The sequence below is a fragment of the Erythrolamprus reginae genome, chromosome 1, assembly GCF_031021105.1.
Source record: "Erythrolamprus reginae isolate rEryReg1 chromosome 1, rEryReg1.hap1, whole genome shotgun sequence".
In the NCBI taxonomy this organism is placed as follows: domain Eukaryota; kingdom Metazoa; phylum Chordata; class Lepidosauria; order Squamata; family Dipsadidae; genus Erythrolamprus; species Erythrolamprus reginae.
Window position 1 is genome coordinate 312,052,622 of NC_091950.1, and position 144,179 is coordinate 312,196,800.

Consider the following 144,179-nt stretch of genomic DNA (forward strand, 5'->3'; position numbering starts at 1 on the left):
TTCATTTATTGTTCTTCCTGCTTCTAGTACAAGCCTCCGAAGAAAAGGAAATTGGCTCAAAACAGACACACACACTCAGTAGAAGTCCAGTAAATGTTTTTTATCTCAACAAAAGAGAAGTAAAACTCCCTTTTAGAATTCAAAGGGATTTCTTGTATAAAAAAGGCAGTAATGGATTACAGTCCAATAACAAGGCAAGCAATAAATTAGCAATAAACCAGTACTGTGCAGTTTGGCACAAATACTGTTTGTTCCAGACGTGGCAAAAACTTACAAGGATTTCTTTTCTCAAACTCCGTGACTCCCAACAACTACGATCAGATAATCTCCACACTGCTCAGCCTGCACGCTGCCAATTTAACAGCTGCTATAATTACGTGAACCCCACCCAACTACAGGTGGATTCTCTATCACCTGTAATATTTCTTCAATTGTTCTCTTCTATGCATAACTCTGCGCATGCCTGGGTCTAGCAATTCCTCATCCGTATCTACCGAAGATAATGGAGATTGGCTTCCTGGGCTATCTGCCAAGCCCCCCTCTTCCAAATCACCCCCACCATCTTCTTCTTCCGATGAAACTTCACTACCTGACTCTGTCGGCAATAAAACAGGGATATGACATGTTGATGTTTCCCCTGCATCTACCTCCACATTCCTTGGGGCAGAAGCTGGGCCAGAGCCAACCACAACATTTATTATGGGGAAAAGTGATTAACTGAAAAACATAAGAACATGAGAAGAGCCATGCTGAATCGGGCCAAAGCCCATTGAGTCCAGCATTCTGTGTCACACAGTGGCTCACCAATTGTCCATGGGGATCTTGAACAGAAAGGGAGGGCAAAACCCTCTTTTTCCCTTGTCCCCCAACAAATGGTAGCCAAGGGAATCCTGCCTGCCTCAACCAACATAGAGCTGGCATTTGGACATCTGACGTGTGAAAACTATTTAAGAACTGATGTTGGTTTAAGAATTGGCCCACTATGCAATAATGATTTACCCATAGCAAGTAAAATATTGATATCTTCCTGGGATGGTTGATGCTATGAATGGAGTCAAAGAGGAGAGTCACAGCATAGGACCAATGTCTGGGATGCTGAATTGTTTAAAGCAGAAGAACAGATTTTGACAATGGCAATCTTGGGATCAGTTGTTAGGGTGTCATATATTGTTAGACATCCTTGAGCCTAACAACCCAAGCTCACAGGTGCTTCAGTTCATTGGCTCCTAAGCACTTGAGGGAGGTTTATTTATTTATTGTATTTATTTGTTTTGTCCAATACACAATAATACACAATGAAGGTTACATATATATATATTCGAGTAGAATGTATTAAAGAAAGAATAGAAGATAAAATATAGGAGTAAAATATAACTAGAGAGAATAGCAGAAAAGATAGAAGAGATATACGGGATAGAAAAGATAGAAGAGAAGATATAGGAGAGACTATAGGACAGGGGTCAGAAGGCACTCTGGTGCACTTATGTACGCCCCTTACTGACCTCTTAGGGACCCGGTGAGGTCAACTGTAGATAGTCTAAAGGTAAAGTGTTGGGGGTTAGGGGATGATACTTTGGAGTCTGGTAGTGAGTTTCACGCTTCAACAATTTGATTGCTAAAGTCATATTATTTACAGTCAAGTTTGGAGCGGTTAATATTAAGCTTGAATCTGTTGCGTGCTCTTGTGTTGTTGTGGTTGAAGCTGAAGTAGTCTTTGACAGGCAGGGCGTTGTAGCATATAATCTTGTGGGCAATACTTAGATCGTGTTTGAGGAGTCGTAGTTCTAAGGTTTCAAGATCCAGGATTGTAAGTCTTGATTCATAGGGTATTCTGTTTCGAGGAATGAAGGGCTTTTTGGACATTTTCGATGGTCTTAATGTCCGAGATGGGGTATGGGTTCCAAACAGATGAGCTGCGTTCAAATGGGTCTAGCAAAAGTTTTGTAGGCTCTGGTAAGTAGTGTGAGATTGTCGGAGCAAAAGCTGCGTAGGATTAAGTTGACTACACTTTAAGCCTTTTTGGCGATGTTGTTGCAGTGGGCTTTGGAACTTAGGTCATTTGATATTAGTATTCCAAGGTCTTTTACTGAGGTGGGGTTTTCTGCAAGATTTTGTTTGTTCAGTTTATATTTGAAGTTCTAATTCTTTTTGTCGATGTGGAGGACAGATCATTTGCTGGTTGAGATTTGGAGCTGCCAGGTGTTAGACTTGGGAATAAGTACCAGAAAGTATTTAAATATACCTGTGAGTGGCATTTACATATAAAAGCCACAAGATTTCTCAACATATAAATTTACCAGGTAGCTTAAAAATGAAATATAATCACTTTCAATGAGAGGTCTAATCAGCATTCAACTATTTGTACTAGATGCCTAAAGGAGGCAATGTGTTAAATGTAAGTTCAACTCACACAAATCCAATGCCAAACTATTTGATGCAATGGTTAAGATCCTGGACTAGAAACCAGAAGACAATGACTTTTAACCCCACCTTGGGTATAAAGCCAGCTAGGTGAAATTGGGTCAACTGCCCCAGAAAGAGGGCAAAAACAAGCTACTTATGAAATTTTAACAAGGGGAGAAACAAGAAAGAAAGAGAAAAAGGAAGAGGAAAAAAACGGTTATTTATTTATTTATTTATTAGATTTGTATGCCGCCCCTTTCCGTAGACTCGGGGTTATATGACACACCATTATATTCTTATTTAAATCTCTGGGGAATCAAAAAGCAAACCCTATGTATCTCATTATTATATTTATCTAGTTCGTATATCAATTATTTACAATTTTACATCTCACTGGGAACTTTTTTTTTCCTTCTGAGAATGCTCGGAAGCCAACTGTATTAGCAGTTCTGTGTTCAGTTCAGAAGAAAAGGATTTAGGGATAGTGATTTCTGACAGTCTCAAAATGGGTGAACAGGGCAGTCAGGTGGTAGGGAAAGCAAGTAGGATGCTTGGCTGCATAGCTAGAGGTATAACAAGCAGGAAGAGGGAGATTATGATCCCGCTATATAGAGTGCTGGTGAGACCACATTTGGAATACTGCGTTCAGTTCTGGAGACCTCACCTACAAAAAGATATTGACAAAATTGAACGGGTCCAAAGATGGTCTACAGGAATGGTGGAAGGTCTTAAGCATAAAATGTATCAGGAAAGATTTCATGAACTCAATCTGTATAGTCTGGAGGACAGAAGGAAAATGGGGGACATGATCGAAACATTTAAATATGTTAAAGGGTTAAATAAGGTCCAGGAAGGAAATGTTTTTAATAGGAAAGTGAACACAAGAACAAGGGGACACAATCTGAAGTTAGTTGGGGGAAAGATCAAAAGCAACATGAGAAAATATTATTTTACTGAAAGAGTAGTAGATCCTTGGAACAAACTTCCAGCAGACGTGGTAGATAAATCCACAGTAACTGAATTTAAACATGCCTGGGATAAACGTATATCCATCCTAAGATAAAATACAGAAAATAGTATAAGGGCAGACTAGATGGACCATGAGGTCTTTTTCTGCCATCAGACTTCTACCCTGTTTCCCCGATAGTAAGACACCCCCGATTGTAAGACATATCGGGGGTTTCAGGGGGGTCGGCTAATATAAGCCGTACCCCAAAAGTAAGACATATGTCTTACTTTCGGGGAAACACGGGGGGTATTGCCGCCTCCCTCTCATCTAGCTGCGCGCCACCTCCTGCCCACGTCCGCACCGTCCCCCTCTCCATACGTCACTGCGCCGTCCCCTGCACTTGTCACTGCCGCCTCTGCAAATTTACTCGGGCACGTCCCTACTCCAAAGAAACCTCCCCCCCGCCCGTCACAGAAGGTAAAATGCATATACACTAAAAAAAAAACATTTTACACAGTTTTTTTAGCTGTCAGTGCCCCTTTAACAATATAAGACATACCCCAAAAGTAAGACATAGTGGGGCTTTTGGGGATAAAAAGAAAGTAAGACACTGTCTTACTTTCGGGGAAACATGGTATGTTTCTAAGTACTGGCATTGTGCTTATGGTTTCCATCTGTTTTTCAGCCTTGTTTTTTTGCCACACGCTGCAGGAGGAAGCAAACTGGAAATCAGGTAAGTTAAAACCCACCCCTGAACGAAGGCTTCCTAGGCCCATTGAAGGGCTACCAAAATTTTTACTACCACACTGTGGCTTATGTAGGATGCCCTGCATTTTCTTTCAACATCTTTCAATGCAAATTGGGTACTCTGGGGTGGAGTTCCATTTTCGCTACCCCACTGCGTTCACCCCCGTCGAGCAGTAGCCCAACCCTCCCCGGTTAGGCCCCAAATGGTGTGTGTGTGGGGGAGTGCCCCCCTCACCTCCTTGGGCTCCCAGGGGTTGTAGGAGGGTTTGCTAGGGCATGGGGGGTTGCGGAGTCCCCCCATACTCCCCTTTTGGGTCTTTAGAAAGGCTTGCTAGGCCCAAAATGGGGCCTGTGGAGATGTAGCAACCCTCACACACCCCTTTTGGCTCCCAAGGTCTGTAGAAAGGCTTGCTAGGCCCAAAATGGGGCCTGTGGAGATGTAGCACCCCTCACACATCCCTTTTGGCTCCCAAGGTCTGTAGAAAGGGTTGCTAGGCTGAAAATGGGGCCTGTGGAGATGTAGCACCCCTCACACACCCCTTTTGGCTCCCAGGGTCTGTAGAAAGGATTGCTAGGCCCAAAACAGGATGTGGAAAGTGCTGCGTCTTTTGGTTTCCAGGGAGCTGTAGGAAAGGTTGCTAGGCCCAAAAGGGAGAAAGAAACACTCACAGGTGCAGGAAACTATCATTTTAAGCTAATCAACAGTGCAGCTCTAAGAATGCCTGATGACCAACGGCCAGATTCTCAGTTTCAAAACATCTGTGTGTTTTTTCTTGCTACCGAAGACCTCCAGGGGTTCTTCACAGAAAGGGAGAAAAGAAGGGAGAGAGGGAGACAGAGAGACAGAGAGAGACAGAGGGGGGGGGAGGAAGGAAGGAAGAGAAAGAAGATAAGAAAGAAAAAGAGAGAATGAAAGAGAGAGAAAGAAAGAAAGAAAGAGAGAGAGAGAGAGAGAACAATAGAAAGAAAGACAGAAAGAAAGACAGAAAGAAAGAAAGGAAGAAAGAAAAAGAACAATAGAAAGAAAGACAAAGAAAGAAAAAGAGAGAAAGAAAAAGAAAGAAAAAGAAAGAAAAAAGAGAAAGAAAAGGAAGGAAGGAAGGAAGGAAGGAAGGAAGGAAGGAAGGAAGGAAGGAAGGAAGGAAGGAAGGAATCTTGCCAGTAGGCATGGCTTCAGAAAACCCTTTGAAACAGCACAGCAATTCGGGGCTGGAAGATATCTCAGAAGTCAACTAGTCCAACCCTGTGCAGCAGGAGAAAACCTTACATTGTCTGGATTATTTTGGTGCCTCTAACAGGGAGGAAAATTGCCACAAAGGAAAAGGAGTTTACTAGGACAAGACTGCTGTGCAGAGGAAGGCAGAGATAGTCTTTGATTTATGACTACAATTGAGATCAAAATTTTGGTTGCTAAGCAAGAGTGTTGTTAAGTCAATTTCACCATATTTTACTCAATCATGACATTTCCTGGCTCTAATAGTCATGTGCAAGCTAGGGAAGAACGTCTGAAGGCATGTGTAATGTTTTAATGTACAGAGGTTATTGTTAAATGTGTGGCAGAAAGTGGACTCTGAGTGTATTTTTCCAAATGTAGTAAGTTAGATTGAATGCGTAGTTTTAGAGGTGTGTGTGTGTGCGTGTGCATTCATAGATATAAAATATATATAGTGGATAATTATCTTTTTGTGTGCCTGTGAGTAATATGTACAGTATGTACACATATGGCATATATACATTGGATTAAATAGTATATTTGGGATGTTCAGTAGTAGTAAATAGACAGGGAAATTGTATCTCATTGAGGCCTTTGAGGTGAGAAGAGGCCAGGTACCCTAGCTCTTTACATGGGTGATGTCAAATTGGCCATGCCCACCCAGGCACATGACCACCTAGTCACATGATCCCCAAGCCACCGGACCCAGTCACATGACTGCAAAGCCACTCCCACTCACTTCTGCTCAGTCACATGGCCATCAAGCCAGGCCCACAGAATGGTAGTAAAAAAACATTGGAACCCACCCCTGCCAAAAGGGCTAACTTTTGCACATTAAAATAAATGGTTTTGGTTTAAAGGAAAAACATGATTTCCTAAATTTAAAAAGGAGTGCAAGAAACAGACTCACCAGTCAAAAACTTTCAGAGTCATGAAGTGAACCAGCAAACAGTTTATTATAAAATGTGTTTTTGCAAGAACATGGAACTGGCTATGTAGATTACACCCAGGAATAAATTTCATCAGCTTTCCTCAATACCAAACTATTTAGCTACCACAACTATTTAAAAAAATAGACATAATTTCTATGCCAGGGCTAATATTTCCAAAGCACAGAATATTGTCCACATGAAAGGAAAGGAAATCATGAAGGCCTGGTTCATGGTGCAGTGGAGGTAGTATGGGGAGAGTCTTTTTCATACCATCTTCCAAAAAGAGCTGCCACTAAAAGTGGTTTTGACAGGCCTTTTTCACTTATCATCTGTCCATCGGGCAAAACCTGGAGGCAAAAAAAAGTATACATTGAAAAATTACATACGAAAACTTTTATTGTGGAAGGAATGTGCTTGAGAATACAGATAGCTTAATCACTAAAAATTAAGCCCAGCAGCTTCCAATCATGATTATTTATTTATTTGTTGCCTTATGCAGCTTGCTATCTGAGTTGCAAAACCATCCAATTTCATCAATCTATACTGTTGCCTGTTCGAAATAAAGATAACATCTGGTTAGTATCTTGCAGGGGAAATGGACTGGAAATGGTTACTTTGTAATAGGTACTGTATCTTGCATGCCTTTTTCTTCAGACTTTGCTTTTATTTTATTATTTTATTTTATTTTATTTTATTTTATTTTATTTTATTTTATTTTATTTTATTTTATTTTATTTTATTTTATTTTATTTTATTTTATTTTATTTTATTTTATTTTATTTATTTTATTATTTTATTTTATTTTATTTTATTTTATTTTATTTTATTTTATTTTATTTTATTTTATTTTATTTATTTTATTTTATTTTATTTTATTTTATTTTATTTATTTATTTTATTATTTTATTATTTTATTTTATTTATTTTATTTTATATTTTATATTTTATTTTATTTTATTTTAAATTTATTTATTTATTTGTTTGTTTGTTTGTTTGTTTATTTATTTATTTATTTATTTATTTATTTATTTATTTAATTTGTATGCCATCCCTCTCCACAGACTCGGGGCAGCTCACAACAGTAACAGAAAACAATATATAATACAAATTCAATAATTAGAAAGCTAAAAACCCATAGTTTTAAAAAAACATGCACACAACACACCATACATAAACAGTATAGGCCTGGGGAAGATATTTCAGTTCCCCCATGCCTGACGGCAGAGGTGGGTTTTAAGGAGTTTGCGGAAGGCAAAGAGGGTGGGGGCAGTTCTAATCTCAGGGGGAAGCTGGTTCCAGAGGGTCGGGGCCGCCACAGAGAAGGCTCTTCCCCTGGGACCCGCCAAATGACATTGTTTAGTTCTTTCATTGCATTCACTTCTGATTTAGTAAAAGTGCTCTTTGAAGTTCAAAATGGACTCTGAGTTTTACTTTCCTAAATTCTGAGCGAAGCAGATCCTGACAGCAGATATGTTTTGTCACAAATTACAATATAAGCCCATTGTGGACAAAGGTTAGAACTCAGTTCAAATATGAAGCCAGACTTGAGAGGTTTATTGTTTGATTCTCTGTATAGGCTTAAACTACACTGCTCACAAAAAAAAGGGGGGGGACACAATATAACTCCAAGAAAATCAAACTTCTGTGAAATCAAACTGTCCACTTAGGAAGCAACACTGATTGACAATCAATTCCACATGCTGTTGTGCACATTCAGCGTTGTACAGAACAAACTATTCAATGAGAACATTTCATTCATTCAGATCTAGGATGTGTTCTTTGAGTGTTCCATTTGTTTATTTTTTTTTAGCAGTATATAATATGAACCCTAGATGGCAACAAAAGTGTCCTCTAGCAGGACACAGCCAAACACTCTCTTTATTATAAGCTTAGAAATTAAGAACATAGGGACTCAATTTGTCTTTCGTGGCTGAATAATTTAGTATACAACCATAGAGAAGAGGCAAGGGAGGTCAGTGTTCTAGTCCAGTCTAATGTATGCTACTTAACATGAAACCCTCACTCCTTCTAGCAAAAGTTGCTCCTCACTTACCACTGTCATGTCCCCATTGGATCCCAATTCAGAGGAGAAAGAGGAGTTGGAACCAGGACCATCCCGTAAGGATGACACATATCCTCTGGAATGTTTGAAGAGGCGATGCTGTCCCAGACCCTTCAAGTATTAGGGGAGGTGGGTTGACTAGACAAGAGCTGCCTGCCCCCACTGGCATGGGAGAGGATCAACTGCAGATAGGCAGTGGTGATGAAAGGCAGCGGATCCCTCCGATGAAGAACAGCTACCTCCCCCACTTGATCCAAGGACATGGAGACTAGAGCAGAGACAAACTCAAAGGAGGTTTGCAGGCTGCCCTGCCTCTTCTCACATGTAATACCTGGCTTGGATTGACTTAAGCAGAGACCTGAGGGATATTGCCTTTGTCAGGTTTCTGAAGTTTGAAACTTACCTTAAATTCTCCAGGAGCCAGTTGGGTCCCACTGAGCAGCACTTCAGGAAACACATGATTAGTGCTAAATGAACCGCTGAGGGAAAAGAAATTGAACCTGGTAGCAGCAGTATCAACTCGCTGGCCACATGATTTCGGTTCTGTGCCATTACACTTCAGGAGTGTGCAGATCTACAATCAGAGGAGACAAAAAAAAGGCTTATATGGAAAATCAGGTCATCCAGAATTATAGGAAAAACAGACTATGTTGTCCCCAGCAGTTGGAACCACCTACACTACCACTAAATACTAATGCATTGACATTATTTTTACTTCCATTTCTTCAGTTGGGAAGATTCCCAGAGATATTCATATAACCTCAAGCAATATAGGACAGTCTATGTTCAAGTGGTTGTAAAAATTAAAAGGAAAAGAGTAAAAGAGCAAAGAGGAAAAGACACCATTTGACACCAATATAATAAGTATATATTGAGATATAATGAAGCTATTAGGAATAATTCATTTTAAAAAAAATTCAGCCCTTTCCCTAGAAAAGGATTGTTCTATGAGAACTGTCATACATCACTCTTTTATAATCATCTCATAGAATGGCTATAACTAAAATATGTGTATTTCCAGAACAACACATGTTACAGCCAGTGAAGGGCTGCCAAAATTTTAGTACATATGGCTTATTTTGTGGGTGTGACTTACCAGCCATGGGACCAGGTGGGAGTGGCTTGACAATCATGTGACCAGGGGTGGCTCAAAGGTCATGTGACTGGCTTAAAGGTGGATGACTTGACGTCACTCATGTCAAGGGTTTGGGTTAGGGTTAGGGTGCCTGACCTCTCCTCACCTCAAAGAGATACAATTTCTCTATCTATTTACTATTACTGAACATCCAAAATATACTATTTAATTCTATGTATATATGCCATATGTGTACATACATATTACACACAGGTACACAAAAATATACATTATCTACCATATAAACTGTATGTGTAAACTCTTCTAAAATTATACACATTCAACCTCATTTACTGCAATAGGAAAAACATACCCAGACCCTAGAAATGGAAGAAAATGTCAATTTTTTTCTACCTGTTCTGCGTATCTACCAAAATTTTTCTACCGGTTCTATGTACCTGACCGTACCCATAGGAGCCCATCCCTGGTTACACCTCATGTCTGTGAGCTGCATTGGTAGCCAGTTTATTTCCAGGTGCATTTCAAGGTGTTGGTCTTAATCTTTAAAGCCCACCTTGGCCTGGGACCTGGTCATCAGAGGGACCACCTCTTCCCAATTATATCAGCCCAGTGCATCATTTCAGAAAGTCCTCAAGACCTAATGAATGTCATCAGCCCTGAGGCTCCCAGGGAACCAGAGATTTGCTTAAATGGTTCCATTGTTCCAGTATAAGTTTTTCCAGTATACTGGGCAAAAAAAATGGTTCCATTGTTGAGGTAATCATTTTTATCCTTGGTTTGCATTGAGGATTTTTATATTTGTTTTTATACTATTCATTTCTTAATGCGTGTGTGTGTTTGTGTGTGACACACACACACTATTTCTTAATGTATGTATGGTTTTCATCTGATTGTTATATGCCAAAAAAGGTCAGTTTTGGCAGCTATACAAATTTGGTAAATAAATAAATATGAAGAAAAGATGGAAGAATAGTCCTTTTGGGGAGAATGTTATTTGTGCGTATATAGCCCTGATCACGCAGAAAGTTGTTTCCCCCTTCAATTTATAGAAAGTACTTTATCATAGAAAGTTTTTTCACCTTCCATTCAGTAGAAAGTATTTTACTGAGGTCAGCCATACCCTGAGGCAATGAAGCAGATGTTTCAGGCATCTGATACTGAATGTCAAAGCTATTTACGTATATGCCATGTGGCTTTTGCTAACTTTCTAAATAGCCTGATGCCTTTGACTATGGTAAAAGATTCTAGTAAGAATAAAGTGACCAGATTATTACCTCAGCAAAGCGGGACACCATTCCAGGGGGAGGGGGGACACAGACGGATGGACGGCAGCGTGAACCCAAACTCACACAGGCTTCAACCGGGGCATGAAACCAGCTTGCTTAGGCAAAACAATCGCTGGGAGATAGGGGGGGGGGGGGAAACCTCGGCGGTCGGATCAGTTGTTCCTGAGATTGGTGCCGGTGGAGGAGGCAGGAACCGAACGAGGGGGAGCCAGAGCCACCAGTCCACGCCACTCCATCTGTGGTGCTGGGAAGAGCTGTTTGGCATCAGTCTCGCTCGGGGGCATGCCTGGAGCTGCCTCCTCGCAGCCAGACTTCCGGCTGCCACAGATTGGCCCGAACCTTCTCCTTCACTTAAGGTGACCAGACGTCCCATTTTAAAAAAATTGGGACTTTTTGAAAACACCGTGGGACGCGGGACAAATTGCCTAAAAATGGGACTGTCCCATCAAAAGCAGGACGTCTGATCACCTTAGGTAAGAAGGACAGCTTAACTGGAAATCTAATTGTTGATGATATGCCTTAGTCAGAACAATGTTCTGGTCCAGTTCAGATATGGATCTCTGCTCTTCTCCCTTCCATACATGAAACTCCCACAACCCATCATGCGTCAGTGAATGCTTTACCTGCAAATAGTATTCTCCTTCAATCACATGAAGGCCATCAAAAACACCCAGAGCATAAAATTCATCCTCTTGCTTCTCGGCCATACTGTAATTCAAATAACAGCAGAGGTTTTTCTGACAGACGGTATAGTTTCCTGCCTCATGCAATAATCCTGTAAAGGTGAAATTATCAAAATAGATGTCGCTGTGAAATACTGGGCTCTCTGGTGAGAAATGTTGAAGCCCCAATGCATACAAGCTCCAGTTGAAAGGTGGAGGGTAGGTGGGAGAAAGACGGGGACGTGCCTCAATTTCTGCAAGCAAGAGTTTGCCATTCTGGCTTTCCATATCAAAGTTATAGGCCTTCGGGCCATTGGGTGTAAAAATGCCGCTCCCTGTGAAGACAAAGGAGATGGACAGATCTGTTCATTGTTCTACCAGTAGATCACAACGGTAAAGAAGTTATTTGGAATGCAGCTTGTCAAGTTCTTGCTAGAACTGGCCTATGAAAATTTTGCTGAGCCAGAAACAAACCCAGATTCAACCTTTGGGGGATAAATACAAGAGGCCTGGATTTTGAACATGGATGAATTCATAATGTGAGTGAATGCTAAGTCATGAATAAAAGTGTGCAATAGGGTTGATATTCCTGGAGGGGTCTGTAATATGGTAAATGATTTAGTTTTACTAGATAAATGGTCAAAGCAATGGAAACTGCAGTTTAATGTTTCCAAATGTAAAATAATGCACTTGGGGAAAAGGAATCCTCAATCTGAGTATTGCATTGGCAGTTCTGTGTTAGCAAAAACTTCAGAAGAGAAGGATTTAGGGGTAGTGATTTCTGACAGTCTCAAAATGGGTGAGCAGTGTGGTCGGGCGGTAGGAAAAGCAAGTAGGATGCTTGGATGCATAGTTAGAGGTATAGCAAGCAGGAAGAGGGAGATTGTGATCCCCTTATATAGAGCGCTGGTGAGACCACATTTGGAATACTGTGTTCAGTTCTGGAGACCTCACCTACAAAAAGATATTGACAAAATTGAACGGGTCCAAAGACGGGCTACAAGAATGGTGGAAGGTCTTAAGCATAAAATGTATCAGGAAAGACTTAATGAACTCAATCTGGAGGACAGAAGGAAAAGGGGGGACATGATCGAAACATTTAAATATGTTAAAGTGTTAAATAAGGTTCAGGAGGGAAGTGTTTTTAATAGGAAAGTGAACACAAGAACAAGGGGACACAATCTGAAGTTAGTTGGGGGAAAGATCAAAAGCAACATGAGAAAATATTATTTCACTGAAAGAGTAGTAGATCCTTGGAACAAACTTCCAGCAGACGTGGTAGATAAATCCACAGTAACTGAATTTAAACATGCCTGGGATAAACATATATCCATCCTAAGATAAAATACAGAAAATAGTATAAGGGCAGACTAGATGGACCATGAGGTCTTTTTCTGCCGTCAGACTTCTATGTTTCTGTTTCTATGCTTCCAAAGCATTACAACCCAATGCACACAACATGTAAAGTAAGGCAAAGAAACCACCTTATGATTTTCTGCGAAGTGTAAAGCCAGTTGTTAGTACGTATTCATTTATATGTATTACGCATATTAAGATCTAATTTTAAACCAAGCATATAAAGATCATAATTACCAGTAATGTCCAAGCGGGGTTTGTGTATATTAGCCGCAAGGACATTCACACGCATCCCCATTGCCCAGGCTGAGTAATATTGAACAGCAGACAAAAGGGGTAGAGTATTTAACCAAGCGGTTGGAAAAAGGATGGTGTCCACCTTGAATTTTTCCACCAATGAGATGGCAGGTTCACGAAAGTTAAGCATATCAGCACAAGTGAAGACGCCAAACTTCCCAAAGGAGGTGTTGAAATTGACAAACTGTGGCTCCTTCGCAAAATCGAAGTGAATTTCTGAAGCAAAAAGGTTGTACTGTTCATAAAAAGGGAAAGGGGTGGGGAGACAGAAAGACAATTTATATCATTAGAAGAAAAATATTCCTATTAAAACATTGACGAACACATGTGATGCTGCTTTTCTAGTAGATATTTGTTCTTTACCGCTTTCCTTTACAATGTTTATAAAAGGAACGATCAGTGAAAACTAAGGTCTTGATAATAACTTGATTTTATATTTTCAAAACAAAGATGTTAACCACTGAGTGTTTCATCACCAGACCAATCCTTGAATATAGCTCATCTGTATGGAACCCACATTGCATATCGGACATAAATATATTAGAAAGTATCCAGAGATACTTAGGAGAAGAGCCCTCCACTTCTCTACTCAAAACAGAATACCTTATGCAATCAGACTCAAAATCCTGGGCTTAGAAAGCTTAGAACTACATCGCCTTCAGCATGACCTAAGCATAACATAAAATTATCTGCCACAACGTCCTTCCTGTCAACAACTTTTTCAGCTTCAACCACAACAATACACGAGCACACAACAGATACAAACTCAAAGTAAACGGCCCCAAACTTGACTGTAGAAAATACGACTTTAGCAACAGAGTGGTTAATGCCTGGAACTCACTATCTGACTCTATGGCAGTGATGGTGAACCTTTTTTTCCTCGGATGCCTAAAGAGCATGTGTGCACGCTATCGTGCATGTGCAAGTGCCCACACCCATAATTCAATGCCTGAGGAGGGTGAAAACAGCTTCCCTCCCCAACTCCCGGAGGCCCCCTGGAGGCCAGAAATGGCCTGTTTCCCAATTTCTGGTGGGTCAGTAGGCTCGTGTTTTGCCCTCCCCAGGCTCCAAAGGCTTCCCTGGAGCCAGGAGATGGTAAAAACGCCCTCCCCCATCCCTCTGGTCACCGCACCTCAAGAAGAATATAATGGAACTGGAAAAGGTGGAAAAAAGAGCAACAAGAATGATAAAGGAAATGGAGCACCTCCCATTTGCATACCAGGTTGCAACGCCTTGGTCTCTTCAGCCTTGAAAGATGGCATTTAAGGGGTGAGTTGATTGAAGTGTATAAAATCATACATGGGGTAGAAAAGGTGGATAGAGAAAAAATATTTTCTTTATCACACAATACTAGGACAAGGGGGCACTCCCTAAAGCTCATAGGTAAGAAAGTGAGGACAAATCAAGAGAAATATTTCTTCACCCAGAGGGTCGTTGGTTTATGGAATCCACTTCCAGAAGAGGTCATGACAGCTGTCAGCCTTGATAGCTTCAAGGCAGGATTAGACAGATTCATGGATGCCAAGTGTATCGGTGGTTATTGAAACAGATGTCCATGTGCCGCCTCTATGTTGGTTGAAGCAGGCAGGATTCCCTTGAGTACCATTTGTTGGGGGTCAGGAGAAAAGGAGAATCTTGCCTTCTCTTTCTGCTCAAGATCCCCAAGGATCTTGTGTGACACAGTGTGTGACACAGAATGCTGGACTCGATGGGTTTGGCCTGATTCAGCATGGCTCTTCTTATGTTCTTATGTTCTCTGGAGGCTCTCTGGAAGCCAAAAATCAGCTAGCTGGCACACATATGCATGTTGGACCTGAGCTAGGGCAATGGTTCATGTGCCAGCAGATATGGCTCCACGTGCCACCTGTGGCACCTGTGCCATAGTTTCGCCATCACTGCTCTATGGTTTCATCACCTAATCCCCCAAACTTTATCCTTAGACTGTCCACTATTGACCCCACCTGATTCCTAAGAGGCCAGTAAGGGGCGTGGATAAGTGCACCAGAGTGCTTACCATCCCTGTCTTAATGTTCCCTCTTATCAGTACTCATCTTATGTATGTAAACTATGTTATATCTATGTATATTATATCTATGTATATTACTTGGCAAATAAATAAAAATAAAAAAATAAATAAATAAAAATAAAAATAAAAATAAAAATAAATAAATAAAGTAGCCCCTGGATCAATCCTTGCTCCTTGAAGCTTTTATGGAAAGGTCAGGTGAGAGTATGTTTCTTTTAATTCAAATACATCGGCATTACTTTATATCTTGTACCATGTTTACACAGATGACTGTCTGCCTGATAGGGCTACCATGTTTAGACGGCAACTAATGGACATTACAACATTTGAAGCCTGTATTAGTCACTCTAATAATAGTTACCTTGTGATAACGGGCTAGAAACTTTCCTTCTGAATCATAAACAACATTGGTATTGTACTGATAGCGACCATCCCTGGGACACTTAGGATCACTGGAGTTGCACAGTTTCTTGTCACCCATGTTGGCAACAACATAGATGCCATAATCCTTTGCCATGCAACTGAGCCTTTTCTGCACTGGGTTAAATCCAAACCTAAAATGGAAAGGAAGAATTGAATGAGAAAGGTAGTATGGATCTAGAAATCTGGTAGATCGAGCCACAGTGCACAAATAGGTAAATGCATTCTTGCCTAGCTGGGATAAGGAAGGGAGGGAGGGAGGAAGGAATTTAAATGCTGGTTGATTCAGAAGCAGCAGATGGGAGAAGTCAGCAATAGCAAGATGCAAAAGGGCAAAATGTGCACCATGATTGTTCTGCCGGACTCTCTGGTAGGAGCCTCCCGATAATTCAAGGGTACAAATCTCAGACACACACACTTTTGAAAATTCAAAACAATGTTATCACAAAATTCAAAATAAACTAAGTGTCAGGCCAGCCTTTGAATTTACATATTAACCTTGGGCCTGACACTAAGCACTCTTTTTGTATTGCAAAGAGCACTTGTCCCAAAACAACCGGGTAGTCTGTACAATTTCCCTTAAGCAGTCATTAAGTACTTAGCTAGCAGCTGTGAAGAAACTTCACACCCCTTCTTCTTCCAAGGAAGTGACACACACACACACGTTGCTCTGCTTTAGTTTCAAAGGTGTGAAAAATCAACAAAGTCCAGAAAACAGCAACACAGGATTCCTGAAGAACTGCGATCAGATACTCTTCCACAACGGCCAAACCCACACGCTGCTATTTATAGCAGCAGCCCTAATTACTGGAGCCCCACCCAAACACAAGTGGCCATAATTCTGCGCTTGAGTGGCTCCAAGACATCTTCATCCGAATCAATGGAAGTTAAGGGAGATTGACTGCCTGGGCTGTGTGCCAAGCCCTCTTCCAAGTCACTCCCACCTTCTTTTTCGTCCAAGGAAATTAAACTCTGATCTGACTCTGTCGGCAATAACACAGGCCTATGACATGTTGAAGTTTCCCCTGCATCCACCTCCACATTCCCTGGGGCAGGAGCTGGGCCAGAGCCAACCACAACACATGATGATACAATGCTGTTTTCATAATTTATCATAAATTATGAAAACAGCATTGTATTATCATGGTGCACATTTTGCCCTTTTGCATCTTAATATTGCATGCCTAGATCACATGATTGGAGCTTGTGTCATGCAATTGCTGGTCTTCATTTGGAGGAAAACCTCTCATTCTGCATATCCCATTGTTCAGAAGTATTAACAACCTTAAAGAGATCTTTTCTTTTTTTGCATAAGAACAAATGAATATCATATTTTCCAGGAAATCTTAAGCAAAATGATATATAGACATCTTACTATCAATAAAATAGAACAGAATATATTTTTTTTATTGGCCAAGTGTGATTGGACACACAATGAATTTTTCTTGGTGAATTTGTCTCAATATATCAATGGTGGCTAGAAAAGTGACCCCAAAATAAGAGGCACATTTATTACTTGTGGTTGATTCATATTTTGCATAACTGTTTGTGTCTTCATAACATATATCAAGATTGGGGTTTGTATATTCTTTTGCGGTGTATACATTATTCTACATACTACTAAAACTCTCATCATGATCTTTAAATGGGCAGAATATTGCATTAATTTGCTGGTAGTTTTAGCTTGGCAATTCTGAGAATTTCTATTCAGGCTGTCCTGATGGAGGAATTCTGAGAATTACAAGACCCATTCTTCTGGGTGAGACTTGACCTCTGGTTAGGTCACAGCTGACCAGAATTCTAGAGTTAACTATATAACCTTCCTGACAGCCCTAAGACAGCCCTGGCTGTGGCCTTGCTTCATTCATCCAAACATAGAAACATAGAAGACTGACGGCAGAAAAAGACCTCATGGTCCATCTAGTCTGCCCTTATACTAGTTCCTGTGTTTTACCTTAGGATGGATATACAGTATGTTTATCCTAGGCATGTTTAAATTCAGTTACTGTGGATTTACCAACCACGTCTGCTGGAAGTTTGTTCCAAGGATCTACTACTCTTTCAGTGAAATAATATTTTCTCACGTTGCTTTTGATCTTTCCCCCAACTAACTTCAGATTGTGTCCCCTTGTTCTTGTGTTCACTTTCCTATTAAAAACACTTCCCTCCTGAACCTTATTTAACCCTTTAACATATTTAAATGTTTCGATCATGTCCCCCCTTTTCCTTCTGTCCTCCAGACTATACAGATTGAGTTCAAACTGTTGAGATTCAGTTACTCATATCAATTGAGGGCAACATTTTACTTAATATTATCAATTAAACATTTCCCTGTAAATGACAAAATGGTGACAAGCTGGGGGGTGGGGTTGTCTTTGTTTTTTTATTTTTTATTTTTTTATTTTTTTATTTATTAGATTCGTTTATTTTATTTACTATCTATCTATCTATCTATCTATCTATCTATCTATCTATCTATCTATCTATCTATTTATATTAGATTTGTATGCCTCCCCTCTCCGGAGATTCGGAGCGGCTCACTGGGTTTGTTTTTTCTTTTGAAGATGTTTCACTTCTCATCTAAGAAGTTTTGGTTTGGAAGATTTAGTTTTACTGATGCCATATAGCTTGGATTGTAACAGTGGTGTGCTGAAGCTTATTTGTATCTGGAATTTTTCTTTTGAGACAAGTGATAACACCACGCCTAGTGTGCCAATCAGCTGTTTCACGGTTAGGGGTTTAGCAATGGCAATGAAGCCAGCAGAACTGGTTCTTAAATATTCAGCAGCACATCACTGCCTGTAAGTGACTGGCCGTGCGAAACAGGGAGTGTCTGCTGTTGGGTCACTGTGGCCTTTTATTAATAAAGTGACTCAGATTCACGGAATTCTTGAACTGCGTAGGGATTTGTTTTGCCCTGTGAACTCTGATGAGGCAGGTAGAGTGTTCTCTTGTGAGCTCTGGTACCTCTGGCTTGGAGACAGAGGCATCGATAGCTCGTTAGGAGAGGGGATCATATACTTATCACCTTGAAGTTGGCAGTGGGTTGGCCCGGTGGTGGGTTGCTGCCGGTTCAGACCAATTGTCTTGAACCGGTGGCAGAAATTTGCCCCCACTCACTGAACTGGCAGCGATGGCTGGCTGGCCATGCCCCCGAACCAATCCTTGAAAATGGCTTGCAAATTACCCTCTGCACATGCGCAGGGGCTTCTGCATATGTGTAGAGGGTCATTTATGCAATGTGGTGTATGTGATGTCTCGTACTTCCGATGCGATGCAAACCGGTAGGGAAGGTAAGTATACTGCTCAAAAAAATAAAGGGAACACACAAATAACACATCCTAGATCTGAATGAATGAAATCTTTTCATTGAATATTTTGTTCTGTACAAAGTTGAATGTGCACAACAGCATGTGAAATTGATTGTCAATCAGTATTGCTTCCTAAGTGGACAGTTTGATTTTACAGAAGTTTGATTTACTTGGAGTTATATTGTGTTGTTTAATTGTTCCCTTTATTTTTTTTGAGCAGTGTAGAATCAACTCCTGCATTGACCGTTGCTGCAGAGTTCAGCTATTCTGGACAATTACCATCCTACCTCCACCCTACTTTTTTCTAGGAAAGGCTGTTGGGAAGGTGGTAGCGCTTGAAGTACAGGAGGCCCTAAAGGGAATAAATTTCCAGACTCTTTATATATCACAATACAGATCAGGGCATCAGATGGAAAAAGGTTCACTTGTTTTAGTGGATGACATCTCTGGTAGATGACATTTTCCAAGACCTGAGCTGGAGAAATGTCCTTTCTAAATCAACTCCTGGTTTGTTTCTACTGAACCTTGGATCCTTTTGAATTGTTTGCAAGAGTTAGGACGAAAGAGTATTTTTCTATAATGATTCTGATCCATTCTAAGTAAGTAACAGCAGCTGGTGCTTGGGAGAGAACAGAAATCCTCTCAGTGAACCCAGCACTGCAGGGATGATCCCTATCCCCCATACTTTCTAACTTTTGCATAAAATTGTTGGAAGAGGCTACCTATTGGTTTGGATTGAATCAGTGGTATAAAAAGTAATGAAGATAATCTTGATGAAGCTAGGCAGAAGCTGTTACTTAGGCAAAAGGGGATGAAATATATTTTCATCAGAATGTCCTGATGATATTTGGAAATTATACAGACAGATACCCCACACTTCATCAGAGTGTAAGAAGTGGTGCAGGCTGATTAGATTTGCAAGATTCTATTGCTATAGCCAATCTCAAAGTATCCTAAGCTTTCCTGTGGAGTTGATTTTATGCTCTGATATACCTAATGGGGCTGACATCTCTGCTGATAATATCCACATGTTTCAACCCAAAGCCAGTCCAGAAGTTGAGTGGACTCTTGATCTGGTGTCTACAGGCTGGGTCAGATACATATTCAGACAGGGAAGTACTTCCCCAAAGGAAATTAGTTTGATTTTTATAGACAATTATGCTCTCAGATATACAAAAGTCCAGAAAACTAAGGAATTTAAAATATGAGCATAGAAATAGCATTTAGATTTATATACCGCCTCACAATGCTTTACAGCCCTCTCTAAGTGGTTTACAGAGAGAAAGCATATTGCCCCCAAGAATCTGGGTCCTCATTTTACCGACCTTGGAAGAATGGAAGGCTGAGTCAATCTTGAGCCTACTGACATTCAGTCTGCCAAACTGCTGGCAGCTGTAGTAGCTTGCAGTACTGCACTCTAAGTACTGCACCTAGTGCCATCTAGTGACAGACATCGGGGCAGACAAGTTTGCAACTGGTTTTCAATTCAGCCTGATACAGTAGAACCCCGACTTACGAGACTAATTGGTTCCGGAAGGAGGCTCGTAAGTCGGAACGCTCGTATGACGAAACATTGTTTCCCATAGGAAACAATGTAAAGTCAATTAATCCGTGCAACAACAAAAAAACCCGCTGCCGCCGAACGTGGAAGTTAGCGTTCAGCTTCAGGAGACAGCTGCGAAGCGGCGCGCGTGTTTTAAAATGTCGCAGCCGGCCTGGGGGGCTCGGGGGGGTGCTGGCAAGCCCCCCAGGCTGGCTGCGATGTTTTAAAACACCCGCGCCGCTTCGCAGCTGTCTCCTGAAGCCGAACGCGGAAGTTAGCATTCGGCTTCAGGAGACAGCTGCGAAGCGGGGCGGGTGTTTTAAAACGTCGCAGCTGGCCTGGGGGGCTCGGGGGGGTGCTGGCAAGCCCCCCAGGCCGGCTGCGACGTTTTAAAACACGCGCGCCGCTTCGCAGCTGTCTCCTGAAGCCGAACGCGGAAGTTAGCATTCGGCTTCAGGAGACAGCTGCGAAGCGGGGCGGGTGTTTTAAAACGTCGCAGCTGGCCTGGGGGGCTCGGGGGGTGCTGGCAAGCCCCCCAGGCCGGCTGCGACGTTTTAAAACATGCGCGCCGCTTCGCAGCTGTCTCCTGAAGCCGAACGCGGAAGTTAGCATTCGGCTTCAGGAGACAGCTGCGAAGCGGGGCGGGTGTTTTAAAACGTCGCAGCTGGCCTGGGGGGCTCGGGGGTGCTGGCAAGCCCCCCAGGCTGGCTGCGACGTTTTAAAACACGCGCGCCGCTTCGCAGCTGTCTCCTGAAGCCGAACGCGGAAGTTAGCATTCGGCTTCAGGAGACAGCTGCGAAGCGGGGCGGGTGTTTTAAAACGTCGCAGCCGGCCTGGGGGGCTCGGGGGGGTGCTGGCAAGCCCCCCAGGCCGGCTGCGACGTTTTAAAACACGCGCGCCGCTTCGCAGCTGTCTCCTGAAGCCGAACGCTAACTTCCGTGTTCGGCTTCAGGAGACAGCTGCGAAGCGGCTTGCCAGCACCCCCCCGAGCCCCCAAGGCCGGCTGCAACCTTTTAAAACACGCGCACCGCTTCGCAGCTGTCTCCTGAAGCCGAACGCGGAAGTTAGCGTTCGGCTTCAGGAGACAGCTCCTTGGCGCTCGTATCCCGAATGTGAGCTCGGGAGGCGAACAAAAATGTCGCTCCCCTCCCAGTTCTTATCTCGAGTAGCTCGTAAGTAGAGCTGCTCGTATGTCGAGGTTCCACTGTACAATATTTTTAGAACTCTGTAATACTAAACATAAGCTAATAAAAGAAATACGCAAAAATGTGTATGCACATTTTCTGTGAGAGACTTGTTTAATTATGGCAGCATACTGCTCAAAGAACCAAGCTTTAATAAATTTAAATACAGAAAGTATTTTTTTTAAATGAGAAATCAAATTTTAGTGAGAATCACTTGCAAAACTCACATTGTAACAGCATTTCCTAATTGCATGTGCAATCTTACTCAAACAAAATCCAAGAAGAGCATAATAAAATATTTTATATATGAGGTAAATAAAGTTGTGTAGCTATTCTTAATTATCCAGCAACATATAATTCTGCCTCTGCTGTTCTTAATTATCCAGCAACATATAATTCTGCCTCTGCTGTACAAATGCCAATTGGAATTACTGTTGTGTACAGACAGTATTAGAAAAACCCACTGTTAGTTCATTATAACAGTGTTTCCCAACCTTGGCCACTTGAAGATATCTGGACTTCAACTCCCAGAATTCCCCAGCCAGCATTGGAGAAGTATGCTTGTAAGTAACTGAGATTCATTATATTACTTTGTGTATCAAACTTATTTATATATAAATTTATATGCAACCCATCACACTTGCCAAAATGACTCTTCACCCTCAAGGAGATTCTATTTACATTTGATGAGATTACCTTTCTGGATCATTGCACGGAATCCAGTTTACTTCAGGATCTGGTATATCTTCAAGATAAGGATAAATTGTTTCCCGAGTAAAGACCCACCCATAAATGCCATCTTCAGGAGTCACAATGATACGGGCTCCCTACAAAAAGAAAATAATAATTCAATCAAGAGATTACATTGCTTCCAAGAACAAAGAAGATGGTACTTACTATGCCTATATGTGTTGTACCTGTTCAGCAGCTGTTTTAATGGCTTCTTCTAAGATGTCTAGGTTTCTATTCATCAAATTCAGGGCTTCTTCTGAAGAGACAAGTTTTGGGGTGGGTCCTGTAAGTATAACGGCATGTTCATAGATGGCAGCAAGGAATGTTTCCACAGCAGAGGCCCCAAGAATAACCCCAGTCAGGAAGAAAACCCAAAAGTGAGGCTGGAAGGCAATCATGCCTACAGAGCCTAATTCTAGCTTAAACTGAAACCAAATGGGAGGTCTGTTTAGCTTAATAAGAAGGGAGGGATGGAGTTATTTGGTGAGTGACTATTTCCCTATTACATCACCAGCTACTCTATTAGAAAAGTATCTTACTAAACATAGTGATTACCACATTACATCCTTTGTACCCAAACTTCCTGAAAGTATAATTATCTTTATTACGAAACATATTATAAGAGACAGAGACAGCATTCAGTTCCTGAAATGAAGTTAATTTGACCTACCTGACATAGCAACTTGGAAATTCCCCATTCAGATTTCAAAGACACTTGGTAGGAACATTCACCCAATTATAGTATTTTGTATTCCACAACCAGATCAGAAACATAACTTTTTCTAAAAAATTACCAGAGATAATAGGAAAATACAACTCCGTCGTCTCCGTTCCGACTTAACAATAGTTCATAAAATCATATACCAAAACGTCCTTCCAGTTAGTTACTACTTCACCTTCAACCGCAACAACACACAAGCACATAATAGATTAATTACGTAACTAAATGTCGACTGCTCTAAAATAGACTGCAGAAAATACGACTTCAGCAATAGAGTAATCAACGCCTGGAATGCTTTACCCGACTCTGTGGTTTCTACTCCTAACCCCAAAACCTTTAACCATAGATTATCTACAATTGACCTCTCCCCCTTTCTAAGAGGTCTGTAAAGGGCGTGCATAAGTGCACCATTATGCCTACCGTCCCTGTCCTCCTATTCTATTATCTTCTATCATTACTTTTCATCATTACTTTTCTAATGTTTTATTTCTACAAATTATCATACCATAATTTTTTGACAATAATTAATTAACTAATTATAGGGGGCTCTGTTAAGCTACACACTAGATTTCAGTAAATGGAGGGGGCACTTAAACTTCCTTTCATATTTAAATATGAATGTAACTTTTCCCTTTTGGATAAATGAAAATTATTGTTGCTTAAACTTAAATGGGACTTAACCTCTCCCAGCCTTCCCAAAAAAGTGACTCTGGAGAGAGCTTTGTTTTTGAAAAATGAGACAACTTACTGAAGAAAATCCGGAGAGGCCATCTTGCCACAGGACAACTTGTTGCAGCCAACACACCATGGGACAACTTGCCATGGGACAATCCATGCAGGTAACTCAATGCAATAAATATTACTCACCACCAGTGATGGGTTGCCAAAGTTTTTACTGCCACACTGTGGGTGTGGCTTATTTTGTAGGTGTGGCTTGAGGGTCATGTGACCGGGTTGGAGTAGCTTGTCGGCCATGTGACCAGGTGGGAATGGCTTGATAATCATGTGACCAGGAATGGCTTAAATGTCATGGGACTGGGTGGCAGTGGCTTACTAACCAAGATAAGTTTTCAAATAGGTGCTTGGACTCTTTTTCAGTTGATTAAGTCACATTATTTGAATAGCCATAAAAAGGACAAATGATAGACAGGATTATTTGTTGAGGAGCACAGTAACATTTTAAGGTTTTGTATTGAACCCACAAGTAGCTCAATTTTCTTTAATTGTTATAAAAGTTCAGTTCTAGATAGTGATAAAAATGATTTAAAGCATTTATGGATAAAAACATACTATTTAATTATTTCCTATTTTAAATGTAATTAAGGATCATACTGAGGTATTGGAGAAGGAAGGACAATAAAAAAAACTATTACTGCCCACCACCATTTCTTCTCATTATTTCCGTTGACAAAAACATATTTTCCTTTTTTCCTTCTGTGCTCGTCTGGCCAGCATGTCACCAGGGCAAACAGAACGTTATCACCTTCCCACCAAAGTGGTACCCATTGTGTTGTCTGTGACCGGCCTGGCCGCCCTTGGGCTCCGCAGGCAGCACCTTCCCAGCACCGCCCCCATGCTGGTTTCCCGTTGAAGAGCGGCCGTTATTCTGCTCTTCAACGAGGCTCTGCTCGCTGCTGCTGCTGCTCAGCCCGCTCCTTCACACACACACACACCCCGCACACAGGAACAGCATCGGCGCCATGTGGGGGAAAAGGGGTGGTCAGCCTCCCCCCACATCCCAGAGGCACATGGCGGGGTGCAAAGTTCACCCTGAGGCAGCGCTGAGGGAGGAGGTGGGGATTGTGCCCGGAGGAGGCGGTGAGTCTCTGTGCCTGCTCACTGAGGCATCTCCAAGGCCAAGGTAACGGAAGGCCTGCCAAAAGCCAAGCTGGGCACAACTTACACACACACCTCCTCCTCCTCTCTTGAGTTGTCAGCTCCTGTTTGCAGAATGGGGATTGAATGGGAGTCCGGGGTCGGAGGGTGGAGGCTTGTTGGGTGAGTCCTCTGTGAGGAGAGAAGAGGGAGGATGAAAGAGGGAAGAGAGAGAGAGAAGTGGAGAGAAAGAAATAAAAGGGAAAGAGAAGGGAAAGAGAGGGAGGAAAATAGAAGTGGAGAGGAAGGAAGGAGGGAGGGAGGGGAGGAAGGAAGAGAGAGAGAGAGAAAGAGGATCCCTGGCCTTGGATCCCTTTCCAAGCCAGCATCAGGCTGCCGGGGGGGGGGGGCTCAGCAGCTTCTTCCCCACCCCCAAAACGTGAAGGCGAAACCCCGAGGACCCAGGAGAGGAGTCGATCGTCCTCAGATGGCTCAGATGGCTGTAAAACCAGGACGTTCTGTGTGAAACCAGAGGATAAGCTCTGAAGAAGTGGGGTAGGCTGCTGGCTGGTTCCCATAGACAGGGATGGAGGCAAAGAGACAAGAGGGAAAAAGAAATGGGGGACTGAGAAAATGATGGAAAGAATGAGGGAAGGGAACAACAAACAAATGAGAGAGAGAAGGGGAGAGAAGGAAAATGAGAGGGAAGAGAAAAACAGAAATGAAAGGGAGAGAGGGAGAGAGAAATAAGAGCAAAAAGGGGGAGAAAAAAAGAGAAATGAGAAAATGATTGAGGCAAAGAAACAAAAGAGAGAAAGAAGTGACTCTTGATTAAAAGTATGTGGTAAAAAGCACCCAAAGAATAAGAAAGAAAAAAAGACCCAGCCCTCACCTGTTTTTGGAAATAGTTCAAGAGTGTACACACACACACACACACACACACACACAAGGGGAGGAGAAGACAGGGATGGAAAAAGAGAGGGGAAGTGAGAGGGGGAAGGAATGAAGGAATAAGGGAGGAAGAGGGAGAAATGAGAAACAAACGAGAGAGAAAAGGGAGAGAGGGTGGGCTACCTAGAAATGAGAGAGTGGTAGAAATTTGAGGGATGATTATTAAATATGGATTGACTATGGAATGATGGTAAAATATATATTTAGGTGTTGTTTAAGATTAGGATGTATTCATTCGTAAAATTGGATTAGAATTTTAGAACTATATAGAATTACGTGGGTAAAATTAATGGATGATACATAGGATAAACAAGGGGTTTATGATATGTACTGTATGATTTTATGACTTTGCATTATGAATATATATAGATCTATCCTAGTCTCCCTTAATTTTCAAATTCAGCAAAAAAACATGTCACACACACACTCACACACACATATATATATATGTGTGTGTGTGTGTGTGTGTGTTTATGTCGTATCACCCTGGTGATGGGACCATCCTAGTCTCCCCTAATTTTAAAAGTCCAGCTAAAAAAAAAACATGACACACACACACACATATATATATATATACATATGTCACATGTTTAAGCTGAATTTGAAAATTAAGGGAGACTAGGATAGATATATAATGTCGGATCACCCTGGTATATTGAAGGAACGTCACAGTTCCTTTTTGCCTCTAGGCCCAACCCAGGACCATTTCAAGGCAGTTAATTTATTCATAGCCGACAACTATATTTTGTACGTATCAAATGTTTTTAGCTGAAATTTTAAAATTAAGGGAGACTAGGATGGTACCATTTCGGCCTTGTTCTGGCCTCATCAGCTAGCTGCACATTAAAAAAAAAATGTAGCCCCTCCCTGGTACAGAGCTGGAGGGATCAAGGTCTGGTGGCTCAACTGCTAACTCTCTGCCTTACAAGGCAGAGGCTGCCAGATCGAATCCCAGTAAGGAAGGGTGTGGCTAGCTGATGAGGCCAGAACAAGGCCGAAATGGTACCATCCTAGTCTCCCTTAATTTTAAAATTTCAGCTAAAAACATTTGATACATACATACATACATACATACATACATACATACATACATACATACATACATACAATATACAGTATATATATGTATGTCTGTTGTATCTCTGTATATGTATATATGTGTGTGTGTGTATACACACACACACATGAACTGAGTTAATGATATTAGTCTGGCCCTCTAAAACCATCCCAATTTCTCATGCGGCCCCATGCCAAAATTAATTGTCCATCCCTGCTTTAGAATGAATATCATGTTTCTTTCCCCTGAACTGATTCTTGCTTGTTCACTTGGTGAATTAATTTTCCAGTTAAGTGGTGCATGAGTACCAACCACCAGGATGTCTAGTAGACCCACCACACACACACCTATCATTTTAAAACAAAGCTTGCTTATCTTCTCAAATATCCTTTAGTTAAGAGATACTGGAGTAGACTAGTTCGTCATATTTCATTATATGATGAGCATTATAATGCTCTTCCCAATTAATGACTGTGAAAGGACATAATGATGGAGGAAGGGGCGTTAAACACCTACAGTACTGCACACACCTCTGATTAACAGGGCTATTTGCATCCTTCTTCAAATCAACAAAATGTGCTCAATGTCACTGACACACAAAATTTTGCACACCCAAGGCTGTGATTTAAATATGTGCTTCATGTCAAACATTTGCTGCCCTTTTGGAAGTCTAGGCTTTAAATGTACATTGAATGCTTTGACTTTATGAGCTTTGGTATGTACGCGTTCTGTTTCTTCTGTCTTGATATTGACTTTCAGAAAGTGTCTTTAAAAAGGAGAAGGTACAAATGCATGTACAGAATGCAGTTCCATATCAACGTCCAGTAAACTGACCAAACCAAAGAAGGATCATTTATAATAATACTTTATTAGTCTGCATTCTTTGTGTATATCCCTGTATCAAAGTATAAAAATCACCTTTTGTGCAAAACGCTTCCACCCTGTAAATCTCTTTGACAGTCTTTTCCAGTGCAACATTTTCAGAAGGCCACTATAGACATGAAAAAAGGCTAAAATTGGAATGGCTCTTCTAATAACAACATAGCACGTTATTGTCTAATTAGAGACTAACGCTTTTATAATCCCAAAATTGCGAAGGGGCATTTTGAAAGAACTACATTTCATGACATTTGCTTGGTTCTTTGCACATTATGCTCTTCAATCTGCAAAATGAAGTTGGATTTAAACTGACAATGAGAGAAACATCTCATTCAGCTTCATTAAGTAGAAGAGTCCTCTCTTGCTCTGAAGCACCACGAATTCCAGGATGGGACCTATGCAAAGGGAAAAGGGGGAAAAAATGTTCTCAGCATATTGGACACTACAAAGACAAAAAGGCAATACATGCACATTTTCCCTCATAATTAGGCATATTTATTTTGGGTAAAATTCCAGGGACCGGTTCCTCTTACCGGCCTGTCGGTGCACTGCTTTCCCTAGTGCGATTGTGCTCCCACACATGTTCAGGGAGCCAAAAATAAGGGGAAATAATAATAATAATAATAATAATAATAATAATAATAATAATAATAATAATAATAATAATTTATTGGATTTGTATGCCGCCCCTCTCCGCAGACTCGGGGCGGCTAGCAACAATAATAAACACCACATGTACAATCCAATCATAAAAAACAACTAAAAACCCCTATTATAAAACCAAACATACACACAAACATACCATGCATAACTTGTAATGGCCTAGGGGGAAGAGCTATCTCAACTTCCCCATGCCTGGTGGTATAAATGAGTCTTGAGTAGTTTACGAAAGACAGGGAAGGTGGGGGAAGTTCTAATCTCCGGGGGGAGTTGGTTCCAGAGGGCCGTGGCTGTCACAGAGAAGGCTCTTCCCCTGGGGCCCGCCAAACAACATTGTTTAGTCGATGGGACCTGGAGAAGGCCAACTCTGTGGGACCTTATCGGTCGCTGGGAATCGTGCGGTAGCAGGCGGTTCCGGAGGTAATCTGGTCCATTGCCATGTAGGGCTTTAAAGGTCATGACCAACACTTTGAATTGTGACCAGAAACTGATCGGCAGCCAATGCAAGCCACGGAGTGTTGAAGAAACGTGGGTGAATCTTGGAAGCCCCACGATGGCTCTCGCGGCCGCATTCTGCATGATCTGAAGTTTCCAAACACTTTTCAGAGGTAGCCCCATGTAGAGAGCGTTGCAGTAATTGAACCTCGAGGGGATGAGGGCATGAGTGCACGCACAGACCAGAAAAGACAGCAATGGAGCCACTGTGCCCAAATTGTGCAATCGGTGGGCTACTACCGAAGCGGTGCCATGGACTGCACTGGTAGGACCACCCCTGGCGTAAACCAATAAATAAATTGTACTACACTGTGGAAACTGGCTGCAAAAAACAATGCTATTGCTTCACAGAGTCCACTCACAGATAGCTACAATTTTATTTTATTTTTGTCTGATTCCAGAAAAGAGCATTGCTGTAGAGAAGGCGGTTATGTGATAGGTTCAGAGGACTCTGGGAGAAGTGGATTATCTGGACTCCTTTCAGTCAGGACTCAGGCCTGGGTATGGGACTCAAATAGCGTTGATCGCATTGCTGGGTAACCTCTGGAGGGAGGAAGATGGGGTAGGTGTGTCCATGATTGCATGACCTCTGGCAGGAGTGGGATAGGCTGGTGCATGCGACCTTGCTCTTCTTTAACTTTCAGAGGCTTTTGATACCAACTAATGGTATCCTTCTGGACTGGCTCCAGGAGTTGAAGGTGGAAGACATGATGGACTGGTTCTCTTCCTTCCTCTGGGATTGGTTTCAATTACTGTTGATAGGGGAGAAGAAGTCCAGCCCACAGACCCTACTTCATGGGGTGCCACAGAACATAGTACAGTGTTCCCTCAATTTTCGCGAATAGCCTATACCACGTTTTTTCAAAAAATATTAATTAAAAAATACTTTGCGGTTTTTTCCCTATACCACAGTTTTTCCCGCCCAATGATGTCATACGTCATCGCCAAACTTTTGTCTGCCATTGCTGATTGGCCAAAATTGGCCAATAATAATGGTGAGTAAATGGTTGTTAAGGGAATGGGAAATGGTAATTTAGGGGTTTAAAGTGTTAAGGGATGGCTTGTGATGCTGTTCATAGCCAAAAATGGTGTATTTACTTCCGCATCTCTACTTCACGGAAATTCGACTTTTCTGGGCGGTCTTGAAACGCATCCCCCACGAAAATCGAGGGAACACTATACACTCCTTTTTAATATCTATTTGAAGCCTCTGGATGAGGTCATTCAACAGATTACGTGAGATATCATGAACATGCTGATGCTATTACTCAGCTTCATATTAGAAACATAGAAACATAGAAAATTGACGGCAGGAAAAGACCTCATGGTCCATCTAGTCTGCCCTTATACTACGTATTTCCTGTATTTTATCTTAGGGTGGATATATGTTTATCCCAGGCATGTTTAAATTCAGTTACTGTGGATTTACCAACCCGGTCTGCTAGAAGTTTGTTCCAAGCATCTACTACTCTTTCAGCAAAATAATATTTTCTCACCTTACTTCTAATCTTTCCCCCAACTAACATCAGATTGTGCCCCCTTGTTCTTGTGTTCACTTTCCTATTAAAAACACTTCTCTCCTGAACCTTATTTAACCCTTTAACATATTTAAATGTTTCGATTATATCCCCCCTTTCCCTTCTGTCCTCCAGACTATACAGACTGAGTTCATTAAGTCTTTCCTCATAAGTTTTATGCTTAAGACTTTCCACCATGTTAATAGCCTGTCTTTGGATATGTTCAATTTTATCAATTTCTTTTTGTAGAAGAGGTCTCCAGAACTGAACACAGTATTCCAAATGTGGTCTCACCAGCGCTTCATATTCTGGGCCATCTGAGTGATGCTGTAGAGCAGCGGTCCCCAAACTACGGCCCGCGGGCCGGATGCGGCCCGCTGAGGTCATTTACCCGGCCCGTGGCAGCGTACGAGATTTTACCATCTATAATATACTAAGTTCCGAATGTCATCTCCACTCTGCTGCCGAGCGTCTGGCGGCGGCAAGGAAGAGGAAAGCCAGGAGGGCGGGGAGGAAAGCACCCTATGGCAGAGCAGCAACAGTTCCTCTGAGAAAGAAATTGGCCAATTGCTTTCCTCCCCGCCCCCTGGCTTTCCGCCTCCTCCTCCTCCAGACGCTCAGCTGCAGACCGTCTTTGTCCCTCCAGTGCCGCTTTTTTGCTTTTTTTTTTTTTTGCACCGGTGAGGTTTGCGCGCGCTTGGGCACTTTTGGCGTGTGGGGGGTCTGCTGCGGAGAGGGAGAGAGAGAGAGAGAGAGAAAGAGGGAGACATAGAAAGGGAGTGTGAGAGAGAAATAACGCAAGAAAGAGAGGGAGAGAGAGAGCGGGAGAGTGCTGCTTTTTTGCTTCTTCGCTGCCCGCGGGGAGCCTGGAAGCCCTGCAAGAGCGTCTGGAGGGGGCAGTAAACAAGACCGGCTCTTCCCGCGGGCAGCGAAGAAGCAAAAAAGCAGCACTCTCCCGCTCTCTCTCTCCCTCACCGGTGCAAAAAAAACGCAAAAAAACCGAACGGAGGCGGCGGCGGCGAGCTCAAGGAACCAAGAGCCGGTCTTTCTCCGCGCTGAATTGTTGCAGCTTCTGAGGCCGCATCCGCCTCCAGGCGAAGGGATCTCCTCGGTGGGCAGCCTCGGTCCGAAAAGGACCGGCTGTTGGCCCCTTGGCGGAGGCAGAGGCGGCCTCGGCCGCCTCTGCCTCCGCCAAGGGGCCAACAGCCGGTCCTTTTCGGACCGAGGCTGCCCACCGAGGAGATCCCTTCGCCTGGAGGCGGATGCGGCCTCAGAAGCTGCAACAATTCAGCGCGGAGAAAGACCGGCTCTTGGTTCCTTGAGCTCGCCGCCGCCGCCTCTGTTCGGGCGAAGGGATCTCCTTGGTGGGCGGCGGCGGCTGCAGCTTCAAGAGACCAACAGCCGGTCCTCGTTGAGCTGAGCTTCCTTTGGCTTCCTTCGAGGCGGCAGGTGAGCTTTGCAGTTTTGCCTCGAAGAAAGCCAAAGGAAGCTCAGTTTGGGGGCGGGCCTGAAGCCACCGCCGCCGCCTACTCTGCCCCGCACTTAGTCTGCACCGGGCAGCTCTGGCGGGCGCGGGGCAGCAGGGCAAGCCGCGAAGGTGGCGCAGCCAAACGTGGGTCGAGCGGGAGGGCACTGAGCAGTTGCGTGGGGTGGCGGTGGGGCGGTTGGCTGCAAGGCACTGGCGCCGGCGGCAGCTTGATGTGTTGCAGGACGCCGCACATTGCTGGCGCTGCGCTGGACATGGGGCTGGCACCTCTGTCCCGGCCCAGCCAGTGGGCCAGTGCCAGTCCGTGCCCATGCCCAGCGCAGCGCCAGCAATGTAATGCGACCCGACGTTGGTGCCACTGTCTTGGAGCTTCTGCTTGCAGCCGACTGGCTCGCGGCGCGTTGCAGGGCAGAAAAAAAAAAGAAGAGAGGAAGGAAGAGAGAAGAAAAGGAGAGAGAGAGAAGGAAAGCATGAGAGAGAGGGAGAGAAAACAAGTGAGAGGGGGAGGGAATGTGAGAGAGAGAAAGAGAAAAATGAGAAAATGATGGAGGGAAAGAACGAGGGAGAGGGAAACAAAACAAATGAGACAGAAGGAAAAAAGGGGAGAGGGAAGAGAAGTGGGAAGGAGGGAGGGAGGGAAAGAAGAAGAAATGGAGGGAACAAGGAAGGAAGGAAGAATGAAATGAATTGAGGGGTGGAGGAAGGAAGGACTTTTTTGGGGGGGCGGTGTAAATTTTTTAAAAAATTTCTCTCAACATACATTCAAACAATACAATGTACCATCTAATTTTCCCTGAATAAAATGCAGTATTTTGTCAGTAACTAATATCAATCATCAAAAAAGTTGCAAAAGTTTTTTTTTCTAATGTTGTGATCCAGGTACATACTTTTCTTTTAATTAAATTCCCTCCTTAATGTTCCTTCTAAAAGTACAACACCAATTATATTTCTAACTTAACCATTATGCCAAAGTGCTTTCTTCTTTCTTTATATATTTTTCTATAAATATTTTTCTATATTTTTCTATAAACCTAGAAAACCTTGTATAACCAATCAGATGTTAACAAAAGAAAATTAAAAACAAAACATAAACATATATGAATCTCAGACTTCTTCCCCCCCCCCCCAAATAGTACGTTCCCATTTTGTTTTTTACATTAAAATAAGGTATGTGCAGTGTGCATAGGGATTTGTTCATAGTTTTTTTTATAGTCCGGCCCTCCAACAGTCTGAGGGACAGTGAACTGGCCCCCTGTGTAAAAAGTTTGGGGACCCCTGCTGTAGAGGTTCTCTCTATATCTGGAAGTTATGGGGCCTAGATGGGGCACAGTCACCTTCAGCAAAACCCAAACCAGACTCAGTGAGTTTTTGGACCTCCTCATTAGGACCCTTTCATATTTGGCTTTGGTACCTCAAACAGACCGTGTGCAAAATCTGGAGGTCTTCCCGGATTTGCAGCTCTGCTCCAAGATCAGGTAGCACCTTTGCACAATTTTGGGTTGAGCGTCAATTGCACCCATTCATGGACTGAGGGCCCCCTATTCATAGCCACTCATGCATTTATGACCTCCAGATTGACTACTGCAAATTGCTTTATATGGGACTGTCCTTGAAGAATATTTAGAAACTTCAACTGGTGCAGAGAGGTGGCATGGGCAGTTACTGGTACTAGTTAGTTAGCACGTCTAACACCATTGCTTCAGGAGCTACAATGGCTTCTGATGTGCATTTGGGTGCAATTCAAGGTGCTGTCTGTCACTTTTAAAGCCTTTCATGGCATGGGACTGGTCTACGAATCCAAGCGACTGGTTCGGTCCCACAGAGTTGGCCTTCTCCGAGTCCCATTGACTAAACAATGTCGTCTGGCGGGACCCAGGGGAAGAGCGTTCTCTGTGGCGGCTCCGACCCTCTGGAACCAGCTCCCCCCTGAGATTAGGATTGCCCCCACCCTCTTTGCCTTTCGCAAACTCCTTAAAACCCACCTCTGCCGTCAGGCATGGGGGAACTGAAACATCTCCCCCTTGCCCATGTTGTTTTGGTGTTAGATTGATTGTGTGCTTGTTTTTTAATATTCTGGGGTTGTTTTTAATGAATTTTTTAGCTTAGATTGTAATTGGATTGGTGGGTATTGGATTTGTTATTATGTATTGTTTTTACTTTGTTGTGAGCTACCCCGAGTTTGCGGAGAGGGGCGGCATATAAATCCAATAAATCTAATCTAATCTAATCTACTTATATCTCTCCCCAGTGATATCTAATCATCTTATTAGATCTGGTAGGAGAGGCAAGCTCCGAGTACCATATTCTAAACAATGTTAACTAGCATGGACCAGAAGGACAGTCTTTTTTTTTTTTTACCATAATACCCACTCTTTGGAATATCACCACCCCTGAAATTAGATTGGCTCCATCCCTGGTGGCTTTTTGTAAATCCCAAGTCTAGGCTTCTGAGCACGGAATGGGACACTTTGTGCAGCCCACTTGCCATAACCAAATTGCCACTCCTCATTCCTTCTGGCTAAATCACTGTGGGAAATTTACCACGGGACAAGTTATCAAGGCCAACTGAACATAAGACAACTCACTGTACAGTAGACAATTCAACAATACAAGTATTTAAAGTAATTTTAAAAATATTTTTTGTCATTCATTTTCATTTTGTTCCCCCTTTCTTTAATGATTCTATTTCACCATTTCTTCACACAACAACAAGTTGGCTGTGGCAAGTTGACCATGCCAAATTGTCCTAGACCCATCTGATCGTTGGTGGGATGATGCCTTTCTGCTAGCTGTTTTATTTTTATTTTTTTATTTCATGTTATTTGTGCATTTTATTATTAAGTTGCCTAGAATCAAGTAAAAGTGACAGTTATGTAAATCAAATGAAAATAGATGCTTCATATTTGACCATTTAAATCCAAATGTGGATTTAAACCTTTCTGGAATGAGAAAAACGTAACCTATTACAGTGATCCCTCGATCTTCGCAATCTCGATCTTCGCGAAACGCTATATCGCGATCTTTCAAAAAATATTAATTAAAAATATTTTCCCACCCGATGACGTCACTCTCTTCCTTTCTCATCTTTCTTTCTCTCTCTCTTTCTCTATCTTGCTTCTTCCTCTCTCACACTCTCTTCCTCCCTCTCTCATCTCTTTCTTTCCTTCTCTCTCTTTCTCTATCTCTCCCCCTCTTGCTCTCGAGCGGCGGGCGGCGGGGCGAGCGGCGGGCGGGCAGCAGCGAGGAGCTGAAGATCGGGGTTTCCCCTTTGCGTGGGCGGCGGGGAAGGCCCAGGGAAGGTTCCTTCGGCCGCCCAGCAGCTGATCTGCTCGGCAGCGCCGCAGCAGCGAGGAGCCGGAGATGGGGTTTCCCCTTTGCGTGGGCGGCGGGGAAGACCCAGGGAAGGTTCCTTCGGCCGCCCAGCAGCTGATCTGCTCGGCAGCGCCGCAGCAGCGAGGAGCCAGAGATCGGGGTTTCCCCGCCGCCCACGCAAAGGGAAAACCCCGATCTTCGGCTCCTCGCTGCTGCGGCGCTGCCGAGCAGATCAGCTGCTGGGCGGCCAAAGGAACCTTCCTTGGGTCTTCCCCGCCGCCCACGCAAACTCCACCATCTGCGCGTGCGCGGCCATGGAAAAAAGGGCACGCATGCGCAGATGGTGTTTTTACTTCCGCACCGCTATATCGTGAAAAATCGATTATCGCGAGGGGTCTTGGAACGGAACCCTCGCGATAATCGAGAGATCACTGTAATTCCGGAAAAACATAAACAAAACTTAGCATTTTTTTTGGTTGTCTAAATGAGAATCAATAATGAAGTAGTCTCCTCTTTTCCTCAAATTTTAAGAGAAAGAATAAAATTTCACTGTACCTTCTCCTTTGTATGCCTTCATAGATATAATAAATTGCAGCTGCTAGTCCCTTCAGAGAAAGCAAATATTAGTATATTTGTGACACTTCATATTTAAATATAATAATAGAATGAATAAATCATGTTAGGGTACATACACTTAACAATGTGAATCCTCCTTGTATGACTGTAGACCATTCAAACCCCAGTTTCTCATTTAAGAAACCACCTAAAGTTGGACCTACAAAAGACCTGCAAACAAAAAAACAAACAAAACCATACATACCAAATTTATCATAGGTGTGAAAATATATAAAATCTGGAAATAGTTATGTAGTAGGGAGGAATAGATTGAGGTCATCAACATCCACACAAACTGCCTTTTGGGAATTCCACTCTCACAATCAGGGGGATTCCACAGTTAACACTAATCCTGTTAAAACTAAACAATGTCGCTTGGCGGGACCCAGGGGAAGAGCCTTCTCTGTGGCAGCCCCGGCCCTCTGGAACCAACTGTCCCCAGAGATTAGAATTGCCCCCACCCTCCTTGCCTTTCGTAAGCTGCTTAAAACCCACCTCTGCCGCCAGACATGGGGGAATTGAAATACTCTTTCCCCCTAGGCCTCTACAATTTTATGCACGGTATGTCTGTATGTATGTTTGGTTTTTATAATAATGGGTTTTTAACTGTTTTTAGTATTGGATTATTATTATATACTGTTTTATTACTGTTGTTTGCCGCCCCGAGTCTGTGGAGAGAGGCGGCATACAAATCCAATAAAGAAATAAAGAAATAAATAATCCATTTTGGCAGGTAGCTATCCTGCCATATCTGTTTTGCTACCCTCTTCTGAACCTTCCCCAGAAATAAGCTTTTAAATAAATGGCTCCAGTTTTTCCCTTTGAACCAAGGATATCTGAGTAGTTTCAGACCACAGGTTACTAAGGATGAATTTCATCCAAATTCCATTAGAATGCAGTATTGCAGGCTAAATCGGGTCACTGCCAGGAGTTCATCCCTGACTGGCTCACGGTTGACTCAGCCTTCCAAACGTCCGAGATCATTAGTCTACGGAGAGGGGCGGCATACAAATTTAATAAATAATAAATAATTAAAATGAGGACCCAGATTGTTGGGGGCAACATATATTTGTCAGCATAGTGTTTCTGATTTGATAAACCATGATTCTGTACCACGTGCTAGCTTTATAAACATTTACATTTCCAAATGTACCTTTAACATCCTATCTCTAGTTCTCTAATGGCACCCATTTTCTTTCCTTCTTTCTAATCTTTGGATCTTTCTCAGTAACCATTGCAGGACAAAGATTCTTTAATTACATTGTTTAGAAATGAATGGGGGATAAAGTACAATATTTACCAGAACTCTCTGAACTTCAGCAATAATTAAACATAATGGGAAATCCTATTATGTATATAACATGTCAGAATTCTATCAGAATTCTCTATTGTCTAACGGTAAAAAATTAGGTATATATCAAGCGATTAACTTGCTGCATGCTTTAAAAATGGTTTGGATGAATTCCTTTGAACCTGTCTATGTAGAGTATTTCTTTTATTCATTATAGCACATATTGGTTGAGGCTTCCTGAAAGAGAGATTGCTGCTGTTTTAATGAATCAAATAATTACATGCAACTTTTAAGGCTGCTAAATCTTTTCTCAGCATCATATAAACCGCTTTCTGTGACCGGTGAGGGCCCACAGAATTGGTCTCCTCAGGGTCCCATCAACCAGACAATGCTGGCTGGTGGGGCCTAGGGGAAGAGCCTTTTCTGTGGGGGGCCCAGCCCTCTGGAATCAACTCCCCCAGAGATTCGCACTGCCCTCACCCTCCTTGCCTTCCATAAGAATGTGAAAACACATTTATGTCACCAGGCTTGGGGTCATTAGACCCCAGCCTCTGCCCAATGAATGTATCTGGTGTGAGAGTAGGTGTGTGACTTTTTGATTTTAAATGTTTGGTTTTAAGAAATTTTTTAAAGTTATTATCCTATTAATTGGCCTAGAATATTTTATCTATTGTATTTTTAATTAAAATGTTGTAAGCTACCCCGAGTCCATGGAGAGGGGCGGGATATAAGTCCAACCAACCAACCAATCCAACCCACCTAAACCAACCAACCAACCAACCAACCAACCAACCAACCAACCAACCAACCAACCAACCAACCAACCAACCAGGAAAAAGATATACGTGCTTTAAGAGGGCCTGGATTTGTGAACACAGCCTTAAGAGCAATTATGTATAGCTAGCTTTTCTATATATGCCATTTTGGCACAGGAGTTTAAAGTGCTGTCCTAAAAAACAGGAGACCATGAATTTTAGTCCTGCCTCAAAGCTGAAAGTCAGCTTTATTTTTATTTAATTATTTTTCAAATTTATAGGCCGCCCTTTTCCCAGCAGACTCAGAGTGGCATACAACAATAAAATGATTACAAAATTAAGATATCCCAATACATAGAATAAAAACAAGTAGAAAAATTAAAACACAATGTAAGCAACATACAATCATCACTCATTCATACTACTGCCCGGTGCGGAAAACTATTGCTCAACGGCCCCAGGCCTGCCGGCATAGGTGTGTTTTCAAAACCTTTCGGAAGGCGAGGAGAGTGGGGGCTGTACGAATCTCTGGGGGGAGCTGGTTCCAGAGGACTGGAGCCACAACAGAGAAGGCTCTTCCCCGTGGTTCCACCAGCAGTTGTTTGGCCAAAGTTGTTTGGCCAACTTTTGTGCAGAAGGCCACCTCTGTGTGATCTATTCAGTCCCTGGGACACGTGAGGCAGAAGACAGCCGTGAAAAATAATCTGTTCCTAAACCATGTGGGTAATGATCAACGCCTTAAACTGTGTTCAGACACTGATCGGAAGCCAGTCAGCTCGCAGAGTGCTGGACTAATAGGGATGTATCTAGGCACACCCATAATGGCTTGCACGGCTGCATGCTGGACGAATTGGAGTCTCCGAATGTTCTTTAAAGGTAGCCCCAAGTAGAGCGCTGGTGAGTTTGGGTCCAATTTACTGAAATTTGCTGCCTCGAGTTACTTATAAAATAATAAAGATGAAGTAAAACCTAATAAACAAATAAATTCCAAACCTTCCAGGCAATTAAGAAATACAAGCTTTGAAATGTGCCCATGACTGAATGAATCAATCTCAATTGAAGGAAGGAAGTTTTGGCAGCTGGAAAATATGTTCAGTACACATGAGATTATAAACATTTTTCTAAAAACCCTTCTTTATCTGTTCACATACTTTTATCCTTGTCTTTTATTTCCCACTGGGAATAAAAATATCATTCAACTTAATAATTGCAGCTAGCATTAATAAGCACTTACTATATATTACTTTGCTTTTAAATCTTATGTTTATTTTCAAGAGGGGAAAAAATTGGGATTTGTTGCATTAGGAACAAATGCTGTTGTCAACGGTTGTATTTCTGATCATGTATAGGTTTTTTTATAAATGGTTACATACCCAAGTGCCCATAATGCACCGAAGAGTCCAGACACCAATCCTAATAAACTTAATCCTTCCTCAAAGCCATTCTCACTGCAGAAGGAAAGGCAGAAACCCGGAGTTATGCCCAGATGTGACATTTACAACTACAAAACATTTAAAAAGGTAATCATCACAAAAATAATTATAATAGTCCCAGAGCAGCAACATATGTAACAGAACAGTTTGTTCTTAAATGTAGAAAAGAAAAATAACAAGGGTTGTCTTTCTCCTCAATACAATATACAGTGATCCCCCGCTCGTTGCGAGGGTTCCGTTCCAGGACCCCCCGCAACGAGCGGGTTTTCGCGAAGTAGCGCTGCGGAAGTAAAAACACCATCTGCGCATGTGCAGATGGTGTTTTTAACTTCCGCAGCGCTAGCGAGGAGCCGAAGATTGGGGGCGGCGCGGGTGTTTTAAAACGTCGCCGCCGACATGGGGGGCTCGCTAGCACCCCCCCCAACCCCCAACCCGGGTTTGGGGGGGTGCTAGCAAGCCCCCCATGTCGGCGGCGACGTTTTAAAACACCCGCGCGGCTTTCCAATGAGTCCCGAAGACAAACGCGGAAGTTTGACATTTGTCTTCGGGACTTATTGGAAAGCTCCGATCGTTTTCAAACAGGCGCGGCGTTCTCCGCTGACTCCTGGCGAACTTCCCCGCTTTAGGAGTCAGCGGAGAATGGCGCGCCTGTTTGAAAACGATCGGAGCCGGCTGGCTCCGATCGTTTTCAAACAGGCACGCCATTCTCCGCTGACTCCTAAAGCGGGGAAGTTCGCCAGGAGTCAGCGGAGAACGCCGCGCCTGTTTGAAAACGATCGGAGCCGGCCGGCTCCGATCGTTTTCAAACAGGCGCGCCGTTCTCCGCTGACTCCTGGCGAACTTCCCGGGCGAAGGGCGAAGGGCGGGCGAGCGGGTGCTGGGGGGGCTTCGCCCTCCCGCCAGCAAGAGGGGGAAGACCCAGGGAAGCCGCCCAGCAGCTGATCTGCCCGGCGCCATCTACGCATGCGTGCCCATAGAAAAAAAGGGCACGCATGCGCAGATGGTGTTTTGACTTCCGGGTTCAAAAATCGCAAATTACCCTGTTCGCAATGGTCGGGGACGCAATAACCGGGGGATCACTGTATTCAGAATTTAGAATAATTTTAGTGACTTGGGTCACTCATTGAACTCTGCCATGGTTTGCTTAGAATAGAACAACAGAGTTGAAAGGGACCTTGGAAGTCTTCCAGTCCAACGCCCTGCTCAGGCAGGACAACCTATACCATTTTAGACAAACAATTGTCCAATCTCTTCTTTAAAAAGTTCCAGAGAACCATTCACAACTTTTGGAGTCAAATCGTTCCATTCAGTGGCGAAATCTATTTCCCTACTGGATACTGCTTCCCTGCTGCTTCCTGTCAAGGACACTTTTTCACTCTCTCCACATGCGCAGACGACTTTGTGCATGCGCAGAGTGTAAAAAACAAGGAAATTGTGACATCTGGGAGAATGGGAGGAGCCTTACGCTACTTCATGCCCCTCATGGCATCAGACCACAATACCTTTGGGACCGCCTTCTGCTGCACGAATCCCAGCGACTGATTAGGTCCCACAGAGTTGGCCTTCTCTGGGTCCCGTCGACAAAACAATGCAGTCTGGTGGGACCCAGGGAAAGAGCCTTCTCTGTGGTGGCCCCGATCCTCTGGAATCAACTCCCCTCGTAGATTAGGACTGCCCCCACCTTCCTTGCCTTTCGCAAACTTCTAAAAACCCACCTTTGCCACCTGGCATGGGGAAATTGATTCCCCTCGGCCGCTCCGTTTTATGTATGGTCTGTTTGGGTTGTATGATTGTTTTTTAAATTAAGGGGTTTTATCTGTTTTGCTTTTAGTCATTGGATTTGTATTTTGTATTGTTGTTGTGAGCCGCTCCGAGTCTTCGGAGAGGGGCAGCATACAAATCTAATAAATTATTATTATTATTATTATTATTATTATTATTATTATTATTATTATTATTGCCACCATCGGTTCTCTGAACCACCAGTGGGTGCTGCTACGAACCATGGCGTACTGTTGCATATCACCACTTGTTCCAGTAATTAATTGTTCCAACCGTCAGGAAATTTCCTCTTAGTTCTAGGCTGCTCCTCTCCTAGATTAGTTTCCACCCATTGCTTCTTGTCCTCAAGTGCTTTGGAGAATAGTTTGATTCCTTCTTCACCTAATCATCCTTATTGCTCTTCTCTGCACTCTTTCTAGAGCAGTGATGGCAAACCTATGGCACGTGTGCCATAGTTCCCTCTAAGATGAGCAGTGAGCAATCGCTCTCTTAAAAATCATCATCAACTCAGAGTTTTCCAAACCTGCCCAGAAGCCGAGAGGGAACGAGTGAGAGGGAAAGAGAAAGAGAGGAAGAGAGGAAGAGAGAGAAACAGATAGAAAAAAGAGAGGAAGGAAAAGAGAAAGAAAAAGAATGGGAGTAAGGAAGAGAGAAAGAAAATCAGGGCATTTTTAGCTTCCAGGGAGCCTCCGAGGACATGCAGTTGTTAAGGCCGATGTCTTCAAACTTGGCAACATTAAGACTTGCAGACTTCAACTCCCAGAATTCTCCAGTCTTAAATCTTAAAGTTGCAAAGTTTGGGGACCCCTATGTTAAGGCATCAGGCCCGAAACTGGGAGACAGGGAGTTCTAGTCCCAATATGAGGCACAAAGCCAGCGAGGTGATCTTGGGCTAGTCACTTTCCCTCGGCCATAGGAAGGAGACAACCACAAACCAGTTTTTAAAAATCTCACCAAGAAAACTACAAGGACTTGTCCAAGCAGTCATCCAGAAGTCAGTCATGACTGAAAGGAAAGAAGGGAGGGAAGGAAGGAAAGCGTGCATACAACCGTAGTTAATTATTCTAGTCTTTCAGGGTAAAAGTCTACGGAGAGGGGCGGCATACAAATCAAATAAATAGATAGATAGATAGATAGATAGATAGATAGATAGATAGATAGATAGATAGATAGATAGATAGATAGATAGATAGATAGATAGATAGATAAATAAATAGAGAAAGAAAGAAAGAAAGAAAGAAAGAATAGCATAAATTTGATGAGAAGATCACTTACTAGGCACAATTGATCATTTCAGGGAATATTGGGATACCAATCATTGCCAGAGCAAAACCATCCACGACCAACATCAGAATGAAAAGCCAAAGCCGACTGTAAAATCATAAGCACAGACACAACATTTCATTTCAGCTGTAATTCATGGTATCTCTGCCATACGTCACTTATATTTAAAAGGCCACCCAGCTGACAGTGACTTTAGAGATTTAGAGTCCACCACTTCTTTTATCTCTTAAGTATCTTTCTCACTGGCTGCAATGACACCACACATGCTGCTTTCTGTTAGTTGGGACTGCTAGGTTAAACTATTCAGGTTTCATGTTGGTGCTACTAGGATTTCAAGCCATTTAAAAAATATTCTGTCTGAACTCTGGGTCACTTCAGTCAAAATCTGCCAATCAAAGTTTCAATTAAGATTGCCAGCTACTGAACAGAAGCCCTCCCTTACTGTTGGGCCCTCCCAATGTTTCATGCCCAGAAAATAATTGATAATTGTATGCACTCATAAGGATGCATTTAAATAAAGCTAAGCTAAATCTATACATACAGCATTAAAGTATCAAAATACACATGCATGCAGATATAACAACCAACTTTAAATAAATAAAATGATCCATTCTTGCACTTTTTTCCAGATTTGGCTCAATAATGTCTGAGGTAGGTACCGTTAAAAATGCATAATTCTGGCTTGACATGCATAAATTCACTGATCTAAAATTTTTCTTCTCAATTATTTTTTTTTTCTTTTTGTGAGCTACATTTCTTAGTACTGTATTTGGCTTTTTTGGGGGGTGGGACAGAATCACTGGTGCATCTTTTCATTAATTTTTCACGTCATCTAAGATGAGAGTTTCAGTCCACTTCCTAAAATAGCAGCAACAGAAGGAAACAGAAGGGAAGGGAATGAAAGAGACAACTCTGCCTTCCGTCCCCTGTCCTATTGCTCTCCTATATTTCCTAAACTTTTCTTCTATTCCTATATCTCTTCTTCTATTCTTTCATTGATATGTTCTATTACTATATCTTCTTTTCTATTCTTTCATAGATATATTTTACTATGAGTATCTCCTCTATAACCTTCATCATGTATTTTACTATGTGTGTGTATATATATATTTTGTATATGTATATATATATTTTGCCGAGAGGCAAAAAAAGGAGCTGTGATGTTCCTTCAATATACCAGGGTGATTCGACACAAAATGTAACCCTTCCCTGGTACAGAGCTGAAGGGATTGGATACTGTAGCCTAGAGGATAATTCTCTGCCTTACAAGGCAAAGGTTGCAGGTTCAAGTCCCAGTGGGTATGGCTAGCTGATGAGGCCAAAATAAGGCCGAAATAGATCTATCCTAGTCTCCCTTAATTTTCAAATTCAGCTTAAACATGTGACATATATATATATATATACACACACACATACACACACACACACACACACACACACTAAAACCCTCATTGGACTAAATAAATAAATAATAAATAATAATAAATAAACAACTCACAATAGCCAACTTGCCCATGACCAACTCACTGCAGTCAACTTGCTATGTGATAACTCACCATGGGCAGCTTGCCATGGTACAACTTGCTCAGAGGTGGGTTCTAAATCCCATTGCTACTGGTTGGTTGGTTTGTGTGCGCATGCCTGATGTTTCTACACATGTGCAGAACTTCCCAGGTGGGTGAATGGGCAGAACCTCCCGCCGCTACTACCAGTTCGCCAAACTGGGCCGAACCAGGAGCAACCCACTGCTGGACTTGCTGCAGAACAATTCAATAATTCAATTTAATTATTTAACCCAAAACATTATTTTAACTGTTGTCATTTTGTCCCTCCTTTGACATCTCTTCTTTAATGATTCTATTCTGCTGTTTCTTTGATAATAATGCAACTCTTGTCCCATGATGAGTTGGCTATGGGGAGTTGGCCTCAGTAAGTTAGCTGCTCCAAAGCGGCCATGGTAAATTGTTATAGACAAGGAAGGGTGATTATGCTAAGTTTTAAGCAAGTGACTCTCTGTATGTCAGAGAAATGTCCTAACCAATATGCAACTGGAACATCAGCAATAACAGTAGCCAAAACAGAGTTTAGAGATTAGTGATCCAAATAAGAGGGTGGTCTAGCCAATATGCACTGTAACTAATTAAAGTTCAAAGGTTTTTTCAGCAAGAACAAGAAATCAGACCGCAGTGCTTGAGCTGGCACAAGCTGGAAAACAGCCATTTATGCCTGAAGCAAGAAATAACAAGCATAGTTGCATTAACACTAGGCTGAGGACGGATAGAGGGTGACATTGTTTATTCCTGCTATCCAGAAACAAGGCTTGAGCCATCTGCCCTTAGAGTAGCATCTCCATTTCCAGACTAATCATCATAATTGTTAATATATTCCTATGCTATTGAAACTCAAAGCTGTCTAATTGCTATGGAGATGTGCTGATTTCTTCAAAAGGTATCTGCTGAGCTTCCATTTATGACCATTATTTCATTTGATATTACTACCGTGTTTCTCTGAAAATAAGACTCCGTCTTATATTTTTTTGAACTCTGAAACAAGCGCTTGGCTTTATTGCCATGCACTCAAAAGTCCAATGGGGGTCATTATGATAACAATACACAGTCCTTTCCTTATTGACTTGATGAAAAGAAAAACTTCAGATCAGGAAAATTGTCAGTGTCGAAGTTAGTGAAATAACTAAAGGAGGCGTAAAGGGGCATGCATAAACACACCAGCAGGCCTACCATCCCTGTCCTACTGTCCCCACTTATCTGAATTTATTTTGTTCATGTTTACATCACTAAGTGTTGTACCTCATGATTCTTGACAAATGTGTATTTTATTTTATGTAAACTGAGAGCATATGCACCGAAGACAAATTCCTTGTATGTCGAATCACGCTGGGCCAATAAAGTATTCTATTCTATTCTATTCTATTCTATTCTATTCTATCCCATTCCATTCCATTCCATTTATACCAATACCTGCTATCTTGCATATGTTCTGGCAAAATAAATACATAAATAAATATATCTTACCTTTCAATATGCAAAATGGGAGCAGGCCCTAAGAAAAAATAGCATAATGTGGTCAGAAAAGCTCCAGAGATTAGTAGCCACTTCCTTAATCTCTGTAAGAGAGAGAAAAAAAGAACTTGATTCTCCTCAAAATATCATATTTGAATCAATCGAATGCATTAATTCTATGAGTAGGGAATAAAGTGACATAACTTAGAAATCTCACATTAAATCATTTCATGTATTCAGTTTAACCAGTTTAATCTGAAACTAACATGTTCTTTTTAGAAGATGTAACCAATCCTCTGAAAGAGGTTACTTTTCCCTAAGAGCGAATAGTGACTAGGGAAAACAGTTTTTCTTTCTTTCAATGAAAGTGTGTCATTATTACCAAAAATAATTGAAGAGGATCAATATGGGTTCGTAAAGGGTAGGAAGATAAGTGAACCAATTAAAAATGCTACTGCTACTAAAAGGAAACTGGGAATTTTGCAATTAGATGTCTATAAAGCTTTTGATAAAGTTAACCACAGCTTTCTAAGTTACTGAGAGCCATGCTATTGCTATGAACACAAATGCAAGTTTCCATCATATGTATCAAATCAGAAATGGGACTTGACAAAGCAGCTGTCTAGTTCTTCCACACATTGTGAATATGTTGTATTACTATTTCTTACTATTTCTTGGCCGAGGAAACTCAGTAGGCAGAAAAATATCTTCATAGCTGATCTATGAGATTTGGTAAGATCCAATGTCAACACAAGGATTTCTATTACAGTGGTACCTCTACTTACGAATTTAATTCATTCTGTGACCAGGTTATTAAGTAGAAAAGTTTGTAAGAAGCATTTTTTCCCATAGGAATCAATATAAAAACTAATAATGCATGCGGTTAGGGAAACCATAGGGAGGATGGAGGCCCTGTTTCCTCCAGGAAGATTCCTAGAGAGGCCCCACAGATGCTTCTCCCTGCCTTTTCTGGCCCTGTTTCCTCTCAGGACATTCCTAGAGAGGCCCCATGGAGGTTTCTTCCTGCCTTTTCCAGTTACAGGTTTGGAGGCTCAGGTTTGTAAGTGGAAAATCATTCTTGAGAAGAGGCAAAAAAATCTTGGACACCTGGCAAATCTAAAGATGCTTAAACATTTAAATAAGGATGGGGTATGATCTTGTACTCACCGGCTTTTTATCACTTAGAAACCCAAGAAGTGGTGAAAATAAGGAATAAGGGAGTGCTAAGGCCAAAAATACCAATCCTACATATCCTACTGGCAATTTAAACTATAGAAAGAAAGAATACAATATTAATTCAATACAAATAGTCCTTAACTGACAACAGTTCATTTAGTGACCGTTTAAAACGGCATTGAAAAAATTGACTTAGGATTGTTTTTCACACTTATGACCATTTTTCACACTTGTTTTAAAAGGTATAATTTTGAGGCATGAACGTATTTATATTTTGGAGCCCATATGAGCCTTTGGCAATGCTAACTAGAATTACAATGTAGGATGAGACATCTAGAAATATTGCAACCAAAACTGCTAATATTTGTTACACACCCATGATTTATAAATCTTTTATCAAATCTTTTAAGATTAATGAGTTATTTTCAAATGGATAGGATGCATATAAAAATATTATTTTTCTTCCAAAATGTACCTACTTTTTCCAAGACAAATAATGACATTGTAGGATCCAGAAAGGCTATACTTGAACTTAGTCCAAATATATTTAGACAAAGGATTGCAATTTTTGGTAGAATAATTAGCTTCAAGAATGAATCTTTCTTAGGAACGGAATCTGAAATTTAAAAAGCATAGAATGTAAAATTAATTATTATAGTAACTAATCTGTACAAACATTTACACATTCAAAGGTATTAATCCTTAAGTCTATAGTCCTGAATTCAGATAAAGAAGGGGAAATAGACTTTCCCTGTTAATATCTAACCAGGCTGACATGCAAATTGAATTTATTAATTTGTACCATTTTATAAACAAAAATATGAATCTTTTAAAATATCAGTTATGAGCAGGATTAATGTAATAAGTCAGAAAATAGCATCATGTATACCAGTGTTTCCCAACTTTGGCAAATGGATATGAATAATAATAATCATCATCATAATTAGAAGTTCCAAGAAGTTCTAATAATAATTAGAAGTTTTTGCCCTAATATCACCTTCAGCCCGGCCCATTTATATGCATTTCAAATGCTAAAAGAACCTGCTGAATGTATTTATCAAAAATTTATCAATTTTCATTAGCAATAGTGCCGTTACAATTAATTTTCAACAGTATAGAAAATTATATCTACTACATTTTCCCGCAGAACACACCCATGTAAAATATCACAATTTTTTTTAAATTGTGCTATCATCGTCTCCCTTGTTTTTCATTGCTTTATCAGCTTTCTCTGAGGCATATAAGGGCAGAATGCCATTTAAGATAAAAACACACCGCTCAAAAAAATAAAGGGAAGACTTCAACAACACAATATAATTCCAAGTCAACCAAACTTCTGTGAAATCAAACTGTCCACTTAGGAAGCAACAGTCAATTTCACATGCTATTGTGCACATTCAACTTTGTACAGAACAAAGTATTCAATGAGAATATTTCATTCATTCAGATCTAGGATGTGTTCTTTGAGTGTTCCCTTTATTTTTTTGAGCAGTATATATTTTGGCACATATATAAATCAATTGCTGCAGAACTCGGGCATGCTTCAGAGCAGGAGTATCAAACTCAGGTTCATTGAGGGCCTCATCAAGGTTTGTTTGACCTTGGGGGACCGGGGTGGGCATTGCCCGAATTGCCTGTGATGGCCTGAGTACTCTGCCAGCGAAAACGGCCTTCCAAGCTCTATCTCAGCTGTGACAGACTCCTGAAACCCTCTGCCAGTGAAAATGGAGCTGTGGAATGCTGCCTGTGGCCCTTGCAAGATTCGTTTTCAGCTGTGATGGCCTCCTGCAACCCTCTGCCATTAAAAACGGCCCTCCCAAGCTTTGTTTTCGCTGGCGGAAACACTGAGAGCCAGTCCTTCACTGATTCCAGGACAGCCCCAGGAGCCAGATGTAAGCCCCCTGCATGCCAAATCCACTCCCTGCCGGGCCTTGAGTTTGACACACCTGCTTCAGACCGCACACAAATGTAACACCTGTCTGTAGTTCAGAAACTTCAGATCATGCAGAATGCGGCTGCGGGAGCAATCATGGGCCCCCGTAGGTACGCCCATGTTTCATCAACACTTCACAGCTTGTACTGACTGCCGATCAGTTTCCGGTCACAATTCAAAGTGTTGGTTATGACCTATAAAGCCCTACATGGCATCGGACCAGAATACCTCCAGGACCGTCTTCTGTCCCATAAATCCCAGCGGCCGATTAGGTCCCACAGAGTGGGCCTTCTCCGGGTCCCGTTGACTAAGCAAAGTCATCTGGTGGGGCCCAAGGGAAGAGCCTTCTCTGTGGTGGCCCCGGCCCTCTGGAACCAACTATCCCCGGAGATCAGAACTGCCTCCACCCTCTTTGCCTTTCATAAGTTGTTGAAAACTCACCTTTGCCGCCAGGCATGGAGAAATTGACACCTCCCCTAACTACTGTTTTATGTATGGTTTGATTGGGTTGTGTGATTATTTTATTAATAAGGGGTTTTTTTTAAAGTTGTTTTTAGATATTGGATTTGTACTCTGTTATTATTGTTGTGAGCCACCCCGAGTTCTTGGAGAAGGGTGGCATATAAATCTAATAAATTATTATTATTATTGTTGTTGTTGTTGTTGTTATTATTATTATTATTATTATTAATATTATTATTATTACCACTGACACCACCTTCTGCCGCAGCGTCTGGTGAGGTCCTACAGAGTTGGTCTCCTCAGGGTCCCATCAGCCAGACAATGTTGGCTGGCGGGCCCTAGGGGAAGAGCCTTCTCTGTGGGGGCCCCAGCCCTCTGGAATCAGCTCCCCCAAGAGATTTGCATTGCCTGCACCCTCCTTGCCGTCTTAAAGACTCATCTTTGTCACCAGGCCTGGGGTCATTAGATCTCTCCCCCTAACCAATGAATGTTTTTATTGTGATTAATCAAGTGAATGATAATGAATGTTTTAAAGTGTTTTAGGATTTTTAAGTGTTTTTAAAAAATTATTATTATTATTATTATTATTATTATTATTATTATTATTATTATTATTAATTAGATTTGTATGCCTCCCCTCTCCGTAGACTCGGATTAATTGGACTAGATGTATGTTTTTTATATATGTTGTGCGCTACCCCGAGTCCTCAGAGAGGGGCGACATACAAACCCAATAAATAAATAAATAATAAATTTGTTTTAAAAGGTTTTTTTAAAAGTTACAACAGCTGTAAAAAAAAAGTGACTTACGACCATTTTTCACACGTATGACTGTTGCAGTCTCCCCATGGTCACATGATCAAGATTTGGATGTTTGGCAACTGACTGATGTTTATGATGGTTGCAGTGTCCTGGAGCCATGGGATGCCCTTTTGCGATCATGTGACCAGCAAAGCCAATGGGGAAACCAGTTTCATTTCACAACCATGTTATTAATTTAATAACTGCAGTGATTCACTTAAGAAATTGAAAAGAAAGGTCGTAAAACAGGGCAAAACTCCCTTAACAAATTTCTTACCAACATAAATTTTGGGCTCAATTTGAAGGAACGAATCATCACTGAGCTAAACGAGACAAATCTTATGTTCCCTTTCCTTTCCCCAGTTGTAATAAGGAAGGCAGTAAAACCTCCACCTACTATAATTTGGTAAGATGTACATATTCAGCGGCAACATGAGCAGCATAACACTTCCAAGTACAATGAAAGGAATTTCATAGCCAAAACTTTGGTACAAAAATCCACCAATCGGAGGACCCAACACTAATCCCAATCCGGTAAAAATTTCAAGAATGCCCTAAAAAGAAAGAAGAAACAACCATACAGTTAGAAAGGATGGCTTTTTGGCACCGGAAGAAAACCATGGGCTTGGTGAATAACTCTGAGTCCTCGGAGAGGGGCGGCATACCAATCAATCAATCAATCAATCAATCAATCAAATAAATAAATAAATAAATAAAATTAAATAAATAAATAAATAAAAATAAACAAAATAAATAAATAAATAAAATTAAGTAAGTAAATAAATAAATAAATAAAATTAAGTAAGTAAATAAATAAATAAACAAACAAACACACTATCATTTATTAACAAGAGTACTATAAGAATGGACCAGAATATCTCCGGGACCGCCTTCTGCCGCATGAATCCCAGCGACCGATTAGGTCCCACAGAGTTGGCCTTCTCCGGGTCCCGTCGACTAAACAATGTCATTTGGCGGGTCCCAGGGGAAGAGCCTTCTCTGTGGCAGCCCCAACTCTCTGGAACCAGCTCCCCCCGGAGATTAGAACTGCCCCCACCCTCCTTGCCTTTCGTAAATTCCTTAAAACCCACCTCTGCCATCAGGCATGGGGGAATTGAGACATCTCCCTGGGGCCTATACAATTTATGTATAGTATGCTTGTGTGTATGTCTGTTTTAATAATGGGGTTTTAAAATGTTTTTTTAATTATTAGATTTGCCATAAATTGTTTTATTTTGTTGTGAGCCGCCCCATTTTAAAAGAGCCGGTCATTATTGTGACTGATTAAAATTCTGCAAAACAAAAGAGCATCCTGCTTCACTGACTTGCTGTGCCATTTTAAAATAACAGCTTCACCGGCCTTCTGTGGCTTTTTTTTTTTTTGGGGGGGGCGTTTATTATTTTTTCCTTCATACACTTTAATACAATGCCAAATATCTTCTAATTCCAGTACAATAAAATGCAGTATAGTGATCCCTCGTTTTTCGCATGGGATGCATTCCAAGACCACCCATGAAAAACAAATTTCCGTGAAGTAGAGGAAATATTTTTTTTATGTATTTAATGAGCATTTGGACTTTTAAAACCCACCCTTTGCATTAAACAGTCATTCTATAATGTTTCTCAGCTGGAACTACATGTGATATCCTACCAGTTTCTTTAATAGAGTACAGTAGAACTGTAGAATAACTTTATGAATTTTTAATGGATTTAAAATTTTCAATGGATTTAAGCCGCCTTTGAAAACCCGTGAAGTAGTGAATCCAGAATTATAATATGTTATTATAAAACATAAAGTAACAAGCAGAGTCTACGTTACTCATTTTACTCTGAGTGGCTCTCCACAGTGGTACCTCTACTTACAAACTTAATTTGTTCCGTGATCAGGTTCTTAAGTAGAAAGGTTTGTAAGAAGCAATTTTTCCCATAGGAATCAATGTAAAAGCAAATAATGGATGCGATTGGGGAAACCACAGGGAAGGTGGAGGCCCTGTTTCCTCCCAGGAGATTCCTATAGAGGCTCCACAGAGGCTTCTCCCTGCCTTTTCCAGACCTGTTTCTTCCCAGGAGATTCCTGGAGAGGCCCCACGGAGGCTTCTCCCTGCCTTTTCCTGTTACAGTTTCGGAGACTCGGGTTTGTAAGTGGAAAATGTAAGTTCTTGAGAAGAGGCAAAAAAATCTTGAACACCCGATTCTTATCTTAAAATGTTCGTAAGTAGAGGCGTTCTTAGGTAGAGTTACCACTGTATTGTCATTTAAAATGTTACTGTTTGTTCAGCACTTAATGCTTAAGTGCAAATGTTTGATCTTTTAAAACATTCTTTCTAGGATCCTTAGAGAGTACTTTTCTGAAGTGTGAAATAAAAATAGAATAAAGTAGAAACTATCAGCAAGCCAGGGAGCCTTGTGTTACTATTAGTATTACTACTGGTATTATGAAAATTCATTAGAGCTACCCTCTCTCATAGACTCTGCACTTCTTACAAACACAAAAACATTGCAAGCATTTAAAAACATACAGCACCACAGGCAGCCTGGACCAAAATAATCATAGTGATAACAACTAGGCCAGGAATCCCACAAACACACATTAACCCCAGGCCCGACAGCAAAGCCAGGTCTCATGAGCTTTCTGGAACCCCAAGAGAGATGGTGTTGTTTTATCTCTGAGGGGATGTTGTTCCAGAGCATGGATGCTGCCACAGAGAAGACGCACTACATGAAATCCATAAGAAAACAATGTTTAATAAAAGGGATATGGAATGTATATTCTTTACCAGAACATATGAGGTGGGAACAGAGATGGATTATTTGAGGGATTGTCACAGAGAAGAGAGGATTAACTTCTTCTCTGAAGCACAAGAGGGTAGGACAAGAAGTAATGGGTGGAAGCTTGTAAAAGCCAAACTAGAAGTAAGAAATAACTTTCTGACACTGAAAACAATCAATGGACTATCTTGCCTCCTAGAATTGTGGGTGCTCCATCACTCAAGGTTTGCAAAAAATAAACTGGACAATCATTTAACTTGGATGGTGTTGTGATTCAGTCTGAGGCTCCTCAGGGAACGGCTGGAACTCTGCTGGCTCCATGCTCAGAGGGGGAGAACGAGGAACAGGAGGAGGAGGAGGACCAGGCAGACGGGGAAGAGGAATGTCTGGACGAGGAGGAGGGAGAACAGCCGGAGATCCCCAGGGGGGAGCTCTCCCCAGCGAGTAGCCTGGAGTCATTAGATGAGAAAGCACAAGCCATCATAGATATGAGGCAGAGAAGGGCAGCACAAAGAAGGGGACAATTAGCCAGGTATTTCCATCCCTAATAGGCAACAGCTGGGTTTGGGTGTGGTTCTCCTTAGAAAAGTTGAAAAGGCAGGCCCGCCCTTCCTGTATTGTGGAGAGTTATCTTTTGGGAGTCCTGTGACCTTGCTTCGATCCTTGGCGTCTCTGATTCTGGCTTGTGGCCTCGAAGGCTGAAAACTTGGGGGAGGCGTGGGTTTTATTATCTACAGTGGTGTGTGTGCCAGCAAGAAGCCTGTTGTATTGTCTGGCCGTCCTGACTCTTCTGTGAAGCTTCATAGCATTCCAGTTTGTAAGAACAATTTTTGTTATCTGTGTTTGTTTTCAAAGATATAAAATGACTTTGCTTTTTACCAGCGTGTCTGGATACTCTTTTTAGTTGGTGTTGACGTCTGGGGGAACCCAGACAGAACAGATGGTATAGAGCCCCTGCCTTGAATAGGGATTGAGTTGTCAAGATCTCTTTCTCCCCTATGATTCTATATTCTAAATGCTCATTACTATTTAGATTGCTGCATTTTATATTAGGTGTAGGCCCTGGATGATGGGGTTCATTAAAACCATGAAAGCAAAAGGACTGCATTGGCTGCTGATTGGTTTCTGGACACAATTCAAAGTGTTGGTTATAACTTATAAAGCCCTACATGGCATCGTACCAGATTACATGCGGGACCGCCTTCCGACGCATAAGTTCCAGTGACCGGTTAGATCCCACAGAGTTGGCCTTCTCCAGGTCCCGTCAACTAGACAATGTTGCTTGGCAGGACCTAGGAGAAGAGCCTTCTCTGTGGGGGGCCCGACCCTCTGGAACCAGCTCCCCCCAGAGATTCGTACTGCCCCCACCCTCCTCGCCTTCCATAAGAGTCTAAAGACTCATCTATGCCACCAGTCTTGGAGCCATTAGACTCTTCCCCCCTGGCCGACGAATGATATGTATGTTGTTGTTGAGTGGGAATGATTGATTTTTAATATAATGGGGATTTTAGATTAGATAAGTGGGTTTTATATTAATTGGATTTAGGATTTGTATTGTACTGTTCTTTTTATATGTTGTAAGCTGCCCCAAGTAAGTAAGTAAGTAAGTAAGAAGTAAGTAAGTAAGTAAGTAAGTAAGTAAGTAAGTAAGTAAGTAAGTAAGTAAATAAATAAGTTCCACCCGAAGTAAGCAAAAATCTATAAATGAAACAACTACTTGTTATTAAATAGATGTATGAATAAGTAAATTTATTGAGGAGCCATCTTAATAACATATTTTTCAATTAATAGACTGTATTAAAAGGCACAAGCTTTTGTGAGCTTATCAGATGTGGTTTCATTCTAGTGGGAGTTTAATTTTTCAGTCTCTTCACCAGCTCCTTGTAGCTTGCAATGCCCTTATTGCTATTCCTCTCTGTTATTTTGGTAACCAATTTCCCAAATCCTCTCATCTGCTAAAGACGGAAAATACCATATTCGCCAGGATGCAGAGCAGGGCTGTCAAACTCGCAGCCCATGGGCCGGATGAATCACATTCCGGTGGTGATGGGCTACCTGTGCAGATGATCCTGTGCAGTAATGGGCAGCTAAAATTTCTATTGCCACACTGTGGGTGTGGCTTATTTTGTAGGTATGGCTTAATGGTCATGTGACTGGGTAGGAGTGGCTTGCTGGCCATGTGACAAGGTGGGAATGGCTTGAATGATCATCATTGTTCAAGTGAACTGTTAAGTCCTCGACTTACAACCCTACCCGTGTCGCTCGCTGGGCTGACAATTGCTTCGTGTTTCTCGCGCACTCCTTCCTGGGTTCCCCCCCGCCTCAGGCTGGGTAGCTAGGCGAACGGGTGCTGCCAGAAGCATAAATGCTGCCAGCACCACTTCCACCCATGCCTTCTGCTTGCACCTCAGGCAGGATGTGGCCGCACACAGCTGGAGGGGAGCCAAGCAGGAGAGAGGGAAGCTCGTCCAAGGCCAGGAAGGAGGAAAGAGGAGAAAGGGAGCACAGATGTAGCAGCAGCAGCAGGGGGAAAAAGGAGAGCTCTGAGCCGAGACCAGTAATCCAGGAAGTGACAGCCGCTGATCAGCTGGAGCTGTGCACTCATCTTCATTTCTGCTGGTGGAACTGTGTTCCACCCCATCCTGCCTGCTGCCCACCCCTGATCCCGTGGCCTGGGCTCCTCCCTGATGGAAGCCGCCATTCCCCAGACACCGGCAGAGGTTTTTGCCCCTCCCGCATCTCGGCAGCTGGAGAAGCTCTGAACGCGGGGCTTGCCTGGGATCCTCCCTGCCTGTAAGAGACACACCGTTCCTCTTTGAAGAAGTGGGAACACATGCATGGGGTGGAGGCGCACGCATGCACAGTGAGGGCTTTGCATGTGTGTATGCACAGTGTGGGGTGCATGCGCAAGGGGAGTGCGGAGGAATGTTGCACACGCATGTGCACAATTGGACCTTTGGCAAACAATGCCAAAAAGGTTCGCCATCACTGCCCTAGATCAGGGATAGGCAAAGTTGGCTCTTCTATGACATATGGACTTCAACTCCCAGAATTCCTGAGCTAGTATGTTTGGCTCAGGAATTCTGGGAGTTGAAGTCCACAAGTCATACAAGAGCCAACTTTGCCTACCTCTGCCCTAGATGATTTCAGATAGGTGGCTGTCCAGTCTTTTATTAAAACCTCCAGTGATGAAACACCTACAACTTCTGAAGGCAAACTGTTCCACTGGTTAATTGTCCTCACTGTTATGAAGTTTCTCCTTAATTCCTGGTTGCTTCCCTCCTTGATTAATTTCCATCTATTGTTTTTTGTCTTGCCCTCTGGTGATTTGGGAAATAAGTTGACCCATTTTTCTTTGTGGCAGCCCCTCAAATACTGGAATACTGTTATCATGTCATCCCTAGTCCTTTTTTTCTCTAGAGTGGCCATACCCAATTCCTACAACCATTCTTCATATGTTTTTGTCTCCAGACCCTTAATCATCTTAGTTGCTCTTCTATGCCAAACTATGCATCCAAAGTATATAATATATTAGAAATGTTATTACACATACACTACATGGGCATTATTCTAAATTACCATTGACCTGGCTTTGTTCCTTAGCATAGCTAGGATGATCTCCTCCCAAATCATCCCATATTACATGGTTTTGATTGGCTTCATACATACCAAAACTGTAGCTACGTTTTGTGGGAAAGCATTTACGAGAATAGAAAATGAGGCTGTTGCTGCAGCAGCAAAACCAATGGCATCCATTGCTCGGACCAAAAAACACAATCCTATAAATATTGGCCCATCAGGTGCTCTGTCCAAAAATCTAAAGAGAAAGATATAATGAATCAGTCCACATCTTAAAGCAGAGAATCCTGCTTTAATAACAGATGCTATTTAGATAGATGTTAAAGTTGTAGTATATGGACTGGTTCAGCTGGACTGGCTTAGCAGTATTCTACTGCAGAATAAAATAAAAGTACACTGGTACCTCTACTTAAGAACTTAATTAGTTCCATGACCAGGTTCATAAGTAGAAAAGCTTGTAAGTAGAAGCAATTTTTCCCCATAGGAATCAACATAAAAGCAAATAATGCATGCAAACCCATTAGGAAAGAAATAAAAGCTCGAAATTTGGGTGGGAGGAGGAGGAGGAAGAAGAGGAGATGGGCAGTCACTGCCAAAGGAAGAAGGTGAGGAGAGGGGAATAAAAAAAAATCCAAAACTTTAAAGCTTAAAAATAAGAGGGACTCTGAGGCGTCGAGGAGGAGCACACGCCTCCCATACACACAGCGCGAGGCTGTCTCCCGTACACTATGCCAGAGAGAGAAACCCAGGTTCCTCTGCCAGCCCAGAAAAGCCCGAGGTGGCTGGGGTTAAAGGGGAAATGGCAGGAAACTGGCCGGGCCTTTGTGCCTCTCTCAAATTTCCTGGGAAACTTTTTCAGGCTTGGGTTCTTAAGTAGAAAATGGTTCTTAAGAAGAGGCAAAAAAATCTTGAACACCTAGTTCTTATCTAGAAAAGTTCTTAAGTAGAGGCATTCTTAAGTAGAGGTACCATTATAATTTGTATTTTCAGTTATGTTCCAAATCATAGAAGTACAGTAATACCTCGTCTTACGAACTTAATTGGTTCCGGGACAAGGTTCATAAGGTGAAACGTTCATAAGATGAAACAATGTTTCCCATAGAAATCAATGGAAAAGCGAATAATGTGTGCAAGCCCAACACTCACCCCTTTTGCCCATTACTGCCAGCATTCGGATCCTTGTTCAGGGGCGGGTGGTGGCGGGGGTGGATGTGACATTCCCGGTGTTGCTGCAGCTTCTCAAAGGGAAACCGCTGCCGCCGCCACTATCTTCTTGTCTGGCAAGAGGGATGGAATCCGCCGGGACATGGCAGCCCCACCCTTTGGGAGGATGGGGCTGGAGCAGAGGGGTGGCTGCAAAGGGGCTGGCTCGGCAAAAGCGCTCCCAGTGAAGAGGCTGTGAGAGGGTTTTCTCCGAGCACTTCGGGAATGCCTGCCCCGTCCCACTCACAGCCCCTTCGCTGGGAGCGCTTTCGTCCAAGGCTGTCAGCGAAGGGGCTGCAGGAGAGGTGGGGCAGGCATTCCCAAAGTGCTCGGAGAAAGCGCTCTCGCAGCCGCTTCGCTGGGAGAGCTTTCGCCGAGCGCTTCCAGAATGCCCGTCCTGCCTCTCCTGCAGCCCCTTCACTGACAGACCTGGATGAAAGCGCTCCCAGCGAAAAGGGCTGCGAGAGGGGCAGTGCGGGCATTCCCGAAGCCCTCGGCGAAAGCGCTCCCAGTGAAGCGGCTGCGAGAGCGCTTTTTCCAAGCGCTTTCTCCGAGCGCGGAATCATGGCAGGGGCTGTAATCAAATGGGAAATCCTGGCGGTGACAGTCCCAAGGCAGGGAAAGCCCTGCAGCAGTTAGAGAGTGCACGCGCAGTAAAGAGAGCCCATGCACCCAGGCTCGGGTTCGTAAAACAAAAATGGTTCTTAAGACAAGGCAAACAAATCATAAACCCCGGGTTTGTATCACAAAAAGTTCGTATGTAGGGGCGTTCGTAAGACAAGGTATCATTGTACTAATAAACATTGCATCCTGCTAAATTTATCAGGGTCAAGTTAATTGCCTGAGATTTACAGTCTAATATCAAAAGGAATGGAGGGAAAAAAACTACTGTACTTCCATTTTTCAAAGGAATTAAAACAATGAACTCCAGAGATTACTCATCCTTTCAATCAGCGAGTCTGGTTTATAAAAATAAAAAACAAAGTAGATACACATGCTAAAATAAAATAGCCAAAGCAACACAATGAATCTTTTAGGAAAAAATGGTGCATAAAACATATCTATACTCACCCAAAGAGAATTGTGACACATCCAGAGACAAACATGCCAGCAATAAACATAAATTTTGCTCCAATCTGTACAAGCTGTAAATTATTAAAAAATAAATGATTGTTTTGGAAACTTTCTTATTCAAAAACAAATGATATATTGACATAGCTACATCTGTAAAATTATACAAATCAATCTAGTTTTACACAATGAAATAAACTAGCGCAATTAACTGGTCTTTGCTAACAGTTCATACATTAAAAATGACCTAATGAAACTGTATGAACTATTGTAGTATCAGTATTGTAATAATGCTTATGATCACCAAGGTTTGTTGAAAAGATCTAGAAAAAGTGACTGACCCATAAAATATTTCTTAAATGTTAAATGCATACCATGCATCTAATTCTAAATTTACAGCAATTGGTCCTTATGTTGCTGAAGCATAATGGAAAAATCTTGAAATTTTGTAAGAAATACAAAATACGGAAATACACTCTGGTGGGCACTTTTGATATTTTTATGTTGAAGATGTACGCATTAAATGGCTACAAAGGGGGTTATGCCTATTTACAAAATGGCTGTCATTCTGCAAGGCATAACTACTGAAACACAGGCCATTTTCTATCACTGTAGCTTTGTTGTTTGATTAAAGATTCCAAAGCTTTAAAAAACCCAACTCTAATGTTCTGTAGTTTTAAAAAGTTTTAAAAGCCTTAGTTTTGATTGTCAGGACACTGAAAAAATTATTATGTTATGTAGAAAATATAATAAAGGTTTTAAGTTTATCAAAACAGCTGAAAGCAGAACAGATTTAACAGATTGACAGAATTGGAAGGGACCGTGTAGGTCATTCAGTCCAACCACCAGTGATGAAGCTCCCACAACTTCTGAAGACAAGCTGTTCCATTGGTTGATTGCTCTGACAGAAAATTTATCCTTATATTTAGGTCGAATCTCTCCTTGGTCAGTTTCCATCCTTTATTCCTTGTCTGGCCTTCAGGTACTTTGGAAAATAGCTTGACCGCCTCTTCTCTATGGCAGCCCATCAAATATTGGAACACTGCTATCATATCTCCCCTGGTCCTTCTCTTCACTTGACTAGCCATGCCCTGTTCCTACAACATCTCTTTGTATGTTTCAGTTTCTGTTGTGTAGACTCCTGTTCAGTTTAGGGATTTTTCAGATTCTGATTCAGAAAAGTGGTTAGGAATTAGTGGTAGGGCCTGATTTAGAGGCAGAAGAAGTAGGAGACCAACCACAAAACGTTTCTATGGGTTCAGATTCAAGTGAAGGAGAAGTAGATGCTAGATGGGTAAATCCTTATTTCAGACGCTTGCAGAGGCGAATAGAGCAAGTGTCAGGGAAGAAATATTAAGGAGAGGAATGGGTTAATTAATTAAGTAATTAATTCATCACGTCCGGGTGTCAGAGGAAGAGAAGAGTTGAGTTGTCAATCTGCCATTGAGAAAAATGGAGGTTTTTTCAAGCAGCTCCGAATGTAAGCTATGCCTTGTGTGCTTTTTAAGACACTGGGCTAGCTCTGACTAACTATAAATCTTAGAATGACTTGTGGAATGTTTTAATGATTTTGATGTTGCCTTGCATACCGAAGTTTAAGATAAGAGATTAGCGGTGCATGCTGAGATGATTCAGTGTGGAACAAAGGAAAGAAAAATAAAGACGATGTGGTGTTTTATAAATATATGCATTTAGCAATCCTTTATTCCAATTATCAGTGGCCTTAGCCGGAGATCAGAACAGTTTCCAGTCTCCTTAACATCCTGGTTGCTCTCTTCTGCACTTTCTCTAGAGTTTCAACATACAGTATTTTTATAGTGTGGTGACTAAAACTGGATGCAGTATTCTAGGTGTGGTCTTACTAAGGCTTTATTGCTGAATTCAATCTTTATTGATTAGCCCTTGGGCTGTTTCAAAGTTCAGAATTCCAGAAACAAATTATTACTAACATTTGATAAAAGCAATTTAAAATGGAATTGGATAAAATACACTTTTAAATGAAATTGGAGTAAAATAAAATTAAAAATCAAATTGGAATAAAATACAGTAATTTAAGATATAGATAAAATACAACAAATTGTATTTCGGTGTCATTCCTACAATTTACCCCAATCAGACTCACATATGTAGGTCTTAACCATTTTTCTTAAGTACTTAAGTGACCAAAACATGATGCAATATTCCCGGTGTGGTCTCACTAAGGCTTTATAGAGTACCTCACTTGAGATACCTAGCTTGATCTTGATTGTATTCCTCTATTAATGCAATTTATGATTGAATTGGCTTTTTTGGCTGCCACGGCACATTATTAGCTCATATTTAATTGCTTGTCCACTAACACTCCAAGATCCCTCTCACAGTTTTTCTTGCCTAAGTGTAAGGCCTTACTTTTCTCTACATTGAATTTCATTTTGTTAGATAGGACCCAGTGATCAGGTCTGTCAAAATCCATCTGGATCTTGAGTTTATCAGTCTGCATTGGTTGCCGATCAGTTTCCGGTCACAATTCAAAGTGCTGGTTATGACCTATAAAGCCCTTCATGGCACCGGACCAGATTATCTCAGGGACCGCCTTCTGCTGCACGAATCCCAGCGACCAGTTAGATCCCACAGAGTGGGCCTTCTCCGGGTCCCGTCAACTAAAAAATGTCGCTTGATGGGACCCAGGGGAAGAGCCTTCTCTGTGGCGGCCCCGGCCCTCTGGAACCAACTCCCCCCAGAGATTAGAACTGCCCCCACCCTCCTTGCCTTTCCTAAGCTACTTAAAACCCACTTCTGCCGCCAGGCATGGGGGAATTGAGATACGCTTTCCCCTAGGCCTTTACAATTTTATGCATGGTATGTCTGTATGTATGTTTGGTTTTATATTAATGGGTTTTTAATCGTTTTTAGTACTGGATTATTATTGTACGCTGTCTTATTATTGCTGTTAGCCGCCCCGAGTCTCTGGAGAGGGGCAGCATACAAATCCAATCAATCAATCAATCAATCAATCAATCAATCAATCAAATAAATAAATAAATAAATAAATAAATAAATAAATAAATAAATAAATAATCCTCTAAGGTGTTGGTTATTCCTGTCAGCTTAGCATCAGCTACAAATTTGGTAAATTCCCCTTCTATCTCATTAATCAAAGTGAGTCATTTAGTTCTGGACAGCATCTCTAGAGATGTTCTTAAGATTCCAATAGATATATATATAATGAGGCAATTGTTCATGTTAATTAGCGCAGTTTTATATAAAATTTAAGACCAAAGCTGTAATTGTACTATGAAATGGATCCAGTGAAACAGGAAATATAAGAGCATGCATCTTTCTTAGAAACTTCTCATTTCAAAAGAAACAGTTATGAAACTTTGATTATCAAAGATGGTATGGCCAATGCCATAAAATTACTGGGTAGCAGGGCCAAAATTTTCAAAACTTAAAAATTTGGATGTGGGAATATTTTTGTTTTTCTCATACAAATTAGATACTGTATGTTGGTGCCCAAGATTATTTCTTGCTTTACGTGCCAATTTTATTATATTTCCTTGGTTTCCTCTGTTATGTAAACTGCCAGAGTTATATATTCCCTTTGTAAACCCAAATATTGCCATAAGATGGCAGAAATATAACTTTCAATTAATTATTATGATTTGCAAATAATTGTATAAGTCCATAAGTGGGATCCCTATGATTTCTGGTGGAATAGGGATGGGGTAGTGCAACTCTCTGTATTCTGATGGATTCTCACTGGTTTTGATACCATCAATTATACTATCTCACTAAGCTGTCTCTAAAGTTTTGGATTGAGAAGCCTAATGTTTCTCTTCCTTCCTGAAGGAATGACCAAGTCAGTGGAGAATGGCGGGAAAAGATTGACAACCCCCACCCCCAGGTACCTCCAGTATGGGGGTTGCTACAAGGGTCATTGTTTTTCCTACTCTGATTCATAAGTGCACTGGTGTGCCTTTCGTCCCCTGTCCAATTGTCTTTCCTTTCTCTCACTTATCATATATATTTTCTTTCTTTCATATATCCTCTCCTCTAAGTTCACTTTTACCCTTATATATATTACTACATGTCTATTTTTCTTCCTATGTATTTGTGTATTGGACAAATGAATGAATGAATGAATGAATGAATGAATGAATGAATAAATAAATAAATAAATAAATAACATCTGCATGACATCATTGGATGAGACCATCTATTGACATGGAACCAGGTTTCAACAATAAACCGATGATATCCAATTGTGCATTTCAACTGCCAGTTAAATAAATAATATTGTGAAGTCCTATGCAGCTGAACCACTGCAATGAACTCTACATTAGGCTGCCTTTGAAGAACATTTGGAAGCTAAGCTAATCCAGAATCTAACATCTTGAGTAACTAAGGATGCATTTTAAAGCACTCATATAAGATTTCTGCTACTGGACCTGTAAACTTTCAGGTAGAATTCAGCATCTTGGTTGTCATCTTTTTAATTTTGGGCTTGTGTAACTTAACTTTCTCTCATTAACATCTGCCTGCCAATAGCAATACCACTTAGATTTAGACTTATACAGTGATCCCTCGTTTTTTGCGGGGGATGCGTTCCAAGACCACCAGTGAAAAACAAATTTCTGTAAAGTAGAGGAAAGATATTTTTTTATGTATTTAACGACTATTTGGACTTTTAAAACACATCCTTTGCATTAAACAGTCATTATGTAATGTTTCTCAGCTGGAACTATGTGATATCTTACCAGTTTCTTTAATAGAGTACAGTAGTACTGTAGAAGAATTTTAAATGGATTTTAATTTTTTAATGGATTTAAGCCCCCTTTGAAAACCCGTGAAATAGCGAATCCGCAAAAGATGAACTGTGAAGTAGCGAGGGATTACTGTATAGCCCTTCACAGTGCTTTACAGCCCTCTCTAATCAGTTTACACAGTCAGCATATTGCCCCTAACAATTTGGGTCCTCATTTAACTAACCTTGGAAGGATGGAAGACTAAGTCAATCTTGAGTTTGGTGAGATTTGAACTGCCAAATTTCAGACAACAGGCAGTCAGCAGAAGTAGCCTGTAGTACTACATTCCAACCATTGTGCCACCACAGCTCATATAAGTGTCCTAGTGATTAGAATTGTCATCTTAAAGTATGTGATCAGCCACTAGTGGCTGATCACATACTTTAAGATGACAATTCTCTGGAATAATTCCATCCTCTGGAATAATATTTCCTCTGATGTGAGAGCAATCTCTACCTTCTAGGATTTTTTTGAAAATGTATACTTGGCTATATAGGAATTGGGGCTAGGCTGTTGTGTCTGCCTTCAATTCGAAGGATTTGGTCTTTATTCTTATCATAAATATTTTAGTTATAACTCCTTATTGTTTTCAATTTTAATTTTTCATCATAATTTTTCATCTGTAATATATATTGTGCAGCTATATTATATACAAAGATGGTGATGGGGGAAGGAAAATAATTGAAAATTTTGCTTGCTACAGATTTGCATTTCTTAATCTGCTAGAAGAAATTGAATAGTATTGCCATGGATATTAATTCGTTCTCTTGCCCTTGGGCCATGAATTAAGATTCTCATATATTTTTTGGAAGCCAAATTTATTTTTGTGTTTATTGTACTTCGAATTAATTTGTATATGTGTTAGCCAGTCCAAATTTATCTCTGTATCTTGAAGGTGTTGTTTTGTCAGCAGATTATCATTTTCATCTAACAATTGTTGGTATGTTAATATTTTTGAAGGGGACAAAAGATTAGGGTAGGTAATTAATTCGTTCGGAGATATCAATTTTGGTATAGAGTAGTAATAGTTTCTTTTTATGTGTTGCCATGTTGTTATTAGAGTTTTTCTTAAATAGTGATGTTTAAAGTAATTAGGTATTTTATAAGTGTCCATCATTAAAAAAGAATGCCATCCTGATTGTAAGTCAAAACCCTCAAGGGTTAGTAATCTTGTATTCTTCAGCGTTACCCAGTCTCTTAACATGGATAGTATTGCGGCTTGATGATGTACAGTGATCCCCCGGTTATTGCGTCCCCGACCATTGCGAACAGGGTAATTTGCGATTTTTCAACCCGGAAGTAAACAACACCATCTGCGCATGCGCGCCCTTTTTCTTTCTATGGCCACGCATGCGTAGATGGTGGAGTTTGCCGGGCAGATCAGCTGCTGGGCGGCTTCCCTGGGTCTTCCCCTCTTGCTGGGGTTTCCCCTTTGCGTGGGCGGCGGGGAAACCCCAGCCCCGCTTCCCAGCTGAGTGGCGCGAGCAACGGCGTGGGCGGGCGAAGGGCGGGCGGCGCTGGCTTCCCCTCAGGAGACGCGCCTGAGTGGCCTTTTTGCTGTTCCTCTCAAGAGTTCTTGCGGGGGGAAAGCCGCTAGCCGGCTTTCGGAACTCCTCCGGCGTCACCCGGCTTCTGGTAGAAGCCTTCTCTCTTTTTTTTCTTGCGGCGAGCCCGAGCCATTCCTCTCTCGACCGCAGCCGAGCTTCCCTCGGCCCCCTTTGGCCCCGTCGCCTCCTCCCCGCCTGCGAGACTCTTCTTCTCCAGCTTTCGGAGCTCCTCCGCCGTCACCCGGCTTCTGGCAGAAGCCTTCTCTCTTTTTTTTCGTGCGCTTGGCGAGGAAAAGCAGGCGGGGAGGAGGCGACAGGGCCAAAGGGGGCCGAGGGAAGCTCGGCTGCGGTCGAGAGAGGAACGGCTCGGGCTTGCCGCAAGAAAAAAAAGAGAGAAGGCTTCTACCAGAAGCCGGGTGACGCCGGAGGAGCTCCGAAAGCACGAGCGGCGGCCGGACGAGCGGCGGCCGCACCAGCAGCGGCGGCACGAGCGGCGGCCGGACGAGCGGTGGCCGCACCAGCAGCGGCGGCACGAGCGGCGGCGGCAGCCGCACCAGCAGCGGCCGCACCAGCAGCGGCGGCACGAGCGGCGGCCGGACGAGCGGTGGGCAGGCGGGCGGGCAGGCGGCTCCTCAGCTGTTGGGCGGGGGTCTTCCCAGGTGCAGAAGTAAAAAACACCATCTGCACATGCGCGGCCATGAAAAAAGGGTGCGCATGCGCAGATGGTGTTTTTACTTCCGCAGCGCTACTTCGCGAAAACCCGCTCGTTGCGGGAGGTCCTGGAACGGAACCCTCGCAACGAGCGGGGGATCACTGTATTTGGAAATTGGGGAGTCCAAGACCTCCTCTGGTTCTGTGGTCTTGGAGATTTTTAAATTTAATCCTAGCCTTCTTTTTAGATCAAATAAATTTCCGGATCTCCCTATGTAATAATCCAATAGACTTAATTATTTTTGGCCCAAGCTCAAAAATGATCTCCAAACTTTATAATTATTTATTATTACAAGACAATATCAAGGAACAAGTCAAAGGATGCATGATAGCCTGGGCCCAGAATTTCGGCTATACGATTAATCTAATAGAATGGGGGGAAAATTTGGACAGTAAATTACAAGATGACTCTAGCAACATCCTATAAAGAGAATCAAATCAAAATGTTCTACCGATGGCACCTACCCCCAGCTAGACTGTCTAGAATGTATTCCAACTTATCCCCGGTATGTTGGAAATGTAAAGCTAAACCCGGAACCTGCTATCATCTATGGTGGACTTGTACCTGTGCCAAAAAATTCTGGAAACAAATAAAAAATCTCCTAGACCAAGTGATAAAGAATAAGGTAATACTCAAACCAGAACTGTTTCTTTTAGGCATATTCAGACAGAAATTTACACGAGAGGAAAGGTATCTTACCTTACAGATTTTAACCGCAGCTAGAATTACATATGCCCAGACATGGAAGTAGGAAAAAACCCCTTCTATTTTAACAACTATCTCTAAAATTATGGAATGTGCAGAGATGACTAAAATAACGATGGAAATTCAAAATGAAAAAGAATCAGATTTCTACAAGATGTGGGAGAAACGGTATCAATGGATTGCAGCAAAAAAAATCTATCAATTATTGCCAAAAAATAATAAATTTTCCCCTCTTCTACCGTTCTAAATGAAATCACAAATTACTTACGGAACACGACCAAATACTGAGTACAATTAACTTGATTTTGAAGACAGACTCTTGCAACATATTTTTTAATCTACTCTTTAATTATTTTGAAACACCAATTGATCTACAATCTTACACGATAAATATGACCTATGGACTCAACTTTCCATTTGATCACTTTACTTTTCAACATATACACCCACTATCTTATCATACCCCTATGTCGCATACCCTGAAAACGTCTGCAACTCGGCAGATTCCTCCCATCCTTCTCCCTATTCCCAATCTATCTCTTCTCCTTTCTTCTTTTTTTCTCTCTTTTGCTTCCTCTATTTCCACCTTTTCTTCTATTTCTTTCTCTATTTTATAGATTCACCATTCTATTTCATATTATGTACATGTACTTTAAGTTTTTTGTTACGTACTGTAATTGTGGTCATTATATAGTGATATTGATTACTTTCTGTATAGCTTAGGACTTGTTTTATTACTATGTAATGCCTCTCTTCCCCCTTTCCCTTTCCCCCCCATTAAAATAAAAAAAAAAGATTCTCATATACAGTGTTCCCTCGATTTCCGCGGGGGATGCGTTCCGAGACCGCCCGCGAAAGTTGAATTTCCGCAAAGTGGAAGTAAATACACCATTTTTGGCTATGGACAGTATCACAAGCCTTCCCTTAACACTTTAAACCCCTAAATTACCATTTCTCATTCCCTTAACAACCATTTACTCACCATTATTACTGGTACTCACCATTGAATAGTGATCCTGATATTTATAAACATAATTATTTGTTAACAATTTTTTTTTTGGTTATTTATTTGCAAAAATTATTAGTTTGGCGATGACGTATGACATCATTGGATGGAAAAAAACGTGGTATAGGGAAAAAACCGCAAAGTATTTTTTAATTAATATTTTTTGAAAAACCGTGGTATAGGCTATTCGCGAAGTTCGAACCCGCAAAAATCGAGGGAACACTGTAGTCCTAAATTCCATGATTACATCATAACTTAAATGCTTTTGAATTTTGGAGACTTGATGAGTGTCAATTTTTGCAGAAATTTACAGGCACATGTTCAACTGACAGTGTTTTAATTAATATGTGCCACCATTCAGAAAGCTGACGTTTCCCAAGCACAGTGTTTACAGTGTTTAGAACATTATAATATTTTTTCACTGGTGCAATGAACTTTTTATTTATCAGGCTACATGATATTTTTGCATAGTCATCATGGTATTTTTGAAGATACTTACATATTTTCCCATTATCAACGATGTCAGGAAATTGAATAAGGCAAAACATCCAAAAATAAATCCAACAATTGTACTACTAGCTCCTTTCTTTTCTGCCTTAAAAAAAAGTCAAATACAAAAACTTAAAAAACAAAAGCTTGTAGAATGGACAAAATAATTACATAGTTCAAATTTTACAAAAGGGCCTAATGGAAATTGATTCACCACAATACCATAGGAAAAGAACTTCTGACTATTATATAATATACATTTCTTTTGCCTGATTGTTTTCTATAATTTCTTGTGACATGGTTATGTTTATACACTGCCTTTTAGCTGTAAATCTTACAGCAGTGGTTCTCAACCTTTCTAATGCTGTGACCCCTTAATAGAGTTCCTCATGTTGTGGTGACCCCCAACCAAGTCTAGCACCAATTCTCCCAACAGAGCTTTAAGCTAATTGGCAGGGAAGTCAGAGGGACATCCCCACTGTAAACGCCTGATTGATCGGATTGTAAAAATATGTTCCAAGGCTCCAGAATAGAAGCTTTTCTTCCTAACACCATGGGAAATTTGTCTTTCCCCATGGTCTTAGGTGACCCCTGTGAAACGGTCATTTGACCCCCAGCTTGAGACGGGGGAAAAAGTTGTGATATGTCACATGATAATATGTCGTGTCATCACAATTTTGACACTCCTGGACTACAGGGTTGTAAAAAGCAAAAAGAAGAAAGAAAAAAGAGAAAATAAATTTAAATGCATGAATGCCTCTGGCATTGGAATGGTGGCGGATATTGAAAAGTGGCATGAATTAAGTCCACTTTTTTCTCCTTTTAGTACCCCCTCTCTCTGGGTTCAATCATTTGTATAATTATTTTTTATCAGCTTAGGTGAATGTTTAGCAAGTGGTAACAATTTGAGAAAAACTGCACACATATATAAATTTGAGTACCGTATTTTTCAAAGTATAAGGATGCATCTTTTTCCTCCCTAAAAGAGGCTGAAAATTTTGGGGCATCTCATACTTCAAATGTAGCTTTGTCAAAGCTTCCCCACCCCAGCCCCAACTAGGTACTAATGATCTTTCCAGCTTCTTTCTCCCCAGAAGAAATTTTTTTCCAGCCCTAAGTCTTTGCAGGCTTGTTTTCATTCCTACTCCCTCTCAAAAAAAACTTTTTCAGCATTAGCTAGGGAATAAAATAATGTGCTGAAGCTGAACGGACTAAGGACCCTAGCCAGATGAATATCTGGTAGCTAGATTTCCCCTCCTATTTTCCTACTCCAAAACTGAGGTGCATCTTATACTCCGGTGTATCTTATTCTCTGAAATATATGGTAATTGTATATTGCACACCAAAAAGAACATTGTTACAGCAAACTGGGGTGATGCAATAATTTGTAATGCATATCCACAATTATGCAAGCAGTTTCTGAATATGAATGCGAAGTGAATGTTCTGATTTCCCTTTTAAAGAGTAAGAAGCACAATGGTGCTCAGTTCTCAAAGAATGCAAGTATACAACTTTGTAGAAAGTGCTTTTAAAAGGCTGCTTAAACTCAGTGGAAATCTCATCCAACCGAGAGGCAAGATGTTGGAAGAACTCTACATATTCATTTGTTTTTTTTTCAAAAATAGTAAATAGACAAAGAAAAAAAGCTAATGATATTATTTTAAACTAATTCAAAACTACACCAACTTTTTAAAATGGTGTAACTATTGTGCTGCTCCTACATTTGTACTAGATTGAAAAGTTTACCAAATGTAAGTTTTGTTAGTACTATGTACAAGACAGTTCGGTTGGCAATATATAAACAAGCTAACAATGAATGTTTGTTTGTATTGAAGTACTATAGCTTTAAGAAGTAGTATTACAAAATGCCATAAGAGGGAGCCAGAAAGCATGATTCATTTTCTCGTTTTTTTCTGCTGATTCATTGAGACTGATGTAGTAAAGTCTGTGTTTTCAATGATAGTTTTATATATTTGTAAGCTGTAATGTATGTCTGATATGTAAGACAAAGACAGGCTTGTAATATTATTGTATTGAGAGGTGTTGACTGTTTAACTTGACTGTGCTATTTCTAAAAGTAAACACTATTTTGTACACTTAAATGTATCTGTCTTGTATGACTGAATAATTACTCATATCTCTTGGATATCTGCTGGAATCCCACATTTTCCTCTGTGTATGTCCTTGATAATTCAAGGGTTCTGCACGCTCCTTAACAAGTTTTTGTATTTCGTGAACTAAAAACTGATACAAGAGCAAATGAGTCTTTGTTATATGCACTGCTGTGTCACAGAGGCCATCATTAAAGAATCTTAATGCAGACTTTTGTTTTAAACATATACATCCATTTACCTCTTTTGGAAAAAATGGTCCCAGAATGGAGTAGCAAACCATCGAACCAAAGTTGAGGGATGCTGTTGACACCATGATAAACATCTGCTCTCTGCTCAGCCGCTTCGGTTTATCATTGGTAACCTGCAATCTGTCATTATCTGAGTAGCAAAAATTTCTTTTAGAGTATAAAAAGGAACTGCAGCCTTCAAAACTAGTAGAAACAAACAAGTACTGGTTTCTGACACTGATCAGCTAGCCAAAAAAAAAAAAGCAGAACCTTATATTTCAATAGGAGCATGCTTAGTTTCATAACTTCTCCCAAATCTATTCACATGACTGCAGTTCTGATATAAAGCTGTAGTGAAAACAACAACAGATTTCTAAAACACACTCACTAGATAGTGCATTCTTGTGTAAATTTTAGAAATACAGAGATTAATATTCACAATCTGTCTTTCAGTAGGATTAGGAATAGGAGAATTCAACTGTACTTTAGCCTTCCCCAATCCAGAGCCCTCCAAATGTGTTGGGTTGCAGCTTCTAGAATTCATATGGAAACTTGAGAAAATTCAGTCCAAACAGGTGAACAACATCAGATTGAGAAAGACTGATTGTGTTGGTATCGGATTTTTGAAACTAAAACATTTATGTCTTGAAATGCTCCAGACTAAATAATAGATTTGAACTAAGCAGAGAAGAAAAATATCACCAAGATAATGTTTATTTTTAATTTAATCTTCTATGACAGACCTGGGCAAAGTGCGGCCCGGAGGGCGGATGCCGCCCACCCGCTGTCTGTGACTGGCCCGCGGAGGGTGGAAAGAAGGAAGGAAGGAAGGAAGGAAGGAAGGAAGGAAAAATGGAGGAAGGAAGGAAGGAAGGAGAAATTTATTTATTTTATTTATTTATTAGATTTGTATGCCGCCCCTCTCCGTAGACTTGGAGGAAGGAAGGAAGGAAGGAAGGAAGGAAGGAAGGAAGGAAGGAAGGAAGGAAGGGGTGGGCAATTAATTTATAATTATAATATAATTATAATATATAATTATATATATACAGTATATAATACATATAATATAATATAATAATTAAAATTTATAATTATAATTTAATTAACTCAGTTCTACCCAATAATATACAGTATTGGGTAGAACTGAGTTAATTATATTAATCCGGCCCTCTAAAACCATCCCAATTTCTCATGCGGCCCCATGGCAAAATTAATTGCCCACCCCTGTTCTAAGAAGTTACTATTTTAAGTATTTACAATGCAAGTCACTGCTTTTTTATTCAGCTCAAGTATAATGTAATATTGATCTTGGGCTACTGCCCGGACGAGGGTGGGTGGGACGCAGAGGGGTAACGAAAATGGAGCTATACCCCAGAGCACCCAATTGCAACTGAAAGATGTTGAAAGAAAATGCAGGGTGTCATGCATAAGCCACGCCCACAGTGTGGTAGTAAAAATGATCTCAGGTGACGTCATGTCCCTCCGTCATGACTCCTGTTGAATTAATGGACAGGTCCCTGCAGGTTTCTTGACAACATTTTTCAGAAATGATTTGCATTTGCCTCTTTCCTAGTATGGAGAGAAAGTGACTAACCCAAAGTAATTTAACTGGTTTCAGCCTAAGGCAGGAATGACTTAATGGTTTTCATTATGGTATTTTCATGCCCATCTTTGTTTACTTTCTCTTTATTTTTATATCTGTATCTAATCTAGATGTAATCTAATGAAGGGAAAGAGAGGGAGGTGGTATGCTAATCTAAATTCCTTCATGGCAGCGCCTCAGATTCTAACCCAATTCCTTTAACCGCCGGTTGTGATATACAATTTTTAAAAAATGTCTTCAAGTTAGTCTCGACACCGGGCAACTGCCTGGACTACTGTAGTGTCTGCAGGTTTTTTTAAAAAAGCATTTGAAAGAAATTTTTGGCAGTGGTAAGCCCTTTGCTTTCTTCCTGAAATTTCGTGTCTTAGGCAGGATGGCAGGTAACAATCTCCCAGTTTGTTTGTTTAAAAAAAAATAAAAATTCAAACACCCTTAGGTAGTAGATACAACCTTCAAAACTGCAGTTTAGCAGTAGCATTATAGCAATAGCATTTACTTATATACTGCTTTGTAGTGCTTTTAACAGCCCGCTCTAAGCAGTTTACAGAATCAATACAACATCACCCCAAACAATCCAGGTCCTCATTTTACCCACCTCGGAAGGATGGAAGGCTGAATCAACCATGAGCTGGTGGTGGTGATATTTGAACTGCTGACCTACAGCTAGCAGTTAGCTGAAGTAGCAATACTGATAGCCCACAAAAGATTCAAGCTCCAAACTTGACTGTAAAAAATACGACTTTAGTAATTGAGTTGTCGAAGCTTGGAATTCACTACTGGACTCTGCAGTATCATCCCCTAACCCCCAACACTTTACCCTTAGACTATCCACGGTTGACCTCACCAAGTTCCTAAGAGGTCAGTAAGGGGCGTGCATAAGTGCACCAGAGTGCCTATCGTCCCCTGAACTATAGTCTCTCCCCATCTCATATATCTTCTCTTCTATCCCTCTATCTTTTTCTGCTATTCTCTAATGCAGCGTTTTTCAACCAGTGTGCCGCGGCACGCTAGTGTGTCGTGAGACATGGTCAGGTGTGCCGTGGGGAAATTAAACATGGGTCCCCAAACTACAGCCTGTGTGCTGGATACGGCCAGCGGAGGCCATTTTTCTGGCCCGCCGCCAGCCGCCTCCATCCGAACATAAACATTCCCCTCACAATCCCTCCAGCTATCAGCGACAGGAAGAGTGGAGGCACAGGGAACGCTCACTGACCAATCACCTTCTAGGATTCATCCCGACCATTACCGATGAATCAATAGCAGGCTGCTTCTCATCCACACCCAGGAAGGTCCCCCCTCGGGCTGCCGCACACTTGTCATTGTGTGGCTGCAGCGAGTTGTTGAAGCTGCTACTCCATCCCATGGTCTCGATTTTGAGTGTCATTTTGGTTGGTGGTGTGCCCCACAAGATTTTGTAAATGTAAAAAATGTGCCGCGGCTCAAAAAAGGTTGAAAATCACTGCTCTAAAGGTTATATTTTACTCCTTTATTTTCTCTTCTATTCTCCCTTTAATACATTCTACCTGATTGTATTCTCTATAGCCCCCACTGTGTATTATTGTGTATTGGACAAAACAAACAAACAAATAAATAGCATTTAGACTCATATAAGGTTCCATAGTGCTTTTACAGCCCTCTCTAAGTGGTTTACAGAATCAACACAATATCACCCCCAACAATCTGAGTCCTCATTTTACCCACCTTGGAAGGATGGAAGGCTGAGTCAACCTTCAGTTGCCAAGGCTAATTTTTTTTTTTTTATGGTAAGTATGCCATCTAGACCAGTGTTTCCCAACTTTGGCAACTTGAAGATATTTGGACTTCAACTCCCAGAATTCCAAATATCTTCAAGTCGCCAAGGTTGGGAAACACTGATCTAGACAGCCAGTTGCTGAAGCTTTTCTAATCTAGAAAAGCAGGTCTCCTGCCTTAGCCACAAAGTCACTTTTATCAGGCAATGAAGGCAGGCAATGAAATCTTGTCTTGCCAAGAAAAGTAGAGGACTTGGCAAGCTAACTTAGGCACTTCACCAGGAATCAACACATTCGCACAAGCTCTTTCCAAGGATAGAGCCGTTCAAAACCCAGCAGCCTTACATATGATCAAACATGCGGAGAGCACAGGGCTGTTTGTAATTCCAGACTGACATTCCTCCGATGAGAGCCCTGTGGGGAGGGGGAGAAAAAAAAATACCCCCAGAAATGCCAATAATAACTCTGGCTGCTTCTCACCTGAATTCCGGCCATCCGGGGGATCCACCGCTTGGTAGCTTTCCATAGCCGCCGCCGGGGCTTCTGCTGTAAAAGCGGCTTGGAAAAGGAGCGGAGGCTGGAGCCCTCCCGCCTGCCTTCTCAAGATCCACCCCCGGAGCCGATAAAATTCAGCCGCCGCGGGTCAGGAACTTTTAAGCGCCCACAAGAGGTCCGGAGCAAGCAATTCCGATTCAACCGGAAGGCGCAGTGATCTACCCAAAAGGTTGGGATCCCTCCTTTTTAGTTAGCCCGCTGCGGTCGGAAATTATCTCATGCTTACTCACCTGTCAACAAACCAGAGTATTACTATGACGGCGACGTCCCAGGAGGGACGCTTCAGCGCCCTTGCTGAAATAAAGGAATGAAAGGGGTTTTTTTCCTTTCGAATTAATACTCTGCTCCTGCCGTCTTTATTTACAACAGTCGGGGTTGCTTTCTTCACGTTTTTAATCCATTTTTCTTTACTTGCCAGTTTACCTTAAAAATGTATACTGCTCAAAGAAATAAAGGGGACACTCAAGTAACACATCCTAGATCTGAATGAATTAAATATTCTCATTGAATACTTTGTTCTGTACAAAGTTGAATGTGCAATTGATTGTCAATCAGTGTTGCTTCCTACGTGGACAGTTTGATTCCACATAAGTTTTATTTACTTGGAGTTATATTGTCTGTCTTTCTTTCTTTCTTTCTTTCTTTTTTTCCTTCTTCCTTTCCTTTCCTTTTTCTTCCTTCCTTCCTTCCTTCCTTTTGTCCAATACATAATAATACACAATGAAGGTAATAGAGGACACCTTTGAGGAAATAGAATTAGAGAAAGAATAGAAGAGAGTATAGGATAAAATAATCAATGAGAGAATAGATGAAAGATATAGGGATAGAAGAGAAGATATATGGGATATAGGAGAGACAATAGGACAGGGGTCGGAAGGCCCTCTAATGTGCTTATGTACGCCCCTTACTGACCTCTTAGGAATCTGGAGAGGTCAACCGTGGACAGTCTAAGGGTAAAATGTTGGGGGTTAGGGGATGATACTACGGAGTCCGGTAATGAGTTCCACGTTTCAACAACTCGATTACTAAAGTCATATTTTTTACAGTCAAGTTTGGAGCGGTTAATATTGAGCTTGAATCTGTTATGTGCTCTTGTGTTGTTGTGGTTGAAGCTGAAGTAGTCGTTGACAGGCAGGACATTGCAGCATATAATCTTGTGGGCAATACTTAGATCATGTTTAAGGCGTCTTAGTTCTAAGCTTTCTAGGCCCAGGATCGTAAGTCTAGTTTCATACGGTATTCTGTTACGGGAGGAGGAATGCAGGGGTCTTCTGGTGAAGTATCTCTGGACATTTTCGAGGGTGCTAATGTCTGAGATGCGGTATGGGTTCCAAAAGATGAGCTGTATTCTAGGATGGGTCTGGCAAAAGTTTTGTATTCTCTGGTAAGTAGTGTGAGATTTCCAGAGCAGAAGCTACATAGGATTAGATTAACAACTCTTGAAAACCTCTTGGCGATGTTGTTGCAGTGTTGTTTAAGTGTTCCCTTTATTTATTTATTTTGAGCAATGTACTATTTGTAACATGTATGTAAGGTATATGCATTGACATTTGTATGGATATGTGTTGAAAAAATAAATTTAAAAGATATTAAAAAATCCCTTGATCTCCCGTCCAAGCATTAGGTGGTCCTGCTTAGCTTTTTTTTATATCAACAAAAAGTTAAGTAAATGAGAAACATATGGGACATCCTAACATTAATTGTATTCTAGTGGTCATTTGGAAATGCACTTAGTTTGATATATTCACACTATCCTGTAATGTGGTTTTAAGTTGATGTATTGAATTCAAACCACAGTGGTTAGTAAGCCGTGATTTATGGCACATTAAAGTTGTCTAAATTCTTCTAAATGTCTTTTACAGTAAAAGATTGCTTAAGGTGTTTTGGTGGAGGTCTTGCATTTTAATGAGTACTTTCTTGCCCTTCATTTTAATAGATGGATTTGCGTATGTCAATTTATGCCTTATTTACCTACAATATAGTTAATAAATTACAACTGATTAAAGTCATAAAACCTGCTTTACAAGCTACAATGTGCTCATTTAATATTTTACTAAATAATAAATAATTATTTATGTTATTATATTATAATAATAAGTGTTTAATATTTTACTAAATAACTTTTACTAAATAATTCTAAACTAGCCACATTAAGTTCAGTGTACCAGCCCAAATGTTGTCTATGTTTGCCAGACAGGCTTATGCATGGTTAACAAAAAACGAATCCTTGTTAACTGAACCATATTAACTGACCACATGGGTTTGAGTTTGCATAATAGACTAAATGTGATTTGCTAGTTTGTGTTATAGAGAATCATGTAAATCCAGCAAATATGTTGATTTATTAGATTCAAATCCTGATTTTCCTGCAGGAGCACAAGATGTCCTAGATCGGGATGTCAAACTTGCGGCATCACAACGGTGTCCCGGGATATATTGACTTCCTACCTCCTCACTAAACTGGACATGGGCATGGCCAGTGTGTGACGCATCCAGTCGGCAGGCCATGAGTTTGGCAAGCCTGTCTGTGTTGCTTTCTCCATTTCCCCCCGAATGATCCTGTAGGATAGAGAAACCATCAGAACCAGCATCAGTTCTGTACTTTGACCAAGGTACCACTGAGACATTCCATGTTATCCCTATACAGGAAATAAGGTGCATAGAATAATCATAATGGTCTCACAGATCATAAACCTGAGAAGAATCTAAATATGCTTTAGATTAAATTTGCTCCGCAGAAAAAATATTTCTATCTTCAAATCATTTCCATTACTTGTGTTCAACAATATTTAATAATTATCAATCAGTCTCTAATCTCCCATTTGGGGAGTGAGAAGTCATCTTCAAAGTGCTCTAACAGAAGCGAATTATCTAGACCCTTTTAAGTCAGGTTTGAGGCGTGGTCATGGAATGAAAATGGTATTGCTTGTTCTGGATGATGAATTGTGTGTGCCAGGACTTGGAAGATAGTAGTGTTCCACTTGTAATCCTGTTATATTGGATTTAAGATAATATCCTTCAATTTAAGAGAGTTATATAATTTGAGGCACTATTTTGCAATGGTTCCATTTGTCCCGTGATAGATGATTCTAGTTTGTTCCAGTGGTGCAGTACTCGATAGTTACAGCAGATCAACAAGAAACAAACAAACAAAAAATGCAACTTCTTACCAAAGCTGCTAAGTTCCAGACAAAGCCAAAGATATTACTACTACTACTTTTTTATTTCCTCTTTTACCACTTCTGGTGTTGAGGAAGAAATTCTCACAGGTACACCCAAGCAAAGGTACACCCAAGCAAAATCTCAGGTACATCCAAGCAAAATCTCTCTCCATGTGGTATCCAATTCACTTTTGTCTACCTTCACTTTGCAAAGCTGAAGCTAAAGTTATTAAAATGTTTATTAAAACTTATTAAAATATTTAGAACAATTGTATCTTTAAGAAGTGAATATTTATCTCTCTGCTGTTAAAGTCTATCAGTCCTTTGTAAATGAGCGCCCTCTAGATCAGTGGTTTTCAACCTGGGGGCGGGACGTCTTTGTGGGGTCCAACAACCATTTCACAGGGGTCACCTAAGCCTATGGGAAAAAACAAATTTCCCATGGTGTTAGGAACTAAAGCTTCTATTTTGGAGCCTTAGAACAGTCTACGGAGAGGGGCGGCATACAAATCTAATAAATAATAATAATAATAATAATAATAATAATAATAATAATAATAATAATTTTTACAATCGGACCAATTAGGCCTTTACAGCAGGGATGTCCCTCTGATCTTCCTGTCGATCAGCTTAAAGCTCTGTTGGGAGAAGTAGCGCTAGACTTATGGTGGGGGTCTCACAACATGAAGAACTGTATTGAGGGGTCGCGGCATTAGAAAGGTTGAGAACCACTGCTCTAGATGAAAAAATGTATGTATTATTTTGAAATTCAGACAATCAAGGTCAGTAAAAATGCCCTCGGCTGCAGAAGTGATGAAGTGATGCTAACATTTTGACTCCTTTACCTTTTTAAATGTTACCTTTGAGCTTTTTCCAAAACTGCCATGCAGATTTCCTGCTTTGATGTTGTGTGATCCTATATGTGATGCTCATAAATAAACAAATGCATTTTTCTTAGCCAATATTTTATGCAAATTCCACTGAACACAATGAAAAGTCCACAGTGCTATTTTACACAATCACTATAGAAATATATTTTAAATTTTCTTTAAATCTATATAAACTTTACCCAAATGAATTTGCACAGGAATAGCCTTAGAAAATAAAGTAAAAATTGTTTTGGCAGGGCAACGTTTGAAATAGGATGCATAGGGCTCTATTGCTTCTATAAGCATATTTAATGAAGCCATCACTTTCTACTGAAATGAGTTCTTCATTGAGTTCCAAATGAATATAAATAGAATATAAATAGAATATAAATAGAATATAAATAGAATATAAATAGAATAGAAATAGAGTAGAATTCTTTATTGGCCAAGTGTGATTGGTCACACAAGGGATTTTTCATTGGGTGCATATGCTCTCAGTGTACATAAAAGAAAAGATATATTTGTCAACAATTTATTTATATATTTGAGGTACAACACAATGATTGTCATAGGGTACAAATAAGCAATTGGGAAACAATATTATATAAATCGTAAAGATACAAGCAACAAGTTACAGGCATACAATCATAAGTGGGAGGAGATGGGTGATAGGAATGATGAGAAGACTAATAGTAATGCAACCTTGGTGAATAGTTTGACAACGGTGAGGCAATTGTTTGTTTAGCAGAGTGATGGCATTTGGGAAAAAAATTGTTATGTCTATTTGTCTTGGTGTGCAGTGCTCTATAGCATTGTTTTGAGGGTAGTAGTTGAAACAATTTATGTCCAGGGGTCAGTAAATATTTTCAGGGCCCTCTTTAACTCATGCAGTATACAGGTCCTCAATGGAAGGCAGGTTGGCAGTAAATGTTTTTCTGCAGTTTTGATTATCCTCTGAAGCCTGTGTCTGTCTTGTTGAGTTTCAGAATTATTATTACTTCCTCATAAATGAATATTTTATTGGAAACTTACATGTTTATGTTTACAAATTCAGTCTTGCTATCCAACCTCACATAAAGTTTCACAATTTGCTGCAACTGGTTCACGTTGTTACCATGCAAAGAGCACCTCCTAGTGTTAGGTATCAAAAAAACCATCCTGTCTTCCACTTGTTAGGTATTTTTCCTGGGAAGGAAAGAATCAGCAAGAAAAACCTAAGATTTTAAATCCAGGACATTGCATGGAGTTCCAACCACATTCTGTGAATGAGGAACATCTATCAAACACTTTGCCTAGTTCAATTTGTTCCAAAATTTAGTTAGAAGTGTGTGTGTTTTTGCTGCACTCAGCAATAACTCAAGGAATACTGTTTATGCCACCTCCTGGGAAACCATGGCACAAGATCGGTCAACATGGCGCATGCTGATCTACCAAGGCTGCCAGACATCTGAGGCCAGAAGAACATTCCTAGTAGAAGAAAAGCGAGCCCTCTGCAAAGCCAGAGCTGCAAATGCTGTGATAATGTGCCAACACGTGGCAGAACATTTCGTGCCCATATAGGCCTTACCAGCCACCTGCGGACACATCGTGTTCAACCCACAACCCATTAGATGTCAAGGTCCTCTTCAAACACAATGGACGAACACTATCATCATGGTACTCCTTGAGTTACTGCCCAAGAGAGTAAAGGGAGGTTGGACTGCCATTTGTCCAAAATGGTGGAGGGACTCCTGCTTCAGTGTGTGTGTGTGAGGGTGGTGGTGGTGTTGGACTTGATGACCTACAACAGGGGTCTCCAATCTTGGCCATTTTAAGACTTGTGGACTTCAACTCCCAGAATTCCTCAGCCAGCAAAGCTGCAGATATTGAAAGCAAAGCTGGCTAAGGAATTCTGGGAGTTGAAGTCCACAAATATTAAATTGGCCAAGATTGGAGACCCCTGACCTACAAGGTCCCTTCCAATTTATCTGTATCTGAGTACAGCAGAATTTACTAATTTTAAAGATTAGAATTAGAATTAGGATTGGTACCTTCAAGCAAACAACAAAATTATCTATTACCGAGTAACCCGATTTTTAAAATTCCAAATGTATCTTTAAAAAACAAATAGAATTATAATTATATTAAAATAAAAATTGACAGCAGTTAAATGCTGATATGGTATTATGTACCTTCAAGCACCAGGCACCTATTTGGTAATCCCGCATTAGGGGAAAGGGGGTGAAGATGAACAGGTTAAAAAGGCAATTCAAATATTTGTTTGTTTAGTTAAAACATGTAAAAGATAGCAGGTATCCCTACGAACATAACCCAAAGCAACATAGGTACAAGTACATTTGGACAATAGGACAGTAAAACAGGGACGGTAGTAATAAGACAAGTCAAACAAAAATTTTCAAAAAAACAAAACCCCACAAAAAGAACCGATCAGGTGCTGCGACAATGTGCCAACATGTGGCAGAACATTTCTTGCCCATATAGGCCTTACCAGCCACCTGGTAGTAACAGTAAACAGTATCAGAAATGTACCTTGCCCTATACGTTACGCAAATAACCCATTCCCTTTATACTCAGCAAAAATCACTTCTATCGTCCAATCAAAACTCCCGAAAAGAAGCCTCCCTCCCTCCTTTCTGGTGCGCCGCACTTGCCGAGGAATATGTTTCCGGCAGTTAGCGTAGACACCTATCAGGGCTTCAAAGATTCCCGCATGCCCGAATAGGCCACCTTCGACTCCGATATAGGCCAAGGGGTAGGCAAAGTCTCCTCTTTTATGACTTGTGGACTTCAACTCCCAGAATTCCTGAGCCAATCCTGCCAGCTCAGGAATTCTGAGAGTTGAAATCCACATGTCATAGAAGAACTGACTTTGCCTACTACCCCTGATATAGGCTATATAGGCGTCTAGTTCCGTTTAATTTCTGAAAATCCTACACAGGCTCCTTTCTCCCCCGCCGCAAAACAGGCAATAGAGACAGACGCCTATTTTCAGAAGCGCGGGGGAGGGAGCTGGGGGGGTCCTTGCGGGGGTTTAAATAAGAGGCCGGAGGCTCCACCTCTTCCTTTACAACGGCGACTCGTGGAATTTTGGAAGGTGAGCGCGCGCGTCTTGGTAGGCCTGTAACAGTTTAGTTTTTAAAAAGATTGTTCGTTTCTTTTCACTCGGCTGGGGAGGGGGGGAGCGCTGAGAAGGAAAAGGCGGGAAACCACCGGAGGGGGGGGGACGCGTCATTCCGAATGTTTAACGGGTTATTTGTCTTTTTTTTTTTTTCAGGAACTCCGGGGGGGAGCATTTACCACCAACCATGACCGAGGAAGGGTAAGCATGCGCGAGGCGGAGATGCTTAAGAACGGTGTCCACGAGGCCACTGGAGGCCAGCGCGTGCGTGCTTCCTTTATCCTCGGCCGGCCTGGCTCGGTGTGCATAGAGCGCTGAGCACCTTTTGCTTGCTCCACGTGGTGCGGCCTAGTGCTTTTAACCAGCTCTCTTGGATTCCTGCCAAGTGCTTATTAAAATAATAGTCTCTTCTGATTTTTTTTTTCTACAGCGAGTTCTGTACAGTAATCGCACGATGTGTTTATATACATATATTCTCAGAATATACACATATTGGGGCATTTCATGTTTTAATGTGTGTCCACAGAAGAGAAGGATAATAAAAGGTTTTATCTTCTCTCTCTATATATAAAATTTTACGTTTATATAAGCGGTACAAACATTTGTAAATTTATCGTGTGAATATTTATTATATTTATATGCTGCCCAATTCCAATAGGACTGTGGGCGGCACACAATCACAATAGATTAAAAAACAATGTAAAATAGAATAACAATAAAACAGCACATAATAATATAACGTACATTAATAACCCTTTAAAAAGCATGCGTACTGCCAGTCATTCCTGCCATATTGCATAGATCACATGAATATAATAATTCGAATAGTTCTGATAATTGTCACTGAATGTTAAATTTTATCAGCTGTGACTAAAAACGATGTGATATTTTATCTAGTGGGCATAAAAAAAAAAACCAACAAGAAAACTAAAGTGGCTTCAACTGGTTTGTACAGATGGTGTGAGTTATTTTAACTTCTGCTCTGAACATCTAAAATCTTTTGGTATTGATGGAAAAGTTTTCATCACTTTGTAGATTGGGGGAGGGACAGATTCGGCATCATTTGAGATGGAATAAGGACAGGATAGCTAAGGTTTTCAATATAATTTGTATGGATTTCAAAGGATATATAATGTAAGAGGAAATAGCCACATCCAAATTCAGAGCAGCATTGAGTAAACTAGCATTATAGTTTCCAAGTAATTATAACCAGTTTCTTCTATTTTGCTTCTCTTGCTGCTCCGTTTAGAATCAACTACCTCCAGAGATTCGCATTATCTCCTCATATTTTAATGCTATTGTATTTATTTCACTTATTAGCTGCTCTGAGTCTGTTTTGGATTGAGTGGCATATAAATTAAATAAATAAAATGCCAGTCTGTTTCTTTTTTAGAATTTTATCCTATCCTTTTTTTACATATATGGCTCAGAATGATGATCGTATTTTCCCTACAACAATCTTATGAGGTGGGTTGGGCTAAGAACAGTCGTTCTGACCCAAGTCACCTAGCTGGTTTTTTCATGCCCAAGGCAAAACTGCAAACAGTCTTCTGTTTCTAGGTTCGTACATTAAAAGATGCACCAAACTGGCTCTGAAAAATAAAAGGACACAATAGATTTTTTTTTCCTTTTGTGCCTTTTGCTTTAGCGCACTCAGATGATTGTTTTTTACATATATTCACTAGGTACTTGCTTGTTAAAATGCATACTTTACAGACTTAGTTTTGTGTTCTGATGGCTAGAAGTGGCATAGACCTGTGTTTTATGTCCAGGTGCTTGTCTAAATCATCAGTATTTCTCCAAAGTATGAAATTATTTTTTCCCCTAATTTCTAACTTGTCAAGGAGACTTAATTTTCCTCTGTATTCGTAACTCGTATCTGTTTTGAACTTGTACATCCTTTTCTATGTTCAGACTTTTGGATCATTGGTTTAGGTTGCCATTAGAATCAAAGATTTTAAAATTTTTACATGCATTAGCCTCCTTATTTTCATATTTTGTTATATAGCATAACTGCTGGAGGCATAATGGATGTCAACACCGCCCTTCAAGAAGTACTGAAAACGGCACTTATCCATGATGGATTAGCTCGTGGAATTCGTGAAGCTGCCAAAGCCTTGGACAAGTAAGTGATTATGCTTTCTCCAAATCAAGGTGGGATTCTATAGCCTATTGCTTTGATTTTGTATGAGATTCATGTCAGCATTATACTTGTTGGAAGAATCATAAGATGTTTAAGGACATACATATTCTAAATGTTAAAGTCTATTCTGTCAAAAGTTTCTGTTATCAGTGTGAGGTGAGACTTAAATTGCAAATTTTCCCTCTTCACACTGCAAGGTAATGGCTGACGTGAATGACCCAAATGTGTTGTTAGTATTTTGTGTAAAGTATGTTATGATACATCAATTCCATGTTTAATTCAGTTTCAGGTGGGTTCAAGTCTTGCTTTCCTGGTATGGAACAAATTGGAAGGTCTTACCTTCCTTTTTTTCACTATGTTTTCATTTAATTTCTTTGGAAACATCCTGAAAGATTCCTCAGAATGAAATTTAGAGATCTTTGGCAGTTATATTGGAAAAGGGAACAAGCATCCTGTTACTGCTTCCTCTAGTACAGATGGTTCTCAACTTATGACTACAATTGAGCCCAACATTTCTGTTAAATGAAAAATTTGTTAAGTGAGTTTTGTCCCGTTTTATGACCTTTTTCGTGACAGTTAAGTGAATCCCTGAAGTTAAGTTAGTAGAATGCTGGTTAAGTGAATCTGGCTTCCCCATTTTTTTTGCTTGTCAGAAGATCACAGAAGTTGATCATGTGGCCCCAGAACACTGCAAGCATCATAAAGTATGAATCAGTTTCCAAACATCTTAATTTTGATCACATGATCATTGGGATGCCACAATGGCTCTAAGTGCGGAAAATGGTCATAAATCACCTTTTTCAATCCCGTTGTAACTGAATGATCACTAAGTGAACTGTTGTAAGTTGAGGACTGCTTGTGTTCTTCTGTACATAACAGATTCTAAAAATGTATGATTGTTTGAGCCCAGCTTGGAGGGTGCTTGAAGAAGGGGTGTAATGTTGTAGAGAAGCTATATTTTTTCCAGGCTTTGTAGTCTTCTCTCCCAAAAAAATATAAGTGATGGCAGAAAGATAAAACTGGTCTATCAGGTAAATTAATTAAATGTAGTTAGGATGGGAAAATAGCCAGGTAGGTTGAGCTGACATGGTTTAATAGTGGGATGCATTTCAGATTTCATCCGAACGGCAAAGATGAACTGTCATAATACTATTTTTTTTTAGTAAGTGGCTAGGTAAGCAGCAAATGGTATATTAGATTCAAAGATAAGAACTACAGTGTTTGAATGATGACTCCATGAAAGTCGGATACCCCTTCACTCTTTATGAGTGACAATGATAGTCTGACAAACCTGTAGAGAGGAGTTTAGTTTGTGAGTAAACAAGCCAGAAATAGCAGAAACGTAAAGGTCATTTTTTGCATGATTATACAGTTATGCTAGATTTACTTAGTTCTAAGTGATATGCAATTGGATTTTGTTTAAAAATGGCTTAAAATGTAACAGGCGAATAACTGGTTTTAATTTAACCTTTCATTAAGATATTTCTAGTAAGTTACTTAATAGTAAAAATTTCTCTCTGAGTTAAACATATGAGCCACTCCGAGTCTTCGGAGGGGGGTGGCATACAAGTATAATAATAATAATAATAATAATAATTATTATTATTATTATTATTAAGCTTCATAGAAACATTTTAGCTCTACCCTATTCTTTTTCAACTTTCTATACCACCTTTCCAAAATCTATTTCTATGGGTAAAGCACAACTAGGAAATGATTGAAAATTATGACTTGGACTTTGTGGATTTAATCCACCGTCTTCATATCTTACACCTTATAAATAACAACGTACTGTAATACAAACAGCTATGTTAAGGAAGCAAACATGGATTATCTTAGCAATTTTATTTTATGTTCTTTCTATTTTAGGCGTCAAGCCCATCTTTGCGTTCTTGCATCCAATTGTGATGAACCTATGTATGTAAAGCTGGTTGAAGCTCTTTGTGCTGAACATCAAATCAATCTGATAAAGGTAACAGCTATTTTACGTAGAATTTGTAATGTGAGACAATGGAAAAGTATATAATAAAATCATAACTGTTCGGGATGTTTATGCTGTACAATGATGATAGCTTGGCTCCCTCTACTGAGAATTGTGAGGAAAACAACCACAAATTGTTACCCTTTTGGTCTGAGTGTACAGCTAACTTTGATTCTATCTTTACTGCATAGTATTGCTAGCCCTTCTAACAGAATGCAAATTTCTTTTGACAGGTTGACGATAACAAGAAGCTTGGTGAGTGGGTAGGTCTCTGCAAGATCGACAGAGAAGGAAAACCTCGTAAAGTTGTGGGCTGCAGTTGTGTGGTTGTTAAAGTAAGATAACCCGTTTTTATTTTATAGTATTTGTATACTACTTGTACAGGGTCCTTAAAACTGAAGTATTACATATCCTTTTAGCATTATATTTAAAGTACAGTTGGTTCTTGGTTAATGACCAGTCACTTAGTGACTGTTCAAAGTTATGGACCTCCCCAAAGCTACTTAGGAGTTCTGACAACCATTACACCCTACTGGTCATGCGATTGAATTTTGGGCCTGTCACAGCCCTCACATTTAAAGCTTTTTGCAGCATTCTGCAGTTAGGACTGCAATTTTGGGTATTTTTTGTCAGTTTCTAGCAAAAAAGCACCTATTTAATAGATTCTTTTTGTGGGAGGATAACCAAAAAAAGGGTAAAATCAGGCACATGGTGCCTCAATTAATGATTGTCAGATCCTAAAATCAATTCTTAACTCAATTGCGGCTATAAGTTGAGAACTACTTTTATTTTATTTCTGCCCTATAGAAGTTGCTCCATTGCTAATAAATAGTAGAAAAAGTGGGAAACCCCTTTTGGGGAGGTGATAGTTAGACAACAAGTGTGGCAGAGAGGTAAGGGACAGTTTGCAAATGTCCTATTGCCATTGCAGTCTTCTAAATTACCACAGTTGTTTAATACACCAAGGAGCTGCCAGTAAGACAGAATCTGCTTAACTTAAAAAATGTTCTGCAGAAGATCATTGCTGGCAATAATAATGCCAGAACACGAGCCTTAAAGACTTATGTAGTCATTGAGGTCCCAGTAACGGCCACATTAATATTCTATGGAAGAATTTTTTTCCTTTTGCGCTAAAGGATATACTTAACATCCGTTAACTTAATCTAAATTGCCTTTTTTCATTGATCTGCACTTATAATAGATCACTAAACACTTGCTTTTCTGGACATAATGTAATTGTCTAAATCAATAATTTACTGGAATGCTAATATATTGTTTTGTTGTAGGATTATGGCAAAGAATCTCAGGCCAAAGATGTCATTGAAGAATACTTCAAGTGCAAGAAATGAACTAATAAAATACATTTGAGCTGACAGTATATTTGTGTGTTGCTGGTTTATGATGAGTCTTTCAATTATTTATGTAAGTTTATGACAGACCTACAAAGACTGATGAACAATGAAGAAAAACCTGGTACAATGAAGTACAAAGTTGATCAGTGATACAACTATATAGGCTTATGGGAATCTGCAATTGCCTTACAAGTCAAAAGTTTTTTGAAATATGGGTAGCCTTATTTCCAGGGACTGAAGCTGCAACCGCCTGAACAAATAATATTTAAAAGGCTGGTTTTTGAACTTCTGGCCATTGCAGTGGTCACATGATTTGTGCTCTGAGCTCTTGGCAACTGGCTTGCATTTATGATGATTGCAGAATGGTATGTCACATGATCACCATTTGCAACTTTTCCTGTTGGCTTCCCACAAGAAAATTCAGATTTAAGGAAAATTATATGGCTGCCCGACTCGCTCTCAGTGACGAGGTGGCTTATTCATGAAGAGCTATTTACATGCTGACCTAACCTGAAGTTTTATTTTTTACAAAAGTCATAGTCTGCCATGGTTTACTTACAAACTTAATTTTCCAGAGGTCACAATTGAATATAATGTTTAAAAATACTTCAAATGAACGGAGCTCTAGAGAAGTCCCATGATAATCACTGATGAGTGATTCTCAGTTGCTCAGCCAAAATAGCGAATTTTTTGTGCTGAATTGGAGTGACTTGAATTTGAACTATTCCATATTCTGTTAAAATTTTATTTAAAATTATGAATTTGGAAGTGGTACAAGCCACAATGAACTATAGAACTGAGGTTTGTTTGTATTTTTGCATCTTTCCTGTATTGGCATGGATTCTGTATAGGAGATTCAATTTCATTTTTAAAAAAATTCTGTTGATTAAAGAGATTTTTGTAGAGAAACAGCTTGAAAAACATTTTTGGCATTAGAGAGTAGCACTCAATATCTTAAATACTATGAATGGAAATCGAATTTGTAAATGAAATAAGGGTGATGCTGTTTTTATGGGTGTTGGGCCAGATGCCAAAGAATTTTAAAGAGGGAAATAGTATTCAGTTGGAAAACTAATGTGAACTGATCTTTGTATAAAATCAAGTTTGTGATATGTGCAATAACAAAAGGATAGTATAAAAAATTGGAGCTAGTCAAAAGATAAAATGTGAATGAAACTGGCTGGATTGTGAGGAATCTTAAAAAAAAAATAGTGCCACTTCAGACATAATCAACAGATAAAGATTAGTAACTTCATAAGGGGCGTTACTAATAAAAGGTGGAAGTATGTATTACCATTTTCCAGGATTCTGTGTCTTACCTAACATTTGCATTAAAAGTTAGTGAAATTTCTGATCATTAATTATGTAGTATGAGGCTTGACATCAGTTATACCAATTTTTTTTTTTTTGGCTTTGTTCCCTTTACTGTTAACATTTTACATTTGTTCCAGAGTACCAAAGAAATGTTAGACTAAAACTAATCAGAATAGTGATTGATATATGCAAATAGTGGGTTCCTCCCAGTTCGGACCGGCTCACCTGAACTGATGTCTGATGTCACAGATTCGGTTTGGTTGGTGCCGGTCTAGGTGCCGCCATCTCTTTTGAATTTTTCCCCTCCTCTTTTGAACATGTACAGAAACTGAGTTTCCAGCCCTGCATGTGGTTGCCATCTTGTTTTCATTCCCCCCCCCCCCCCTTGGATTTTTTGGCCCACTTGGCGCGGGAAGAGGTAAACCAATAGCAAGGCAAGTTAGAACGAACATCCCTGAGTTAAACCATACAGTGTAAAATAGTTCAATGCTTTTTCTGTAGACCTCCCTGCAGCAATATAATGATGACTGAGTAGTAGTCTTAAAATGAATATATTTTAAAACATTGGGGATTACAATAGCAAACATTCCATCTGACCATGAAATACATGCATGAGCAAAGCTTTCCAATTACATCAGACTCCTTTTAGATCTGGTAGAAAAAGTACCGTAGTTACCATTTGCCACGGACTTAAATTTGGTAGAGGCAGGCAATCTTAGCAGTGACTCTTGACTTGTGGAACATTCTGCTGCCCCCTCTTCCCCAGGTTAGGTTTTTGATGTTCAGTAAGTCCCTCTTCCCCAGGTTAGGTTTTTGATGTTCAGTAAGTCCCTCAAGACTTGGTTATTTGTCACCGAGGTTGGGGAATCTATAAAACATTGCATCTATTTTTGATTTTATTTATTTGGATGTGTATGCTGCCCAACTCCCGAGGGACTCTGGGCAGTTCACAATCAGAAATGATAAGATTTAACTTTTAACACTGACTTCATGTAGTTATATGATTTTTTATGTATATTCACTTTTTTGTGAACTGGCCAGGATCACCTTCAATGCAATGGGCAGCCATATAAATTTCACTTAATATAAATAAATACAATTTTTGTTGTTTTGCATTGTTTGTGGAACCAATAGTTCTAATTTAAATAAATGTGACATGCTTTCTATTGGGTAAGATAATAGTACTCTAAACAGGATGTTTTAACTATTTTGAGGACTTCCTTCAGTTCCGTAGCTCCCTGTTGTATTACCAGGCACACTTCCATGTATGCCTGGAATGCAATACAGAACCGAAGTGTGCCTAAAGCACATTGGTTTGTGTTGCAGATGGAGGTGTTAGATACAACCAAATCCAGTAGGCTGTATGATAAAACTACAGAAGGGGACTTTGTAGACCTTTCAAGTGTCTCTTTATTTTACAATTTTTGTACACCATGAAAAGAAATAGCATTGCCTGGGGAGTCTCGAGAGGGGCAGCATACAAATCTAGTTAAATAAATAAATAAACTACTTTTTCCTGTAAATATCCAGCCAGCCTTTTTAATGTATTCTGTTTTATTTACATCTGTAGTTCATGATATTAAAAGAAATCACCAAAGACACTTGGGAAAGGATGGGGGGTTTCGGGGGGGGGGGGGGTAGATGAAAGGGTGAAACAGCAGGTGGCAGCATTGATATAGGTCTGCAGCACTTAATGCCTATGCAGGATAAAGAAGACGAGATGGATAATCTTAAATAGGATCCTATTAGGCACTCCAGTCTTCCTTTCAACTGCCTTCTTAGGAACTAAACTAGAATATTGAAGAATTATGTCATGCATTTCCCTAATACACGGAGCATAAGATTGTATTGTGTGCTTTACATGAGCAATTTTTTTAAAAAATGGCATTTTACAAATATACCTTTGAAACATAAAAATTATAGTTTTCCTACTACCTGCTGCATCTTTGCCACAACTATACGGATATGGTGCTAGTAAAGGGGAAGAAAAGCCCCTGTAGCTTTCTGTATATCTGCAGAAAAACAAAGACTCAATTTCCAGTCTGGTCGTGTTCTAACATATTTGTTATCTTCTTGGACTGCCCGAAAAAGATTGGACCAAGAACACTAATCAGTCTCTCAGACCCCCTTCAGAGCACTTAGCCTTTAAGATGAACTGTCAGAATAGTATTGACTGGCTATCCAAAAAGCTCATTGGCAACAACCATGGTATGTAGAGGATTATGGCTTGGAATGTAAAAGAAGCAAATTACGAAGAGCATGTTGAATCTTTCATAAGGGTCATCCACTCTTGTGCAGTATTCCGTCCACATTCATCACACAGTCTTGTGACTTTTCCAGACATTTTAGTCACATTGAAAACTTGTGGTGGCTGTTAAGACTGTCCATAACTGTTGAGTTGGTAATATATTGGCTGCAGGTGTTGCAGACTGCCACAAGAGGGAGCTAGAGCTTATAGCTTATTTCTCTGAGTCACCCTCTGTTTCTCTTTGTCTACTCTAAGCTACTCCCTGGCTATTCGTTGTTACCTTTGCTTTGCATTTTCTCTGCAATCTCTCTGTATTGTAGTTATATATTATAGCTAAAATGTGTTTAGGCCTGATACCTTTGTTTACTGATCCCTTGCAAATTGCCTATTTGGAGGTCAGGGGACACAAACACGCAGATCCTGCCTCTCTTTCCATACTATTGTTGGTATTCTAAGTTGAAGGGTCAACAGAGGAAGTTCTGCCTCATCCTACCCAGTCAGGAATTTCAGTTTGAAGGACGACTTGATTAAACTGCCTTTGAATCCAATCAAGCTTGGAAGCTTCACCCAGCCATTGTAAAGACTGCATTAACCTGCCTGGATACATCATGTCAGTTCAATGAAATTGCAGCACACTCGCAGAGTGCCATGCAGTTGACATTCCTACACTAAATGCTTGTGGTTAAACTCATAATGTACTGCTCGCTGGAGTTTTGCTATATGTAATGTAATCTCTACATGCGCGTAGGGCATGAAGTATTTTATTTTTTGCTTAAGCCAGGGAATGTGAAATTAAATTTATCAGTTGAGGAATTTGCACAAGAACTCATAAATAGTTCTCGACTTGCTTCTTGTGCCACATGGAGAAGGCGGCGGTGGGGGGGGGGAAGGAGGATAAAAAATTGTGAGGAGAGAGAAGGATTTTTTTAAAAAAAATTAATCTACAACTTGGTCCAATCTCACATCCTTCCACAAAGTGACCTTGAAGCAAGGAAAAATAGACAGATTTTTACAATTCTTTAGTCATAAATAAAATAAAGCTTTTAAACAGCCAGTACTTCTTTCTTTGAAGAAAGCCTTCTCATTCCTTTCTCTGCTTGTATCCCCTTCTCAAGCCAACTTGGCTTCATAGATTTCTAGAAAGGCAGATATACTTCAAGCAAAAAGCAGCAATTCTGAATCCACATCATTCAGAAGGACACAATCCTGGTAGCTCAGATACATGCAGTGGTGGCCTCCTATGGGTACGGTCAGGTCAGAATTTTTTTTCTCCTTTTTTTCCCTTCTGGTCGCTGGGCATGTTTTTCCTATCGCAGTAAATGAGGTTGATATTGAAACTGGAGGAAAAAGTATTATGTATGCTGCCTTGGATCTCAAAAGATAAAGCAGAGTATAAATGTAACATACAGTGGTACCTCTACTTAAGAACGCCTCTACCTAAGACCTTTTCTAGATAAGAACCGGGTGTTCAAGATTTTTTTGCCTCCTCTTAAGAACCATTTTCTACTTAAGAACCTGAGCCTGGAAAAATTTCCCAGGAAATTTGAGAGCGGCACGAAGGCCCGGCTGGTTTCCTGCCATTCCCCCTTTAATCCTGGCCATCTGGGCTGCAGAGGAGCCTTTCGGTGGCGCTTAAGGAGGCTTTGGCTGCCCAGAGCAAATGGAGCATTTTACTTTCTCTGGGTGCTTGGAGAAGGAATAAACCTCTGCCAGTGCCCAGAGAAAAGAAACACTCCCTTCGCTTTGGACAGCCAGGAGTCTCCACAGCGAAGGAAAGGCACCGGCTACAAAGCGAGCGAGAGGAGAGGGGAGCCCTTCAGCATGGGAAGGAAGAGGCAGCAGGTAGCAGCAGCAGCAGCCAGTGTATGGGAGGCAGTGTATGGGAGGCAGCCTCACGCCAGGTGTATTGCAGGCGCGTGCTCCTCCTCGCTACCTCAGAGCCCCTCTTTTAGGGTTTTTTTATTCACCTCACCTCACCTTCGTCCTTTGGCAGAAACTCCCCCCCCTCCTCCTCCCACCCAAATTCCAAGCTTTTATCTTTTTCCTAATGGGTTTACACACATTATTTGCTTTCACATTGATTCCTATAGGAAAAATTGCTTCTTCTTAAGAACATTTCTACTTAAGAATCTGGTCACAGAACGAATTAAGTTCTTAAGTAGAGGTACCACTGTATTATATATGTGGGAAGAGTTGTAATCAATGCTAAGGTTTATTAAAATACAGTTTCTGAGTTTCCAAATTAGTTCCATGGTTACTTGGATCCTGCCTTTTGCACGTTACAACTGAAAATATTATTTTCCCCTCTTCTATATTGGCAATTCAAGGCTTTCCCCCCTCTTTCATGCATCTGGAAAGAGATAGCTTAAAAAAATACAGACAATTCAATGTTGAGATAAATTGGTCAGAAATCCTCATAAAATTCCATGTAGTGCCTATCAAATGCACGATAAAACCCTCATCTATTATCACTGAAGGGAAAAAGAGCATATTTAGTTTGGAACATATTTCTCCTATGTATAATTTGCATTTGGAAGCCCGTCAGTGCAGAATAATACTGTATATACATTCAGTCCAGCACATGTAGAAAAGCTGGAACAAGAAGAGAATCTCCTCATCAATATTTCATACTATATTTCAACACAAACTAAATAGCTACATCAGGTGGATAATTAAATTGCAGTCTGCCAAGAATCCTGAATTTAAAACAATAGTCTAGTTGAGTGGAAAGTTTAAACTTTGAAGCAGACGCTTGGTCTATATTAATGAATGTGAATAAATGGGCAAAAACAACTGGAAGCTATGGAACATAATGTGTGTGAGTTTTTCTTGCCAGCATTCGCCTTATGAGAGCACGAGCAAAGTAAAATATGACAGAGTCACGGCTGTCTTTCTTCACCGCTGAACATGTGTGGCCTAAATAACTTATTAGGCCATTTCCTTATTTAAAATCATATTCCATCCAAAACTTAAAATCTGGAAAGTAAGACTTTGGAAGTTGCAGATTAATATTGCAGTCTATTATATGGCTCAGTAACTACCTGCAGTAATCTTTTCCTGGATATTTGGAAAGGCCATGGGCTGTAGCGCGAAACATTTCAATCTCGAATGTGTCTGACCTCAAAGGAACTATCTGAACTCCAAAGCAAATCATAGATAAATAAAACTTTGGAGTAAAGTTGTTTCAGATATTTCAACTTATTTATTTATTTTATTTATTTATTTGTCCAATACACAATACATAATGAAGAGAATAGACATATATAAAGAAAAGGATAGAAGAAAAGATATAAAAATAGAGGAGAAGATATATGAAAGGAAGAAAAGATATAGAAACATAGAAACATAGAAGACTGATGGCAGAAAAAGACCTCATGGTCCATCTAGTCTGCCCTTATACTATTTTCTGTATTTTATCTTAGGATGGATATATGTTTATTCCAGGCATGTTTAAATTCAGTTACTGTGGATTTATCTACCACGTCTGCTGGAAGTTTGTTCCAAGGATCTACTACTCTTTCAGTAAAATAATATTTTCTCACGTTGCTTTTGATCTTTCCCCCAACTAACTTCAGATTGTGTCCCCTTGTTCTTGTGTTCACTTTCCTATTAAAAACACTTCCCTCCTGGATCTTATTTAATCCTTTAACATATTTAAATGTTTTGATCATGTCCCCCCTTTTCCTTCTGTCCTCCAGACTATACAGATTGAGTTCATGAAGTCTTTCCTGATACGTTTTATGCTTAAGACCTTCCACCATTCTTGTAGCCCGTCTTTGGACCCGTTCAATTTTGTCAATATCTTTTTGTAGGTGAGATATATGAGATAAAGGAGAGACAATTGGACAGGAGACGAAAGGCACACTGGTGCACTTATGTACGCCCCTTACTGACCTCTTAGGAACCTGGAGAGATCAATCGTGGATAGTCTAAGGGGAAAATGTTGGGGGTTAGGGGTTGACACTACTGAGTCTGGTAATGAGTTCCATGCTTAGACAACTTGATTGCTAAAGTCATATTTTTTACAGTCAAGTTTGGAGTGGTTAATATTAAGTTTGAATCTGTTGCTCTTGTGTTGTTGCGGTTGAAGCAATTGGGCTGTAGCTTGTGTGAGTGGGCTGCTTTTTTTAAAAAAAAGCATTAGAGAAGCCAGGGTAGTTCAGGCCAAAGTCCATCTTTTGTTGGTTATTGGTTTCTTACAAAGTTGTTGGTTTCTTGCAAAGATCAACCAGATGCCTCTGGGGTAGAGGATGGAGACCTATCCTTTCCCTTTAATTCTTCCTGTTCAGCTAGCATTGGTAGGTACAATATCCTCTGGGCTTTGTAATAGACCACCATGCATTTATCTTACCTCTTTTAAGTACACCCAAGCCAGCCCATCTTGGGCTAATGAATCTCATGGGTTATTTTTGCAACTCGTCATTAAATTGCCTGTTCCTGGTATTTTGAGAAAGGTGGAAAAAACACTTCCTGATAAATTTTCTCCGTACCATGCTTGATCATATCCCACTTCGGTTGTCTCTTGTCTAAACTAGAGCCCTTTAATTTCTCCTAAAACAGGTTTTGACTTCCAATTACATTGCTTGCACATTTCTGCCGTTTTTTTTCAGCTCAACTACATTCATTTTTGAAAGTGGTGATTGGAACTGTACCCCAGTGTTTCCCAACCTTGGCAACTTGAAGATATTTGGACTTCAACTCCCAGAATTCCCCAGCCAGCGAATGCTGGCTGGGGAATTCTGGGAGTTGAAGTCCAGATATCTTCAAGTTGCCAAGGTTGGGAAACACTGCTGTACCCAGTATTCCGGATGCCAATATCCAACAGATTGGTATAAATGCATTATAATATGAGCAGTTTTAATTTCATTGCTTTCCTACAGAATCCTAATATGGACTGTGCCTTTTTCACAGCTACCTAACCCAATGTGTCAACACCTTTCTTGAGTTATCCACCCCAGCCCAAATCTTTCCTCTGGCTAATTGTAGACAATCCAGACCCCATCACTATATATGTAAAATACTGTGCTAAGTTTTGCTGCCCTGCTCAGATACCAGCAATCATTTATCACTGTCTTCAATGTCTATTTAAAGCAAGGTTGCTTCACCCTGTTGCGTGGTTGAAGTAGCTGGGTATATCCTGACCTTGTATTTGAATGTCCAGCATGCAAAGTTTCATACTCTTAAATCATCTTCGTTATACTGAAAGAATTAAACACATACAGTACTCACTTCTCTCCCCTACTTACAGCAGGTAAGACCTCAAAGAGTTTTAATTTCAGATGGATTGTGTCTTATGAAAATACATCTGACTTGTATATTTTCATTGTCAAAGCTAAAAGGAAAGTGTATTAAAATCGCATGCATAGTGAAAGAATATAAGCCATAGTTTAAACTCTTAAAATATTGGCTCGAATTATGTTACAAAATTCAATTCAGTGCCCAAAACCACAAGAGGTACCAGGCTTGTATATATCCAAATGCAGACCGAAATCTAAAATTTTCTCAGCACCACTTTAATGATTCCTTGAATGGCTAGAGAAACCTGAGTGAGTTATCAATGTCAACAAACCTCCAGGTGGAGTTACAGTTCTTAATGCACTATTTGATTATACCTTATTTGCTATAATACACAACAAAGATAATGTTCTATTAAAAATATACGGAAGAAAGCATTTGTTAACTAGAATAGTTTAAAAAGTAGATTGGATTTGACAACGAATTGCAAAGTGCAGATTCAGCTTTATGGATGAAGGTTGATGGATGGAAGCAGTGGGGGGGAAAAAGAACAGCATTTTTTTTCTAGCTTTGGAGTCTTAGAGTGTTTTTCAACTACAGTAGAATCTCTGGTCACAACTATAATTTGTTCCATAACTTTGGTCGCAAACTAATTTCATTGCGACGTGAACCTAATTTTGGAAATTTGGCCCTTACAAAAACAAAACAAATGGCACAGAAGACGAAATAAGATGCAACTCCCCCCCAAAAAATATGAATTTTTTTTGTGGGAACCTGATTTGGTTGTGGTCAGAAGTGTTCATAACCAGAGGTTCTACTGTAGTGAGAGTCCAGATGAGTTAAAATGAATCGTTGTGTCACTGTTCCAATCAACATCTAAGTTTAAATCAGAGTCCAAGGCAAAGAGTTCCTCAAAGTTCCAATTTATTCTTAGAGCCAACTTGGCACGTCTCTGGGGAAACCCGGATCTGATTTCTCCAGGACTTCTATTTCCAGGTTACAGTTCATTCTCCTGTCCTACACCCATAAGTTCATCACATGGACCACTAATCTTCTGACACTGGGCTGGTACGTGCAGTGAAGGGCTACCAAAAATTTTGCTACCACACTGTGGACATGGCTTATGCATTTTCTTTCAACATCTTTCAGTGCAAATTGGGTGCTCTGGGGTAGAGCTCCATTTTCGCTACCCCACTGCGTTCCCCCTCGTCCGGGCAGTAGCCCACCCCTGGGTACATGCCTATCTTTTTTTGACCCAGTGCTGACAAAATATGACCTTGAAACCCTAAAAGCAATTTATTTTGTCTACCTCTAAGTCCTTATGCAACCACCCCTCTCAACTCCCCACAGCAAGAAACATTCCAAAAGAACATAGCATATTGTGGCAGGCCAAGACCTCCAAGCTTTCTGGCTTTGGTTTGACACGTTGCTTACAACCAGCAATGTTTCATAATGTAGGATTTCTTAAAGAAACAAAAGGTGGTCAATGAGCTTTCAATATGTAGCCAACATACGCTGGAATAATGTGGATCTGAAGGGGCAGACATAATTTGAAAACATTAAAGCACCAATTGATACACCATCCTAGGAAAACATGCCCCAAATTTACGGTGTTCCGGATGGTGTCTAGGACAAAGAAAGAGTCTGGACCAATGGTGGGTTGCTACGGGTATGGTATGGTTCTATGAACTGGTAGCAGCGCAGTAAAGGGCTACCAAAATTTTTACTACTACACTGTGGGCGTGGCTTATGCATTTTCTTTCAACATCTTTCAGGGCATGGGGCGAGGTATCTTCAGTATGCTGATGATACCCACTTATATATCTCCACCCCATGTCCAGTCAGCGAAGCAGTGGAAGTGATGTGCCGGTGCCTGGAGGCTGTTGGGGTCTGGATGGGTATTAACAAACTCAAACTCAACCCTGACAAGATGGAGTGGCTGTGGGTTTTACCTCCCAAGGACAATTCCATCTGTCCGTCCATTACCCTGGGGGGGGGGAATTATTGCCCCCCTCGGAGAGGGTCTGCAACTTGGGTGTCCTCCTCAATCCACAGCTAACATTGGAACATCATCTTTCAGCTGTGGCAAGGGGGGTGCTTGCATAGGTTCACCTGGTGCACTAGTTGCGGCCCTATTTGGACCCGGAGTCATTGCTCACAGTCGCTCATGCCCTCATCACCTTGAGGTTCGACTACTGCAACACTCTCTACATGGGGCTACCTTTGAAAAGTGTTCAGAAACTTCAGATCGTGCAGAATGCGGCTGCGAGAGCTATTGTGGGGTTACCTAGATTTGCCCATGTCTCTCCAACACTCCATGGCTTGCATTAGCTGCCGATCATTTTCCGGTTACAATTCAAAGTGTTGGTAATGACCTATAAAGTCCTACATGGCATCGGACCAGAATATCTCTGGAATCGTCTTCTGCTGCACGAATCCCAGCGGCTGATAAGGTCCCACAGAGTTGACCTTCTCCAGGTCCCATGGACTAAACAATGTCGTCTGGTGGGTCCCAGAGGAAGAGCCTTTTCTGTGGCAGCCCCGGCCCTTTGGAATCAACTCCCCCCGGAGATCAGAACTGCCCCCGCCCTCGTTGCCTTTCGTAAATTGCTTAAGACCCACCTGTATCGCCAGGCATGGGGGAATTGAGATATCTCACCCAGGCTTATATAATTTTATGTATGATATGTTTGTGTTGTATGGTATTAAATGATGGGTTTTTTAGATGTTTCTTTTTTAAATATTAGATTTGTTACATTGTCATATTGTTATTATTATTGTTGTGAGCCGCCCCGAGTCTGCGGAGAGGGGCAGCATACAAATATAATAAATTATTAAATTATTATTATTATTAAAATTGGATGCTTTGGGGTGGAGCTCCATTTTCGCTACCCCACTGCATTTCCCCCCCAATCCGGGCTGTAGCCCACCCCTGTCTAGACCCCTCTTCTCCCCACCCTTTTCCAAATTCTTAATTCCTGTTCTCAGTAGGTGCAGTATGTACTCATCATGACAGAAATCATTGCTGATGTTGTAAGATGGAAAAGATTTGTACCCCAAATGTCACTTCCCCCACAACTCCTCATCCAAACTCTTTCATGTACAAAATAGGCATGATTGATGGATGTAATATACGGTCCAGAGTAGCATTGAGAACAACAATTGACTAGAAAGAGTTAATTAAGCAAGTGTTAGTACAAAAAGCAAAATAACAACAGACCAAAACAAAACTACCCATACTCTCATAAATGTGACTAAATGTTGTTGCAATCACTATGACTTAAAATAAGCATGAATAAAATAAAATAAACATGAAAAATGTGGCAGACTAGATTTAGTCTTATAGACCACAAATTAAACACCATTATTATACACATTTTCTCAAAAAGAAGAAAAGCTCATTCTTTAATCTACTAGTTAGATTATTTACCCATTTGTCAAGAAAGTAGATCAAATCTATCAGAGTGAAGTGAAAATGGCTTATATTATAAGTTAACTATCATAATTGACAGGTCAGTCCATATCACAACACAACTTAAAAAAACATTTAACAGTTTCTTAACTGTTTTCCTGACAACAAAATTGTTGTCATCGGAGAGCAGGGTCAATTGAAATTTGTTTTGAGAGCAAAGTTTATTCATTAATTTATTAATTGGATTTGTAATATTTCAACTCTGCAAATAACCATTGTGTCTGGCAATATTATCCTCGTAGCAGAAACAAGTTCTGAAAAGTACATTAAAATTAACTTATTAGTTGAAATGCACACTTGCTAGGGAAACGTAAGATGCAGAAGAATTTAGCTTCTAACACCAACGTCTCAAAGAGTTAATGTCAAAACTGATTAGACTAAGCAGGTGTTTTGGGAGGCATGTATACTCCACATTTACTTGAAAGACTCTTTCACTCCATTATGTGTATATTTTGCCCATTTCTATCTATTATTGATTTTGGAGGGTACAAATAGGACGGAATACATTTCATTATGCAAGTTTAAATTTCAAATGTAAGTTTAAAGTGGACTGAGCATTGTTTGGTCACTTAAAACTTCAAATTATTATTTCAAACTGACAGTTTTACTCCACAAGGGGTTATTTCATCTACTAATTCTAATTATGCAGTTATGATTAATACAAGTTTATTATACTTCTACTGTTTCCATTTCATTTTGCTTTCATTGTCCTTCTAATGTACTGTTTCTATAGGTGCTCTGAACTGTAAGGGAAAAGATTAAAAGGTTTTCTCATCGATCACTATCTATATCCTATTAAAACTTTCCTATGTGTCTGCTTGTAATCATCAATTAGCCTAAATGGTTCGTGATTGTTCTGTCGGGCTCTCTGGTAGAATCCTCCCGAAAATTCACAGGTACAAATTTCAGACACACACACGTTTGAAAATTCAAAACAATGTTCTTTATAATGAAAATTCACTTAAACTAAGCCCTCTTTTGGTATAGCAAAGAGCACTCATCTCCAAACAAACTGGTAATTTGTACAAGTCCCTTATCAGTTCTGTGATACTTAGCTTGCAGCTGTGAGGCAATTCACTGTCCTTCTTCTTTCACAAAGTGAAAGACACTTTGCTCTGGTTTAGTTTCAAAGCGGGGAAAAATCAGCACACAAAGGTCAAAGTCAGCAAAGCAGGCACAAAACAGAACGATCAGATAATCCTCCACAATGGCCAAACCCACAGGCTGCTATTTATAGCAGCCTCACTAATGACCACAGCCCCACCCAACCACAGATGGCCTCATTTTCTTTGATAATAATCTCTCAGTTGTTGCTGCCTATGCATCGCTCTCCTCATGCGTGGCTGTATCATTAACTCTTGTTCCGAATCCAAGGAGGAGCTAGATAATTGATCTCCTTCTGAGCTGTCTGCCACACCCTCCTCCTCCCTGACACTCATGTCTTCTTGGTCAGAGGAGCCTTCATCAGCAGATTCCACCGGGAGCAAAACAGGCCTGCAGCATGTGGATGTCTCCCCCACATCCACAGTCCTTGGGGCAGGAGCTGGGCCAGAGCTAACCACAACAATGATAGTGCAAAGATTTGAGGTACCTCAAATGGAGGGCTGCCACAAAGAAGAAGGGGTCAATCTATTCTCCAAACTACCTGAAGGTAATACAAGAAGAAATGGATGGCACCTAAGGAGGAAAGATCCAACTTAGAACTAAGGAGAACTTTCCTGACTGTTAGAACTATTAATCAATGGAATGACTTGCCTCCAAAAATTGTGGGTGTTCCAACACTGGAGATTTTCAAGAACAGATTGGAAAACCATTTGTCTAAAATAGTTACTCACAGCCTACTCATGCCCTTATCACCTTCACAGTTCGATTACTGTAATGCGCTCTACATGGGGCTACCTTTGAAAAGTGTTCAGAGACTACAATTGGTCCAGAATGCAGTGGCGCAAGCTGTTGTGGGTGCATCCAGATACACACATATTACACCAACAGTCAGCAAGCTGCACTGTCTCCCAATCGGTCTCAGTTTGTAATTTAAGGTGTTGGTTATCACCTATAATGATAAAGGGCCGTGATGGCAAACCTACGGCATGTGTGCCACAAGTGGCATGCAGAGCCATACTGATGGCCATGCAAGTTCAGGTTGGGCACGCATGTGCGTGCTGGCCATTTGATTTTGGGACCTGCTAGGCTCACTGGGAGTTGGTAAGCAGCCTGTTTTCAGCCTCCAGCGGGGGTGAGGAAGGCCTGTTTTTTTGCTCTCTTCAAACTCCAGAACCTTTCTAGGAGTCTGTGGAGGGCAAAAATGGCCTTCTCCATGCTCTGGAGATCCTCTGGTGGATGGAATTGTTCCATTTGCTGACTTCCAGTTGAAGGGTTTTTTTTGCTGTCCCCAGGCTTCAGAGCCTTTCTATGAGCCTGGGGAGGGCAAAAACAGCCTCCCCCTCCGAATGCTCTCTGGAGGCCAGAAATGGCCTGTTTCCCACATTTTTCAACTGGAAGACTTGAAGAAGTTGGGAAGCAAGCCATTTCTGATCTCCGGAGGGCTTCCGGGGGGGTGGGGGGAAGCCGTTTTTGCCCTCCCCGGGTTCCTAGAAAGGGTCTGGAGCTTCAGAACGGGTGTGCCATTGTGTGCTGGGAGGGGGGTAACATGTGCATGCGGGGGGCGCATGAAATTATTATTGGGTGGGCATGCATATGTGTGCTCCCCTCCTTTTGGCACAGGAACCAAAAAAGGTTCACCATCACTGGTATAGGGTTTCTTACCTAAGTAGGGAGTTGGAGTAGAAGACCTCTGAGGCCCCTTCCAACTTTATTATTCTGTAAAATCTTTTAGAATGCATACAAAACTCCAGACCTATTATTCTCATATAATTGAAATTTCAGTGAATCTTCACCCAAGCTGCATTTGCAAATGTATGTCCAGGGCAACATTGCTACAGTTAGCCACTGTCACATGTTCATAATTCCTGATGCTCTAGGCCAGTGTTTCCCAACCTTGGCAACTTGAAGATATTTGGACTTCAACTCCCAGAATTCCCCAGGCAGCGAATGCTGGCTGGGGAATTCTGGGAGTTGAAGTCCAGATATCTTCAAGTTGCCAAGGTTGGGAAACACTGCTCTAGGCCAGGGGTTCTTCTATGACATGTGGACTTCAATTCCCAGAATTCCTCAGCTTGCAATATTGGCTCAGGAGTTCTGGGAGTTGAAGTCCACAAGTCACAGAAAAGCCAACATTGCCTACCCCCTGCTCTAAACCAGCCTCCCATAAGCAAAGGCAATGGGGAAACTGGCAGGAAGTCGGATGTTGCTCCCACTGCTTTTTTGACCACCCATTGTCATTCCGTTTCTCTGCTTAGGTAAGGAAATATCTCTGAAAGGGTGACCCAGTGGGCCATAGGTTGCCTAATTGCATTTTAAAATTCTGGGAATATTTAAGCTCCTGGATGATTAATTTAATTGTCAAGGTATTTTTTTTTTTAGCTTACACTGCCAACTGCTTTTAATAGCAGAACAAGTTCCAACTGATCACAAGGCTCATTCTTAATATTTCATTGTAATTGCTAGCAAAATATAATTTCACTCTAACATATGCTGAAGTGGTAACAAAGTACCCTTTTTCCTCTAGCAGGAATAAGAATGTGGACCAAAATGTGCCTGGATGGTTCCAATTAGTTGGAGGAATGCTTAATGTAAAGCTTCACTTGATGAATATAACTAAAGTCCCTGACAAGCTAATAAAGTGGAGTTAAGAATACAGTTACGTTGTATTAAATAGACAGAGAAGTAGTACTGAGTTTGAGCCATCAATTTTAGTCATGCTTAACTATTCTTTTATATTAAAATAATAATGGACCAGTAATGTGATTTTCTTCCATCTATAAACATGGAATGAGACCCAGAAGAGATCGCATTCGATTGAAATGAAATAGCCTGGTTACCAGTGTTTCAATTGCCAACGAGAATTTGAAATAACCTTTAAACTAAAAAAGGAGAGAGAGCCCATTTAAAGCATATGAAATCAGAAATACAAAGGGATACTGATTTTTAATACATTAATCAATGTTTTGTTTGCTACAGTAGTACCACAATAGCCTGTCTGTATTACGAGGGTCGCCCAGAAAGTAATGCACCACATTTTATTTCTCAGCCTACAGTAATGGTACGAAGGCAAAACTTTAGATATACATTATTTGAATTGTCAGGAGTGCATGTGTAAATTTTGTGTTTCTTCAGACAGATAGGGTAACTGCAGTAGTGTTTTGAAATGGCGTCTGTAAGTGATGTACATTACAAGCAGCGCGTCGTCATTGAATTTCTCACAGCGGAGAAAGAAACTGTTGGGAACATTCACAAACGTTTGCGTACAGTTTATGGAGAATTGGAAGTTGAAAGAAGTACGGTTAGTCGCGGGGCACAGAGGGTGAGGCCATTAGAAGAGGCTGAGGCCATTAGAAGACGGGGCGGCAGAGCTCCAAGGCTTCGTGACCAGAACAAGGAGTAGTACCAACAGGGCATACACGCCCTTGTGTCTCACTGGAGGAAGGCCATAAAACGGGAGGGAGATTACATGGAAAAATAGAGAGTGTAGAAGAAACATCATTCTTTCTTGTGTGTAAGTTTCATTGTGTTCAATAAATAATTGTTGAAGGAAAAAAATGTGGTGCATTACTTTCTGGGTGACCCTCGTATAAATTCTGGGCAGAACTAACACAGTTCTGTGTTAGCAAAAACTTCAGAAGAGAAGGATTTAGGGGTAGTGATTTCTGACAGTCTCAAAATGGGTGAGCAGTGTGGTCGGGCAGTAGGAAAAGCAAGTAGGATGCTTGGCTGCATAGCTAGAGATATAACAAGCAGGAAGAGGGAGATTGTTGTCCCCTGATATAGAGCGCTGGTGAGACCACATTTGGAATACTGTGTTCAGTTCTGGAGACCTCACCTACAAAAAGATATTGACAAAATTGAACGGGTCCAAAGACGGGCTACAAGAATGGTGGAAGGTCTTAAGCATAAAACGTATCAGAAAAGACTTAATGAACTCAATCTGTATAGTCTCGAGGCCATAAGGGAAAGAGGGGACATGATCGAAACATGTAAATATGTTAAAGGGTTAAATAAGGTCCAGGAGGGAAGTCTTTTTAATAGGAAAGTGAACACAAGAACAAGGGGGCACAATCTGAAGTTAGTTGGGGGAAAGATCAAAAGCAACGTGAGAAAATATTATTTCACTGAAAGGGTAGTAGATGCTTGGAACAAAGTTCCAGCAGATGTGGTTGGTAAATCCACAGTAACTGAATTTAAACATGCCTGGGATAAACATATATCCCTCCTAAGATAAAATACAGGAAATAGTATAAGGGCAGACTAGATGGACCAAGAGGTCTTTTTCTGCCATCAGTCTTCTATGTTTCTATGTTTCTATACTACAGGTAGAAGATGATCCTGGGAGACATGTGACTGGATTATGTTTACCCTCACTTGGCCCCTTTCTAACTTCTCTGTAGGACCTATCTAGGTATGTGATTACCTGTTTGGGTTACATTTTCTTTCTACTACAGTACTGTGTATACATAATTTGACAGTCAGTTTGATGAAGTGGTTAATACACCAGGCTAGAAACAGGAAGACTGTGAATTCTAGTCCAACCTTAGGTAGAATCCAAGTTGAATGACGTTGGGCTAGTTACTTTAACTCTAGGAAGAAGGCAAGGGCAAGACATTTGGAAAATATCACCAAGAAACTGCAAGGACTAGTCTCTGAAGTTTCCAGGAATTTATACTGACTCAAAGGCAACGATATAGGAGTGAAAAATATGCAATTAAAGCCAACAAGAGAAACCAAGGGCTGGGTCTTGGTTTCTCTTAGGCCATCTGGCCATTTCATTGCAGCTATCTGTAAGATTGCAATAAATGTTGCTGTCACTGTCATGTTTTCTGGCAAAATCCTAGAACAGGGTTTCACAACCTCAGTGATTTTAACAAGTATGGACTTCAAGTCCCAGAATTCCACAGCTGATAAAAATCCACAGATCTTAAACTTTCCCCAGGCTGAGAAACATTATCCTAAGGTATTGGTGTTTCCAACACAGATCTCCTATACTCAAGTATAAACCATTATAAAATACGTCTGAGATCTGGACTGGAGAATTGATTCTATTGGATGTGTAAGGTTTCTACAGCCTTGCTCCAAAAAATACTTTTTCAAATATATGTTTTCAGCATAACTTAAGGACTGTTTTTGGGGCAGGAAGGAATTTTGAAACTAGAGAATAATAAGAATAGAATTGTTTTGAAAAGAGTTGCCATGCAGTATTCAGGGCCAAAAGCTTTTATTAAAAATATATGAAAACCTTTCCTGCTTTTTGCATTCTAGTTCAGTCTATCCACTTTACAGGTTTTGATTATAAGCAGGTACAAGTACTTTTTACATTAAATATAGAATTAGCAATAAAAATGGACTAGCAAAGGTTTGAGTAGGTGGGGGTTATTCTAAAACCTTTCGCCCAGAATAGAACATTAATTTTATTTTTAGGTTTCTAAAATTATTTTTCCTTGGCTTATCTGTGATCTTTTAAAAACTTTATTAAATATTGTCTTTACCATCCAACAGAATTGTGTGAATGTGTTTTAAAAAAAACACGAAGGGTTTTAGTCCAGTCCCCTTGACAAAAAGGAGCATTTGCTCATTTGCTATCTAGTGTAGCAAAATTGTCTCTGCCGCTTGTGACTTTTAATTTAAACATTTTGCAGAATTTTAACAAACATTTTGCTTCTTCATCCGGGATGTGTGTTTCTGAAAGGATGACTTGTCAACATGGCTGCAATTCACATATCCTCAGACACAGAGGTTTTGCCAGAGATTTAGCGGCTTTTTCTCATCCTTAAATTAAAAATGAGCAATCATCTCTAGTTTTATCACACCAGGAATCTAATATTGCCATCTGTCAAACAAATCCAATCTTTGAAGTTCTTTGAAGCCCGAGTTGAAATGGGGACTTATTAATAATTAGAATGTTATTTTTATTTATTTATTTATTTTGTCCAATACACAATGAGGGTTTTAGTGGGTATATATCTATATACACATAGTAAAATACATGATGAAGGTTATAGAGGAGATACTCATAGTAAAATATATCTATGAAATAATAGAAAAGAAGGTATAGTAATAGAACATACCAATGAAAGAATAGAAGAAGAGATATAGGAATAGAAGAAAGGTATAGGAGATATAGGAGAGCAATAGGACAGGGGACGGAAGGCACTCTAGTGCACTTGTACTCGCCCCTTACTGACCTCTTAGGAATCTGGATAGGTCAACCGTAGATAATCTAAGGGTAAAGTGTTGGGGGTTTGGGGATGACACTATGGAGTCCGTTAATGAGTTCCACGCTTCAACAACTTGGTTACCGAAGTCATATTTTTTACAGTCAAGTTTGGAGCGGTTAATATTAAGTTCTGCATGGCAGTGAAATCTTTAGGCTGTTATCCAAGGTCTGGTTCAGCATTGAGGGTCTTCTTGTTTTACAGTTAACATTTCTGCTTCAACCAGGAAAAAACGAGAGAGAGAGAGAGCACTATCCCAGTTTTAACCTTTGGAGAACAATCTTTATACATACAAACGCACACACGAACATATAAATGATCAAATAATTATCTTCAGCTTAATGGACAACATAAGAAGAAAATCCTACTTTTTAAAAATACTTCAGATTTTCCAATCTCTTGTCAAGATCTAGGACAGTGTACCAGGAAGAAACTACCTTTATTAGCAGTACGTATTGTAATTCCGAGGATGCAATTCATTAAAGTCCATTATACTTTAGCCAAAAGAATTGCAAACCATTTACTCTTCCAGCAGGTGGCAGCAGCCAACAAGCTCCAATAGTTCTTTCAGGGTTTTTTTCTTCTTTGGTGTTGCAAAACTAGGCTGGATTGATTGCTTAGTTGATTAATAGAAACTGCATATGTCTCAAGTGGTATTCAAGATTCTTGCATTCTAGTCATTATTTCTAGCCAGTAGGATCTACTAAATTCAGCTGGCCAATGTAGGTGATTTTTTAACTCTGTATCAGGCATAGCACAAGAAAGGCCCATTTAAAGGGAACAATTAATTCTATTCAGATCCTAATAACATGGGACCAAGTATACATCTATTCATTTTTACATATCATTGATTAATTATGTGCTATCAGCTTGGTATCAGCTCTTAACAACCACATTGTTTCTCCATGTCAATGTGTCTTAATTTGGTCTCCCACGTGTACCTATTTCTTCTATTCTATTGCTATTGCTATTCATTGTCATTATCTCTTCTTTCACTTTCTCAGCATCATAACATCCCAAGGGCTCTGAGTCTTCACATAATGTATCTAAAATATGACCATTTTAACCTGTCAAATAAAACTTTGGATTAATATCTATCAACACTCATTTGTTTGCTCACTTGAATATCCATAATATTCTCAAGAGTTTTTTCCAATACCAAAATCTAAAAACACCAATACTCCTATTAGCTTCTTCAAAGTCCAATTTCACATCTATGATGCTGAACTTTGCGGGTATAAGCAAATCTGTGTATCCGATTATCTTCTCCAAGGTCTTTATGGTTCCTCTACCAAGTGTTAGTCTGTGCCATAGTTCTTAACTCCTTGTTCCTTCACTGATGATACTCATACTAAAAGGATGTTGCTAGTAATTCCAAAAGCAGAAAGTATCTATCACCTTGATATCTTCAGTATCTTCCTTGCCAGTTCAAAGGCTGATTACTCTGTTATTAGTTTGGTCTTATTCAACTTAACTGTACTCCTATTTTTTCAATATGCCCTTTGACTTTCGTTACAAGAGCTTGCATATCGTTTGTAGTTTCTTTTTTTTTATTACTTTTAAAAATATTTTTTAAATTATTTTTTAACAAATGTATATTACACACAATTGTGCCCACCACCCAGACACACACACATTCCCCACCACCAAATCGGGGGTGTTTCTTGTATAGTCTGTTTGACCCAAGAGCAATATATCTATTTACATATTATAAAGTGATTCCAATTTATTTCTTGTAGCTTGGTCTCGGATTCTGCTTGTCATATATTGTCTTACTTTGTCCCACCGTCCCATCAGTTGTCCCAACTCAGTTTCATTATCCAAATTTATCTTTTTATCCATAATTTCAAATTGAATATGATCCACCATGTACCTATACCAATTTTGTCCATTTTGTTGCATCCTTCCAACCCAAAACTATTACTGCCTGAGGGCTTTCTATTGCTGCTTTTTTTATTTGTCTATCACCTTGATATCTTCAATATCTTCCTTGCCAGTTCGAAGGCTGATTACTCTGTTATTAGTTTGGGCTTATTCAACTTAACTGTACTCCTATTTTTTCAACATGCCCTTTGACTTTCGTTACAAGAGCTTGCATATCGTTTGCAGTTTCAACTATTAGAATACTGGTACACAAACTGAGACTTTTCTTGAAACATTTGGGATCTTCTTAAGTTGAATAATATGATTGACTGTCTTTTTAAGGCATACTGTAACATGATCAAACCATTAAAGCTTGGAATAATACCAGTAAAAATGTTGAATAGACAACATCAATCAATTACCCAATTGTCAGCACCATAAAACGGAGTAGGAATTGATATTAAAAGGCTAAGCCTAGTATGAGGTAGATTTGAGTTAAACAAAAATGAACAGTTCAAATCTCCCTTTGAACTTTAAATAGTCCAGGTCTTAAAACAGCAGTAGGAGATTATGACATGAAATATTGGAGATATTTTCTTTAATCACTTGTGGCATAGGAACCTTTGTCCCTAACTGAGATTATAAACAGCATAAACAATTCCACCCATCATATCTACAATGTACCCTTAAGCCGTTACTCTCCTATTGTTCATGCCAATTGTTTTAAGAAAATCTTGTCCAGGTTGAGATGCTTATATACAATAGAGTCTCAATTATCCGACATAAACGGGCAGACTGATACTCGGATAGCCGAAATGTACTGCTTCTGTCCCTCTCTCTCTCGCTCACTTGCTTCTGTCCCTGTCTCTCTCTCGTTCGCTCGCCCCTTCTGTCCCCATCTCTCTCTCTCTCTCTCTTGCTTGCCCACTTCTGTCCCCGTCTCTCTCTCTCTCTCTTCTGTCTCCGTCTCTCTCTCTCTCTCTTGCTTGCCCACTTCTGTCCCCGTCTCTCTCTCTCTCTCTTCTGTCTTCGTCTCTCTCTCTCTCTCTCTCTATCTTGCTTCCCTCCTCCCAGCTTGCTTCCCCATCGTGGCTATCATGTTTGGGGGGGTGTCTGGCAGGCGCAGAAATCCTACAGCCACGCTCCCCCAAGTAGCCACGCCCCCCCAAAGTAGCCACATCGTCAGATAATCCAGAGTGTTGGATATCCAAAGGATGGATAACCGAGACTCTACTGTACTGCAAAATATCCAGTTTGGATTGCAGATTTATATTTCCTCTAATTAAACAATTCTTCTGCTATTGTGTTCTTGCACCTTCCTGTTCCCTTCCCTTCCTGTGGATGGTATTACTACTATTTAAAAAAAGTAGAGGTTTCCCCTATCCAGTCTTGTCAGACCTTAGGGGTTGGTGCTCATTTCTGTTTCCTAGCTGAGGGAACCAGTATTGTGTGAAGATGCTTCCGTGGCCAACATCAAGGCTCATGGACTTCCTTTACCTTCCCATCAAAGTGGTACCTATTTATCTACTTGAATATTTTTTTCTTCTGTTCAATTATGTCTGATTCTTGACACATTATTTCAGAAGTGATTTGCTATTGCCTCATTCCAGGGATGGGATCCTTCTGGTTTGGACCAGTTGACGCGAACTGGTAGCAACCCATGGTGACATCATCATGATGTCACCATGGGTCACTGCCAGTTCACCTAAACTGGTAGCGACCCCAGTTCAGTCGGTGCCAGTCCACGGGTGCCGCCATCTTTTTTTTTTAAATTATTTTTTAAAAATCCAAGCATGCTCAGAAGCCGAGTTTCTGCCACTGCATGTGGTCACCATCTTATTTTCAGCTTTTATTTTATTTTTATTTTTAGCCATTGGGCACAAAGCATGCATGCCCAAGAGGTGTGGGAGAAAGGGAACCAGCAGTGAGGTAATTCATAACCATAACCGTAACCATAACTATAACCACAACCACAAACATAACCATAATCATTTATTAGATTTGTAAGTAGGAACCCACCCCACCTCATTCTTATTCAGACTGTATAGTCTGGAGGACAGAAGGAAAAGGGGGGACATGATCAAAACATTTAAATATGTTAAAGGGTTAAATAAGGTCCAGGAGGGAAGTGTTTTTAATAGGAAAGTGAACACAAGAGCAAGGGGGCACAATCTGAAGTTAGTTGGGGGAAAGATCAAAAGCAACATGAGAAAATATTATTTTACTGAAAGAGTAGTAGATGCTTGGAACAAACTTCCAGCAGACGTGGTTGATAAATCCACAGTAACTGAATTTAAACATGCCTGGGATAAACATATATCCATCCTAAGATAAAATACAGAAAATAGTATAAGGGCAGACTAGATGGATCATGAGGTCTTTTTCTGCCATCAGTCTTCTATGTTTCTATGTTTCTATTCTTAGAACTGAGAAAAGTGACTTTCCAAAGAATTCATGATCTCCATGTTTCTACGCTGATGCCTTACAAAAGTGGGAGGGGGGAAGGGGGGAGGAGAAAGAGAGAGGTGGGGAGAGAGGGAGGAAAGGGAGGGAGAGAGGGAAGGAGAGAGATATTTATCATTTAATATTCATGTAAAGCTAGGAGATTTTTTAAAGTACAAGTTTCATTTCTCAAGCTATCTTTTTACACTGTTCTTTTTAAAAAAACTAATTGCAATAGTGCACCATTTCATCTTTTTTCCAGTCACTTGCTGAAAAGCAGTTAGAGAAATGATGAAACAAATTTCTCGACTTAACTTTGAAAAGAGTGGAAAAGGAGGCAGCTTTGGGAAAGAAAAAAAATAGTAATTAAGCAAAAACGGTTTTGCTAGGTTTCCAACCAGCATTGTTCTATATCCCAAACAAATCTCATAATTACTGCACTATTGCACAACTACCTTAATGATAGCTCTAAAAAATATTGAAAACCATGGCAACCACCATCTAAGTTAAGGGGTCTTCAAAGCAGCCAATCCGATTGGCCTAGAAAAAAAATAATAATGTGCCACAGGCAAAGCAGACATCAATGTCTGAGGCACTGAAAGCAGGAAACCGTTTTTCTGAAAACAGGGCAGAAAAATGTGCCTTTTTATTGTGTGACAGGAGTAAATACAGGGCAGTGTCATCTCTGCCTCCATCCAGAAACAATTGGTAACTCACATTGGCAAAGTTTACTGGCAGAGTGAATAAACCCTGAGATGGAAATCTCACCTGATTTGTTCAAGCAACTAAAAGCGAAGATGTGTCTTTCCTGCAAATCAGATCCTGAAGAATAACTTTTTCCAATGCTCGGTCCAGCTTCAGACATTGAGTCGGACTGATCTGCTTCTAAATTGGGCCCCCAAATTGGAAAGAATGGCTTGGGTATATTTCTACCCAACAGCTTATTAATCTTTAAAAAAAAACCCAGCCATTAATGTTTTCACTGGTAGCTGACCTGTTTTTGCTTTAAACTTTCCCTTGAAGGTTTTAGTATGGAAAAGGCCAAAAAAAGAGAAACCCAGAGGAATGTGAAGTCCATTGTATTCACTATGCTTTGCTAGCTGGCCAGCTAGTCTATATTTAGGCTGCATTTCTGATTTTTCTGTGAATTATATGCACAGTAGCAGAAGGCCTTTCTAAAGTCACGGAGAAAAGAATTTATGCAGCAACTGGTTAAAGAAACCTTCCAATTGCTTTCCATAATTAGCTTCCAACTGCTGAGTTAGTCCTTTACAGGGCAATCATTTTAAAATGTTTTCTTGAAAGAAAGGAAAATATAAAAAGAAGCCAAGAACAAGATTAGGAAAAGGGAGTAGAAGAAAGAGTTGAGGAGATCTCAGAGCTAATAATTACTCTCTGCCCTTCTATAGAGGCTACATTGAGAGCAAATAAATTTGTTTTCATCTCCAATGAATTATAGTTCAATCCATTCACTTATTCTTATATTCATGGAATTTTGAACATTCTAATTTTTGTTTTATGAAACAAAAGAAATGCGGCAATAGTTTTAATTTTGATGTTTGTTACTAATTTACCATTAGCACAACCTTTATCTTAGTCATACAAGCTAATGCTTTCTACATAAGATGTTCAAGGGAGCTACATTTTCCTTCCTCCGTGCCTCACTGTTTCTCCACTATTGAGCTGGTGGAGGTGATATTAGTTTTGTGGTGAAAACATGTGCTATAATTGCAGTAATTATTTAGTAAGTAATAAGTAATATTAGTAAGTATTTGAGACGCTAAAAAGAATGCAGATAAGAACACAAAGATGATTAGGGGACTGGAGGCTAAAACATATGAAGAACGGTTGCAGGAACTAGGTATGTCTAGTTTAATGAAAAGAAGGAACATAGGAGACATGATAGCACAAATCATGCCTTAGCACAATGCTGGGGTTTTGTGGGATGACTATTACTATGACATCACTGAAAAAACCCCACTAACAGATCTTTAGCATTTCCCCTACTTTCATAGAAACATAGAAGATTGACAGCAGAAAAAGACCTCATGGTCCATCTAGTCTGCCCTTATACTATTTCTTGTATTTTATCTTAGGATGGATATATGTTTATCCAAGGCATGTTTAAATTCAGTTACTGTGGATTTACCGACCACGTCTGCTGGAAGTTTGTTCCAAGCATCTACTACTCTTTCAGTAAAATAATATTTTCTCACGTTACTTCTAATCTTTTCCCCAACTAACCTCAGATTGTGCCCCCTTGTTCTTGTGTTCACTTTCCTATTGAAAACACTTCCCTACTGAACCTTATTTAACCCTTTAACATATTTAAATGTTTCGATCATGTCCCCCCTTTCCCTTCTGTCCTCCAGATTATACAGATTGAGTTCATTAAGTCTTTCCTGATACGTTTTATGCTTAAGACCTTCCACCATTTTTGTAGCCCGTCTTTGGACCCATTCAATTTTGTCAATATCTTTTTGTAGGTGAGGTCTCCAGAACGGAGCACAGTATTCCAAATGTGGTCTCACCAGCGCTCTATACAGCGGGATCACAACCTCTCTCTTCCTGCTTGTTATACCTCTAACTATGCAGCCAAGCATTCTACCTGCTCTCCCTACTGCCTGACTGCATTGTTCACCAATTTTGAGACTGTCAGAAATCACTACCCCATAATCCTTCTCTTCTGAAGTTTTTGCTAGCACAGCAAAAACTTGTCATTTCATTTGTCCATAGTACACAAAGCCCCTTCATCAATATTCATTCCACATTTTATATGATTTTTTTTAATTTAGAAAGCTGCTCAAATTGTCATCTCTAATATACTCACCTCTGCCAATGGTGTGTGTAGGTGTGCTAGCATACATGCATACATCTGCCTCCTCCAACTCATGTGCACCCCCTATGCTACTCCCTGTATGCGCACAAAGCTCCCCATTCCCTCACCTGTACACAGGCCTCACTGAAGCCTGGGACATGAAAAAATAGTCAAATCGGAAGTTCAGAAAAATGGACTTCCGGTTTACCTGTTGTGCTGTTTTTTGCACTCCAGAGGGTTCAGGGAAGCTTCCTGAAGCCCCAAAGTGCAAAAAACAGCCCAAAGGGGAAATCGGAAGTTAGGAAAACCCGTGCCGTAGGTTCGCCATCATGGCCCTATCAAGTGCTCTACACCTGCATTTTTGTTTTCAAATTTGGCCACTTTAAGATGTCTGGACTTCAGATCCCAGAATTCCCCAGCCCGCAGGGTTATCCATACCTCTTATGGGACCAAGTTTCAAAAACACTGCACTAAATCGTTTTAAGAGTTATAAGTGAAAATCTAAATCCAAATGGATCGTTTTCCCATTTTAGTAGACAAATATTTCACAGCACATTCCACAGCTAGGTTTATTTCTTGGTGCTCAATACCAAGTTTAAAAATTGTCTTTAATTAACCACTGAATAAATGAAATTAATTGCTTTTCATTTTAGCTTGCCAGATTGAAATACTTTTTTAATGAGACTTACAAAGCCTGTCTAAGACATTTTAAATTACAGAAAGGGTTGAACAGTTGAACAATTCTCCTGAACAAGCAACATAATGCTTTAGAAAAATAATCAACAGCTTTTCCATCATCAAACAGCTTTATTTCCTCCAGGAGGTTAGGGTGGTCTCTGAAGCTCAGAGGAGCAACTGATCAGACCAAATCTGAAACAAATTGCTTTGTGATAATCCTTTACTGGTATGAACTGCTGGATGGAACAGATATTAACTATAGCCACATAGCAAAATTGGCTGGAACAACATCCTGAATAATAATGTTCTAATTTGCTGAGCAATCCTTTGGTACAAGTTTATCAAGACACGTCAAAATTTTATTTGTGTACCAGTGGAAATGATTTATCCTGTTGTTTAGCAAGTTGTTAAGAACTATTATTCTTGTTTTTATTGAACTGATTTATCCTATGTAGTATTATTAATAAACTCTGCTTAATTATTTCCTTCTAAAGGGAATCTCATTATTGGCATGTGGCTACATTTTAAAAATGAAGATGAATTTAAGATTGCCTTTGTGTATAGTTCATTAGTGTTGGCCCCATGATTTAACATCCATTCACTTCAAGTCCTTTTTTTCCTATTCAGAATTGGATCTTTCAATTATTGGAAGTGTCTCAAACTTGAATTAGCCTTGTTTCAAGGTGAAACACTCTGTATCATATTTAGAACATCCAGAATAATCAAACCATTATTTATTTTCTTCTCTGGATATATAGCTGTGGGTATATATATATAGACACTCAAAATATTACACGGGGCAAAACCCGAACTCAGAACAATCTACATACATATACCAGTGAAAATCTACGAAAACAAATATATATGTGTGTGTGTGTGTGTGTGTGTGTGTGTGTGTGTGTGTGTGACATGTTTTTTTTTGCTGAATTTGAAAATTAAGGGAGACTAGGATAGATCTATTTTGGCCTTATTTTGGCCTCATCAGCTAGCCATACCCACTGGGACCTGAACCTGCAACCTTTGCCTTGTAAGGCAGAGAATTATCCGCTATCAATAAAATTAACTGCCCTGGAAATGGCCCTAGGTTGGGCCGAGAGGCAAATAAGGAGCTGTGATGTTCCTTCAATACCAGGGTGATTCGACACAACAATATGTAACCCTTCCCTGGTGCAGAGCTGAAGGGATTGGATACTACAGTAGTCCCTCGCTATACTGCGCTTCACCTACTGCGGCTTCATTTCATTGCGGGGTTCTGAGGAAGTCGATCGGCAGATTTAAACAGCCCACCGAACTCGATCGGCAGGTTTTTTAAAAAAAAAATATATATCTAAAATTGTAAATACTGTATTTAAATACTGTATCTAAAATAAATACTGTGTGGGAAGGGTTTATAAACACTTAAAACAATGAAAACTTACCAAACAATTACAATATAAATACTTAAATAAGTACTATCAGTCGATAAATTCCCCATCGCGGATTTCACCTATCGCGGTCAGGTCTGGAACGTAACACCAGCGATAGGTGAGGGACTACTGTATAGCCTAGAGGATAATTCTCTGCCTTACAAGGCAAAGGTTGCAGGTTCAAGTCCCAGTGGGTATGGCTAGCTGATGAGGCCAAAATAAGGCCAAAATAGAACTATCCTAGTTTCCCTTAATTTTCAAATTCAGCAAAAAAAACAACATGTGACATATATATATCCAAACAATATGGTGTGTGTGTGTGTGTGTGTGTATACATACCTTTTTCCTTCCTAAAAGAGGCTGAAAATTCAGGTGTGTCTTATACTCTGAATGCAGGGTTTTTTTTCTGAAGCTTTTTTCCCCCAGCCCCTAGTTTGGTGCCAACAATCTTCTCAGCTCTTATCTTGCAGGTTCTTTCATTGTTACTATCTGTGAAGAATGTTTTCCAAGCTCTAAGTTTTTGCAGCGTTATTTTTCATTTCTCCCACTTGCTCCAAGTAAGTTTGTTTCTAGCCCTAAACAGGTACTAATGATGGTGCAGAAAGAACATTCTTTGTTCTGCTTTTTTTGATCACATTTTTGATGCTAGGTGTCCATTTTAGATCTTGCAAAATGGTAGAACCTAGAAATTTGAAGGTGTCTATTGTTGATACTGTGTTGTCCAGTATTGTAAGCGGTGGAAGCATGGGAGGGTTTCTCTTAAAGTCTACCACCATTTCTACAGTTTTGAGTGGATTCCGTTCCAGATTGTTCCAGTCGCACCACAAGGTTAATTGTTCAACCTCCCATTCGTATACGCATTCATCATTGTTTCGAATGAGATTGATCACTGTTGTGTCATCTGCGAACCTAATAGTTTTACAGATGGATCGTTAGAGATGCAGTCATTGGTATGGAGAGAGAAGTGGAGAGAGCACACACCCTGGGGTGGGGGGCTGACCTAACTGTACAGGTATCTGATGTGATTCTGCTTAGCTTCACCTGTTGCTTCCTGTTTGTTAGGAAGCTTATGATCTACTTACAAGTGTGTTCAGGTACTGCTAGCTGGTTTAGCTTAGTTTGAAGAGTGCCTGGAATGATGATATTGAATGTTGAACTAAAGTCTACAAAGAGGACCGTTGCATAGGTCCTTGGAGATTCAAGATGTTGTAAGATGTAGTGCAGAGTCATATTACCAGCATCTATTTGTTCGGTATGCAAATTGCAGGCAATCTAACAGTGGATCCATGATGGTTTTCAAGTAGGACAGCACTAGCTTTTCAAAAGTTTTCATAACTACAGATGTTAGAGCAATTGGTCTGTAGTTATTCAGTTTCTTGATGGTGGGCTTCTTTGGCACTGGGATGATATAATATTTTTGAAGCAAGTAGGAACGTAACACATCTCTAGTGATTTATTGAAGCTTTGGGTGAAGATGGGGGCCAGCACAGACTTTTAAGCAAGGAGTTATCTTGTCTGGGCTTGGATCTTTTCCTGGCTTTTGTCTGAGAAATAGATCTTGCACTTCCTTTTTCATGATAACTAGGGGTTGTGAAACCAATGGTATGAGGTCAGTTGTAGGATGCTTGGTTGTTGTTGATGTGTCTGAGATGGGGGTTGTGACGATAAATGGCCGTAGTTACCTTTCAAACCTGCAGTAAAACATATTTAGGTCATCTGCCAGTTGTTAATTTTCTTCAGCCTGGGAAGGAGGTTCACCGTAACCAGTGATATTTTTACGAGTTATTTTAGATAAATAAATAATCAGATATAAGATTTAGAGGTCTGTAATCTCTTGCTACAAAGACTAGAGTTGCATTCATTCATTATAGAACAAGAAAAGAAAGAAAAAAAATCTTGTTAATTGAATTTTATTTTGTGAATTTTATAATCTCTCACTATACTGTAAAATTTCAGAGTTATCTTACTCTGTTATCTTAAATAAACTTCTAAATATCAAATTATTGGGAGATTCCTCTCCCCTATTGGCCTGCATTCATTCCTTCATTTTCATAGCATAATGGAATGGGATTAGAAGGGTTTATCAAGTTATAAATTAATCACAAAGTACTTAAGATAGTGAACACTGCCAGAATGATTGTGTTACTGGCGTTCAATCACATCTGACAAACATCAGTGTCTAACCTGGCATAGTTTGTGATTATGTTTAGCCCAATTCATTCTCCAATATATTAATTTGCAAATGTTTATAACTTGCAACAAAACATTATGGAATCTTCTTGTTATTTTGCTTTTTTTTAAAAAAAACTGAGTAGAATAAGAAACAGCTGCAAATTAGTCTCCCAAATTCACTAATAGACATCAGATATTTAAACAGAAAATCATAATACTGATTTTACAAATGGAAAGTTGGTCCTTCTTGCTGATGAAAATTGACATCTGTAGCTAAAAAGCAAGCAAGCAAGCAATGCAAACAGCATTTGAATAGAGCAGGGGTGTCAAACTCGATTTCATTGAGGGCTGCATCAGAGTTGTGGTTGACCTTGGGGGCCAGGTATGTGTGGCCAAGGTGAATGTGGCCAGGGTGGGCATGCCAAGCTTCCCTTGACTCTCTCCTTCTCTTTTCCATCTCCCTCCCTCCCTCCCTCCTCCCTCCTTCCTCTCTCTCCTTCTCATTCCTATCTCTTTCCTTCATTCTAAGGCTGATTGTGTTCTGGCCCAGATGGCGGCCATCAAATTATAGATTAGTACTTGGTCGGCCTGGTCTGGAACTGAGGCACTGGGGACTGGTCCTTGACTGTTTCAAGGGGAACCCCACGGGTCAGATCTAGTTACATTGCAGGCCAAATGTGGCCCGTGCGCCTTGAGTTTGACACCCCTGGAAAAAGAGGACCATATGAATTCCAAGACATAATACTTAGTGTGTTACAGCCATAATTAAAATGAACATTTGAAATTTGGACAGAGAATTTTTTAAAAAAATAGAATAGAATTCCTTATTGGCCAAGTGTGATTGGACACACAAGGAATTTATTTATTTATTTATTAATGTTTGTTTGTTTATTTATTTATTTATTATTCATTCATTCATTCAGATACATGTCAAGAATCATGAGGTACAACACTTAATGATGGCCATAAGGGTCAAATAAGCAATGAGGAAACAATCAATATTTATGTATTCGATTTTATTTATTTATTCAATTTTTACGCTGCCCTTCTCCTTAGACTCAGGGCGGCTTACAACATGTTAGCAATAGCACTTTTTTTTAACAGAGCTAGGCTATTGCCCCAAAATCCGGGTCCTCATTTTACCCAGCTCGGAAGGATGGAAGGCTGAGTCAACCTTGAGCCGGTGATGAGATTTGAACTGCTGACCTACAGATCCACAGTCAGCTTCAGTGGCCTGCAGTACAGCACTCTATCGGCTGCACCACCCCGGCTCTTAATATTAATTAATTAATGAAAATCTTTAGGATACAAACAACAAATTACAGTCATACAGTCATGAGTTGGGTGAAATGAGTGATAGGAATGATGAGAAAAAACTAGTAGAAATAGTAGTGCAAACTTAGTAAATAGTTTGACAGTGTTGAGAGAATTATTTGTTTAGCAGAGTGACGGCATTGGGGGGAAAAACTCTTCTTGTGTCTAGTTGCCTTGGTATGCAGCGCTCTGTAGCAACATTTTGAGGGTAGGAGTTGAAACAGTTTGTGTCCAGGATGTGAGAGGTCAGTAAATATTTTCACCGCCCTCTTTTTGACTTGTGCAGTATACAGGTCCTCAATGGAAGACAGGTTGGCAGCAATTGTTTTTTCTGCAGTTCCTATCCAATGCATCATTCTCCAAAAATTCAGACACAACCATAACTATTAAGACCGCCTCCTGGTTCAGAACACATAGATTTTAAATAGAGATCAAATCTGGCTTTTACAATTTAAAACTTAATATTATGCATCAGAAACATTTATCTCAATGAGTCCATTGAGTGTGTTATTTTGTTGCAGCATTTAAAGCAATTGTGGTTTTTTTGTTAACTCAATATGGATTTGTACGTTTAATTAGGAAGAGGTGCTATCTTCAGCAGGGATTCCTTCTGTTAGCCCAGATTCTATACCTGCAACTTTGCTATCAATGGGATTTTTGTTTCAATAATAGTGTATTAAATATATTTCAATACTTTGCACAGCTGTTCTAATTGTGGAAGATCAGTTTGTGACTCTCCACTATATTCCACTGTCTTAGGAATCTTCTCTAGCCTGAAAGCTATTTGTATACACTGGTTTCAGGAAGCATAATCTTGGGTATCATCTGTAGACTTACAATCGGAAAGCTCTGACAAATAAAGTACAGATGGATTCCCTACTCTTTTTTTCTTCTCCCCCCCTCTCTTTCTCTTTTTTCTCTCTTTTTGCCTGCAGGCTTCGGCTTGCCCACTCAATTCTCTCACTTGTATCTTTCTTCCAAACATTTTTCACTACCAGTAGTTATTGAAAGCTGTTTATGTAGATATGTTGCAGGTACTAAAAACATGACATTGAACATTAGTCATGTGGGGTTTTCTCCTTTGATCAAAATCCCTGACAAAATAGGGTTGGCATGTAATTCTCCTGGTCCAGTTGTACCACCTGGAAAAATTTGCTCTGCCAATCAACAGATGCCAGACAGATTGTTCCACTTTCTGGTGAGATGTTTCAGATAAGGAGTAAGGCTTGATAAACGGTTAAACCTGAGCTGGCAAATTCCAGCAGGTACTTTCCCCCCCTCTATGGTGTGTGTGTCTATGTGTGCATGTACGTGTATTAACTGAAAAGGCATGTGCAGCTTTAAAGATGGGTTGGACACAGCCGTGTGTTAAAATTGCAATGATTGATGATCATTCCTTTAGGGCATGCTCATGTCTTGGGGGGGGGGGAATCTTGCAAGTTATTACAGCTATTTGCAAGTTATTAAAGGCTACGTTAGCAATTCTTCGTGGCTATTTAGTTATTAATGAAGGGGGAGGGAAGGAAACACACACAGACGTTTCCAGCAGTCTTGGGTCTTTGTTTCTGATTACTTGAAGGCTTGAACAGATTTTCTTTGTTGGTACCCGGTTGTTATTTATTTGAGTTTGGTCTTTGATCTCCATTATGCTGCCACATCATTAAAAAAACACATCCCTGGTCAAGTTCTGCATTAGAGAATTCGGTGGTTTTTTTCTTTTTGTATGTTCACCAGGCAAGCTGCAGATACAGAATAAGACTCTTTGTTTTTGATAGAATCCAGGTGTTTATTGCTAAGACTTAACTAATGTGTTTGACTGTGTGTTTGTGTGTGTTTGTGTGTACGTACGGCAGATTCGCTCAGAGCCTGCCTTCCAGGAGCCAAATACCATGCAGCATTACCTAAAATGAATTCTGTAGAGATCTGAAAATTGAATTCCTGAATTATCGGCTCGCCCTCTCAATGATGAGGATGAATAATTCCATACAAGTTACTACTGTTGTAGTCCTATTATTCTGACCCAGCTCCCCAAAAATGACAAATCCTCTGTAGTTGAAACAATGATTCCTTTATTAAGACCACCCGTAGCCCTGGCAAAAAGTTTCTCTCTTACAGCAGGCTAACAAGTCTTTCCGGCAGGGAGATGAATACTTGTCTGCCACATCTATTTATCTCCACCATGTCTTTTATTCCCCAGAACTTTTCTGGTGGCTCTTCTGTCGCAGGGATCAGCCCACAGATCTCCACCGGTCTCCTCTCCTCAGTGCATCAGGCACTGGACCCAGCTCTTCTTCCTCTTCCTCATCAACCACCTCCAGACCTGGGGTGTGTTCACTCTCCATCTGAGATCTGACAGACAGCCCAGCTCTGCCTCTCTCTCTCTGACAGCTCCATTTCCTCTTCCCCCTTGGAGATATCAGGTTGTCTTTGTTGTGTCCAGAGGACAGTTAGGCCTTGTACCCGCCCCATATTCCTTGGGCGGGAAAATACTACAAGGTGATTGGTTGGCTGAGCCTGGCAGCAAGGGGTATATATAACTGCCAGGCACGGCCATGTTGTTGTCTTGTTTTGTTCCTTAAACCGTTACCTTCTGCTCTGTTAATAAAAGAACTGTTACTTACCATAAGTCTGCAGTCCTTCATTCCTGCAAGGATTCAACATCTGGCGACAAGGAAACATCACCACGAGAGATAAGGTAACCAGGGACTCTCCTCAGCCACCACTGCTGCCTCAGGTTTCCCCCTCAGCCACCGTCACCTCCGCCAAGTCTTCTGTTGCTTGGCAGCCCAAGGGAAACCCCCCCAACACCGCCGCCGAGCCTCCCAGCTTTCAGTCTTGATACTGATCATGACTCCCACATCGCCTCCTTATCTGATTTGGCTGCTGGAGGGGCCAATGGCCAATAGGCCACAACACCTATAGAGACTTAACTGGAGTCGTCCATCTTAGGTTTGGTGATTTTATTTATTTTATTTATTTATTAGATTTGTATGCTGCCCCTCTCCGAAGACTCGGAGATAGTAATGCAATGATGAGCTCCTACAGATATGGTCAGGTACACAGAACCGGTAGGAAAAAAAATGATTTTTTTTCTTTTTTCCCCTTCTGGGATCTAGGTATATTTTTCCTATTGTAATAAATGAGGCTAAATGTGTACAATTTTAGAAGAGCTGGGCATGAGTCTCTGTGTGTATATACATTGCATTGCATTGGCATCCTTCAGTCTCGAAAGACCATGGTATCATGCTCTGGATTCCCCAAAGCAGAGGTCCTCAAACTTGGCAGCTTTAAGACTTGTGGACTTCAACTCCCAGAATTCTCCAGCCAGTGATGAATTCTGGGAGTTGAAGTCCATAAGTCTTAAAGTTGCCAGGTTTGAGGACCCCTGCCCTAGAGCATGAAGCCTGGGTAGGTTAGTATAGAGTCTATCCTCCATACTAATTTACCAGTGTACATAAATATGCAGTTTATATAGTAGACTGTATATTTTTGTGTGCTTGTGTGTAATATGTATGTACATCTATGGCATATATACATGGAATTAAATAGTATATTTTGGATGTTGAGCAATAGTAAATAGGGAAATTGTATCTCTTTGAGGCAGGGAGAGGCCAGGCACCCTAACCCTAACCTAAACCCTTGACATTAGTGACGTCAAGTTGGCCACCTTTAAGCCAGTCATATGACCTTTAAGCCACCCCCTGGTCACATGATCGTCAAGCCACTCCCATCTGGTCCCACACCCATAAAATAAGCCACACCCACAGTGTGGTAGTACATTTTTTTGCAGCCCTTCACTGTAGAGAAGTGGCTAAGGCACCATCCTAGGAACTGCTGAGTCTGCGGAGAGGGGAGGCATACAAATCTAATAAATGATAATGATAATGATAATGATAATGATAATGATAATGATAATGATAATGATAATGATAATGATAATGATAATGATAATGATAATGATAATGATAATGATAATGATAATGATAATGATAATGATAATGATAATGATAATGATAATGATAATTTAAAAATGCAAAATGAAAACAATAAAATCATAGATGTCCACTGGGATGCCTATGAACAAATTCATCACTGCTTACAAATCTAAATATTAACTTCTTAAAAGGCACAGGAACATAGTTTAATCTTTGCCTCGTCTTAGAAAATTAATAAAATAGATGCTAATATGAAAATGATACAAAGGGTCCGTAAGTGAGGGGCAATTTCCTGGGCAGGCAGCCATTAACCACACTTCAGCAAGGAAAACACCCAAAACATCTCCCCCACCACACACAAACAGGCTCATTGAGGAAAAGGTTTCTATTTATTTCTATGATCCAAAGTTGTTAAGAGTATAATGCCACCAGTATTAACTAAGTTTGGAAATCACCTAGGAATTTTTGTAAAAATTTAATAATGATTTGCTCCAAATAAAAAGTGTTTGATATTGTTGCATTGCTTTTCTCTTATGACTGACTTGAGAGAGCCTGGAACCCTCAAAGGGAGCCTAAATTATGTCAATTAAATTCAATTTCAATTCAATTTATTAGATTTGTATGCTGCCCCTCTCCAAAGACTCGGGACGAATGCCCCACATAAAATGACGAGGTCATCCAATAGCCATACAGAGCTCCATCTTTCTACCACATAATAATAATAATAATAATAATAATAATAATAATAATAATAATTATTATTATTATTATTATTATTTAGTACTAGGTGCTTGGGAAGTGCCCGACTGGTGATGAAATATGAAATCCAGCATAGTGATCTCGTTTGCTGTGTTGTACTGACATAATAATAATAATAATAATAATAATAATAATAATAATAATAATAATAATAATAATAACTGGGAGACTATGAGTTCTAGTCCACTTTAGGCATAAAGCCAGCTGGGTGACCATGGGGCACTTTCTGCCCGGGGAAGCAAGTAATGGCAAACCATTTCCAGAAATCTTGCCAAGAAAACTGCAGAAATGAATCCAGGCAATTGTCAAGAGTCAAAAAGCAAAGATTCATCTGTACCCAATAGTAGGATTTTGTCTAGGCGCTGAACAATGTGTCAAACAAGAGTTTTCGTGCCAAGGCTAGAGCAAAAATAATGCACAGAATGAATTTGAACCTACTTAATTTCTGAGCACTTATTCCAAATGCCCATTTTGTATATAGCTTTCCCTGGATCCCCTTTATTATTTATCAGATTTATTTTAAAAGGGGGAGGCATGCCTTTCACAGGGCCCAGTTTGCACCTTCCAGAGCATCCAGTTGTATTCCAGGCACCAATGAACAGCTGCAGTTTAATTGCTGCTGAAAACCTAACGACTTGCACCTGTCACGAGCTCAGATTTGGGGGTTTGCATGTTTGGTGGCATTGGAGAAACACCCCTCCCCTTTCTCTGCTCCTCCAGACTCTGCACTTTGAATGGGTGTGCTGTTGCAAAATTAGCTTACTATATTTGCACATAGAGTCTTCATTTGGCACAGACTTCTACATGTCCCAATAGTAGCGTGTAGGAACTGAACTGGGCGTTAATACAGATAGTTGCCTGTATGCAGAACTGAATAACTTGTCTCATTCTTTGCTGGGAATTTTATTTATTTATTTTATTTATTTATTAGATTTGTATGCCGCCCCTCTCCGAAGACTCGGGGCGGCTAACAACAATGAAAAGACAATGAAAACAAATCTAATATTTAAAATAATCTTAAAAATCCCAATTTAAAGAACCACTCATACATACAATCTTACCATGTATAAAGTCTATAAGCCTAGGGGGAAGTGAAATTTCAATTCCCCCATGCCTGACGACAGAGGTGGGTTTTAAGGAGCTTGCGAAAGGCAAGGAGGGTGGGGGCAACTCTGATATATGGGACTGGGGGGAGCTGGTTCCAGACGGTCGGGGCCGCCACAGACAAGGATCTTCTCCTGGGCCCCACCAAACGACATTGCTTAGTCGATGGGACCTGGAGAAGGCCAACTCTGTGGGACCTAACCGGTCGCTGGGATTTGTGCGGCAGAAGGTGGTCCCAGAGATATTCTGGTCCAATGCTATGAAGGGCTTTATAGGTCATAACCAACACTTTGAATTGTGACCGGAAACTGATCGGCAACCAATGCAGACTGCGGAGTGTTGGTGTAACATGGGCATATCTTGGGAAGCCCATGATTGCTCTCGCAGCCGCATTCTGCACGATCTGAAGTTTCCGGACACTTTTCAAAGGTAGCCCCATGTAGAGAGCGTTACAGTAGTCGAACCTCGAGGTGATGAGGGCATGAGTGACTGTGAGCAGTGAGTCCCGGTCCAGATAGGGCCGCAACTGATGCACCAGGCGAACCTGGGCAAACGCCCCCCTCGCCACAGCTGATCAAAGCGCAAAATCAAAGTGCAAAATGTAGCTTGTGATCTTCGAGGACTACATGGCGTCTGTAAGTGAAGTACGTTACAACAGTGTGTCATCATTGAATCTCTCACGGTGGAGAAAGAAACTGTTGGGAACATTCACAAATGTTTGTGTAGAGTTTATGGAGAATCTGAAGTCGACAAAAGTACAGTTAGTTGCTGGGCACAGAGGGTGAAGTCATTAGAGGTGATTCGCACAGTGCAGAAATGGCTTCATGACCAGAACAAGGAGTGGTACCGACAGGGCATACACACCCTTGTGTCTCGCTGAAGGAAGGCCATAGAATGGGACAGAGATTACATGGAAAAATAGGGAGTGTTGAAGAAACATCATCCTTTCTTGTGTGTTAAGTTTCATTGTGTTCAATAAATAATTGTTGAAGAAAAAAATGTGGTGTATTATGTTCTGGGCAACCTTATATATCAACTTATAAACTTATATCAGGAATGCAGCACATTTGGTTTGGTACATCTACAGTATAACGTAATCATACCCAACTGAAAAAAGATGGAAATGAGCAAGGCAACTTCAGGGGTGGATTCCTCTTGGTTCGGACCAGTTTTCCCAAATTGGTAGCAACCCATTAGTGATGTCATGGTGATGTCACCCAGCTGAATCATTTAGTGCCAGTCCGTGGGTGCCGCCATATTTTTTTATTTTTTACATTTTTAAAGGAAAGGAGGAAAGGAATGGGATAGGGGAAATGAAATGAAAGGAAAGGAATGGGGGAGGGGATGGACTACAGCTAAAGCTCAGGAATATGGGACTGACTTTCTCACCAACATCAGTAAGCAACTGTCAGTGCGCAGTAAGTGAAATCTTGCATGAAGGCGCTTGCGTGAGTGGGATTTTAGCGATTTTTGCCAATTTTTTCCTTCCTCACATGCGTGGAAGCAAAAATATTGCCGAAAATCACTGAAATCTCTCTTTTGTGTGTGTCCCCGCATCAGATTTCACTTGCTGCACATGCGCAGAAGCCAAATATTGTGCCAATGGGTGCATGCACAAACACCTGATGTGCGTGCACCTGCGACAGCCTCAGAGGGCAAAACTGGTAGCGCCGAAGATGACAATCCTTCACTGGCCACAACATAACCCTACAGTACTCTTCCAAACATTTTAAAGAGATTTCAGCCCACTGATTGAATATCACATAATTTTTATTCTTCCAAATCTTACCAAAAGTTGAAAGAAGTTATGTAACATGACTATACACCCATTTCATGTGCCCACTTGTTTCTCTAGCAGCAGAAAACGCTTTCGAAACTGAATATGAGACCAAATTTGATGTGGAGGAGAAGCTGGCAAAACCAAAATCCAGTTTGAAAATGGATCGTATCCCAACAGGTCTGCAGAGAAAACAATTGCACAATCTTTCCTCCCTCCCCCCCCCCCTCTAATGTATCCTGCTAGGAAAGAGAATTATTGGGCAGAGCTTGGACTGCTGCCATCTTTGCCATTTGAAGCCCCCTCCTTTTCCTATCTTAGGCCCCTGACCCAGAGTATATCTATCATTAAGAGATTGGAAAGAATTCCATAGGCCATGCTCAGCATGCTTTTTGAAAAATGCTTGGATAATCTGATCGTTGTGCAAGATGGATTCATGTCAGAGAAGTGTTTCCATCCAGGCTAATGGGAACACTGAATTCCATTGGGGACTGAGGACCTTTTCAGAGCTTGTGATAAAAGCCATTTAACTCTCCCATCCCAACTTTGGAATGGTGGGTTTTTTTAGATTTAGATTTAGATCACTAGAGTTGCAAGGGACTTGTAGGTCATCTAGACCAACCTCCCACTCAAGCAGGAGTCTCTACACCATTTCCGACCAATGGCAGTCCAATCTCCTTTTGAAAGTGTGAAGTGTTGGAGTTCTCATTACCTCCGCAGTCAAGCTGTTCCATGGTTGATCGCTCGCACTGTCAGAAAGTTTCTCTTGATTTCCAGGTTGAATCTCTCCTTGGTCAGTTTCCATCCATTATTCCTTGTCTGGCCTTCTTCTGCCTTGGAAAACAGTCTCACTCTCTCCTATATGTGGCAACCCTTCAAGTATTGAAACACTGCTATCATGTCTCCCCTGGTCCTTCTCTTCACCAGACTGGCCATGCCTAGATCCTGAAACCGCTCTTTGTATGTTATAGTTTCCAGTCCCTAATCATCCTGGTTGCTCTCATATTTACATGAATCTATGAAAAGGCTTTCATAGTGTTGTGGTTTGCTCCGGGCCAGCTCCTGCAACAGGGAATTTGGATGTTGGCTTAGGAGAGTCCTCAGGTTCCCAGAGACTTGTCTTACTGCCATCAGCTTCGGACAGTGAGGATTCCTTGTCACGGTTAGATGCTGGGGAAGAAGAAGAATCATCAGATAGAGAGATGGATGCTCCAGCCCATTAGTTAATGACCCCATTAGTGGGTCATCGGACTCAGAGGATGTGGATCAGTGGATAGATGCCAGAATGTGCAGGCTCATGGCTAGAAGGGACCAACTGCGTAGTTATCATCAGAGATAAGGGAGAACACCTGTAGCTGGGACAATTAGGCTAATGGGGCTACTGATAAATTGCCAGTGTTGCAGAGAACGTGTGTGGAGATTATCCATTTGGAGAAGGAGATGTCGTGTTTGCATTTTGTTCCTGGCTTTTCACAGACTCTTGGGGATATTTCATAGCTAAGTAAAAACTTGTGGACTGTCTGGAAGAGGTCTGGCTGTGACGCTTCCACAGCTGCTCTTATCTGCTTTTCTTGTTTCTGTTGTAGCAACTTTCAAGGATTGTTATCTGTAATTTGCTCAGTTTAAAGTGCATGTGCACAGCTTTATTTTGGATAAACAGCTTTTCTGTTTACTTTACAACAACGTATGTGTTTGAATTACATTTCTGACTTAATTGGGGCTCGTAACGTGAAGCCCGGCATAACACATAGGTATGGCTTTAGCTACTACGAATCTACGGAGAAGGGCGGCATACAAATCTAATAAATAAATAAAATAAATAAATAAATAAATAAATACTTAGTAGATAAATACTGACCTATACAACTTTGAAGGACCTATAGGAGAATCTTTGAAGATCTATCAAGCATCAAGTATATCCCCATATTTAAGGTGCAGAATAGGTATGTTTTCCCCATCACAGACATCTTATGTCACTCTTCCAAATTAAGGAAACTCTTATTTCAGAAATAAAGTATATTAATTTCTGAAATACAAAATCCTTTTGCACATTATTGATTATTTTGCCAATAAACACTTTGATTAATTTTTTCTAGATATTATTTGGATAACTTGAAAAGTCCTTAAACTAAAAGGGATGAGTTAGGAAGAGGGGCGGCATACAAATATAAATAAATAAATAAATAAATAAATAAATAAATAAATAAAGAAAGAAAGAAAGAAAGAAAGAAAGAAAGACAAGGATTTTCATTTAATTTGCCATTTAATTTTAATTGTGGATTAGATTAGATTGGATTTGAATGGAATAGAATGGAATGGAATTCTTTATTGCCCAAGTGAGATTGGACAATGGACAAACACAGAATTTGTCATTGGTGCATATACTTTCAGTGTACATAAAAGGAAAGATGCAACATTTAGTCCAGATTTATAAATTGCAGGTGTCTAGGATAAAAGTATATTCATGAAGAATTGGATTGGCAGAATGAAAATTGTTCCGTGAATTAACCATTTTATAAGGGAACATTGTTTAATGACAATAGATGTTTGTAATTTGGAACTTGCCTCAGTCATAGGATAAACAGAATGATCCCAAAGGGAATATAACATACCACAATAGATTTAATTTGGGGGATATCTCTCTCTCTCTCTCTCTCTCTCTCTCTCTCTCTCTCTCTCTCTCCCTCCCTCTCTCTCTCTCTCCCTCCCTCCCTCTCTCTCTCTCTCTCTGTGTGGGCTTTCCAGATCATTCTGTTTTGAGTCTGCACTTAGCTATCCAACAGCAAGGCAAACATGAGGTTGTAGCACATGTTTCCATTTTGTGCTCCAAAAATGATGCTTCAGCAACAAGAAGAAAACAAGATCACATTCAAGATGATCATAACTCTGGACCATAGGTAATTCTTTTCCTAGCTCCTACTTACATGCATTTGCCAGGCAAATGCTGCCATTTACATAAGACCTACCCATAAAACATGTGCATATGCGTACATGAGAACTGAAGGTAGATTATGATATGGATCCAGCTGCATCTCATAAACCTCCCTAGGTTTGCAGCCAACTCTTTTTGATGCATCCCTATTCTTTCAAGATGGTGTTCAGAAAGCAAGGGAAAAATTGGGATATGGCCAACTGTTTAAGGCAAATGTTTTTAGAATTAGTGAAAAACCTTGGCTTCATCTGTTAGTTTGATTTAATATATATGTATGTATGTATATCTATACACCCCACAAGCAATTTCTCTTCCTTTGTTCCTAGTGTTAGTTTTGGATCATATTCTTCCTTTATGGTTTATAAATTCTATAAAATGAATAGAAGCATGCAAAAGAGAGTGCTTCAGTCAGTTTGGAGCCTTTCCTGCTGTATCATTATAAACATTTGCCTATCTTACTGTTTGGGATGAAAGATCTTATTTCCACCTGAAGAACAGTGCTTCTTTAAAAAAATAAAAACTCTACATGCTTTCCTAGACCCAGCTAAGCCCTGACCAGTGATAAATATTATTTTGAGTCAACTTTTACATCTAATGATTACAAGAATACAGTATATCTGTGGTTTATTTGCTTGTTTTTCCTTAGCTGGCTTGCCACTGCCTCCTTCTTGTTCAACAAATCATGGTTTCAAAAGTTCTTAGTGTTTTATGTGAACATAGCCAGTGTGCATCCATCAAGAGGCCCGATTTGTTGTGTAATGTGGGAGATTCTAGAACTTTCCCATTACCACCCACTTTGTTACTTTCCCCACAAAAGACACAATGATTCAGCTCAGAAATTAAACTGGTCTCTATCTACAGGATTGTTCCTAGCCATTTATCTAATTAAACCGGAGAGGGTAACAATTCATTCCTGGAATACTAGTCAATTTCAATCATCTGTATCTAGTGCATCTTTAATCTTAGCCAGGAATGCCTGATTAGAAGAGGTTGCTTAATTCTCATGTGGAATTCAACTGGGCTGCAAGTATTGTAAACAAAAGGGTTTTTCAGATGTGGTTGGGAACTTTTGAAGTGGCTGGTTTTGAGAGAGGACAGTTGCATGGACAGAAAATGTAAAGTTGCCCTAATCTACAACATTTCTATTGTTTTAGCGGAACATGTTTATGGATTATTTAGTGTAAGTTTTTAATTTTTCCTGAAAGTTGAAACAATGTGATATAATGAAATGGGCTTTTTTAAAAGCATCAGGATAATAATATGCCATTTACAATAGAATTTATATAGTTATATATAATACAAATACACATAACTGAACTTGTATTTTCATTTTCCTTGCACTCATGTTTAGAGAACGGGTATTCAGAAGTCAACACATTTTTTTCTTCCCTTATACTTCATATTTTCCTTTCCCCTCTCTTTTTCCTTCCCTTAATTTCCAATTTTTTAAATTTTTATTTCTATTTTATACATTGATAAAACAATAAAAGGCATGAGATAAAGATAAACAGGAGCTATATGTGAAAAAGTAGTAACTTTCATTCAGAAAGTTTTCATTGGGGCATGAGAAATGGTCTACGGCAGGGCTGTCAAACTTGTGGCCCGTGGGCCAGATGTATTACATACTGGTCATGTCCATGCCTGGTTTAGTGAAGATAGAAAAGTTGCGATATGTCATGTGACACCGCTGGGACAAGGCGAATGTGACACCTTTGGTCTATGGGGAACTTAGAAGAGTCAAAGGGGTAAGCAAATAAAATGTTTGACAGCCTGTTTCAAAAAATTGTACTGTATATTACTAGCCGCAACTCATATTCATTTCAGTTATTATGGAGTTATGGTATCAAGAATGAAATTCTACATATGATCCATATTTTGTACTTTACTCTTCCCTCAGCTAGTCTGGGCCCTTCTGGGAAATCAGCGTAGGTGTCTTGACATGATATGTTTCTGGGCAAACTAGCCTTGGTCCATGTTGTGGTTAGCTCTGGCCCAGCTCCTGCCCCAAGGAATGTGCAGGTGGATGTGGGGGAAACATCCATATGCCGCAAGCCTTTTTTGCTCCTGATGGAATCTGCCGACGAAGCCTCCTCTGACCAAGGAAGTGTGAGTGACAGGGAAGAGGGGAGTTTGGCAGACAGCCCAGGAGCAGATCAATCATCTGTATCATCCCTGGATTCTGAACAAGAATTAATGACACATCCACGCATGCGTAGAGTGATGCATAGGAGACAACAACTGAAGGATTATTACAAGAGAAAATGAGGCCAGCAGTGGTTGGGTGGGGCTGCTGTAATTAGTGCTACAGATAAAAGTGCAGCCTGGTGTTTTAGCCTCATGGCAGTTTATCTGATTCATTGTTTCGTCAAGATCGTGGTTTTTGTGCTGTTCAAGACTGTGTGTGGACTCTCTGGACTTTAGAATTGGACTCAATTTCCCAGTTATTGGGTGAGCAATTGAATTGCATTTAACCTGTGCCTTGTGTGTACCAGAAAATCCCTTTGACATTTAAAAAGGGAGCTGTTTCTGTTTTTCTGTTTATAAAAACTTTTGGGTTTTCCTTTTATCATGTGGTGTGTGTCTTCCTGGACTAATTACCCTGTAATTACAAGTGGTTGAAACACCCCGGCAGAACAGGTCCATTAACCTGAGCCATTTTTTATCCCACATCTTCTTTAGGGGAGAACCTCTTTCTCATTTGTCTTTCTACTGCAATTTTCTATTCAGCACATTGGTCCAAATGCCACAGGACCAGATCAAATTATTACTGCAGTCAATTTACACAAGCCTTCTGATCAGAACTGCAAACCATGCCCTGTATCCAATATTGGTGCTATCAAAACTTTGATAGATAGCCTCTTCCTACTTTTTACATATTAACTTTGTGGTCTTGTTAATTTTTTCTAGGTACTGGCCAATATTTAATGTAACGGAGTTAACAGTATTACTGGAAGTCCTTTGTTTGAACTTGTTTACATGACATTACATAATCCCAGGAATATGATGTATAACTCCTGAAGATCCAATATTAAAAGGCAATCAATGTTACACTTGCCCAGATCAATACCCCAAATCCATATTTCCTGTTGCTAAAAGGAAGAAATATATCAGTGGTGCAATGTCACCATATCCAGGACTTCCATGTAGTTTATGAAAAACCTCCAAGTGAATTCAGCTGCTCCAGTTCTGAACAGTCCCACACCATGATACCTGTATTTATCCTGTGGCAGACATGCAAGAGAATAAGATTAGGGAAAGTGGACCTTCAAAGGGAGAGACCATATGATTACTCCACCATAGAGCCTGGTGGGTCAATGTGCTCCAGTTGCAAAACTTGAATAAGGGTTCTCATGGAAAGGAATGAATGTTTTAAATAGGCCTAGCTATGAAGATAGCACCTTCAGTTATCTTAGGTAAAGTATCTATACCCTCCTCCTTATCTATCTGTTTGAAGTTCCCAAAGAAATACAGTGATATCTCGTCTTACAAACACCTTGTCATACAAACTTTTCAAGATACAAACCCGGGGTTTAAGATTTTTTTGCCTCTTCTTACAAACTATTTTCACCTTACAAACCCACCACCATCGCTGGGATGCCCCACCTCCCGACTTCTGTTGCCAGCGAAGTGCCCATTTTTGCACTGCTGGGATTCCCCTGAGGCTCCCCTCCATGGGAAACCCCACCTCCAGACTTCTGTGTTTTTGTGATGCTGCAGGGGAATCCCAGCAGGGGAATCCCAGCAGTGCAAAAACTGGTGCTTCACTGGCAACGGAAGTCCGGAGGTGGGGTTTCCCAGCGAGGAGAGCCTCATTGAAATTGCAGCATCACAAAAACATAGAGGTCCGGAGGTGGGGTTTCGAGGACTTTGGTGTTTTTGCGATGCTGCGATTGCACTGATGCTTCCTTCACTGGGAAACCCCACCTCCGGACTTCCGTTGCCAGCAAAGCGCTCATTTTTGCGATGCTGGGATTCCCCTGCTGGGATTCCCCTGCAGTATTGCAAAAACACAGACGTCCAGAGGTGGGGTTTCCCATGGAGGAGAGCCTCACAGGGATCCCAGCAGTGCAAAAACTGGTGCTTCGGCTGGCAAAAGGAGTGAATTTTGGGCTTGCACGCATTAATAATAATAATAATAATAATAATAATAATAATAATAATAATAATTTATTAGATTTGTATGCCGCCGCTCTCCGAAGACTTGCTTTTCTATTGATTCCTATGGGAAACATTTGTTTCATCTTACAAACTTTTCACCTTAAGAACCTCATCTCGGAACCAATTAAGTTTGTAAGACAAGGTATCACTGTACTGTACTGATGGGTTTCAGCAGGTTCTGACCAAATTCTGGAGAACCAGTAGTGGAAATTTTGAATAGTTCAGAGAACCAGTAAATACCACCTCTGACTGGCCCCACCCCCATCTATTCTCTGCCTCCCGAGGCCCAGCTGATAGGGAGGAAATGGGGATTTTGCAGTATCCTTCCCCTGAAGTAGGGTGGGAATGAAAATTTTACAGTATCCTGCCACGCCCACCAAGCCACACGACACCCACCAAGCTACATCCACAGAACTGGTAGTAAAAAAATTTTGAGTCCCACCACTGGTTATAGGCTGTCCTACGTAAAGTGGCTTCAAATAGTGATGAACACACCTGACTGCAGATTCCTGAAAGATGTGGTTTCTATATCAACAATGCTGGATACCTAGGGAGTTGGCTTTGGAATTGTAATTATTCCAAGCAGCATCTTTTATTTCAAGTTAACTTGGGGTTGTTGGTTTTTTGACACATACATTCATGAATACTCACATAAGACATTCCCATTGCTAAATGTTTTTTTAATGGAAATGTTTCCTATTGTTATTGTTAAAAGGGGTGGGAGTTTTAAGAAACTAATGCCAATCTGTTACAATGCAATCAAATATTTAATTATAATACTGATTTGCATTTTACCATATCAGAGCGGGGGTGGCACAGTGGTTAGAGTGCAGCACTGCAGGCTACTTCAGCTAACTACTAGTTGTAGTTCAGCTTTTCAAATCACATCACAGGCTCAAGGTTGCCTTAGCTTTCCATCCTTCCCAGGTGGGTGAAATGAGGACCCACATTTATTTATTTTTATTTTTATTTATTCATTTGTCCAATACACAAATACATAGGAAGAAAAATAGACATGTGGTAATATATATAAGGGTAAAAGTGAACTTAGAGGAGAGGATATATGAAAGGAAGAGAATATATATGATAGGTGAAAGAGAGGAAAGACAATTGGACAGGGGACGAAAGGCACACCAATGCACTTATGTACACCCCTTACTGGCCTCTTAGGAACCTGGAGAAGTCAATCGTGGAGAGTCTAAGGGAGAAATGTTGGGGGTTAGGGATTGACACAATTGAGTCCAGTAATGAGTTCCACGCTTCGATAACTCGATTATTAAAGTCATATTTTTTACAGTCAAGTTTGCAGCGGTTTGTATTAAGTTTGAATCTGTTGCGTGCTCTTGTGTTGTTGCGGTTGAAGCAGAAGTAGTAATTGACCGGTAGGACATTGCAGCATATGATCTTGTGGGCAATACTCAAATCATGTTTTAGGCACCGTAGTTCTAGGCTTTCTAGGCCCAGGATTGTTAGTCTATTTTCGTAGGATATTCTGTTTTGAGTGGAGGAGTGAAGGGCTCTTCTAGTGAAATATCTTTGGACATTTTCAAGGGTGTTGATGTCTGAGATGTGGTATGGGTTCCAGACAGATGAGCAGTAGTCTAGGATGGGTCTGGCAAAAGTTTTGTAGGCTCTTGTGAGTAGTGTGAGATTGCCTGAGCAGAAGCTGCGTAGGATCAGGTTAACAACTCTAGAAGCTTTGTTGGGAGCAATAGGCTGATTCTGTACACTGCTTAGAGAGGACTGTAAAAGCACAATGAAGCGGTATATAAATCTAAATGCTATTGCTATTTAGTCCCACCCAACATTTTTGAATCACAAGAAAATTAAAGGCCTGTTAATAAAATAAAGCTTTATCAATAGAATAAAATAGTGAACCGTCACAAACATTTGATTATTTCATTTACTCTGATTTAGAGTACTTGAAATAAATTTATAGACTCGGCTAGCATGTTCTAAGACTTCAGGATTAATTTTCTGTATGTATCATTTTCATAGTACAGCTTCTGCTGCTTCCCTGTACTTTACACAGTATGGTTTTGATTATGCTGGAACCATATTGTTGCCTGTTTAGCCTGGGAAAATTCTATCCAACCTACCAACATTTAAAAAAAAAAAAATCCAGTGCTTTGGGGTTCTTTGAATGTTTTCCTGCCACTGCTTATTTTTTGTCATGCTTGAAATACTATGAATGGACAAAATATGTCTGATTTGGGAGATATGTGATTAGATATCCTATTTTTTTTATAAAAAAAACTTAGGAGAAGGAATGTGTTCTGATTTGGCTTAGATTCTAAACTAATCCCAGAATGGCATGAATTCAGGTGGTTTTTAAGAGGCAATGCAGACTTGACTAACTTGTCCTGTCTTCAGTTAAAGCTCTCTAAGGTGTTCGGTCTCTAATGCGTAATTTGAAAGCTCAATGTTCTAAGCACTCAGTGGATGCAACATTAGTCAACCAGTGTTTAGATGCATATCCTACCTTTCCTTTAAAATCATAAGATGGCATTACTACTGTTCTCTCTTCCTACTTTTCCATACAATGACAGCCCTGAGAGGTAATCTGGCCAGAGGGAGAGCAACAGGCCCAAAGTGACTCTGTGAAACTTTCCGGTTAAGGGGGGATGCCAGTCAACTGTTATCCCATATCGACTCTATTCTATCCAGCATGGTTACAGTTATTGTTCCTACTATGCTCGTTCTTCCTGTCAACGACTACTTCAGCTTCAACCATAACAACACACAAGCACACGACAGATACAAACTTAAAGTAAACTCGACTGCAGGAAATACGACTTTGGTAACCGAGTAGTTGATGCATGGAACTCACTACCATCCTCTGTAATATAATCACCTAACCCTCAAAACTTTACCCTTAGATTATCCACTGTTGACTTCTCCCAATTCCTAAGAGGCCAGTAAGGAGTGTGCATAAGTACACCAGAGTGCCTTCCGTCCCCTGTCCCCTCCCCTGTTCTGTCCTCGGAGAGGGGCGGCATACAAATCTAAATAATAATAATAATAATAATAATAATAATAATAATAATAATAATAATAATAGTTATTGTTGTTGTTGTTGTTGTTGTTATTGTTATTGTTATGTTTCTCTTTTACTAGTATCATGTATATAAATATTATATCTTTGTATACCACCAATACATACGTGACAAATATAAGTAAGTAAGTAAATAAGTAAGTAAGTAAGTAAGTAAGTAAGTAAATGCTCAGAGGATGGAAACTCAGATTTCCCAAGTAATGTACTAAACTTGGGAATTTTAGTCTTCTTTGAATAACAAAGTTAATTATTATTCTATTAGCTATTATCCAAGTTTGGCATCCAGTCATAAGAGGGTTGCAAAGTTATATTTCAAAGTAGCTCTTTTGTTTAAGAAAGGAAGGAAATCTCATCTCCTTCAGCATTAAACTTTTTTTTTAATGGGAAAACAAGATTATACCAGTTTTGGGCCAGTAATGAAAATTCTACATAATCTTTCTTGCATAGTTAATAGTTTCTACTGAAGTTTAGCGGGTTTTTGAACTTATAAATATATTCATCATAGCTACTGAACATGGCTCAGCCCAGAAGGGTTTCAGTGTTAATATAGAAATCTGTGCTTTTCAAGATGGAGAGACACCAAAAGAGGGAATGATAATTTGAAAAATTATGATTGCGCAGAAATGGATATGCTCACAAGGAAATTGAAAGGGAAAAATGATTCTGATTCTTATAAAATATGGGACAAATTTTACAGTGGATTAAAAGAAAGAAGCAATAAATGAAATAAACCCATACAGGTTTATTGTTTAAGAGTTTAATAGCAGAAATATTTCTATTCATAGTATAAATAAGGAATGAGCAATCATAACATTAACAAAGCAATGTAAAAATGTATTTCTAAAAAAAACTTCTGATAGAAATGGGGTTGTAAATAACCCAAATGTTTGTTGTATGTCTGTGTTTATTGTGTGTGTATTAATAGAAAAATAATAAAATAAATGTGTGCTTTCCTTTTATATTTAATGTTATGTAGGATGTCTCAGACCATTTCATATTGGAGATACTGGCTCCTGGATAAGGTAAAATAAACCTATGTCATATGTTTAGAGAAGCAAAATTGATCAGGAAACAAAGAATGTGTCACCCCCACCTCTTTTTTTTTTTTGTTACTTTGATTGAAAGACATGTGAAAAAAAGTTTCACACAACTAGTGGAGTTTTTATAGTATTGTTAAATGGTACATTTAAGGAAAGAATCTTCCAAAACTAGTTTGTAATGGGACATTGGAGGATGCTGTTCATAGTATAATAGGACATTTATTTATTTATTTATTTATTCGTTCGTTCATTCATTCATTCATTCATTCATTCATTCATTTATTTATTCATTTGTCCAATACACAATACATATGGAAGAGAATAGACATGAAGTAATATATATAAAGATAATATGTAAAAATAGAGGAGAAGATATATGAAAGGAAGAAAATATATATGATATATGAGATAAAGGAAAGACAATTGGACAGGGGACGAAAGGCACACTAGTGCACTTATGTACGCCTCTTACTGACCTCTTAGGAACCTGGAGAGGTCAATCGTGGAGAGTCTAAGGGAGAAATGTTGGGGGTTAGGGGTTGACACTATTGAGTCCGGTAATGAGTTCCACGCTTCGACAACTCAATCATATTTTTTACAGTCAAGTTTTGAGTGGTTAATATTAAGTTTGAATCTGTTGCGTGCTCTTGTGTTGTTGCGGTTGAATCTGAAGTAGTCATTGACCGGTAGGACGTTGCAGCATATGATCTTGTGGGCAATACTTAAATTGTGTTTTAGGCGCCGTAGTTCTAAGCTTTCTAGACCCAGGATTGTTAGTCTATTTTCGTAGGGTATTCTGTTTCGAGTGGAGGAGTGAAGGTAGAAGGTAGAAGAACTAAATTATATCACAGGGTATGGCTTCTCATAATTCTTGGATACCAGTCCCTGGTTCCTTCTATTGTTTTCCCATTTTCAGTTTATTGAATAGAGTAGCAGAACGAGACACTGGATGAAAGTTGTTAGCTTAGAGAAACAAAGAAGATTGGTTTGTTTGTATTTTAAATATGGAATAATCTTTTTTTATTTTTAAGTCATTCTTTTACATAAACTGCCTAGTGTTGGTTAAAAATAGCTATGTTTAATGAGATTAAACTGTATTTTTACATCTTTACAAATGTTAAAAAAGAGACTCCCTAATCCAGGTTATAGTCAGCCCTTCAAAACAACCATAAAAATCTTCTGAATGCTTGTTGTGGATTTTGGACAAGACTACTAAAACATATTTATATAATCATATGCCAAGAAGTTCTCAAATATTAAAAGAACTTGGTTTTCCTTTCTAAGGGGGAAAAAAGAGAACCAAATACTGTAAAATAGAACTATTTCTTGTAAATGTAAGATTTAACTTCATACTTAGTAGCCAGGGATCTCCTTTTTTTAAAAAAAATATCCACACACGACTGTGTTCCTGCTATGCCCAGGGAACCATCAGACTTCTGCAGTGCTATTGATTACACAGGAAAATGATTTTAAACTCTTGTTAAATTGCCAGGCAGTAAGGAATCCTCAAGAAAAACCAGGTGAGATCCAGAAACATCTTGATAGACTGTGGTGTTCAACTCAGTTTAGAGTTACAGCTCTCCCTATAAAAGTATGTCAATATCAGGATTGTTTTCAGGTGTTCTGCTGCAGAAGGATATTCTGCTAGAATGGGTCCCCACTGGATTGAATCATGGGATGTTTGCAAACTATATTGCTCAAAAAAATAAAGGGAACACTTAAACAACAGAATATAACGCTAAGTAAATCAAACTTGTGAAACCAAACTGTCCACTTAGGAAGCAACACTGATTGACAATCAATTTCATTTTGTTGTCAGCACATTCAACTTTGTACAGAACAAAGTATTCAATGAGAATATTTCATTCATTCAGATCTAGGATGTGTTATTTGAGTGTTCCTTTTATTTTTTTGAGCAGTGTATGTAGCACATACTGAGCTTTAGAAAATTGGAATTTCACCGAAGATTGTCGAGCATTTTTCCTCATGGCAGACTGATGTGCCCTATCTAGAAGAGGGTGCATTTCTCTAACAGAGCTTTATTTTGTTCATGTACTTTTGATTTTTTTTTAAACAACATTTTCTTTAAGAGTGAATTTTAGAAGCCTGGACGATTCGCACAATTTTTCATGTGCCACTGTGTTTGTGTTTTAATTTTTAAATGGATTCCTACATTAAATAAAGATGGAATGTGATATGCAGAAGTTGGAAAAAGTGGCAGGGAAGATTTGGAATAAGCATGAACTGGAAAGTGTTTTTTCATGCACATGGTCACATGCACGTGCGCATGTGCCCACACACACACAGGGGGCTTCTCATCTGATGTTAAACACATTAATATATTTTGAGAGCAAAGTATAAATGTACATGTAAATTTGCCTCTGCTTTCTGATTCCCATAACTAAGACTTGCAATTGGTTCCTAATTTCTCTGCTGTATTTATCTGCAAATACAGTACAACCAGGAGTGGGTTTCTAGCCGGAACGCTAAATTGGGCTCACTGCGTGGCTCATAAGTGCTTGTGGGGCCAGCACGATTTTGCTTCTGCACCTGTGGAGGTAGCAAAATTGAGCACAGAGCTGCAGGTGCGCCCATGTTTTGACATGCACGGAAGCAAAAAACCCTCACCGAAACATTGGCGCACCAGCGTGATTTTGCTACCTCCACAGGTGCAGAAGCAAAATTGCACTGGCCATGCAAGCACTCACAAGCCGTGTCGGAGAGCCCAATTTAGCATTCCAGCTAGAAGTCCACCGCTGAGTATATCAAAGGTATGCATCATAGTAGTTAGTATTTCCTCCTTGTGTTTCTTTTCTGTAAGAATTCCTTTTCATGCTATATAAACTTTTGATGCTGCCAACAATGCTATAATGCAGCATTGTTGGCAATGACCTACAAGCCCTACCTGATCACTTGGTGGATCACCTTCTGCCGTATGAATCCCAGCGACTGGTTGGGTCCCACAGGGTTGGCCTTCTCCAGGTCCCATCAACCAGACAATCTTGTTTGGCAGGACCAAGGGGAAGAGTCTGCCCTCTGGAATTGGCTCACCCTGGAGATTCGCACTGCCCCCACCCTCCTCACCATTCTCAAGAGTCTTAAGACTCACTTATGTCACCAGGCTTGGGGTAATTAGATATTGGCCCTCTGGCCAATAAATGTGATGTATGGCTGTGATTTGGATTTGTTTGATTGATTTTTAATATATATTTTAGCTTATGTAGTTTTTAATTATTAGATTGTCTTTGTATTTACTGTTTTATAATATATGCTGTGAGCCACCCCGAGTCTTCGGAGAGGGGAGACATACAAATCTAATTAATAATAATAATAATAATAATAATAATAATAATAATAATAATAATAATAATAGATAGCATAAAAGGCAAGATATTTTTTTTTAAATGATTAACTTGGTGTTAGACTGTCTTGTTGTGTCTCTTTAAGAATTAGATCTGATGTGTCATTTTATTCACAGTTCATGGAAGTGCAGCTCTGACTGGCATTCCTGCCTATTCTTGTCTTGATAAGCTGCTAGCAGTTTAAGCAGAAATAGTTTTTAAAAGCAGAGCTGCTGTTTTGATTAGCCAAAGTAGCTAAGCCAAACCTGACAATAACGCATGTGCTTTAGATTTCCCTGGTTCAAGGCACTGTTTACTCTGGCAGCTCTATCATTAAGTGAAGCTCCCCCCCACCAGAGCTGTTACATGGTAGACTGATATTGGCTGACCCTGAAGCAAAAATATGAAAACAGCACATTTATTTTCTCCCTAATGCTGAACATACATGCAATGAGGCATACTTTGGCCTAACTTGGACATTTTTCCAAAATCACAATTCTTTCTTTCTTTCTTTTTCTTTCTTTCTTTATCTCTCTTTCTCTCCTTCCTTCCTTCCTCTTTTCCCTTTCCCTTCCTTCCTTACCTCCCACTTTCAAATCCAATATTTAAAAACAGTTTAAAAACCCTTATAAAAAACAATCATACAAACCAAACAAACCATGCATAAACCTCAATAGCTAAGAGGTGTGCTAATTTCCCCATGCCTGGCGACATAGGTGGGTTTTCAAAAGTTTACGAAAGGCAAGGAGAGTGGGGGCAGTCCTGATCTCCGGGGGGGAGTTGATTCCAGAGGGCCGGAGCCACCACAGAGAAGGCTCTTCTCCTGGGTCCCACCAGATGGTATTGTTTAGTCGACAGTACCCGGAGAAGGCCAACTCTGTGGGACCTAATTGGTCGCTGGGATTCGTGCGGCAGAATGCAGTCCCGGAAGTAATCTGGTCCGATGCCACCTTTTAAAAGGTTTAATCTGTTTTTAGTGTGCACGTGTAAGCATTCCTGAGAACAGTGTTCGAAAAGGTGACTTTAAAATATAGATAGATAGATAGATAGATAGATAGATAGATAGATAGATAGATAGATAGATAGATAGATAGATGAGAGAGACAGACAGACAGACAGACAGACAGACAGACAGACAGACAGACAGAGGCAGATAGAAAGACAGACAGTCAGATAGGAAGACTGACAGAAAATAGAGGAATTTCAACTACGTAGTTCAACATGGCAGACAGCCAATGGATGTTAATTGACTGAATAATGGAAATGTTTCCATTGAGCAATCTAAGTTGTCACTTGAGAAGATATGCTTCTTCAGCTTAATTGGGTTGGTAGTATAGTATCCAGTGTTGGCTTTTCCTATTTCTCATCAGCTGCATCAGAGAAGAGAAAGGTTAGAAGAGAAACATGGCATACCGAGCATGAACTTAGAAGACAGAAATTTGGCTCAGCACTTTGCTGCTCTTGAACGTCTGCTAAGCATGTGATGAAAGAGAGTTTTCAAATGTGCCAGTTGTGAAAAGATTAATAAAATAAAACAAAAGTAATTTGGAGCATTAACGTTTCAAACCTCGTTGATTTTCTGATTAAAAATAACAAGTCGCAAAGGCCATGGTTGCTGAGAATTCACCCTTTTAATTTCTGTTTTTGTACTGTTATTTTTATAGCTTAAGGCTGCCTACTTGCTCAATATTTTTAGTTCGAACTATGCAAAGTCCACACTGCAAACAATGGTTATTCCCATAATGCCTAATACAAAAAAAGAGCTGCTGAATTTTGATCAGAAGGGGAATATCCAGCAGATATAATGGATCATAAATACTTTGTGGTGGGCATGTCATGTCTTCTGTTCTAAAAAAGCAGAGATGATATTTTTCCACCTGTGCTAGAATAATTATGCCAGTTTTGTCCAATCCGAACTTGGCTATATTAGTTAAGAACTATGAAAGTTGCAGCCTCAGGATGCTCGTCTATGGTTTATTGGATAAAAATGTATAACTATATATATTTTGATATACTTTGTGGTATATGTTTTATTTATTTATTATTTATTTATTTATTTTGTCCAATACACAATGAGGGTTTTGGTGGGTATATATATATATACACATAGTAAAATACATGATGAAGGTTATAGAGGAGATACTCATAGTAAAATATATCTAAGAAATAATAGAAAATAAGATAAAGTAATAGAACATATCAATGAAATAATAGAAGAAGAGATATAGGAATACAAGAAAGGCATAGGAGATATAGGAGAGCAATAGGACGGGACGGAAGGCACTCTCTTACTGACCTCTTAGGAATATGGATAGGTCAACCATAGATAATCTAAGGGTAAATTGTTGGGGGTTTGGGGATGACACTATGGAGTCCAGTAATGAGTTCCACGCTTCGACAACTCGATTACTGAAGTCATATTTTTTACAGTCAAGTTTGGAGCGGTTAAAATTAAGTTTAAATCTGTTGTGTGCTCTTGTGTTGTTGTGGTTGAAGCTGAAGTAGTCACCGACAGGCAGGATGTTGCAGCATATGATCTAGTGGGCAATACTTAGATCTTGTTTAAGGCGTCTTAGTTCTAGGCTTTCTAGGCCCAGGATTGAATGTCTAATCTCGTAGGGTATTCTATTTCGAGTGGAGGAGTGAAGGGCTTTTCTGATGAAGTATCTTTGGACATTTTCAAGGGTATTGATGTCTGAGATGCAATATGGGTTCCAAACAGATGAGCTGTATTCGAGGATGGGTCTGGCAAAAGTTTTGTAAGCTCTGGTAAGTAGTGTATGGATGTTTATGTGATGGTGAAAAAAATATTCTAACTTGCTACTTTTGGTCTTCTTTAATTTGTTCTATTTGACCAAACGTCCTCAACCTATTTCTTTTATGTGCTAACTTACTTTTGGGTTCAGTCTATGTTCATTCAGCACCATTTGTCTTGACTTTGTCTCTTCTGGTTATATAGATACACTGGCTGGCAGTCAAATGCCATGATCCCAAACACTTAATCTCTACCCACACCGACACCAAGCAGTACCAGTTTGATTGGAGCAACACAAAAATCTAACATCTACCATGCTTGTAGGTTCATCGAAGCTGGGCACTCCACAAGCAATTCCAGCAACAGACATATTGACCTACAACCAACCTACTAATCCCTCAGAATCTAAATCAACTGCACAGCCAACCAGAGACAGCACTGACCCTCAACCAACCCACACAACCCACAGTTCACTTCCCAATGACTTTGACCTGATATAATCTTATCACAAGACCCATCTCAAGACCCACTGATGACTCACAGCTGACCCACCACAAGACCCTCACTTGGCACACTCAAACCTGAAGCCCTTATAAACAGAAGAACGTTGACACTGACATCACCCAAACTCTG

At 40.3% G+C, this 144,179-nt stretch overlaps 3 protein-coding genes and 3 non-coding genes across 9 annotated transcripts; 4 read left to right on the forward strand and 2 right to left on the reverse strand.

Annotated features, from left to right (window-relative positions):
• Nucleotides 1-6,249: 6,249 nt before the first annotated feature.
• LOC139161110 (pantetheinase-like) lies at nucleotides 6,250-23,747 on the reverse strand. Of its 3 annotated transcripts, none has more exons than XM_070739841.1 (8): nucleotides 23,689-23,747; nucleotides 22,405-22,502; nucleotides 22,184-22,314; nucleotides 15,391-15,583; nucleotides 12,944-13,238; nucleotides 11,312-11,685; nucleotides 8,710-8,880; nucleotides 6,250-6,591 (listed from the first exon to the last, which is right to left on the reverse strand). In XM_070739841.1, the coding sequence occupies exons 2-8, from the start codon at nucleotides 22,456-22,458 to the stop codon at nucleotides 6,472-6,474; spliced, it is 1,338 nt and encodes a 445-aa protein (XP_070595942.1). In that variant the 5' UTR covers nucleotides 22,459-22,502; nucleotides 23,689-23,747; the 3' UTR covers nucleotides 6,250-6,471. The 3 variants fall into 3 exon arrangements, with proteins under 3 accessions (XP_070595942.1, XP_070595932.1, XP_070595923.1); XM_070739831.1 differs by lacking the exon at nucleotides 23,689-23,747 and adding an exon at nucleotides 22,890-23,001; XM_070739822.1 differs by lacking the exon at nucleotides 23,689-23,747 and having other exon boundaries at nucleotides 22,405-22,640.
• Nucleotides 23,748-27,611: 3,864 nt separating this feature from the next.
• SLC18B1 (solute carrier family 18 member B1) lies at nucleotides 27,612-74,017 on the reverse strand. 2 transcript variants are annotated; one of them, XM_070739862.1, is made up of 14 exons: nucleotides 73,705-74,017; nucleotides 69,882-70,021; nucleotides 67,540-67,631; nucleotides 58,287-58,360; nucleotides 56,103-56,250; nucleotides 50,062-50,218; nucleotides 46,948-47,084; nucleotides 46,460-46,561; nucleotides 45,305-45,396; nucleotides 42,264-42,359; nucleotides 39,147-39,221; nucleotides 35,805-35,898; nucleotides 35,668-35,717; nucleotides 27,612-28,037 (listed from the first exon to the last, which is right to left on the reverse strand). In XM_070739862.1, exons 3-14 carry the CDS (start codon nucleotides 67,549-67,551, stop codon nucleotides 27,971-27,973), a joined length of 1,104 nt encoding a protein of 367 aa, XP_070595963.1. In that variant the 5' UTR covers nucleotides 67,552-67,631; nucleotides 69,882-70,021; nucleotides 73,705-74,017; the 3' UTR covers nucleotides 27,612-27,970. The 2 variants fall into 2 exon arrangements, with proteins under 2 accessions (XP_070595963.1, XP_070595954.1); XM_070739853.1 differs by having other exon boundaries at nucleotides 67,540-67,635.
• A 6,834-nt stretch (nucleotides 74,018-80,851) lies between these two features.
• Nucleotides 80,852-86,429, forward strand: RPS12 (ribosomal protein S12). Its single transcript, XM_070733543.1, has 6 exons — nucleotides 80,852-80,903; nucleotides 81,084-81,128; nucleotides 82,936-83,052; nucleotides 84,940-85,042; nucleotides 85,285-85,386; nucleotides 86,338-86,429. The coding sequence occupies exons 2-6, from the start codon at nucleotides 81,115-81,117 to the stop codon at nucleotides 86,398-86,400; spliced, it is 399 nt and encodes a 132-aa protein (XP_070589644.1). The 5' UTR covers nucleotides 80,852-80,903; nucleotides 81,084-81,114; the 3' UTR covers nucleotides 86,401-86,429.
• LOC139158288 (small nucleolar RNA SNORD101) lies at nucleotides 84,290-84,361 on the forward strand. Its single transcript, XR_011557676.1, has one exon. It is a non-coding gene; the product is annotated as a small nucleolar RNA SNORD101 (small nucleolar RNA).
• Nucleotides 85,125-85,214, forward strand: LOC139158226 (small nucleolar RNA SNORD100). Its single transcript, XR_011557627.1, has one exon. It is a non-coding gene; the product is annotated as a small nucleolar RNA SNORD100 (small nucleolar RNA).
• Nucleotides 86,021-86,149, forward strand: LOC139158220 (small nucleolar RNA SNORA33). The gene has a single exon (XR_011557621.1). It is a non-coding gene; the product is annotated as a small nucleolar RNA SNORA33 (small nucleolar RNA).
• Nucleotides 86,430-144,179: the final 57,750 nt, after the last annotated feature.

Bases quoted from the DNA above. Each gene is read 5' to 3' on its own strand.
- LOC139161110 (XM_070739822.1), bottom strand. From the start codon at position 22,617: ATGATTGCCTTCCAGCCTCACTTTTGGGTTTTCTTCCTGACTGGGGTT. The intron at 13,239-15,390 runs GTAACTATTATT...TTTTATGAACAG, and splicing joins TTCTAGCCCGTTATCACAAG to TACAACCTTTTTGCTTCAGA. The intron at 6,592-8,709 runs GTAAGTTTCAAA...TTTTGCCTCCAG, and splicing joins TGGCTCCTGGAGAATTTAAG to GTTTTGCCCGATGGACAGAT.
- SLC18B1 (XM_070739853.1), bottom strand. From the start codon at position 73,750: ATGGAAAGCTACCAAGCGGTGGATCCCCCGGATGGCCGGAATTCAG. The intron at 58,361-67,539 runs GTAAGTATCTTC...AATAATTTACAG, and splicing joins CGTTGATAATGGGAAAATAT to CTTGTACAGATTGGAGCAAA. The intron at 46,562-46,947 runs GTAGGTACATTT...TTCTTTCTATAG, and splicing joins CATTATTTGTCTTGGAAAAA to TTTAAATTGCCAGTAGGATA.
- RPS12 (XM_070733543.1), top strand. The intron at 85,043-85,284 runs GTAACAGCTATT...TTCTTTTGACAG, and splicing joins ATCAAATCAATCTGATAAAG to GTTGACGATAACAAGAAGCT. The intron at 85,387-86,337 runs GTAAGATAACCC...GTTTTGTTGTAG, and splicing joins GCAGTTGTGTGGTTGTTAAA to GATTATGGCAAAGAATCTCA.